We start from the raw sequence: 108,197 nt of genomic DNA, 5'->3' as shown, positions 1-108,197 counted from the left end.
AGAAGGATCTGTACTTGCGGCTTTCTAAACCACAGCATCACATTCAGCCCCTTTGACATCTTAGTAGGAAAATACTATTAGAGGGGTTTGGGGTTTTTTTCCAGTTTACCTGCACATTTATGGTCTTACAGGACTATAGATTAATGATGGTCTGTTGTTGGATGATGGAAGTTTATTTTTGGCTTCTTTTATGTGCTAAAAATATAATCCATTACTGACAGCAGTGTTGAGTTTGTGGTTTGGTCATGAAGTACAAGCTTGAGTGCTTGTGTGAAATCCTTTTGAGGCTGTTGGGACCAATATAAAATTGTAAGAATTAAAACAGGGAAAATTGTCAGCAGTTAGACTTTGCATAACTTCCTTATCAGATGCTGCAACAACACAGTATTCCAGTTATAAAAGTTTGTATTACTGGCTAATTAATCCTGAACACACAGATTAAATATAATAGTTTTAATTCAAATACAAATTCTGATTTTGAATTTGTAAATTTTGCCATTCAAAACTAGCAAAGCCAAACACTGCTAAAATTTTTAAGAAATTTCATTCTCTAGGGAAATAGGAGAAAATGGCCTACAATCCAGTGATCACATTAATCAATAGTGAGAAAGATCAGGGAGAATCTCCCTCACTCAGGAGAGAAAAGCTGCTGAGTACATGCTTTGAACAGGTTTTAACTCAAATTCTTGATCCCTGTTAGGTATTCCAAAGTTCATAGACTCATAGAATATCCTGACTTGGAAGGGACCCACAAGGACCGTCAAGTCCAGCTCCTGGACTTGGAAGGGACCTACAAGGACCGTCAAGTCCAGCTATGCACAGTGATTCAAAGGCACCTACTCCACAGCAGGTACTGTAAAGCACAGCACAGTTTTATTGGAGCCAAGAGATCATGCAGGGGTTAGCACTCCATGTGCACGTCTGACTGGGGTTCATTTTGCACATGCTTTTATACTTCACAGTTCTGGCATCCGCCCTTGTTTGTTTTCTTATCTAAAAGCTGCAGCTTTAAGGGTTGGGGTCTTACATAATGTGTGGTTTCTTTATCCTAGGGCTACAAACACAGTGCATAGCTCCTATCTAACACATTCATCACATTCACCTAACTGCTGTTATGCTTTTCTATAACTGTGCTTTATTGATTACATTCTTCTATCTATGAAAACAAACCCTATGACTTTGCATTTTTCTGACTTTTTGTGACAGCCAACATGCCTCTCCTTTCTTACCACTTTAGCCTGCTAGGGCTAGACCTCTGCTTGCAAAAGTGGTTACAGTCAGATGCAGCAGTTACACTTAAATATTTTGCTAATTCCTACCTATGCTGAAGTGCTTATGTCACTTATGTCAGTTGAGGCCTGTGTTTCAACAGGACCACCCCAAGAGTCACACCATGTGCCTGAGCACACTGTCCAAATGCTCTGTGACCATTCCCTTGGGAGCCTGTTCCAGTGCCCAGCCCTGCCCTCTGGGTGAGGAACCTTTTTCTAATGTCCAGCCTGAACCTCCCCTGACACAGCTTCAGGCCATTCCCTCAGGTCCTGTCACTGGGCATGAAAGTGAAGAGATCAGTGCTTGCCCCTCCTTTTCCCCTCACAAGTGTGATAGATGAGTAATGATTAACTCTCAATTAATGGACAAATATAATGTGTATAGGTTATAAAAAGTTTTATAGATTTTTAGTCATGTTTTACTCCCTCATGTGGTTATCAAGGGACAGCTGGAGTTGGGACATCTGGGAGGGCCAGCTTGTCACTATGGTGACTTCTGACCTCCAATCAGGATTTGAGGACAAGATCTCCACCTCTGGACAGCGAAGAAGGGGTTGATGGACAGAACTCTGGGAGGGGTTACAGGGTTAAAAAGGGAAAACCTCCATTGTGAGGGGGCTGAGCACATGGCGAGGGAAATCTTTTGCTCACGTGACCTTTTTTCTCTATTCAGTCTTCTGTTGTATTTTTGATAAGGTTTAATAAACTTTCCTAAACTATGAAAAGTAAGTAGCTATTTCTCATACAAGGAAGCTGCAGACTGCAATGGGGTCTCCCCTCAGTCTCCTCCTCTCCTGGCTGAACAGACCAAGTGACCTCAGCTGCTCCTCATAAGGCTTCCCCTCAAGGCTCTTCACCATCCCTGTGGCCCTCCTTGGATGCTCTCTAATAGTTTATTGTCTTTCCTGTATGGTGGCACCCAGAACTGCACGTGGGACTCAAGGTGAGGTCACACCATCTCAAAACAGAGCAGCACAGTCCCCCTGCCCTCAGCCAGAGAACACTGTGAGAGATAGTTTTGAAAGCTTTACTGAAATCCAGAAAAATTACATCAGCTGGCTTGCCTTGATCAACTAGGTGGGTTACCTTGTCATAAAAAGAAAATAAGTTTGCCAAGCAGGACTTTCTCCTCATGAACCCCAGCTGGCTGTGATTGATGACTGCCTTGTCCCATTTTGTGGGGGTGGGGGTGGGTGTGTATGTGAGCAGAGAGTACTTTTAGGCCAAAACCACTACTAATGCAAAAACAACCAACAAAAAACAAGAACCACAATATTTAGGTATATATTGACCTCATGTGCCCTTTGATCTGTTATCTACTTGACCTAAATGTACCTACTACCATTATCTAAAACCATTATAGAGTTGCCAGTTCCATCAGGTGTATAATGTATACAGACATGGGTAAAATTGCATCTCATAGTGTTGATTTTCCAGGTTTTACTAAAAAACCCAAATTCAAATGGATTATGATGGTCTGTCTCCTTGACTAACTACTTATTTTTTAACTAATAATTTATGTTATTCCACAGTAGCCATCTGATTTCCTTTTTCCTGCGCTGCAAAAGAAATGCATACATTGAAAATCAAATAGGCCAGAGAGTAAGAAAATAAACGTATTCCTTAAATGTAGTGTAGGAGACATGCTTGCAGTCTCAGCCTAAAATTATCTCAGGGTAATGTGTTTGGTTGGAGTTTTTTTTATCTGAAACCTTATCCTAATCATCTCCTCTCAACTTGGTCCTTGATAAATTAATCAAACCATAATCTTATATCAGATTGTCAAGTGCTGATGTCAGTGCCATTTAAACATTTCCTCTGCATTGTCACTGTCTCTTGATTTATTCTTTCTCTGCACTAAAGTAGAATTTTTCTGCAGGGTTGGTGCAAAGGTTTTATTGACCTTTTAAAGGATTTGGCACAATTTGACCAATAATTTTAGAGCCAGAATGACCTACTGGGTAATTAAGTTATTTGGGTTTAGTCTAAAGAAAATTTTCTAATAAATGTTTCCCCATTTGTACATACACAGGGCAGAAAAATGTGAATTAGGAAATGAACACAAGTACTTCAACTAGCATCTGCTTTCCCTTTTTTCCTTTTTTTTCAGTCCTTAGTGTAGGTTTCTTTATAGAAGGATAGAAGCTTAATCAGAATTTGCAGTCTATGTGGAGCTCTCATTAAGATAGAGAAAAGGCATTTTTGTTCCAAAGGGCCTCTCCAAGAGAGAGGGAAGTTTAACATCAGATGTTTTTGCAAGGCACAAGAATTGCGTTCCTCCCACAATACCTTTGAACAAGAAGTTTCTGATTTCTTCTGCCTCCTCCTGCAAGTGCAGGATGAATTTAGAGGGTCCAAGTATTCTAGAGTGTCAGCTCTGTCCAGTTATCTCACAAATAAAATTACTTGGCCTTAGGTCAGTGTGGAAAATTTGCATCATCAAGTAGCCTTTCAGAAATATAAATAGAGTAAAAGTCTTTCCCAGTGATACTGATACAAACCCTCTGGATGAGATATGGACATGGTGCACTGGGGTCCAAACATTCCTTGGTTAAACAATTTATGACTTGACTGTTTTATTTTACAAGTATGTATTCCCTTTACACTAGTTACTGTAGCATTAGCAGGGTGTCTGCATTAGCTTGGCTTGGAGCAGTAATGCAGTTTTCAGCCAAACCAAGAGCTGCCTAAGGTTGATTAAGTTCTCAGGGTAGTTTTGAAGCATACTCTCTGAATGCCTTTCAGAGAAAATTAAACTGTGCCCTGTGCTTCAAATAAGCTTAATGGGGGCATTGTTTTTGGCTTTGTTCTGTCTGAACCCACCCAGTCATGAGACCAGCTAGCTTGCACTTAAGACTTATTTACCACTGCTGGGCTCTGAAACCCTAGAAAGCCCCATGACATGCTGAGGAGCTCATATGCTATATAAAGAGGTCAGTGCTCTGTGCAGTGTGCTCATTTACACAGTGTTTATCATTCTTTTAAAATCAGCTTTTAAAATAACCTTACACTCATAAGAGTCCAGGAAAACAAATAGACATTGATGATATATTTTAATCACTTAAGCCAAATACTGACATTTTGTTGTCATAATTCCACTCCTGTTTAAATGAAACTTTCCCAGTCTCCCATATCTTAGCATAGTTTGTCACAAATGACATGCAGCCGATTTCACTCAAGTCTTTTTACAGATGATTTAGATTGACACTGCTGAGAAGAGCAGCACTCCTACTTCCATCTCTCCCCTGCCTCAGCCTCACTTCCACAGCCAGAAGTGAATTCTATCAGAAAACAGATCTGGATTAATACTGTCCTCTTGGGTCTGGGGGTTTTGTTGTAGTTGAGGCATGTGTTGTGTGTTTTCTGTATTGGGTTTAGTCTGGATCAGTTTTCCAAAGTTTTGTTTTAGATGTTGTGCTGTGGGGTTTTTGTTTTGGGGTTTGGGTTTTTTCAATATTTTCAGATTATAAATCAGTTAGTGGAAACATGAAATGCAATTTACATTCTTGAAAAAGAGTTATTTTATAATGGTTCTGTGTGAAAGGAGAACTGAAGGCGAGGTTATGGCAGTCCAATTTAAGGTAATTCCACATTACTAACAGCATGTATTAGCAGCAAGAGATTAAGAAAAGAGTTTGCACTTAGTTCAAGCCATGATTTTACTGAAAATGTAGGTCATGCTAATTTTCCACATAATTAAACAAAATTAATAAAACTGATTAAGATATGTTCCAAGTAGCTTTGAATAGCATGCTGATAAAATGGGATTTGTTTTGGAACTCCCTGGAATTGCAAGAATATGAGAGACTACTAGACTACTTAGGTGGATATTGGGAAACAAAGTTTTCTCAGACAAAAAAAAAATCTTTTTTCTTTTAACAGAACAGCAATGGCAATCTTTGCAAATTGTGTGATCTTTATTAAACTAAAATTCTTGCCTATTCAGGAGAAGAGGAAGTTGAAAGCATCCATAAAGGAAAATGGTAGAGTAGTTAATTTTGTGCTGAATAACAAAGTAAGTGCCATACTTATTTCTGAGATTTCAGAAGGAAAATACCAAGTGGTGCAAGTGTTGTAGAGTTTTGCCTTCACGCAGAGAAACAAGAACTGTAGAGATTGTATCTTGATTCAATATTTAAATTAAAATATTCCATTTACATTTTTAATGCATGTGATGCTGTAGTAGTGAAATGTTATATAAAGAAATGAAGAGCAATATTCTTTCTCCACAAAAGAACCAGGGAAGGTTTTTTTCCCCCTGGCTAAAATTGCCATGCTGTTGTGCTTCTCTCATTGTTGGAGAGGGGAAACTCTGAATAAAAAACACATTACTGAATTGGGTTTTAGTTATGTTATTGTTAATGTAAGAATTTGGAGTCTGCAGACTGTTATGTCCATCTATCGGGTAATTCTATGAAAGGCCTGGATAATTTAGTTATTGAATCAGTAAACAACATAAGCCTAAATGATGTTAGTTAATTCTTGTTACTCTGTGAGGGTCAATATGTAAAGACTGTAAGAAGTAATTTTTTCCCAGCAAACAAGTATCTTGTGTTTCAGACTGGGATTGGTAACTACACTTTTGATACTTCTGTACTTCAGCAAATCCATGGATTCATAGGATTGTTTAGGATTGAATACTGTGTGATTTTTTTAACTGAGATTTTTTTTCCTTCAATTTAAATGCTATTTCTCTCATAAATTAATCATAAGTGGGAAGAGTTAGTGAAAGCTGTTTTATTGTATTCTTACAGATAGATGCATTGAGATTCAGAATCTTAACTCTGCCAAGTCTACTGCTAAACCATATCCCTAAGTGTCACATCTGCACATCTTCTAAATACTTGCAGGGATGGTGACTCAAGCACTTCCCATGCAGTCTGCTCCAATCCTTGTTTCAGAGACTTTTATCTCAAATTTTGCTTTAGAGTCAGAACACTAAAACCATGCAGTACTTCCCTAGGGCAGATGATTTTTCTATTTTATAGCAATTTACACAATTCTTAGGATCCCTTTCATGAGATAAATCAAGTAAGAAGATCATGTAAGAAGATAGTCACAGAAGGCAGAGCATGCAGCAGGTTTCAACCATCCTTCAGTCAGCCATTCTCTTGTAATGGAAAAATAGTTGTAATTATAGTCCTTGTTGCATTATCAGGTGACATGTAATTAATGCACAGCTACTGCTGAAGGCCTTTGGATATTACAGCTGTTATTAAGAGTAACTGCCTATCCACCCTTTTGTTAAGCCTATGGCTCATTTAATCTCCCTTTCCCACATACCTCAATTCTTTTACTTTGCTGTCTAAATGTTGAAGAGGATAATCTTCATTCATGTAATTTGAGTTCCAATGACCTAACAAACAACTATGGCTTCAGAACAAAAAGAAAATCACTGTTTAAGGCAAGAATTTTGTTAAAACTGAAGGCAAAATTATGTTAAATTTGAAGAGCTTTGCCAGTAGAATGTTTCCCAATTCTGGAATTACTTTGCTTAAACTTACTCCATGAAACTCACTTTTGATGCTCTTCCTCAATTTCTATATGGCAGAAGAGTACTCCTTTCACTTTTAGATGCAGAAATAATGCATATCTATCTGGGTTCTGGTGAGTATGGAGTACATTAGCAATATTGTATAAATGTTCTAAGAAACCATAATGACTACATTGCATAAATCAGCAAAGGCATGAGGAAATGCTGTTTGTGGTAAATGCTTTTTACGACATGCAATTGTTTTGATATTAAGATTCCCAACATATTTCAGGTAGGTGAAATTTGATAAGTATCTGGTAAATAATGTTCAATCATTGATAGCTTTTACAAGAACTGAACCACAGAGACATAAAAGATTCTGGATCTCAATGCATCTATCTGTAAGAATACAACAAAACAGTTTTCACTAACTCTTCCCACTTTGATTAATTTATGAGAGAAATAGCATTTAAATTGAAGGAAAAAAAATCTCAGTTAAAAAATCACCTAATAATCAAGAAGTGGGATGTTGATCAGTTAGATTAACCTTTCATTTTGTCCCAAAGGCATTTGAGAGACAGAGACTAGTTCTTGGATCAATATTGAACTGCAGTAAGACATTGCTATGCAGCCTCTTATGTCAGCATTTTACTAGCAGTTGCCTGTAGTTCATGTAAATTAAAGAGCATTTTGCCTTTTTCCTCTTGCCTTGAGAGGACAAAATAATAGAACATTCATTACTATCATTTCATCTGTAGGTTTCACTTTATAAATAAGACTTCTACTGTATGTTTTAGGATCATGTGGTGCACTGAAACATTTAATAAGAAATTTATTATCTTCTTTATGTTATTTCATCAATGCATTAAAGCTGGCCATGTGAATCAACACAATGTTGTTCTCTTTCAATCTGATTTATATTCCATTTTATTTTAGGGAGGTTATTTTACTGTCTCTTAACTCTGCTTGAGGTACTTTGCAAGTAGCCCAGGATGAGGGCAGAATAATATCCAACTGTTAAATACTGTTTTCCTATTCTAGCTGCAATAATATATTCCATGGATATTGCACTAACAAAGGTTAAAGTTTTATTTCAGTGTGGAATTAAATGATCCATTTTCAGTATTTGTTGCTTTATGCTCTTTCTGCAATTTTGCAATAGCTTTCAGTTTAAAGGTGAGCAAAGCAGAAAGTATTTTACTCCAAGTTAAAAATGCACCTGGATGAGGGACATGGTGATGAGGCACTATAAAAATGGTGATGGAGTTCTATCAAGTTAGATGTCACCAAACTGAAATAGAGTACATAGTTTCCAAAAAGTTGTTATCTAGAAAAGAGGACCTGTGGTGGATAACTTTTCTATATTGCTTGTGAACCCTGTGCTACACACCAGTTCTGAACATACTTACTAGATAAATTGACAGGATACTCTGCATAACTGGCAAATTCACAGGCTGTAAGTTTAAAACAAATTATTTATTGGAATCTTATTATTTGAGTAACACTTGTGGGGGGAATTTGGTTCTTCCATCAGGAAGACCAGTTGCTCTCTAAATGGTGATGCTGTAATCATTGTGAGGGCATCTTCAGCTGGATCAAAGGAGAATCAGGGAACTGTTATAATCATCCTCCAGCTGACCCTAACAAATACTCCACCATATATGTAATAAATTTCTCTTTATTAATCTTCACCCATATGCAAAAATATATCTGAGCTGTTGTAACTACATGCATAGACTGTTCTGTGTACCCTTTTCTTTCCTGCATATGCTAGAACAGTTTCCAGAGATTATTTAAAATTACCAATCCATGTACAGCTTGGTCTCCTCCTTTGCCTACAGCATAAACTGCTCAGGGGAGTTCCTTGGGCTGCCTGGATTGACAGAGCAAGAAGTCAGCCAGCATATCTAGACAGGTAACACCTGGCTGAAGCACAGCTGGTCTGCCTAGGGCAGTCTCCAAGGAACTCCCCCTAAGCTCCTGTGTCAGTTCCTTAATTTTTAAGCTGGGTAGGAGTTCAGTCAGTCAGAAGTTACTGAGCAGTTACTGTGCTGCAAGTCAGTCCATTGCCTCATCTTTTTAGAAACTAGTGAGGAAGTGCTCAGCCTGCTGGGGAGGCCTGGCAGCTGCTCTGGGCAGGCAGGACCCAGACAGGAAGGTCAGAGCAGGTGGCTGTCACTGCTGGTGAGAGCAGCCACCGTCAGTCTCTTTGGCCTCCTCGTGGTGGCTCGTCTGCAGGTCCAGATCAAACCAGGAACCTGAGTCCATGAGGATGTGGGACAGAACCAGGGAGGTGCAAGGCTGGATGCACACATATTGGCAACATGGTTCAGCTGAGAGACCGTGGGTAAGTGCCCAGGCTCAAAGGCACGTGAGCAAAGGAGAAATAGGAATTTTCAGTCTTCTCACAGCTGTGCTGACAAGGCTGGCACTCAGCCCAAGCCATCAGGCCCTCTGGAGAGGTCACAGTCAGAACTCTAACAGCTACATCATTCTTGTAAGTACAGAGCAAACAGAAATTTCCCTCTTTTAATGCAATTACAATATAAACTCCATAGATCCTGCCAGAGGATTTATTTTTGGCAAAGGATATCTGGAAGTCTTGCCTTGCTGACAATCAAATAAAACCATTCCAGCCTACAATTGGAATGGAAGTGGTACAAGAGAGCAATGACACAGAGTCATTGTCATTTTACATTTACAATGTCATTTACAGTATGCAAGTAAGAATTTATTTTTCTGTTTGTATATTGACTTGCCCCTTGAGTTTCATAAATGCTTATCAGAACTCTTTTTTGAGTACTTGTTTGAAGCTAACATAATAAAAAGTAATTTGTCATTTGTTTGCGGATGTTACCAAATTAGTGGTTACCATGTGACATCTGTGTAGCATCTGATAACAGATTTCCTACAGGCATAATTACCAACAGCAGTTGCAATCCTGCCACAGTATGTTTCAAGAGAAGCAAAGGAAGTACTTGTACATAAATCATCAAATGGTCTTTAAATAATTCAAATATGAGATTCTAAAGAAAGACCTTGTAAAGCTTAGAGAGCTATTCTGAACTCATGATCCCACAGATAGCCTACAGCTCAGCAGTGCACAACACAGAAATGAAGTGTTATCTTTGTGTTCTGAACCTCACAAATAAATGTGGGCTATTGATATAGGGTTCGTTTCAATCATTCTTCCCAAGTGTACATTTCAAAAAATAGCTTTTTAATCTTTCATAACTTTTTATTTAGCCTACCCATTACCAAATGCAAATCTTTCAAATCCTGTAAAAACTGGTCTTCAGGACAGACTGGGAAATGCATTCCCTCTGGAAAGTGGGAAATGTTTATTTTATGGCAAGGATAATAGGCTTTGTAGCCCAGGTAGAGTATGCTATTTATTGTCCTTTTCCACAACTCAGCCCTGAAAAAATAATCTATTTGTTAAGCTATTTTTTAGTAAAAATGCTATTTAGTATTCAGTTAAATAAAAATTTTTTTAAAAGGGGGATGTAAAATACAAAGCTGTGTTTCGTGTCAGGTACAAACAGGTGATGTGTGTATTTATGAATGCGAAATGTGTGGACCCCGACAATGGGAGAGTTGTGAATTCTAATAATAACAGATGAAAATAAAGCATGGAAAAAGGCCTTTGACCCTATCTTTTTTTGCAATTAACCCTGGTTGATTTAGGAGCATTGGAATTAAGGTGTTAAGGATATTGCTTTTTGCTTGCATTTAATCCATAAAGAGCTTTGCAATAATAACCTTTTGAAGTATAATTTTAGAATATTACTTGTATCCTTGAAACTATAGCTTTAGAATATATATATACTAATATACTATATATATATATATATATATATATATATATATATATATAACTATAGCTTTAGAATATATATATAGGAAATATGCTTATCTCATGCCTTATGGAAGCAGAGAAAAACAGTTTGAGAAAGGAAGATGACCATCACCTCAAGGATTTATGGTTTTGACCAAGGGAAGCTGGACATCACTGTTGTTGGATTTATAGTCTCTGCAATTAAAAGGTGGACCCACATCTGGGGAGCTGGACTCCACCAGATGGGATTCGTCTTTCTTCTTTCGGAAACTGGACCATCACCATCTGGGATCCTCCTTTTAGATACATCCTGCAAAACTAAGATCACAATAATGTATAGAATTGTGATGTAATAATTTGGAATAAAAATTGCTGATGAGTAAAAAAATTAGAAATAGAAACTGCTGAAAAAAGCTGATGAGTACCCCTATAAATACCTGTAACCCTCAATTATAGGTGTGCAGATGGAGGGAAAACTTCCCCCACTGTACGCAGCGCTGTATTGCTCATACTTTACCATATTAAATAATAAATTGATTGCTGCTTGAATATTGGCCTAGTCAAGCTTCTTATTCATAACAGGGATGCAATTCAATCTCTAAATGAAGACAAGTTCTGAAACTGAGAAGAAATAGTTTTTATTCTTAGAGATGTATAGTCAAAAAAATATATAAAATTCTTTGGTCAGTGAAAGGCTTGGCTCTATTTTTAAGTCTGTCTTCTGCCTGTGTGTAATCAAGTGACTGTTGTCAAGAAGCTTTCTGCAGTAGCATACACACATTCTGTCCTCTTTAAAAGACCTCCTTGGCTGAACTGTAAACCATGAGGAATACCTAGGATGATAAAAGGTTTCTGGAAATGTATTTGTGGTTTGGTTTTGGCTTTGGTTAGACAACCTAAGTTAGCTGTTAAAGTAAAATATCAATCACCCCAGAATAAGTTGCTATTCTAACCTGAAAATAGGCTAATAAAAGTTAGCCAAGCAGGCTAACTTGGTTTTTAGTACATATTCCCTAAGAACACGTTCTGTCAAATCACAAATCTTTTCCAATCCTGCAACATCATTCCACAATCTCCTCCCCTTTCAACTACATCCTACCCCAAGCAGTCTCATCATGCTGGAGCTGTGGCTTCACCAAATCTGTCACATGTGTCTCTGCACAAGGATCTCTGTTCAGGGGGTTTCAGTGGCAAAGCAGCCTCATAAAAGTACATAATGATTTTTGTACCATTAGAGACATACTGCAGTAGTGACTTCTTTTATGGGCAATAGCTTGACAGCTTGAGCTCTGCCAGTGTATCAAATGACCTTTAGAAGGCCATGTTTTCCTCTTCTTCTGGAAAAGATTTGATTAATGATTTAGAGATTAAAATTCTACAGCTCCTTATATATTTCTGGAGATGTCTATTTTACAAGCACTGATGAATATTTTACCTTCACTTCTAAAGTAGAAATAGAAGTTCTAATTGTGGCATGCTGATTGATATTTGGTAGTGAAAAGCAGCATCACACTGAAAGTGTTCATGTTTTAATCACAACTTAAATATTGCACAAAACATACTAATTTCAGGTAGTGATGTTACAGCCTTACACCAATTAAAACTGTAAATCTATTGAAGCTAAATATATCTCTCCTTTGGAGGATAAAGCTGCTGTTTATGGATTTGACACTTTTATCAATGGAAAACTCATCACTGGAAAGATAAAGTATTATTGTTCTTTGCCTTTGATGTAGTTCCTTCAATCTCAAGATCTGAAACCACTTAATTAGTAATGAAGATGTACAATGCTAATCTTAGTTTCTCTCATGTCTTTTGTTGTTGCCACTTAGCAGAATTTCAATGTAGTCATGTCATTTAAGAGAATATTGGCTAAGCTTTCTGTCTATAGAGATTAAATTATTTATTTTGGAAAAATCTTTCATAGGTTAAAGAAAAGAGTGGTGAATCAAAAGAAGAGGTAATATCAAAAAGCTATTAGTCAGGGTGATGGAGCTTAGCAAATGGACCAAGATTCACCAGTATGTTCAATATCATGGCTTAGTGCCTACCAGAAAATTTACAATTGTCCAGTTACAGATTCCTTGCTGAGTCATATCTTTATTGGGAAGAGGACTTATTTAGACCACACATTTGATACCATTCATCGGGTTTTGCCAGAAATGAAGGAATTATGAAAAGTTTGATATTTCATATTATTATTATCAATTCATTATCAATTCAATGCTTCATCAAGACAAATAGTAGTTTCTGGTTTAGCTTTTAGTTTCAATGCCTCTAAACACTAATTAGATTATTGTTTTGGAAAACATGGACTTTAATGAGATCATTAAATCTTGTTTCTGGCTTTTGTTTTGGGGTTTTCTTAGGATATTTTTGTAATAAGTGTTGGAAGTTAATCTTCATGTTCTGCAGTTGTGATCTAATCACCTATGTCACTGCACTGAGTTTTCAGAATGGCTGTAGCTCCTTTCATGTGCCAGCTTCTGTATCACTATGGCAACGGGACAAAGCATTGAATGAACACGCAGGTTTGTTAAAACACAGTCTTAAAATAACCTCTTGTTAAGAAGCAAAAGTTCCATGCCTGGAGGAATGTAGTTACACAAGAGGCTTAAATAAGCTTATGATTGTTTTGCTTTCAATTTCTCCTCTTTTGTCTGAGGATAATTGTTTGTAATCATTCTTGTCATAAAGCAACTTAACCATGAACTTAGGCTTGCTGTGATTGGTAGAAGGCCTTGTAATTATCTCCAAGGATGCATTAGCTCCTGTAGGACTTGGAAAGTTCATTTGTGTTGGCACAATTCTTTTGAGTTATCTGCTGTGTCTGTGCTGCTGTTTCTCCTTTGGCCTGCACCTCTGTCTGCAAAATGGGAGGCGATTCTAACACATCATGTGGTATCTTAGGTCTTTTTGTATCTTGAGTGTATTATTTAACCTAGCAAATTTCTTTCTGTAATGCTATTGCGAAAGTAAAATTAAGAAGCAAGATCTGCAAATTAAAGCTAAAAAAAAAAAAAAGAAAAAAAGACATGCAGTTTTACCAGTGATGTTTGGAACAGTTAGCCAGGGAAAATTATGAACTCGCCTTCTTTGAAATCCAGTCCGGCTGGCTGTTATAAAGCTTTGCTTTAGAAAATAAATGTAATGTGTTAAAGAGGAGATCATGCCAAATCACCTCTTGAAATTTTCTAACCTTTTAAGCTATGAATATCCATAATGAATCAATGTGGTTATTCTTTGGGTAGCCTAGGAACAAAAATTTGTCTTAACAAGTTTGGTATTCCCCACTTTTGTTTAAGGAGTTTAAAAGGACAGAAAACATAGCTCCTTCTCATGGATATGTCATGGCATGCAGATTAAACATCAACTCTCCTGGAGTGGGTCTTTTTCTTTCCTCTTTATTTAGTGGATTTTCCATACCCATGGATATGGGTATTGACATACCATTCAATATTAAAAACATACATAGCTGTACAGATAAAGGTAAAATAATTTCACTTAGTAGCCATGCTTCTGCTTTGGAAGTTCTGTTGTGTATTTTAAATGGAAGTTTTATCCTAGAAAACACTTCTGTCTCATCTCTTTGGCTTTACCATTCATTTGCAAGCAGCTTGGTTCTCTGTTCTTAGCTGAAAATTTCTGTTGTGCTTGGAGCCTTTCTGGTTTATCTTTTTATCTAAAAACTCATTGGGGAGAGTGAGTGATATTTTAAAGAACATAAAATGTAAATGGAAACTGCACCTTGTAGACTTTCTATAACCTCTTTGGGAACAGGCCTTAGGAACTACCTCTGTTAAATCTACTGTTGTCATTCTCTTGTCATTACAAAACAAGTAATATTCACTATCTTGTTATTAAATAAATATTTAAGTGCTTTTTTTCCTCTTCCAGAAGACAAACTGCCAGGCTGTAATTAAATTAGTTAATGAGGCTTTGTTCTAAATATCTAGATTTCTCAGTTGTACCTGCCTCAAAAGTGGGTAGAGAAGCATCCCAACAAAATGAGAGATATAATGCATAACCTGTACCATTCATAATGTAATAATGAATATGCTAAAACATAGTTTTGTTCAATCTCTAAATGAAGACATTGTTTAGAACAGCTTAGTTTTGATGAGGATTTCACACCATGGAAGGGAATGCATTTTGATTAATTTTCCTAAGCTGAGCATTCTCCAGAAATTCATTTTCTTTTGAGTCGCACAGTATCTTTTGGAGTGTTTTTATCTTTTGCCTCATACAAGTAAAAAATTTCGACACAGTGTCCAATCATTTCTGTTAAATCACAGTTTCTTCCCAACTGTTGTGCTGCTGTTTGTATTTCCTAGAAATGTGACTACAGTGTTTGATACAGATGTTGCATTTGGAGCAGTGGAAGTGAACAAACAAGTCACAGCTGAGGCTGGAACTAAGTGGCATCTATGAGTCATGTAATTGCTATACTAATTAAATATAAACAAATTATTAAACCATTACATTTTTAGGACTGTATTTACAATTTATGCATAAATATTTATAGAATCTGTCAGTATTTTATTCTAAGGCATTTGGCCTTCCTAGATTTTGCATTCTGCTGTAGTTGCTGCTGCTGCAGTGATTTTTCTCAAAGGTATTTGAATCTTTTTCACTAAAATGTGAAAAGGCCATAGGTGGCACTTCTAGCACTCTGAATCACCCACAAACAGAATCCAGGTATGGCTGTGCTACAGAAAAGCTCATTTTCACCACTGGAAAACATTAATAAAAGGTTAGGTAGGAAAGGAGAGATCAATTCAACCTCTCTTACTTTCTCTCACAGAAACTCCTTGCCTGAGAAATACCCCTAAAACTCAAGAGAGTATCTTAAAATATGTGATTCCAGGTTATTATTGTCCCACACGTTTATGAAGTCCCTGACACTTTTAGTTCTTTTCAGCTCCTTTTTTATATATATTTTTTCCTTACATAAGATAAAATGCTGCAGAGGTAAAAGGCAAAGTCTTCACATGACTAATCTGTCCATCTGCTGTTGAAATTGATTAAAATAAGTAGGATGACAGATAATATTTTCTTTCCAACCATGATGTCTTTTCCTTTTCTTCCTTTTCATCAGTGTTGCTTAGTTCAAATGTATTAGTTTGGGGATTTCTTTCTGCAATAATACAGCAACTCCCTCAAGGAAAGGAGAAAGATAATGATTCCTATTTATGCAAACCTTTCCTTCCCTAGTGGAAATACTTTCATTCTTCAGGCATTTCATTGTTCCATTCTTGAAAACCTTTGTTTTTTATATCATCTCTGTTCTTAGCAAGGACAGTATGCACTTCTGATTTACATATTCTTTTTAATTCTAGTACTTCTCAAAAACTGATGGTGGCAGTGATGACTAAAAGATTATATCTGTGATTTTTTTAAGATTTAGAATCAGTGCTGTTTGCAGAAGAGTAAATTGGATAAGAACGTAAAACCACGAAATTCCTTTTTCAGTTTTTCATGTGATACCTGGGATATAGGTAAAGGACAGGTAATTTTCACTTTTCAGGCATTAAAAGTAAATTACACATATATTTGTTAAAACTCTAAAATATAGATGTATTCTGCTCTTATTCCAAGATAAGAATAATGAAAATGTTTGGGTATACTTGTAATGAAATAATATTTGTCCACTGCCCTGATGATTTTGCTTCTCCTCCTGTAAGCTTGCATGCTTCTGTTTCAACCAGAGTTTGAAACAGCATTTGAAAAGCAGCTGTCCAATGAAATTATTATTTTAATATATTGCTCAAATTCTATGGCAGGTTCAGCTCTACACCAAGCAAGCCAATTGCCTTACATGTTTTGGAATTTATTTTTTTTTCAGAGAAAGAATGAATACAGTCAAAATTGGCTTGAAATAGAAGTTCTTCTTGAAATACAGTTCCTCTATTTACTTTTTACCGAAGAGCCAGCTATTACTTTCTTGTCATGGCCTAATTTTATGCATATTATTATTATCAAACCAGCAAAACACACTGAACCACAACCAGGAATGTGTAGCAGTTTGTAATACTTCTATTCTGATATTCCAGTCATAAATCTTAAGCTTGTGTTTCCATATCATTGCTCCATGCTTAATATTTTAATGGTCTTAAAATCAGTCTTTACTCACATATTTCACAGAATTTTCTTCATTTTGAATGAACATCATACATGATTTGGCATTACTGAAGGGTTTTACTTCAGTAAGTAAATCACTTTGGTTATATTCTAAAGAATGCTTTGTATGGAATGCTTATCATTGCAAGACTCTAACATGCAACTTTTTTTTTCTTTAGGCCTCCTTTTAATATATAGTCTAATAAAATTAGACTGTTAATTTAATTTAGTCTATTTGAAGTAAATTTGTCCTAATAACAAGCACAGTCACATCTGAATATAATTTCCCCCTAAATATATATTTTGGAGTCTTATACCTCTCATTGCTTGCTCATAGCAGAAATTACTTGTTTTTTTCTGAAATCTGTAATTTGTAACTGAAGGCTGCACTTAGACCAAAGAACATTTGGTGAAAAGGAAAATGCTTTTGCTACCAAAATGCTTTTGCAACAAAAATGTTGTTTTTACCAACAAAGAATCGGATGTAGACTACTTAGGGCAGGAGGAGGTTTTGGTTAGTGCTATGTTTCATCTGCGCCAGAAGTAGATGAGAACCTAAGCAAACACAAACTGCAAAATTCCCAACAGCCCATTACCAAGGTTAGTGTGAAACCCAGGAGCATGTTTGACAAACCACTAATGTGAATTCTCTCCCTAGCAGTGGTTGCATGGTGAAACAATTAACTGGCATTAGGCAAATGCTGGCTTAAAGGCCTTTGCAGAAAGTACCTTTATTGTGGTCAAGAAATCATTTAAACAGTAACGTTGCTTCCCTTTTCTTCTTCCATGGTTCCAAATGGAAAAGAAAAGCTACTGCCATTGATTGCTACTGTTCTTGTGCTAGAGTTCACAAGATGCACAAAGGAATTGAAAGGGATAGTTTTCAAAACACTAATGAAATTGGAAGATTCATCTAATTGAAGGTGTGCATTTTAAAAATATCTTATCTACAAATCCTCCCAACAGACAAAAACTAGTATCATCATGAAGATTCAATGGCTATATTAAAGAATATTATAACCAAGATATAATAGATTCCTTGTGCTAAAAGAGGAAAATGTATACACTTCATACTTTACTGGGCATGCAGGAAAAGGATACAGAAACAGTCAGGAGAGCCCTGGAGATCTTCCTTCCTCTTTTGATGAATTATATTACTCATTCTGCATCAGATGATATTTTATACATGCTGGATCAGCATACTATAGAAAATTTTGTCTTTAAAATAATTATCATTAGAAGAAATTATTTTTTCCTGCTCCTTTGTTGGACTTATAGGATTTTATTATAATGATACTTCATTTCTACTCACAGTGGTGTTCATTGGGCTTTTGAGCTGATGAAGAAAGCAATACAGTTGGTAAGAAGGCAATTTCCATCTATTTGCTATCAAGCTGAACTTGGGAAAGACTGGGATTCAAGGAGATAATAGATATCAACTTTATCTAACATGAATTATCCTTCTGCATAAAATATTTAATGCCATCATTCTTTAAGATAATAACAGAGTTAGCTTCTAAATATTAACTTTCAAAGTCACACACTTTAAGGTATGGAAACAAATGGTCTTACAGTTATTAAGTGTTGTTTTTACATATATGTAATATTTTATTTACCTGTAACTGTTTAAAATACCTTAATATTTATTTTTTCATGCTAATTTCTGGTTTGTTGCACATTGTAAAGTACTTTTATAATATCTTTGTTTTGATTTCTTCTAAAATCTCATGTACTTAGATGGCACAGTAAAGAAAGCATAATGTAGCAATTCAGTGAAGTGTGGCAGATGTTTTGGCAGATACTAGAGTGTGATTAACAAGGAACTAATACATATCTTTATAACATATCAGTGTTCTTAATTGGGTGGTTTTGTAATTCCTACAGTGTGCCTCGAAATGCAAACAGCAGGATAGATATTTTTCTACTGCACTGCTTTTCTTACTGATCATAGATTTATTTGTGAATACATAAGTCAGTTTTGTTAGGAGGAAAGAGTTCTCTCTTTCCTTCCTGTTGTTACTCTGTATTCTGATTTTATGCTGATTAATTTATTTTATTTTATACCAGACCAAACACTGACTAACATTTATTTTAATTTAATGGGCTTTTCATAGGTGTTTAATGAATACACTACATATTCTAAATTAAGGAGCTGCACAGAAGAACAACACTTTGGTACCTTGTGATCTGATGAAATGTAGTTGGAGACAGTGACTACAGTGACACAATGACTTGCACTGAGGGATCAAGTGGGTATGGGGCATACTCCACACTTGTTTGTCAATCCTTTGAAAATATTCAGAAGCAGGGGATTCAACAGTACCATAGTAATGTCTGATACTGCCCTTGCAAATGAAGAATGCTGCCCAGCAGTTACACAGAACTAAGAGGTTACTAAGGAAAACTGCAGAACCTTTTCCATAGAGGTTTTCCTGAGAATTTAAACAAACAGGCTAAGGGTGGAGTAGATACACTTGACCTTGTAGAGGACCTTGCCAGGAGGGATATCCCAATGTCCTTCTGTTTCTAAGGTGCTCTGAATCCTTCTTCTCAAGATGGAAGACGCTGGCTCTTTTTAATAAAAATACAAAGGAAATATTTGTACTACACTATGAGAAGAGCCAGGGTATGGCTATCTTAAAAACTAGAGAGATTCCTTAATAGAGACCATGATAAACTAGCTTCCAAATCTGCTGTTCAGTCTTTGCATGGTCAATTGCTCCATTACTAGAATTTCCTTAGAAAGAAAGTGCTGGCAAAAATAGGAAGAATGTTTTTTTCTTCAGTACATCTGTCACTCTTGCAGCAATACATCCCACATGGGTGTGTGTGTTTGGAAGATACATATTCACACTAAAAGCCAAGTTTTGGGTCAGTGATGTATGTTCCCTAAGGATCTGTTTCTGAGATCCAATTCTGTCACAGACACATTTTACGAAAAATCCTTTCCTTAGGATTTTTTCTCCTGAGAAGCTGAGAGGCCTCAGGAACAAAATGTAAACAATGGTTATCTGCTGCCGTGGAATGCAACAGGTACATCTGTGATTGGTCTCATGCCGTTGTTTCTAATTAATGGCCAATCACAGTCAGCTGGCTTGGACTCTCTGTCCGAGTCACAAGCTTTTGTTAGGATTCATTCCTTTTTCTATTCTTAGCTAGCCTTCTAATGAAATCCTTTCTTCTATTCTTTTAGTATAGTTTTAGTATAATATATATCATAAAATAAGAAATCAAGCCTTCTGAAACATGGAGTCAACATTCTCGTCTCTTCCCTTATCCTAACACCCCTGCAAACACTGTCACAGCAATACACTGACACTCTGGCTCTAGCAAAAGGCAGTGGAATAAGCAAATAGGGCGTGATTTATTTGCTTTTTCTTACAAGACTTCTATTTCCTTCCTCCTACATGTTACATAAAAAAGCTACACTTGCCAAGTACTTTAACATGTAAAATACTATGAAATTAAAAGCAGTTATTTTCCTTAGTAAGAAACCCTATCAATGCCACAGCAGGACCTTGTCCTGAGATGTCCATGTACATCTTTCTTGTGCATTTCTCCAAAACCTCATCCAGCTGAGGGCAAAGAATACCTTAAATCCAACAAGTCGAAGTGGAAGATGCTGCATTTGAATTGGGGCGATCCCAAGCACGGGAGAAGAACTCACTGAGAGCAGCCCTGCTGAGAAGGACTTGGGGGTGCTGGAGGATGAGAGGCTGGCCATGAGCTGTCAGTGTGCTCCCACAGCCCAGAGAGCCAAACGTGTCCTGGGCTGCATCCAATGGTGGGCAGCAGGGCCAGGGAGGGGATTCTGCCCCTCTGCTCTGCTCAGAGCCCACCTGCAGGGCTGCACCAGCACGGGGAGGACAGGGACCTGCTGGAGTGAGTGCAGAGGAGGGGCACTGGGATGATGAGAGGGATGGAGGAAGACAGGCTGAGGGCCTTGGGATTGTTCAGCCTGGAGAAGGCCCCAGAGAGAGCTCGTAGCACCTTCCCGTACCTAAAGGGGGATTACAAAAACGAGGAAGAGTGACGGGCAAATAGCGATAGGGCAAGGGGGGGGGGGGGATGCTTTTAAACCACAGAGAAGAGATTTAGATTAGATGTTAGCAAGGAATTCTTCCCTGTGAGGGCGGTGAGGCACTGGAACAGGCTGCCCAGAGAAGCTGTGGATGCCCCACGACTGGAAGTGCCCAAGGCCACAGAGAAGCCGCGGCTGTCCCATGCCCGGAGGTGCCCGCGGCCAGGTCGGACGTGGCTGGGAGCCCGCCGTTCCCATCCCATGGGAGCTGTCCCGGTCTCTATCCCTGGGCGGAGCCGTCGCCAGCCACGGCCGAGACTGCACCGGGACGCTCCCTCAGGCCCCTCCCAAACCCCGCCCAGCGACGGCCGCGCGAAGGGCACGCGGCCCTGTGCGTCACAGGCTGCGCGCGCGGCCATTGGCTGTGGCGGCCGCTGCCCCGCCCCCCGCGCCCGGCCGCGGATGTCGCAGCCGCTTTGCGCCCTTGTCGTTCGAAACTCGGCCCAAGATGGCGGCGGCGGCGGCGGCGGCGGCGGCCGGGAGCGGGGCCGAGGCGGCGGCGGCGGCGGCGGCGGCGGCCAGGCTGGAGGGGGCGGAGGGAGAGGAGGAGACGGCGGCGGCCGCGGCGGCCGAGGATGGGGAGGGCGGGGAGGAAGACGGCGACAGGGCGGGCAAAGCGGGCAAAGCGACGGGCTCTGCGGCAGCAGGCGGCGGGGAGGCTGGCGGCGGCGAGAGCGAGGAGGACGAGGAGGAGGACGGGGAGGACGTGTTCGAGGTGGAGAAGATCCTGGACGTGAAGAACGAGGGGGTGAGTGCGCGGCTCGCTGTCACCGGGCCGCGAGGGGCACGTGAAAAGGGTAATCCCGCTGGGGGTGCAGTGTGAACCGCCCTGTGCACGGCTCTGCAAGCAGGCTTTCTGTGCCTTGCTCCGGATTCTGTGCCCTCAGCCAGAGATAGGTCTTTACTAAGTTGTTGGGTTTTGTCTGCATTATTAAACTGCTCTTGGCTCTTGACGCTGAACTGCGGTACTGTTGTGGTGTGAAATGTTTTAGCGCAGAGATGGGCAGGGTTGGATAGAACTGTGAGCATAGAGGTGTTTTCAAGGTATGTTGCCAGGGACCACGGTGAAAGACAAAACGGGGAAAGACCTCCTGAAATAAGAGAGTCTTCTCCCAATTGAAATAATAAGCTGTAGTCATCTTGCATTGTTTAAAATGAAATACCAGGCCTTGGTTTGTTTCTTTGAAAGCAACCTACACTGGTTGAAGTTCTTTAAAAATTTTCCTAAATCTCAAATAGAAAAAATAATTAACACAGGGGTTTTCTTAAATTATTTTGTGCCTGGAAGATTTTTATTTTAACTAACTGATGCTTTTTAATTTTAGGCTTCAGTCTATGACATTATAAAAATCTGTCAATTTCATGTAAAAGATCAGAGTCTTGAAACCCTTAGTCTGGAGAGCCTTCAGATCAGCATTTTCATCGATATTTGTGATGTTATTAAATTGTACCTTAGCTGAAGTATGTTGATGTCTTAAGATTATGTTGTGCTTTCATAGTAATACAGTATTTATAGAAGTGAATTGTTGGTCAACATAAGTTAGGCTTGAAAACAAGAGGATTCCCTTTTTTTTTCTTTTTTTTTTTAATTCTTTTCTTTCCACCCACCTCCAAGTGATGGAACCTGAAGTCTCTAGGTGGTTGTGGTGGTGAGACATTAAAGAGTACTGGGATGCATCAAGTACCATCTCTTAAAAATGTCATTGGCACGTGGTGGTAACAGGGTGTCTCTTTTCCCTCCCCTCCAAGCAGCCCATTCTGCAGCACATCCTGAGCTCTGTGTGCCTGAGTTTTCCAGGCTGGGTCAGCTCCAGCGTGTGGGTGTAGCCAGCACGTGGTGATTGTGGCTTTGTGGCCCAAGCTCCAAGCTCATCAGGTGCCCTTTCAGTTGCTCTGCTGCAGGGGCTGTGCTCCTGGGCTCCACAAGTGTAGGGCAAGGCAGGAGCTCATACTCAGGTGTAACTTCCAGAAGGGCTGGGAAGAGCCAAGTGTCACCACAGAGGGAGCCAGCCACTGGGGAGCGTGGCATGGGGTGCTGTGTGTCACGGAACAGAAGTGTCACAGCTGGAGAGCCCTGCATGGAGGTGCTCTTCCCACACACAGGACTGGTGTTGTTGGGCCTGGCATCCCATCATCCCTGGTGATGGGATGAGGGGCAGCACTCCTGGGTTGGGATTGGGCTGGGGAGTTATACCTGTGCATAAATAAAACATTAACATGACCTACTTAAGAGAGCAAGCAGTGGAAGTTTGGAAATGTAGTCTCTCAGTGTATCTGTAAAGCTTTTCGTTCTGCACCTCAGTCATACTCCAACAACAGGCTCTGGTGCAAATTGTGATGTTCCCCAGTGGAAGCGGGAAATTGTAACTGTGCTGTTTAATGACATGGTGGTATCCTTTTCCATACAACTTGGTTCTAGCTCATCACTAGTTCTTACAGAAGCTAGAGCAGTGTAAAAATGCTTGGAAGCATTCAGTTTTTTCTAAGTGATAACAGAAGGGAAAAAAAAAACTAATAGTGAGAGAGTGTTGATAGGTGAGTGTAAGACTGTGCCTCTTAAGTGGGAGAATGACTCTTCTGCCTTCACTTAAGCTGAATTTTGTAAAACTATCCTAAGCTGCATTTTTCTGTCACTTTCCATGTACAGGATATAGTCATTCAGCAGCCAAATGGTTTGCATTTGCATTAGACTTCATGTAACTTTCTCAATTAATGAAAAAATGACTTGTAGCTTATTTAGTACCTGAGTTACAAGGATGTTCCTAACTGCAGCTAGCAGAGGTCCTGCATCTGAAAGGGAATAACCCTGTGCCAGCAGAGAGGTGAGAGTCCAGCTGGCTACGACACAGATTTGCAGGAAAGGAGCTGAGAGTCCCCACAGGCAAGTAAGGTGAACATGAGTCAGCAGTTCTTGCAGCAAAGGAGGCCAGCAGCATCCAGGAGTGTAGCCAGAAGATCAAGAGATGCTTCATTCTCTCTTCTCAGACTGCTGAGAAGCATCCTGAGTAGCATGTGAAGTTCTGAGCTCCCCAGGATAGAAAGACATGTACATACCAGAGAGGACGGTAATGAAAACAGGAAGCTGAGAGCTGGATTTGCTTTGCCATAAGAAGAAAAGAATCAGGGGAGATCAGAGTAATATCTGTATCTGACAGGAGGATGTGGAGAGGACAGAATCAGATCTTTCCTGGGGGTGCACAGGGAAAGGATGTGACAGACAGAGGACACAAGCTGGAAGACAGGGACACCTGCATAGATACACTGACTGGGCAGATACCTGAGCAGCCTGATGGAGGCAGTCCTGCTTTGAGAGGGCATTTTACTTGTTAGTTCTGGAAATCCTTTATAACCTAACACACTCTGTGACTGTAATGAGGAAGTTACTGGTTGCTTATTTTGTAAGTAACCCCAATAGAAGAAAGAGGAGAGGGGAATATGATTTTGGAAATTTAACTCCTAAATCAAGAGAGACGGGTTAAGCTAAATTCTAAGAGAAATGTTAAAACTAAGGTGTTTGAATACAGGCTATTTATTTATTTAGATGTCTGTGAAGCAAAATACAGAAGATTATAAATAGAGTTGGTCAGTTGGTTGCTGAAGTTTAGTGGCATGTTTATACACTCGGTCAAAGGTTAATTATGCTCAGGCAAAAATTTATGCATAGACATTTAACAGTAAGTGCCAATTGGCAATTCTTCCTGAAGCTTTTTTTCTCCAGGCTTGGTTAGTGCTGTAAGGTCTTTCAGAGCATTATCAGTCCATATTTGAAAGTGAGAGGTACTATTTTGCCTCTCCAAAGGTGCTTTCCTAAGTACATTTACTAAAAAAATATTTTTTTTAATGGTAAAGAACTTCATAATTTAGTAGAAAAAACTAGACAGAGACTGCAAGGTGCAATTTTATCCCTCAGTGAATTTCAATAATGTTGAAACAATTGGTCTTAGATTTTTGTATGTAATCTACCAAATTCTTTGTAACTAACTCCACTGAGATGCACACACTCAGATTTTTGTCTAGGTTTAACTTGATTTCATTGCTGGGTTTTTTTTTCCTTATTGTTGGTATTTCAGTTTATCAGAAATAGAATTGATTACAAATATAGCATAAATTATAAATTTCGATATGGAACTTGATGAGTGGTGGTAATTCATTAGAAGTGTTAAGGATTTATTTCAAGTTATTCAGCAAAGAGAAAACCGTCAATCTTGAAATTTTTATGGAAGAAATATTAAAACTTGAAAAAAAATCGTTTCATAAGTGTCAGAAAACCCATTTTGATAAGCTGACTGGGAATTTATGATATGTACATTGTAGCTGTGGTTCTGAACAAATGTTAGATACTGGAAGTATTTTGGATAAAACTGTTCCAACTACAGAAATACTGATTTGTGTATACACAAAATTCTGTATCCACTGACATCCTCAGGAACTGACTAGCTGATGCAATACTATGCTATATTGTATTAATGCTGTGGGTTTTTCTTACAGGGTAAAACTCTCTATAAAGTCCGGTGGAAAGGATACACCTCTGATGATGATACCTGGGAACCAGAGGCTCACTTGGAAGACTGCAAAGAAGTGCTTCTTGAATTCAGAAAAAAGATTGTGGATAATAAGCCTAAATCTGTCAAAAAAGAAATACAGGTGTGTTTCAACTTCAGTATCTTACCCTGGAGACATAATCCTTATCTAGACTCTACTAATGAGAGGAGGGGAGAAGGGAAGGCATTTGAAACGTGGAATTAAAAAAATCTCATCCATAACTTCTTTGTTTCTTGTGAAATTTAATATTGTTGCTCTTCTCTGACAATTGTCTTGTCACTGAGGCGGGGCACAGTGTTCCAATCATCCTCCTGCTTTCTGTAGGAGATCAGTGAACATGGAATCATTTGGTAAGATATCAGTTTGGTAGGAGAGGAATACAGAAAGATTAGATTCCAGAGGGCAGAATATAGCTTTTTCTTTTCTTCTTTTTAACAGCTCAGTTAGCCTGAAAAAGCAGTATAAGGATCCTTTTTGAAAACTGGTACCCTGCTTCTGGTAAACCTGTAGGTAAATCCTACAAAATCAAATCAATTGTTTTTGATGTAAAATAGCTCAGATTTGTTCTGTTCTAGAATATGGTTGTTGGATGTGTAATTGGTTTACTTGAATTGTTTGTGTATTGATTCTCATCCAAGCAGTTAGTAGTGTAATTTAGGTAAGTAAGCTAGAATTGTATTATCACATTTTGCAGTTTGGCAATGAGGAATGATCTTGGCAGGGATCAAAAGATAAAAGTGCTTAAAGATTTATTTTTCCCAAGCACGACCATTACCATTTTTATATACTTTGTACCAAAGTGATAGTTTATTGGGGAAGGAAAAACTTTTAATTTTTTTTCTTTACCTTTTAGAAACCACCTCTAAATGATGATATATTTGAAGCAGAGTCTGACAGCGACTGGCAAAGTGAAACAAAAGATGATGTTTCACCAAAGAAGAAAAAGAAGAAGTCAAAAGAGGGAGAGGATAGAGGTTCAGATGACCCGAAGAAGAAAAAATCTAAGTCTCCAAAAGTCAAGGAAAAACCCAGAACAGAATGTGAAAATTCCTCAGATATTTTGGTTTTAGATTCAAAGTCAAAAAAAAGGACTTTAGAAACTAAGGAGGATTCAAAGGAACCAAAGAAGCAAAGGAAAGAAGATACTAAAGAAATCAAGAAAAAGAAGGGAGAAGATTTAAAAATAAAATCTAAAGAAGATTCTAAAGAAAATAAAAAATCGCAGAAGGAGAAGCAAGGAGATGTTCAGTTGGACTCAGAATCAAGTCCTGTGGATGATTCAGTTTCTCAAGGAACTTATAATGAAAATTTAAACATAAATTCTGAAAATAAAGACGAGAAACAAAAGGTAATAAGTGGAGAAGAGAGATTGGAACAAGAAATTGATGAAAAAGATGGCATTCCTGATAAATATCTTGATGGATCAGCAAGTAATGAAGATGATGGTAGTGATACTAGGGCTAAAAGAAAGAAGAAGAAAGTTCAGAAAGCAGAAGACTGTAGAGAAGAGGATGGAAAAGTAGAAATTCAGGATAGTCATTTAGAGAAGAAGAGCATGCACAAAAAGCAAACAGGTCAAGAAAAAGTACCAGGAGAGTTGGAGAAAGTGTCACCTGCTCCTTCACCAGTGCAGAAGGGTGTGAAATTGAGCACCGATGAAAGGGTGTGCAGGCCCATGGATTCCCCTGGGGAGGTAAGCACGGTTAGCGTGGGGGCTGGGGGTAAAATCAGTCATCTTCAAGGTACACATACCTCAAACCATGACTGTTCATGATGGCAAAGAGAAAAGTACAAATTGGAAAGGTACTGAGCTGCATGAGCTTAAAGAAACACCCACTGCACAATATATAACAGAGACTGGGAAATTCCTGGATTCTGAACACTCTAAGGGGGGGGGGGGGGGAATGCTTTAGTAAAGGAGAGCACAAATGTGAAAGGATAAATGTCTCCCGTTTACTGTGTCTTCTTAGAATGAAATTTCCTGTTCTTGCAAGGCATGCTGTTATTTTTAGCTTTGTTTGTGCCCACCTTCAAGAGTTTCCCCATCTGACTTTTTTCTACTTGTGTAGTAAGGCAGAACAGTGTTGAGCAACACTTGCTCTCTCTCAGACACTGGCCATTCCATCAGGAATTACCTGTGGTGGCACCTGCCTGAGAGCTGGAATGCTGAAATCACTTCTAAAGCCCAGGTCTGTCAGATCGGCGGAAGAAATGCGGCACTCAATATGAGTGATCAGCAAGTCTCCAAGTTTATTGATAGTTCACACATATTTATATTGGTGTTAATGAAGCTTATACATACTGCAAAGCTGAGCTCATTATTGGTTAATTACTCATTGGGCAACCACGCCTACTTCTATATTCTTATAGTTATTTTGTTAATACTTCTACATTCTTGTGGTTATTCTACTGAAACTATCTCCATATTTCTGGCAAAAGATCCTCTCCCCCATCCTGATGTTGCAGCAAGGTCACATCAGTGATTGGACACTGACTGCTGACTCCTAGACTTGCCTCCTTCTATCTTAATCAGCGGTATCATGTCTACGTGACCTTTCTCAGCTAGCCAACTGTCCACAAAGCTCTCCACACAGGTCTCCCAAATAATTGTGTAACAAGCTTGTCTTGTTAGAATTCCTGGAGTGCTTACAGGAAATGTTTCGTTTCATATTAAATTTCGTTTCATATTAAATAGAAATAGAAATGCTGTACCTATTGTAAGAAATAAGCTAAGCAAATACCAGGATATTTATTGTTCCTTGTTCAATACAGTAGTGCTTTAAGAAAAGCAGTATTGTAAAGGCAAAAGAAGAAAATTATGACCAAAATAAGTATTTTTTGTAATGTTTCTGGGAGTATAATTTCTTTCATCGGCTTCAGCCTGTTCTGATACAGTTTGCAGTTCATAAAACATTGTCTGCTCAGAGCAGCCATGTTCTGATTTAACAGGATTGCAGTCAAAACACATTGATACTTACTGGACTATATGCCACTTCTGAGACCATAATTCCATGGTAGAAAGTTACTTCTGCAGGTTCAGCAGTGGTCCTCTGCTTGTGATTGTTCTGTGTATGGAGTAGGTCACCTTAAATAAGTTATTCTGGGGATAGAGAATTATGTGTCATAATCTCAAAGTAGAGCTACACGGAAAAGCGTGTTTGCAGGATCTTAGTGTTGAAAGTTCTGGAAAACAAGGAATTACTGTGAGGCATAGGCCAGTTTCAGAAGGCTATTTAATTAGTTGAAGTGATATGGTTCTTTATTACCCAAATGGTTTACTTACAGTTCAAGGCTATAGTGTTTGTGAGAGAGAGATAAGAATAGAAAAAATCTTTGGAATTCTGTTCTATTTACCAGTAGTGTAAAAATCCTGTCACCTTGACTATGAATAAATAAATAGCAGAGGACAGTGGGTTTGCCTGTGGCTCTTCAGTCAGCATTCTCAGTGAGTTATCTCTGGCTTTTCTCGTGGTCTTGCTCCAAGGAAGGTCATGCTCTGAGGTACCAGCAAAGTAGGGAAGGTGTTCTGCTCTTTGCTTCTGAGTGTAGAAGGCTTAAACAGTGTTTCCTGTAATTGGTTAGTTATTATCTGGAGCAGCTGTGGACTTGCATGGGTAGGTTTGGTGGAGAGTTCTGCAGGGTATTTTTTGTTCACTAAATTGTTGGCCCAGACAAGATGATAACTTTCAAAGAAAGTCATCACATATATTTCCTGTCTTTCCTTATGTAAGTTAAGTCTGCTTATGGAGCACCGTGATGTCAATTTATAACACAGTATTTTCTGTTTGGGGTCAGTCTGCATGCTGACCCATTCCTTCCATTTCATTTGCCTCCAAAAAAAAGGGGTATGTTCTGCATCTGATCAGCATTAGAAATCTGGAATAGAATACTGATTTTAACTGGAATAGAATACTGATTTTAAAAGCCCCACTGTAGCACATATCTGGTAGTCCCTTTAGTAAGTTATGGATTTCCTCTTAAAGACTGAGCATCTGGCAGGACGAACAGCTGCCTGTGTTTGCATTAATCACGTCAGTGATTAAAAGCCAAAGTTTGTGGAGGGAAGGGGAGTGGTGAGGAAAGCAATTAAATGTCTCAGCTCTGCTAATACATAATGATACACCAAATTAATCTGGTTTAATTAAGGTTTTTGCTCTGCCATGTGGTAGCATATATGTAAATTTTTGTGAGGACTTCTTTTGGGGCAGTTTTTCAGAAAGACAGTGCTACTCTCTTTGCCAGTAAGTGTCAGAGACTGATACAAAGCCATGCTAAGGAGCCTTGTCCAACCTACTCTGCAGTGAATTTGGTGAGTGGAGAGAGAGAGGAGAAAGGCGAACTTTGGTAGAGAAAGCTGGGTTCCATTTTGGCAAATTTGATCATATATCTACATCTACAGTAAGTTTCTTCTGTGATATTAGATACTGCTAAGCTCAGACTTCTGCAGGGATATAATGACTTTGGGTGGATTTTACTGAGTGTCTGTTTTCACAAATAACTGTTGCCATAACATTCTGTCTGTGTAAATTGCAAAGCTTGGAACCTTTTCTGTCCAACTGTCAAGTTTTCTCAGTTGAGGTTCAACTCAATGATATCATAATGCTTCAAATATGGTGCTACCAAATTGTTAAATGCTCTGAAATAATTACATTCTATTCAGGTTTACTATTTGGAATGAACAAAAAGTTTCTAATTTTGAATTTCCTTAAAAATGCTGATTTTGTCATATTTGCAGCTCTTCCATAAGGCAACTTGAATGGCTGGGATGCAGTAAAATTATGAATTGAAGTTGCTATGTTCAGGAAATAATACCTCCACTGTTAGGGAAGAAGCCTTCACAGACTTAACTCCTGACTCACCTGTTTAATTCTTAGGAATGTCTACAAGTCTGTTGCATATAGGTTTCAGTAGTATTAATTGTAAATATACTTTATTGTTGGAGTGGTGAAAGGAGTTAATTTTCCATTTTTTTTTCTGCACCACTAAAATTTGGTCTTTGCTTTCAATTTTAGGAAAAAGAAGTAAAGAAAACTGAAATTAAAGAAAAATCTCAAAAAAAGGAGTCTGAAAAAGAAGAAAAAACCAGAAAAGAACAGAAGGTCCTAAAAAGTAAGTGCTAACTTCTTGAAACAGAGAAGGGAATGACCATTCAGGGCATGCTCTTCTTATTTCTATAAGGCAGATATTGTGTAATTTTGCAACACACACACACAGACACACACACACCAGAAATAAGGAATTCTGTGTTTATTTTAGGAAGCAAAAGTCTTGTGGTCTATGGCTTTGCTAATACGTGCTTCACGAGAATGTTAATATATGTTTCATATATGAAGCACAGAAGTATATAGAAGTCTCTGACATTTTTGTAGACAAGTTAATTTTGCCCTTTTTAATTTAAGATTGACAACTGTGCTTCTCTGGCATGTAATAGTAGCTTTTTTTAGAGGAATTCATCCAACCATTGGCTATTTTCAGAAGTGTTCTGACAATATTATGAGTATATCCTTTTTATACTTAAGAAAATTAGTAGGGGCTCCCATCAGACAAACATCTTGCCTCTTTCTTCAGCCACAGAGACAAGTTATGTTATACAACCCTGGATGATTAGATACACAACAAAGAATGTCTAGGTTCTGTTTCTGTTCCTAATAGTATAATGGATTATTAGTATTACTGCTCTTCATCTCAGAACAGCTCTGGATTACTTTTTTCAGGATAAATTCCTTCACTAGAGAAGCACCTTTTTCTGAAAGTGGCATAGATGCTTACAGTGCTTAGGAAAAGTAGTAAGAAGCAGAATGAGTAATGATTTTTTTCTGTGCAGCACTTGTCCTTCGTGTGGTAATCACAGATACTGAACCATACTTCAGAAATAGTATTTATGCACAATTCTAAGCAGCATTTATTAAAAGGAAGGTGGTACCATGTGTAAAGCAGCCAGAAATCAGACTTGCCAGGATAGGTGGAGGTGGACTAGCTCTCCCTGACTTCTGTCTTATGCTAAGCTTGCTACTGTGCTCCAATACCTTACAGAAAGAGAACAGGTCTTTTCTAAATTGATGCTGGTCATTTACTTAAATTTTGTTATGTGTGGTCCTTAGTGGCTCAAGTAGTCACTCTTGGTAACTGAATATTCTAGGCTTTAAGGTGATCAAAAGTGCATTTGAGTTGTTAATGTAGCTTCAGAAGAAAAAAAATTAATATTATGAGAAGAACTGCAAAAGAAAGGAATCTTTGCTAGAATGGCAATCCATAAAAGAATTAAAAGAGCAAGGTGTATAAGGAAAAGAGAAATATAAGGGATGAAGCAAAGAGATGGACTTGCATTGCTGCAGAAGGTGATTGAGAAGTAGTTGATGGGGGTCAAATGGAGAACACTGGTAGCTAAGATTTTCTCCATTCCTGCTTGCATCCTAAGTGCTCCAGTTCTTGTCTCTGCAGGGGGCTGAAATGAAGCTTTCTTTTGAAACTCACTGGTACCTTTTCAGTGTGTTTCCAGTGCTTCTGCTACTACAGTGATGGAGTGTTCACCTTCCCATAATCACTGCAGCCTTATTTATTACCACAAATTGGCAGTTTCTTTCAAGTAAAAGCTTTTTGTTTGTTTGTAATGTAGCCTTTGCTGCTGAGAACCATTCCATGCTGACTGCCAGGGTTTATTTGAATGAAAAGTAGCAGTAGCTGTTTGTTAAGCTGCTGATCATTGAAGCAAGAGCAAGCATTCATTAGCTTGAAAATTTACAATTTATTGCTTATTTTACTTTTTTTTTAATTCCACAAAATTAAATACATGATAGATGGCAAGCAGCAAGTCCTGAGTTTGGGTATGGACATGCAGTTAGAATGGCTGACACTAGAAGAATTCCAGAAGCATCTTGATGGAAAAGATGAGAATCATGTATCAACAGAACCAATATCAAGTGGTGAGTATTTTCTGGCAAGAAGGGGTATTTCTTAGCTGACATTTCAAAGGGAAATATCCTGTAACAACACTGAATTTATTTTCTAGCTCTCCTCAGAGATGCTGTTAAAAGTGGAGACTACATGACGGTGAAAATGGCGCTTTCTTCAAATGAGGAATATAATTTGGATCAAGAGGTAATTTTTGTGCAGTAGAAGTATTGGAAGACAGTAGGAGGGAAGAATACAAATTTTGATTTATTTGAAAAGCTTTCCCCTCTTATGTTGTAGCAGATTTCCATCTCACCTAAGTAAAAAAAGCACAGGGGGTTAAAAAGGAGCACAGACTTGGAAGTTTCAGTATTTGTTATCCATTTCTTCTAAGAAAAAATGAAGTTTGATAGAACCATCCCAGTAGCTTTCCAGCTAACTTGCCCAGTGTACTTAACTGACTAAATGTGGAACTTTGCATGCTATTAGGAACAATAACCATCAGTACAAGTGGCTGAACTGTGTAAAACATTGTTCATGGGATACAAAACTCTGAAAAGCCCCAAAACCTGCAAGGTGTTTGACATACTGGCACCACTTCATAATTAGTTTTCTGCCAGTTTGTTATCAGCTATGTTCTTACTTGGTTTACTTTCAAGGATCTATTTTCCTGTTGAATAGGACTGTAGTTCCATTTTTGAGTTTTAAAATCTCCAATATTGGTATTTTCACTGGTGATCTTGTGTAGTTGTGTTATGCAGCATTTTGAGAACTCAGCATTATGCTGAGTCTTCTGGGGTGTCGTAGGGAAGATGGGAAATAAACTACTGAGGCCAGCATGTGTTCTGTGAGTTGTAAGGTCTGGTGGAAAATGCAGGAAGGAGTGAGGAGACTGGCTGGTTAGAGTGTCTTTGTACTTACACTCTGATAAAATCAAAAGGCAGTGTTGTGAGAGCAGCTGACTTGAGCCATAGTGGTTTTTCTCCATGGGTGCTGACAGTCTTGCTGCCTTCCCCACCCTCAAAATACCTTACAGCCTTTCTTCCTGGTTCATTTTGGTTTTTCTGCTTCTTGTTCTGATCCTCAGAATGTTATGGATTTTGCAGATTATAGAGCTGAGAGTGTGAGACCTGCAGACCAGAGAAGTGGGAGGTGATAGTTTGCTGATATCTGGCAGCCATGTATGTGTGAATTCTTCTGCCAGGGAGGGAAATCTTTGTGAAACATGTTGATGCACTTGAAATTTTTGTCTTGCAGCTTTGTTTCTGTAATGGAAATGATTTTTTTTTCCAGGACCCAAGTGGAATGACCCTGGTAATGCTTGCTGCTGCTGGAGGGCACGACGACCTTCTGCGGGTGCTGATCAGGAAAGGAGCTAAAGTTAATGGTAGACAGAAAAATGGAACAACTGCATTGATACATGCAGCTGAAAAGGTTGGCTTGGTTATTGTTCTGTTTGTGGTTGTGAGCTATTTTACTTATGATTAAAGGCAGTACACAGTTTTTTACCTTTGAATGATGCCTAAAAAGTAGTTAGCAAGATACAGCAGGGTGACTAATAATAATTTCAGCAGCTGTGGTTATTGTAGTATAAATAAGTTCTGATCACAAACCCTGCCCTGAGCAGAGAATATCATAGGAGGAAAAGTGGAGCTGAAGTTCTTGTGGTAGAATTGCCTGTTATGATATCTGGCTACACAGGATCCAAACTGGAGACACTTAGAAAGAAAATCTCTGATTAAACAGGATTTGGTCTTTTAAAGCAGTTGGGCAATGAACATGGTGGCAAGCTCTTCCCAAACTAAGACAGCTCAAGCAGTAAGTTAGAGCAAGCCAGGGTTTCAAGGGTGCACTCCTCTATTCAGGTGGGTCCCATGAACAGTAGATAGAAAGGCAGCGGGGAGCCTCATTCCCATTTGGTGGCAGATGCAAATACACTGCTTCCTTTCTGTGATGTTTATTATTGCAGGATTTAGGAAAAAAATGTAAGAACTATAAATAATTAGGACTATCCACTTGCCTAAGTCTGAAATGCTCTTTTTTAGCCATGGGAGAGAACAGTGTTAATTGTGCCATGACTCATGTTTTGAGTTCTATGGATGAATTTTAAGTAAATGTCATTTTGTATTCTGAAACAAAATCAGAATATTTTTTACTTACCTGTGTTGTGGGTTTGGTTTCGTTTTTTTCCCCAGAATTTTCTAACAACAGTAGCTATTCTTCTGGAAGCTGGAGCATATGTGAACATGCAGCAGAGCAGTGGTGAGACTGCCTTAATGAAGGTAAATCCTATGTTTGTCCTTATGTGGTTTATTAGGAATACTTTTGTCAAACTAGTAAAACATAAAAACCTATTTATAGAATTCATTTCAGGAACACATTCCATATTTGAAATAAAAATATCCTTCATAGTTACTCTAAGCAGAGTTCTAATCCATTTCTTTAATGTACTGTAATATCTAAACAAGAAACACAGATGCCTTCAGCATGCAGTGCTAAATGTGGCTCATCATCCTCTTCTGCAGATGTGGCTCAAAGAAATGCAGATGTGGTCTTCCTCTGAGATAATCAAATTGTCAGCAGGAAGAGAAAAATTCCAGAAAGGATAATCTTTCACTTGGGTGCTTCTGTGATTGGCACTTGCTGTTTTATTGCAGGCCAGAAATAAAATAGCCAATTTACAGTCTGATTCCCAGTGCCTGTTCTGCACCATTATTCCCCCAGTCACAAAGGAAATCTTGATTTTTAAAAAAAATTTTTGTAATGAGAAAATTCTAACACTCATAAAACAGTCTGTGCTTTTCATATTTTTTTCTTTATGTGGATGAATTTCACCAAAGTTCCCCTTTGGATGAAGTTGCTCTATTTATGTGTAGGCTGTTTGTGTGGTTTGTTTGCCAAAGAGGTTACAGAAGCTTTCCTGCCCAGACAATGTGATATTGTTTCTGTTCTGCACTCTGTGAGGCTTAACAAGTGGGGATTTCACATTTTCTCTGAAGACAACAACTCACTTGTGGTTTCCTCAGCCACTTCAATCCAAAAATCTCTTTATAATTTGGCTACTTCCATGAACCTCAGTCTTGACCTTCTTTAAAGTTTTTATTAGTCTTTGATGCACAGCTGTACAAACCAATTAGCAGCCTACAGTGATTTATTCCAGGTGTTTGTTTTACAATGCAGATACAAAGAATAGGATCTTCATTTCCAGTAACTTACTGGGACAAAGCTAGTCCTCTGTGGATAACCTATCAATGTGTTTATCAAGTCATTCTTATTTAACCTTAGGAGTTTGATCATACTTTTTCTAAAAGGAGAGAAAAAAGATCTTAGCACTCAATTCCTTTCTGTCAGGTGGTGTGAGATTTTTCTTGGTTTTTTGGTTTGAGGAAGGCAGGTGGGTTGTACTGTTTATGGAAGATGATGGATTGAAGGCACAGATCCAAGTTCAGAGCAGAGAGAAGTTTCAGAAGCTGTCTTCTGAAAGGTCTTACAGTGATAAAAATGTTTTATCTCTTGTGCCTTTTCCTAATTTATCTGAGTGAAGTGTTTGAAAACAAGTGATCAAGAGCATGTGTTTGCTTTCTTCAAAGTAAAACTTTTTTTAGATTTTCCTGTGCTTTTGCTAAGTTTATGGTTGATGTGCCCTGAAATTCTTGCTGTAAGTAACAGTGCATAGCCTTGAACATTTATGCAGAGGATAACAGTGGCTTTCTCACATAGCTACGTACCAGTCTGAGACAAATTCTGTAAATTAATTGCATACCCGAAGTACCATTTTAAACTGAGATGCATAGAAAAACAGGCACTTGAAATGTTACCTCAGTAATTTCTGAATAGTTCTAGAGAAACATATTTACTGAGGTAAACAATTCCAAGAAAATTTACACACTGAACTCCAGCAGATCAGTTGTTTTCGCAGAACTTCTGGGATTTGCTTTCTTTATTTTTTTTTCTAATTATGTCTGCTTGGTAATCCTGACTGTTGCTGCTTCTGCCTGGATAAAGATAAAATATTTATGGAGTGTGTTCCTGAGTTTCAAGCTGTGTTACCATTCACAGAGCAAATAATTAAAGTTCTAAATTGTAACTAATTTTGGATTTTAATTCAATTCTGCAGTTCTGCTTGCTGTCTGTCATATATACTCTGTTCTGAGGGGTTGTCGTTGTTTTCTGTCCTTCCATCTTCTCCCTTCCCACCCAGGCTTGTAAAAGAGGGAATTCTGATATAGTGCGGCTCATGATTGAAAGCGGAGCTGACTGCAACATTTTGTCCAAGCACCAGAACAGTGCCATGCATTTTGCTAAACAGTGCAATAACATACTGGTGTATGAGCAGCTCAGGAGCCACTTGGAAACGTGAGTAAAATGTACTTGGAAGTTTGTTCTGCTGAAGTTTGCCATGCTAGGCATGTCATCATTCTGGTTTAAGTCAAGGAAAATGTCAGGAAAGAAAACAGATCTGATTTGGGCAGCATGCTTAACTAATAAGTCATGTGAAAGCAAAATTATGTGAGCTAGCAGAATGGGCATACACATGCTCAAACACTGAGTAAAAGTATGGAGAGGAGGAAAAAGTAATTCCTAGAAGAGAAAGATTACTTAAGATATAGCAACCATGAAAACTTAGAAGTGTATAAGCACTGGACCATTGAATGTAAGCTCTTAGTAGGGCGTGCCAAATAAAATACCTTGCTAGAAAGCATAGGGGAAAATCAAACAAAAGAACACCAAGCTGAAACATCATGAAAAGTCTGTGCAGGCGTTGTGTTGCTGTGGTGTTGTTTGGACCTTTAAACATCAGCTATGAGCTGAAAGTGCCAGGGATAAAGCTTTCATGCCAATAGATGATGGAAATCATCATCATTATCATGCAGCAGAATGACTGAAGAGCAGTGCGGTGTATGTGACATGTAAAGTGTTGGTGTCATATGGTCATGACAAAATATACTGAGCTACACTGAGACAAACATACAGAGAAGGAGCAAGCTCTCCAAATACCCATTTGGAGGAATACTGTAGTTAATGTATATGGGCAGAAAATTAAAACCAGCCATCTCTAAATTTGGGGAAGACTTAAGGAGGGTCTCGTGGCTTCTGCAGCAGGTGAGATTTTGCCATGAATGCATAGTTAGTGCTGGAAGAACACTGTCTCAGTGCAAGATTTTTTTCTTGTTTCATGATGATGTAGTCCTTGTGATTCATCTATGTAATCTAAGGCAATCTATCAAGTAGTTTGTAATCCAAACTTACTCTCTTCCAGTGTATAGAAAGCCCTGGCTGTTTTTTGCTTCATATCTCTTGTGTTTCCCATCAGCTGACTTCTCAAGTCTGTCTTTACAGAAACTGCCTTGTAATGGTCAGTGTGTGCCAATCAAAAAACACCTGAAATGACAGGGTTAAGGGAATGGAGTCAGGTTGTTTTTAGTGGTTCCCGGTGACTGGACAATGGGCAATGGACACAAACTGGAACACAGGAGGCTACCACTAAGCATCAGGAAATTTTTCCTTTTGAGGGTGATGCAGCATTGGCACAGGCTGCTCAGAGAGATGTCAGGTCATTGGAAACTTTCTAAAGATATCTGAACATTGTGAGGTTTCTGTCAGCCCACTTCTCAAGCCTGTCAAGGTCTCTTGTGGATATCAGAGGCTGTCAGCCACTCCTCCCAGTTTTGTCTCATCTGCCAAAGTGCTGAGGGTTTGCTGCACCATCCACCAGGTCATTAATTAAGCTGTTGAACAGGACCAGACCCACTATTGATCTCAGAGTGCACCAGCAGTGATTGGTTTCCAGCTAGATTTTGTGCTACTGATTTTTGCTGAAGTAACATGTTTGGATCCAGTTCCATACCAGGAGGAAAGTATTGTGATGCCACTGTTTTTAGTGCCCTGGAAAGCTTGTCTGAGATACTGTAGATCACCAAAGCAAACTTCTGTCGTGAGCAGAGGAACACTATAAGGAATGTTTTTCTCTTGAAGAATGCTAAAAGAAAAATTGCTAAAAGCATAAAAGGTAATAATTATTTTTCAGAAATTAGAAACCTCTTAAAGTGAGCAGGGGCAGCTAATGTGGGTGAATGGAGTGTGCTGCTTCAGGCCTAGGGAAGCAAATAATGACTTGTTGTTAGTTAAGGTTTTGAAGGCAACAGCAAGCATGCAGGATAAATAAGTGACCTGGTATCTGCTGTTCAGTGTAATGAGACTTTGTCACTCATTCGCTATTTGATACCTTTCCAGTTTGTTTCCTATTTGACATCTGCCACCTTCAGTTTTGGCTAATCTAAATAATGAGTTTTTGAAGATCTTGACCATGTAATTTTGCCAGTCAACAGTTGAAATTAAATATTGATGATTGCAAAGTCATGTCTGGGGGCATTACTGTGCTGATGTGAACTGTACAGGGAGTAACACAGCTCTTGCTAATTTGGGAAGCTTTTAGACTCACTGAAAATACCAGTTCAGTGCTTTTTGTCAGTCAGAGGAGAACATTATAGTAGTAGTAAAGCTGAAAATAAAATTATTAAATGGTCAAAATGTGAAATCAGGAAACAACAACAAAAAATAACCCAAAGCCATGAGACAGGTTCTGCAGGCCATCCTAATAAATGATCTAGTGATAGGTTTGAAGTGGAAGAATATTTTTGCACAGCAAAACTGAATCACGGATCTCATTGTTGCAGAATGCTGTGGTCACAAATACATGGGATTTTAGAAGGGATTAAGCAGATCTAAGGAGATGGGATTTGGCTGCAGTTTCTAGTTTTGGATGGCTCTTAATCAGATTGCTAGAAAATAGGACAGTGTACCAAAAAAACCTACTGTTAAATTTCTGATATTTAATATGGCTTTGTCAAGCATCTGGGAAACAGGCTACATAGGCTTTGGGGCTTGCTTAGGCATGGCAGTTCTTGTGGTTTCCTTCCAGTGAAACATTGACGTTTTAGTTTCTGCAGATGATAGTCCCAGTTAGCAGGGTGGGGAAGTGTGTTCTGAATAATAACTGGAAAAGCCAGAGGCAGGACCTCTGCTGTGCTAAAGCATGTAAAACCCAATTCTGACCAAACAGCTTTCTGAAGAGGATTACTGAGTGGTCTGCCTGCAAAGGTGCTGGACACCACTAGTAATGTGGTCTCTCTTTGAAAGCTGGGCTGCCACTCCACCTGGTTCCCTAACTCCCCAAAAAAACAAACAAAACCCCCACTTTGCCTCCCTTTTAGTGGTAGAATGGCTACCTTTGCACTGTTTTATTCACAGAGTTTAACTAGGAACTGCATTTTTCTAGTAGTATTGCCAGTAAAATTATACAGGGATGTGCTTCTTTATTTTTACTTGCAGGCAGATTGATAATTCAATCCAGCTGGGAAAGTGGGGATGTCCATTTAGCCACCAAGTATATATTGATGTTTCTGGGATATCTTTCTGTATATAAAGCCTTCAAAATATGTGGCTAGTAAAATCCTTTTTTTTTAATCTACTGCAGTGCATTTGTATTAACATTTTATTTTTTTGGACCCGGTAGTTGAATTTCACAAACAGATTGCTGATAAAATATTTTATTAACAGTACTGGGACCTGTGGTTCATCTCTGTATAAATGCTAGTGAGGAAGGCATTCACTCCTGAAAATCAGGAATCTAAAAAGGTGATCTGGAATGCTTTTTTTTGCATATGTGGGTGTCAGCTCTCACCAAGCCTATATCTGGTAAAATAATTCATTGTGTGAAGCACAGGCCTCACTTGTTTGGTCTTTCAGGCTCTCAAAAGTAGCAGAAGATACCATCAGGAATTATTTTGAAAATTGCCTTGCTTTGCTGGAGCCAGTGTTCCCAATTGCGTGTCATCGTCTCTGCGAAGGGCCAGACTTTTCTTTGGATTTTAACTATAAACCTCCACAGAACGTGCCAGAAGGTAGGGAGGGGTTTGTTGCTGTGGCGGGGGTTTTGTTTGTTTAAAAAAGGTAGAACAATATGTTTGAAGCATGTCTTAAATTATCTCCTATGCAAAATTATTTTGTATGATTTTGCAGTACATCACATTAAGAGCACTCTGATTATGGAACATAGGGAGAGCAATTATATTTTGATGTATTATGGGTAGGGTTTGTCTGTATTTTTTTTAAGGCTTTTTAATTGCCTCATACAGAGTGTCAACTTCTTCCTGTTCATGGGTTACATTAGCTCAGTGACAGGCATTATAGGAAAGGAGTGGTTTACCTTTACCTTAGAATTAATGATTCAGGAAAATCTAGGCTTACTAGATTATCTAGAGAAGGTCTTGTAGTGGATGCTTGTGTTTCATGTACAGTAGGTCATGTGCTGAAGGCTTGGAATGTAGTCCCAGCAGTGCCCTGAGACAAATGCAGTCTAGAAATACTAGGAAAAGGAAGCAGCGGCAGTCAACTTTGTTTTGCCCACAAACCTTTTGAAAAAGACAGGAATCAAATTCCCAATGTATTTGGGAATATTTCGTTATTTTTCCAGGAATTCAGATGCTATTTTCTGCTGCTTGGCTTATCTAAGTCATTTTTGATGAGTATATCAGGGAAATATCTACTGATACTGATTTTTCTTAAAGTGATAAATCAGTGTGACTATTAGAATCCACTTAAACTGAGATTGAAAGTAGGTATGTCTGCTCAGTTTTCTGGTTGTTCAGAGTTGTTGGATAAGTCTTCCAGTTCTTATTATAGATATCCTGTATTTTAGAATTAAGAAACTTAATGTAAGTTTGTTTATTAAAATGAAATATTTGTGGGTAGCTTAAGTTGCTGCTTATTGAATTCCAGTGCAGTTCATAAAGATCTGTAATGTCTGGGCTCAGTTGTCTGTTCTCTTGACTAGACCCAAACCACACTAAATTCCATAACTCTCTTTGAGTAAACCTGAAACCACAGAAGTGAACTGTGTTGAGGATTGCTGTTTCCATTTTGCATTCCTTTCTAATAGCCACATAAAATTATTTCTGTTGTGAAAAGTCCTTAACTTGGTGACCAAGCCAATTGTTTTCTGGATTCACTGGTTTGGGAAATGGGAGTTTTGCATGTTGGTTTGTTAGTATATATATACACCATATGATGGTTTTTACTTATATGTATTTGCACCTGTCTTCAAAGGTCTAGTGTACACAGTTCTAGATAATGGATCTGATTTTAAATTCATGTAACTGAATTGTCTTCCCTTTAGGATCTGGAATTCTTCTCTTTATTTTCCATGCAAATTTCTTCGGTAAAGACATTGTTGCTCGGCTCTGTGGACCATGCAGTGTACAAGCTGTGGTTTTAAACGACAAATTCCAGCTCCCTTTATTCTTGGTAAATCTTTTCATATAGCTGATTGACTGTAAAACTACTTCATAAAGTCTTTATAGAGCAGCCTGGGAAATCTCAGTGCCGTAATTTGAATTTACAGTATTGTAATGAAGCATACTTTTTATCATTCTGTTTTTCTAAAATGAAAATTAATTTTCTTTGTATATGGAGAGAACTATAATGTTTGCTTGTACTAGGTTCCATAAAAATGTATGACTTAAAAGTTAGGGACATAGTGCTGGATAAACGATTCTAGGTGGCCCTGCTTGAGCAGGGGGTTGGATTAGATGCCCTGGAGAGATCTTCTCCAGCCTTCTGTGATTCTGGGACTGAGGCTTCTTCTCTAATTGACCAAGCCTCTCATATTTTTGACCCAAGTAAGTTCTTAAATATTTTTTAACAACCTACCTCAAAGTTCTAATAATTATTTTCTAATTTGGTTTTTTTTAATCTATTAAATGGATCACATTGCACAATTTTGAAGTCTTGTTTTCTCAGTCGTTGCATCAAAGGTTCATGTACAATGTTCTTTCCAAAAAAGCATAGTGAAAATGTTGAATTGTTAGTCCTCTTACACAGCTCTTTCAGCCATAACCTACCATTAACTTTGTCCATTTTCTTTTTCCTTGTAGGATAGTCACTTTATTTATTCCTTCAGCCCTACTGCAGGCCTTAACAAGCTTTTCATACGGTTGGCAGAAGCTCCTACTGCCAAGGTACAAAATGTTCTCAAAATTAAATGTGTATGCTCATTTGTTGTACTCTTCCATTGTCTGAATGCTTCTACCTGTATATTGCAAATGTAAAACTCAAAGATTTTCCTCTGTCTCGTGATCCCAGTTTCCATCAGTTACAGTTACATCCTGTGACATAGCCAGAACTTGGGAACATTTCCACGTGTTAGTTCTGTTATAATTAAACATTTTTATGTTGTGGTGAGAATAATTCATACACTAGGATAAACTGGTGTTCCAGCTAAACATCTTCTCCATCTATATTTTGAATTTGATGACTGAAAGATACATGGAGTGGCCACCTTTTTTTTTTTGCATACAGATGTTTTTGCTTGTGTGTTGGAAATACTTACTGGGGTATGCACTCTGCTTTTAAATAGTCTGTTGCATTTTACAGGTGGTTTGGGCAATATTCCCCACTACATGTTGCAAGATGAATTCTGTTCTGGTAGCATTTATTTTATCCTAGAAAGATGTAGCAGTATATTTTCCAGATCCTGTTGAAGGATTGGATAGTTGAGGGATAGTTGAAGTTATAGTCTTAAATGTTTTATTGTACTTTCTTTTCTTCTTTTTTTTTTTTTTTTTTTTTTTTGTGGAAAAAGGTGTATGCAGATGGAAGTATATGTTTGTCTGGTTCAGACTTGGGGCTAACTTGTTCAAACAAAACCACAGCAGTATTCTACTGGCGTCCTCTAACAAACCATCCATATCTAAGTAGGGCTACTATAAACTGATTTTATTAAGGACTTCATAATTCCTCTTTTTTCCTTTCTTAGTCAGTAGCAATTGTGTGCCTTTCCTTGTGCCACATAGGAGCGTTTAACAGAGTAATCACCTGTCGCCAGCATTGATATGGAAACCTTTGTTTTCTTTTACAGGTGAAGCTGCTCATAGGAGCTTACAGAGTGCAGCTGCAGTGACCTCTGAGCATGCCATGAGTGGACTGACACTTTTTTGGATATACTTCTGATTCCTCTGTTCAGAGACTGACAAAGCAGTTTGGAACTTTTTGGCACCACACTCTGAAGACTCAGTTCCCAGCTTGCCGCTCGTTGGCAGTCGCAGGAAGTGTGTGTTGGAGAGCAGTTGAATACGCTGCACTGGTGGGACAGGGTTGTCAGCTTTTTTTACTTTGTACAGATGTAGATGTAAGTATTTGTGCCAATACATATAACTTTGTTTTTCTTTAACTTGTGGAGTCCAGACTGCATATTTCAGCTTTTCCACAATGTGGAACGGTGCATATAAGAACTATTTAAGGTAATTACATGAAATGTCTTTTTTAAAGATCTTCATTTGTAAACTAAAGTTTTCTACTTACTCTAACATTTCTATGTGAAATGCAGAACTGTCATATTATTGGAGCCATGGGAAGAAATTACACTTTAAAATGACTGCATTAGGTTTAACGTTTAAGTTGCTGAGGACTGTGTTCTGTTTTAAAACTGCTCCTGTTCCTGTCTCTCAATGAAACATCTGTTATGCTTAGAGTGATTCCCTTTGAACTAACAGAGTTCAGTCTGCAGGCATGAACAAAAACATCTGAACAGGCTCCATTCGCAGAAGGGTCTCAGTCAGGTTCCCAGTTAAATCTCTGCTTTAACCTGCCTTTGCTATTAGAGAAGCATCTGGTAGTTTTACAGATATCTTAACTTTTGAGGTCTTAGGTGACATCTAAAAACAAATACAAGCTGAAAAGAGCAAACCAGAAAACTTGTAGCTACCTTCAGTGTCCAGGCAGTGCTTTTTGTAGACGAGAAGATACATAGAGAATTTCAGATGTTCGCAGCCTGACAGATGACAGAACATGTGTTGTCCTTTACTTCAGAAATTCAGTTCCTCAGTGCAAAAAGCTGCTATCTTTTTATCTTATTATTATTATATTATTATTTTATTTAAATGACCCGTTTTATCAGATGACAGCAGTTTTGTAATGGTCCTGTGCTGTAAAATATAAATGTAATACTTCTGCATGGAGTATAGAATATCTTTCTCTGTAAATTAACCAACATCTTGAAAGGTAGGAAAAAGCAGACCAGATCGTGCCTTTGCTGTTCTAGTTGTCATGTGTAGTTTACATGCCACTATGTGCCTATATTATTAGCAAAACTTCTGCATAAATTCTTGATTATTTTGACTGCTCACCATCAAAATGGTGCAGCTGTATGAAGTATCCTTTTAAGAACTGTGATTTTTTTAATATAAATTTCAGTTAACCGGTTTTTAATTTTTGGTTCTTAAAATTTTAAATCTTTCATATTTAAGAGATGCCAAATGAGTAACAAAGGACACAATTTTTGTGTAATGTCATATTAAGCTATATAAAACTAGAACAGCAGCATGACATAGAAATACTCGTTTCTGTTTTGATTTAGAATAGTTGCTTATGTTTTTGCACAGTATTGATGAAATCTTAACAAATTTGGGTTTTGAACAGACTTTATACCTCCACCTCTCTGAAATATGTTAGATACCTCACTTTTCTAAGTGTGAACACCTGAGATGCATGAAAAGCACTGGCTGAGAATCAGGTATGTCACTGCCAACACTTGGGACTTTGTGTAGCTGAAATTTTAGTCCCTGTGCATAAGCCTGGATGATGCATAAGGAAAGAGGACACTTGTGTTTCCTTATGCTGGAGTGCCAGGTTTCATCTGCATGGCTGCCTCTTGCAGTCACTCCTGCAGGACGTGTGGCAGCACAGTGTGTGTGGCACAAGCTCTGTACAGTACCTGCCAGTGGGAAATGCTGGAGCTGCTCCAGGCGGGGATAAAAGGTGTTCTGAACAAATGTCCAAATGATAGAGATGCTATTTAGAAACTGTTGTACAGTCTAACTTAAAAATGTCTAGTAATGCTCCAAGAGTTGATACAGCAAGTAGTTTGTCAGAGGCTGTTGATTTGGGGAGTTGTTTTGTTTTTTATCTTGAGGCACTTGGGAGAGAGGGAGGAGTTCTACAGAACATGGGAATGAAATCTGGGTTTCATGATGCTTTTATTAGGGATGAATATTTTGCAGCCATCTTTCTCTTTTAGTTGGCAGTATAAATTCAGAATCCCTATTGAAGATGCATAAGAAGTGTATGAAAAGCTGTTTGAAGCTGGGTTTTGTCGGTTTTTATTGTATGGGTTTTGTCTGATTGCTGAAAAAGGTTTTGGTGGACAAAGGATGAAGAGAAAGTAGCTACAATAAAAAACAATTACTTAGGCACTGTGGAGAAATACCTGTGAAGTACTTGCTCAGTTTCTTCTTGCTGCCACCAGCAAGGGCTGCAGCTGCAGTTCCCATGAACTGCAGTGGTAGCAGATGGTTCTGAAGGCTCAGGGTTTTTACCACTGTACCAGCACCAGTACTGCTGTTCTGGCTTCTTTCACCGGTGCTGAAGGTTGGTGGGTGGTGCAGTTGACCATGTCACAGGCCTTCTGTGCTTTCTGCACCCATTTGCAAAAACAAAATGGGTTTTGATCAGTGTGAATTTAAGATGTGTACTTTTCACCTTCTCAACATGGCTAAAATGTTTGAGTGAGGGACAAAGACAAGTTTGGAAAAAAACACCCGAAAAAGACACCACACACTAGAAATTTGAGCAGAACTGAGGCAGCAGGAAAAATTAAGCTTTAAAAAGGGTTTCTCAAAGCTCAGATACCTCAAGTATAGCAGTCAGCAGGAAGGAACCAGGCAGAAGATGGTTCTTTCTGACTTCAGGTCTCCTGTTTTTCCACAGCAAACCAGTCATGCGTGGTAACTACAAATTAATCCTTTTCCAGAATGTCTGTAATACTTCCTGCATGATCTGAAGTGTAAGGAACTCCTCTGAAGAGTTACTGGTCGCACTGGTGCAGTTACAGTAGAGGGGTCAGACCTTCCCATTGTCTCCTTCTGCTGCTGTGCCTCTTGCTCTTAAGGGAAGGCACAGCTCTGCTGCTGAGAAACCCAAACCATGCGTATGGGAACTGAAGACATTGTCACACAGCCAGGGAGATGAGGACCTGTTCCAAAACTGGAGTCACTGCAACTGTGTGGGCATGGGCCACCAGAGCTTGTGGGGACAGGGTTACCCATGTGGTGACATCTCAATCTGTAGCGCAGACTCCCACTTCTGATGAGAAGTCTTGCACCCTGTAACTGTTACTTGTATGAACTTTCCCTAGCCAAGAACAGTTTGATGAATTTGGGAAGAAAGCCCTGTTTGGCGTCTTAGAGCAGCTGCATGTCCTACACTGAATACAGCCCTCCAGTGGGGAAGAGGGGAAGGTGCTGGTCCCAGCCCCTCCCACCTGTAAAGGTTGTGCTGGCAGTTTTTCTCAAAAAGGCTTTACAAGGTTGCACGGGACAACCTGTATGCTTGCACAGGAGATATAAAAGCTTTGGGTGTTCCCTCACCTTTATAGAACTGTCAGCTCTGCTGTGTCAATATCAGAGTAGTTCTTTCAGTGAATAGCAGGGTTAAGATCCCTAAAACCACAAGAGAACCTCCAGACCAAGTCCCCTGCATCCACCCTTCCTGAAACCAAATGATTACCAGGAAGCCCCCAATGGTTCCACAGTGCAGGGACTCCAGGTAAGTACAGCCACACAGTACTACCTTGTACTGTTTTTATTAGTGGTATGGTGTGCCACTTCCATGCACTGAAACAATGGAACAAAACTGCCACCATACTGTGTACCACTGCCATGAGCTTGGCTCCATCTTCTCTACGCACTTCTCTTACACAGCCAAGTTAACAGGATCTCTTAACCACCCCTACCTCCTGTTCTCCAGCTGGAAGAACCCCTGCTGCCTGGCCCTGTGGCTCCTGTGCTCCACAGCCTTCTGATTGCCCAATGGCTTCCATGGGGTTTGTTACTACATCTTCTTGTCTTCAAGAGCCCAGAACTGGGCACAGTGTTTCAGCTGCAGTCTCAGAAGTGCTGAACTGAGAGATTGCTCTTCTGGCCCCTGCTCAGCCATGATCTTCTAATGGAGCCCAGCATGGGAGTGGACACCTTCATCTTCACTTGTCCCTCAGGACCCCGTATCAGCCTCTGCAAAGCTGCTTCACCATCAGCTTAGTTCAGTTCCCACTGCAGGATTTAACTGTGTGAGGTTCCAGTCAAGTCTTCAATTCATGTCCACTGCATTGCTGATTTCAGGAAATAAAAAATAAACATCCTGTTACTCATTTAATTTTAAACAGTTTTACAATAGCTATAGAAATTTGAAAAAACCCTTCCTGGTATGTTACAGGCCAGTGTTCAAATCACATGACGTAAAATTAATTTTTCATTCTTCATGTTTTTTCATCTTTTTATTCAGCTACATTAAGACAGCTGGCATTTGCAGCATAACTCCTTACTCAACAGCACAGACAACTTACTGCAGCTGTAATCTCCCCTATGATTAGCATTTCCTTCCAGTTCTTTTCAGCTGTCACTGCCTCATACCATTTTTCTCCAGATAATTAATACTTTCATATTCTTCTAAACTACTGCAACATAAACACAATCCACATTACTGCTTTTTCTTTAAACCCTACCACTTTCCTATTTTTTGATATGTATTGTAGGGCTCAAAAATATTTTCTTACATTTTAAAAGGCTTTTTTAAAGGCCAACAGCAATCAGTTAAACCAAGGAGCAGTCATTTAATATATCATTTACTCTTATTATTCTTGTAGAACATAGAAACTTTAATCCTTTTAGTTACACCCATTTCCCTTAACACTGCTGTTTCTAAAAAGAAAATCTGCCTGGAGTGCAGTCTAGATGAAAAGGGCATCAGTACCTCAGTTACACATCAAAGCAGGCCAACATCAGCTCTGCTATGAAATGCTGGACTGGCACCACCTTCTGTGCCAGAGGCTGAAGACAGTAACATCACAAAAGCTGTAACTTGTCTCCTCATGTAGGAAGAGGACTTGGAGCTCACGAGCAGATGTATTCACATTCTTCTCATGTCTTTTCCAAGCTGAGGTATTGGTGGGGGACACCACCTCCAGGCTGTTTGTGTTCTTTTTTGTCATTTCAAACAGCCCTTTTCCTTCAGGTCTCATAGGTCTGGCCCTTCTGCAAGCAGAGAGAAAACGGCTTAACTGAGTATGATCAGTTTGTCCTTCTCCTACCTTCAGCCAGGTGTGACAGATTTAGTTACTATTTTATTAGATAACAGCATTATTTGTTTGCCCAAGAGCACTGAGAGATACAAGAAAAAAAAAAACATTCATACATTAAGCACATAAATAGTACTAACAAACTAAAAACTGAGTACAAAGTGTACCATTATAGGAGTTTTAACAAGTGACAACACGATTATAATCTTACCCTGATGGTCCTTGTAACTCCAAGGTGCAGAGCAGCATTTTGCACATCATCACAATGTAACAGCCTCAGTTCTGGGGGTGGGCAGCCACCAGCAGCTTCCATTGAAACCTAATGCATTCAATGGAGATGAACATTTCCAGGAAGTAAGTACGATTCAGGCTGAGGAGTTACAAGAGACACTTCAGTGATAACTTCCTTGACAGTGTGCTTTTGTCATCAAAGTAGAGCACTTAAGACTCAAATGGCAAATAACAGAGCAACACATCAGCAAATGTTGTCATCTTATTACAGGGGTTCCATACTATTGTCTCCTTATCACAAAAATTTCATACCTCCTTGGTGTTTCTCATGGGCAGCTCCTCAGAGCACTGACACTTTCTTCTTCACAAAGAAGCCAACTGACTCCAGTTCCCTTCTCAACCAGCCACCCCATTCTTTTATAGCATCTTCTCATTGGTTACAGCTGTGGCCTGTTAAAGTCAGGCCTGTTCCTAATCTTTGCTAATTGGCCCAGCTGCAACTCCTTAGGGGTAAGATTACTTTCTACACTATCTTTATTTTCTTATATTCTGTCCCCCTACAGCAAATACAGCTGGATAAAGAGCTGAGCAATGCCAGCAATTTTTCAGACAGCCCTGCCCCCGTGAAGGCAGCTGCAGCTCCCTCTGTTCAGGAAGCCCAGGAGCAGGCAGCCTGGCACAATACTTAGCACAAATTCATTGGGCCATTATACTTGGTCAGCCAGGTTCACACTGCAATCTGAAGCCACCATACATGTGAGGAATGGGGGAAGAGGAAGAAAGGTTCTTATCACTTCATTGAGACAAGGAGTTGTTATTTAGCCAGTAAAAGGAACACTTGTATCTCCAAGGAACCTTGACCATCCTTTTTTTCCTTCACAGGAAGGAAACTGTAAGCTGACAGAAAAATTCTGAGATGCCTGGGAAACCTGCCAAACACTGAGGTTCCCAAATGGCTCTTGTGCACAGCAGCACTCTCATATGTAATGACAAACAAGACTGAATTCCAATGGCTACATGGTCAAGACAAAATGTCCTCTGGATTAAAAAAAACCCAAAAACATTTGAATCAACTGAAAAAATTAGGCAGCCTTTTTCTGTTTTACTTTACTTTTCTGACAAAGAGCTTTAGCTGCTTGTCTTTTTTAGATTTTGTGAGTAAATGCTTGTAGGTTGCTTATTTCAGTAGTCTGGTTTATATTGCCAATTGTTGTGTGATAATTCTTATACTGTGAACTAGAAAATAACAGGACTCCTTAGTAAAGGGCAAAAGCAGAACCACAAAAAGGTGTGCAACAACTTTCCCACCTCATCAGTGCCCTTCCCAGAACCAAGAACATCACAGGGTCCAGTTTAGAGAACACAAACTGGACAAGTCACACATGCTGAGCTTGCTAGGATGCTCCCATGAGTGCTGAAGGAGCTGGCTGCTGGCCTTGCAAGGCCACCCTGCATTGCTGACAGAGTGTGGCAACTGGGAGAGGTGTGCAAGCACATCAGGGGAAAGCAAAAGTCACTCCAGTCTTCAAGAATGGCAGGAAAGAGAACCCAGGGAACTACAGGCCCTCGGAAGGTGATGGAACAACTACTCCAAAAAAACGTTTCCAGACCAAGAAGGTAAGTGGCAGCAGTCAGCATGGATTTACAACAAGGTCATTTGCAAATTCTTAAGGATCCCAACTGGAGAGCCTCTCTGGTGACGTGACCAGTTCAGTGGACATGGGGAGAGCAGTGGATATTATCTGCCTCGGCTTAGGAAATCTTTTGACACTGCCATAGTATCTCCAATTATCATTTTGATCCTGTCATGATACTGACAGACTACTGATAGGCTCAGTGGACCATGAGGTGGACTAAAAACTGGCTGAAGAGATGGGCTTAGAAGGCTGTTGGTGACATGAAGTCCTCTTGGACATGAGTGAATAGCAGAGTATCCCTGCACTGAGGCCAGTCCTTTTCAGGATGTTCATTTCTGCCCTGGTTGATGGGACAACATGTCCTCAGAAGTCTGCAGGTGACACAAAGCTGAGAGGAGCGGCTGCTAAGGCCATAGAGTCATGCCACCATCCAGTGATCCCTCGAGAGGCTGGAGAAATGGGCTTACAGGATCTCATGAAATTCAACAGAAGGAAATGCCAAATCCTGCTTCTGGGGAGAAATAATCCCAGACACCAGGACAGGCTAGAGGCCAGCTGGCTAGAGTGCCCCTTGGCAGGTAAGGACATGGTGGCCCTGGTGAACACCAGGTCCAAAAACTACCCTGAGCAAAGAGTGCAACCTGGCCACAAAGGCATCCAAATGGCATCCTGCTTTACAAAGAAAGTTGCCAGCACATGGAGAGAGATGATCAGCTGGTCTGAACCCCTCCCATGGACAAGGACACCTATTACATGTGATTATAAAACAGATAAATTGTTCTGGTCCTTTATATTCCCAGTTCTCTTATTTACTGTTAACACAACTACAGAGACAGCTCTGAGTCCTTTTGCCAAGCCAAACAAACACAGAAGAATTAACACAAGTTTCTCTTGCTTTACCACTAGAACTTGCAGAATTTTTGTCAAATCCCACTAGTGTTTAAATTTACTTTTGCTTTATAAAAATAACTGGTATTTTGGAGTTACCAGAACTATTGAACTTAGCTGCATACAACTCCCTTTAAAACCTTGCTATCTGTCAGCACCATTGAAATGCTGTCCACAGTCAGGGCAGGTGGCACAACACACCTGTGTGCACACAAATCAAACTATGCCCCAGGCTTCCCAGAGTGCATGGACACCACCTTCCAGACCAGAGCCCTCTGATTAATGCCAAAGACTGTTCAGAATCAGTAACTACTGTGTTGGTTGTACAAACAATCAGGAGTCTGAGTGCAATGTATCAGTAACATCCAGCAGCTCAGACATGGCATTATATTAATGTGGCATTGTGGGGTTTGGATGGCTGTCCAGAGCTTGAGCTGACTGCTAGAGGCTGTGTGCATATGCTTGAAGTCCTTTAAAAACATAACACATGGCAGGAATTAGGCCAGGAATTACATTATCTGAAATCAAGTATTACTTGAAGTGTAGAAGAACAACTACATCAAATCACAAATCTGAACAAAAAGTGGGGGACTTCAGTAACTGCTGGATAAAGCCATATACCTTAATACGTACCTTGTACTAAAACCTGGTTTAGGATTCTCTTTTGTCTGCATAAGATACCAGAAGGATTCTGCACAAGCCAGTCTTCATCTGCATTTTTAAGATTTTAATAGTAACCTAAAAAAAATAGAGAGACAGTAAATAACTGACATTTCAAGCAAAAGGGAAAATGCAGTAGCTTCTCTTTTCAGAAACCCATAATATATGGAGTAATAAACCATAATAAAACTTCCCATTACCAGAAAAAAATCAATTTATTCTCTACCCATTCTTACCACTTAGTTGTTTCTCCACAGATTTTATTTAAATTTTTACTACCTCAGCAGTTAAACAACAGCTGTTCCAAGAACATTAACAAGTTCCTAGATTTTTATATTTCTGCTTGGAGTAGATTAACTGCAGTTCTTATCCAAAGAGCCCCAAGTCATTTCCCTTTGGAGGTTTTCTAAAACATATGTATTTCATGTGACACTAGACATTCTAGAGATTCTAGGCCTGCCAAGGCACATGGCGAAAGTGGCATTTCATCCTTCTAATATTAGTGCCACTAAAATGATCAGGATGCACACAACACTGAGTCATTAGTGACACTTGAGAACTAACAGCTCTCACTGCAGTCTCCTCCTCTTTCTGCAGCGTGTTGTTGTACAGACATTATTAACTGGGGGCAAAGTTATCTATCAAAATAATATACCTGAACTGAGCTGGAGTAAAAAAACATCTCACAACAGAACTGCATACAAGTATCATTCTTAAAATACAGTTTAATACTGCAAACATTAGAAATTGATGCAAAAGTTTAGGACTTCCGTAATTTTACAACTTCTGCAACCGATTGGCTTGTATTTGCAGTAAGTGGTATCCACCTTGCACAGTGTCTTCTCAGAGTACACATGCAAATCAACTATCCAAAATGTTTAAAATTCAACAGCTCCATGCCCCAGCCATTCAGGCTTCGAAACAGCTCTCACCTGTAGACACATTTCGTCCTCCCAGAATTAAAATCACCTCTTCTCCATAAGTGTCTCAGACTTAAAGTAAGATGTGAGCAGTGCAATGTTTGACAGGCTTATCATAATCCCTTACTCAGGCACAGAAACGTGTTTGCAGAGCCTGAGAGCCCTACGGAAATGTCTACAGAGAAGACTGCCTGGAAAGGTCCTCATCACAGCAGTACAAAGGGGTGAAGAACTCCCCATACTCTCAAGTAAAGACTTGTTAAAATGATTTTCCAACATCTTGAGGTCCTGTTTTGAGGACCATAAAACTTAGCACACCCTGCAAAGCATTTATTACAGAAAGAATTCCTTTGGAAAGCCACACATAGGTTACACCTATCAGGCTAGCTTCACTTTAGGAGCAGTCCCAAAAAGTAATTCAAGAAGTGACATATGTGCAAATTACAACACACAACCACAAACATTTACAATAAAGTTAACATGTACCTTATCAGACACAGCTGAAAACAGGCTGAGATGTGCAGCTCAGAATAAATACCATTTTAAAGTTGGCATGATTAATGTCTGAGCCCTATTAAATCAATTCTCCCATTTGGTTCCTTTTTATCTCCCTTCCCACACCATGGTGAAACTTGCTATCTATCAGATTTACAAAGTTCAGTTATCTATTCTGCACCAGACATTCAGCAAGATAGATACTTTCTTCCTAAAGCACAAATGAAAGAGCACAGCCCACTAACCCTTTCTAACTGTGTTGATTCTACAATCATTTAGCAAGTCAAATGCAGTAATAGCTGTAGTGATGAACTGCCAGTCATAGGGAGTTGGCTGAAACTGTCATCTGGAGAAGTGTTAGTGTCCTGAGACATCACCTCAACATGGTGCAATTAATGTAGCTATTGATAGGTATGTACCCATCTAACAGGAAGGCTAAAATTACAAACTGCATAGTTTTCAGTCTGTATTTTATTATTAAAAAAACCCAATAATTACTTTCTCCTTCACCTCCCCAATCAAGAAAGCTAAAGCATCAAGGCCTAACACAGTCTCTCCAGTTTCTGTAACTGACAGTAAATATTACTTTCTCTTTCTTGGCCACCCAGATTTACTGAAGAGAAAGCAGTGTGCCATATTCTTGGCAACCAGTAGATATTAGTGACAAAGCTGTAGCCAAATTATTATCGTCCATTTTTGATTACAGGCTCTAAAACCACCCAGTAAGACTGCTGGGAGTGTTAAAATGCCTATAGTTTCTACTAGGAATGTGCCTCTCCACAATTTATTCACAATTCTCCCTCTTCTAAGATCATTCCAACCTCTCTACCCTATATAAACTCTACTGTTTATGATTAGTAGTATTTACTTTGCTAGAGCTGAATGCATCCAAACAGCCAGTGATGAAAAAATGTGATTTCTAAGAGTGAGCTGGAACACAAGCAAAAGTTGTTTTCAAAGAGACTGAATTTTCATCCATATGATAAAGTTCTTCTTTAAATTAAAGCTCAAAGTGGGTATGGTGGGTATGGTAAGCAAAATGAATCTGACCTAGTCTAAAAGGCTTACAGCATGATAAACATGCCTGTTCTCGAGAGGAGAGAGGCATCGCACACAAATAGAATGATATTGTGCATATATTGTGCTGTTACAAAGGAAAATTGAAAACCAACTCCTAAGTGTGGCTATCTCAAGTAATGCATGCTCAGCTTAGCGGGATATCCGCAGCACAGACCGGCTGTGTGGGACAAGCTCCAGGCTGCTGGTGCCAATTCGGAGGAGGAATAGCTGTGACACTCCAACACCGAAGGACACTGCACATGTACCTTGCACACGGATGCATGGCAGCTTCACTGGATTGACTGACAGAACAGGTTTTGTGGTTTAGTTCAGGTTTTTTTTTGTTTTAATTTTTTTAATTAATGGGCTTTTTGGTGGCTATTGTAAGTAAGAGTAATAAAACCCCACTAAGTTTCCCCTTTATTTTAGGTCTACTTTAAAAATTACCTAGCAACACACAACAGCAGCACAGGTAAATTTTGAGTTCCACTGAAGTGACCATATGGCATTTTGCACCAGCAGGCACAGGTATGATTTTGAGAGTAGCAGAACCACTATCCAGCACACAGAAAGAAGAACTCCAATGCCGAGGTGTTCTCAGGAAAACACACAATCCCTTGTGGCCACTTATTTGGGGTTTCCAAAGGGAACCCGAGATGATCCGCAGAGCTGTGTTCATGTTTGCATTTGTTCAGGCTTACCTATCAAAAGGTAACAGATAACAATGTTGGCTGCTGACATACTAACAGAAGATACAGTGCTAGACATTCTTAAATGGTAAGGCAATCTTATCCTCCCCATTCTTCTCTTAGTTTTAATTTTAGTCTGGCCAAACCTGCTCATCTTAATTATGAGTAGTCCCTACTGAGGATAATAAAACCATTAGAGACTAAAAGAAATTGTTACCTGGCATCACTGCATAGCTGCCAGGGATTATAGGAGACAAACTGCAACACATTTTTTCCAAATCTTGTGTTTGTCAAATTCTCTTAATAAGTGCATATTAAGTACTTGCAGAGAAGAAGAAGCAAGCAAGTATTTAAGGAAAAAAAATACCAAATTAGAGCTCAAAGGAAGAATTAAGTTCCTAGAAACAAAAGGGAAAGTACTACTTGAGCTAAGCCAACAAGGCGTTCAATTTCCTTTGCAAGATCGTTAAAAATATTTTACATCCATTTCACAGCTTAAAGTTACAAGGAGTAGGGTACCTGAAGTTAGCATCTTACACAGAATGAGGAATGTGAATGCAGTAATATTCCTCTTCTGGGATCAGATTTCAAAAAAGAACAAATGGTGGCAGTTACTAGTCGCCAGGCAATGAACACATGCCAGTGACAATCTGTGATCAAGGGACATTAGTTTCTGTTTTGCTTGGATTGCAGATCTTCAGCATATAGAAATTAGATGATTTCTTCAGTATTTAGGGAATGGTGAGCATGTCTGAAAGCATTTAAACAGAAGACACAAAAGTTTTCATCTGTACAGCTTCAGCAAGGTCAGAATTCAAAGATACTAAAATTTGTAAGCACTTCATAAAAACAATAAAATTGCTCATTTGCAAGTCATTATATTCCTAGATGCAAGACACAATAGCATCCAGTGGGTTTTATATATATATATATATATATACACACATTTTATTTTTTGCAAAATTTTACACATTGCAAGACAGTAGTCCAAGTCATTAAGACAATCCTGTGTGAAACAGCAACAAAATCCTGTATTTTTTAATACAGCCCCCTCCCCTCTATGACACTCCCACTTCAAGTTGAGGAACCTGCACCACCAGAATAGCTGGCTCATCACTGATTTTCATAATTACCCATTTTACAAATGTTGTCATTGAAGCAGCAAAAATATCTTTCAATGTTTAGATTTTTACATTCAATGACTGTGTTCATGCTGAGCATCTTGGAAAAATGTCCAAATAATGGTGTTATTTTCTCCATTCAGAACTCATATGACAGGTTACACAGATGTGAAGTTCTGAGCATTTTGTGATACTTTATCATGAACAGCTAAAAAGTACAAAACTGTTGAAGGAACAAGAGAATAACCTTTAACCCTCATCATCTCTTTCCCCTAGAAATAATGATGTATAGATGTGACTTCACAAAGAAAACTTAAGAAACGTGACAGATGAAAAGCATCTGATAATGCTGCACTTGGCACTGGAAGCTAGAGTTAAAATTTCACAAGATAGTTCTGCCAACTTCTGGAAACTCTGAAGTCAGCTATCACAGACATAGATTTAGAAAAGTCTGCTGTAAACAAGACATCATTAAACCAGCACAGCTAGCACAGAGTTAAGTAGGATCTCAGTACAGGTCTACTACTTTAACAGAAGTCAGGATAGAATTGTGCTACACACAATGCAAACAAATATAAACTTATGCAAGGAGTTAAGAGAACCACTAAGATTTTAGGGATGTTTAAATAGGCATACTTCTATTAAGACTAATTTTTTATTTCAAAAATATTTAAAATTGTTTTAAAGTAGCAGAAATGTGCATATGCAAAGCCTAAGAGACAATTTTCTTATATCTTAGTTTTAAGACTACAGAAAATCAGCATAAGCTTTGTATTATAGAATAATTCTTATATATAGTAGTGATGACCTCACTAGTTGGAGGATGTTTTCTACCTTCCAAAACCTAAGAGGGAATCTAGTTTCACACAAAACTTCCTATACTGTGCATAGTCCAATTTTCTCTAATTAAAAAAAAAAACCACAACAGTATTCCTAAGGAATTGTGAAACTCACTAATACATAGCTTCTGAAGTGTTTGTAATTCTGCTTTACAGAACTTCACACAATGCTCCCCATTCCCTCCTGTAAGGTTCCTTACCTGTCATTTTTGCAGCAGGTGCCAAGTTAGGCCAGTGTCCTAACCTCCTCTTCCAAAATAATGACAGCAGAACTGATTATCTTTGTGGGGCTAAAATCTCTGAAGCTGTAAGACTGTGCTGGGGGAAGGGCACGGCAAGATGTGGTCACACAGTCTTTATTAACATCAACTCATTCACTCCAAGAGCTTTCATCTTTGACATGCTTCATTTGAAAATGTAAAATTTAACAATACTACCCAATACATACAACTACATTGAAATGAAACCTAGTAAGGAAGAATTCAAATACCCAAGCATGTAATAGGGTTTAACTGTTAATCCATTCACATAAAGTTTAATGAATTCCAAGTTTTGCTTAGATGACAGAATCGTGGACTTGTTAATGTCAGAAGGGATCTCTAGAGATCATCTGGTCCAACTCCTCGGCTCAGGCAGGGCCACCTAGAGCCAGTGCCCAGGACCACATCCAGATGGCTTGTGGCATCTCCAAGAATGGAGACTCCACAACCTCTCTGGGCAGGCTGTGCCAGTGCTTGCTCACCCCTCACAGTAAAAAAGTTTCCTGATGCTCAGAAGTAATCCCCTGTGTTTCTGTGTGTACCCATTGCTTCTGGTCCCATCAAAAGATCTGTGATTCTTTGTGCAGTTAAGTAATTTCCCTCCTGTACTAACTCTACTGGGTGACAACTTCCATCACAGATTACTCTGTAAGAAATGCAGAATTATCAACTTCTGGCTTCCACCATAATAAAATCATAATTGGTAGAAAACAGAAAATCTTACATTAGATTTGAAATACAGGAAATGGAATCTGTATTTCAAGACTAAGACAACAAACAGCATTAATAAACTGCAGGGTATCCTATCTACCCCATACTGGTATACTGACATAGACTTACCTGTTCCTGAAAAAACTCACAAAGCAATGTTGAATAAAGAAGCCATTTCTCTATTTGCTACTCTCTGCCTGGCAAGCTGGGACTCAAACTTGGCTCTTTGTCCTTTCTTTGCACAACTGGACATATTCCTGATGATGCACTATCAGGATTTATTTCAGCTTTATAGTACCATAGAATGCTGTAAATTCTATGTACAGCATTCCTTATTTTAGTAGACATCACTACTGCCTGCAAGATAAAAGCTATTCTTCCTACCCAAAGTGAAATAGCTTTCTAAGTTAATAGCAAACATTTTTTAAAAGCTTTAAGCTCAGCTGTCATACATAGAGCAAACCAAACACCTACTAACTTGTGGCAGAGGACTGAAAAGCACTATATTAGAAATAATTTCAAGTCTGAATAACAGATGAGGCATCTTAGTGAGTGTTAGGAATACTATTAACTGTTCCACCATATACCCTCCATAAAGTCGCTCCAGTTGGCTACCATTTTCTCCAACTGAGAGCAAAGTAAAGGCCTCAGTGATGACACTCCTTTGCACAGGACTAGGCCAAGACCACAGTCTGAGAAGTGAGGAACTCCCTTTTGATATCATCTTATATACAAAGGCAGTAACTTGGCATCATATTCAAAACTAAATATTTTTAATCAAAGAGACTGATTGCTGGTACTGTTTTTCATCATAGCTCATTCAGATTTCAAGATGCAAGCTTGCACTATAATTCTCACATTAAAAATACTAATTTACAAACAAGCTATCAAAATTATCTTGGGTGCCAAGTTTGTAAGTATCAACACATTAATGAGAAAATGGTTACACACACAGACAAAAACATAAAAGCTGTTACCTGTTTGTGACTTCTGATGTACACGAGTAAAAAACATCCATTCTAATACACTACAAACATTACTTGTAACATCTTGAAAAAGAAACTCCGCTTAAGCAAGCAGCAGCTTCTCCAAAAAAGTCTGCATTTCATACTGAAGTTCTGCATCCTGATGCATCCATTTCTTTGAAAGATTAACAGAACATGTACTTGTTATCAGATTATTTTGCACTATGCTTTACAGACCACCTTCAAAGCAGTTTGCTCTCCTATTCTGCTCCATCTTGTACTGGTCTTCTCATAACTTACTTTCATCTTACTTAACAACTTTTACACTTACTTTCATTCTGGACTCTACAAAATCTTGCATCTGATCAGCACCTGACTGATGAGTATGCCCTGACAGGGTATATTTATGCATAAAGTTTGAAGGACTCTAGTTTACATCAAGCTGTGAAAGCTAAAATGAATGCAGATGTCCAAACAGTTTAAAGATGAGCCTCAGAAAACGGAGGTAGAACAAAATCCAAGTACCTTTATTACAAACTTAGGGAATTAGAACCATCCAAGAGATTAATTTTCCGTAACACACCTGGAATTATTAAAGGAATTTGTCTCATTGACAGTACAAGTGTAACTAGTTTGTATTTTCTCTATTTTCTTAAGCCTCTACTCAAACTTGCCCAGATCAATATCTCATTGAGAACACAACTTCCATTAATGAAAAGTAGTATTTGGAAGTGCACTGTAATGACTGAACAGGTATAAACTAAGCTGACTGCAGCTGATAGGAGCACATGCTGATTTAAGCACCCCATGACGGCATCACTCTCAATCCACAACTGCAGTGGCTGTCACTACCTGAGAGAATTTGCTAAGCAGAAAAGATGACTTTGAAAAGCATCTGAGCAGCCATATATAAACTTCATTAACTGAGGCACATGAAGCAACTGCTGAAACAACCAAAAGCACTACCATATTCCAAGACCTGGGAAGGCTGTGACAATCATGCAGCTGTACATATACCAACTCAGCAGACAAACTTACCTAAGATGCTGACCCTTCAGCTACTCAAATTTATCACTGTGGCAAGATAACTAGGTTCTTCATAAACTTAAATCCTGATAATCCTATTCTTGGTTTGCCACAATCAAGGCAAAGATGACATTTTCCTGCCATAAGAGCAGGCTAGATTTGGCAGCACCTGTTTCTAAGCAGAAGCTTTCTGAACTTATGACAGAAGTCCAGTACTGGTACTTAAGTTACACATATTTGAACTTTAGTCCTTTTCCAGGAAATTATGTCCTGTATATTTAGCCTTTTCCTGCATGTCATTAATTTCACTTTTATTCCTTTAAGGTTATGTAGTCAAAAATAAAGATATGAGAAAATACACCTAACTCCCCAATAACATTACTCTTCTTACCTTAATAAAACACAGGCTTTCAGAATTACTTTTTCCATTAAAGCACGTATTTTATTTGAATGTTTACACTGAATTAGTTTTTGTTTATAGCAGAACTCTGAAACAACACTTAAGAATTTTAGATGAAGTTTATAAGAGTCATACTTGGGGTCTTTAATTCTATGGTAGTTCCTAAATTATTAAAAGCTGCAAAGTGAAAGATGAGATAAAGCCACGTTTTCCTGCTCTTCCACAATAGTATCTCCCCCATCTGTAAATCCATGAAGAGCACTTATCTAATTAAACTTTTCTGTATTAGTATTTGCACACATCTTTGAGTTCAGAAAGAGTAACTATCTATTAAGTTCTCATGTACTCTTTGTCACTTCATTATTGTGTAATTACATGAAAGAGAAACAATGAAATGAAATTAATCCAGAACAAAATTTTTTGCCCTCCGTAGAAAGAGACATAAATCCTTTTTAAAGGCACAATAGGTTAAGAAAACATACATGATATATACTAACAAAACACATATGAAGAGGTGTGTAACAACTTGTCAAATCATAGACAGAACTGGGTTTTACTGTGCATCTGACATCTTTCCCTTGCTTTAAACCATTTCCATCAAGTTTACTGTTAGAACCCCCAAATAAACGTTTCATACAGCTCATATCTTCCACATTATCAGGAAAACATAAAGCATTTTAAACAAAAGAAAACCTAGAGTACAGAAAAGGAAACAAAATCCTGAAAGGAATGGATTAGGATAACCAGAGCAGGCTGGTGACAAGCATCAAATATCAATAATTTGGCCCAATTCTACAGTCAGTATGTCACCTTACATCCTCACATCACTTCTAAAGCTTGGCAGAAGCTTGCACAAGTTTTCAATATAATTGTAGTGTAAGGTTAGAGTTAAGACACCATGTCCTCAGTGTCAAACCAGTAAATGATTTAGAGCTCAAGAAAGACCTCTAGCCAAATTGCCTTCCTACATTCTTTAAAGATACATCATTTGGCTTCCTTCACACTGGACAGTTTTAAATATACAAGACAGTTCAAAAAAACCAGTAGGTTTTTAAGCAATCATATAGAAAAGATTCTACAATACCAGTTTTCCCACACAAGACCTCAAAACCAAGCAACATAGAATAATAATCCTTTACTCTCCTCCATATATCTAGATGTAAACTTTCAAACCTGTGAGTATTTTGTTATTATCACAGAAATAAAGAAGAAATGCAAATTCAGCATCAAGATTCTGGGCACTGAGTTTTAAGACATTGTTATGCTCAATATATATCAGCTTTTATCCAACCGGGCTTAAAGGCACAACAACATATCACCAGTAACTATCAACACTTGAATTACCCTATTTCTGATATTTATACTACATGCCATAATCTCCAGTAAAGTAAATGAGCCTAAACTAACCAACTCTGATTTTTACAATGTAGCAATGAATTTATAACTGGATGAAATATGATGAATTATATTTCTTTTTAAATCTTTGTAACAAATGGGCTCAATGTAAAGAGCAAAAAAATGCATGCCCAGGAACACAGCGCAACTGAAAACAAGAGTATGATTTCTCCACAAATCTGTGCTTCCTCCACCCCCACTGCACCCCCAGGGGACTGGCTAATTCAGTATTTTAAAATTATGAAACTCAAATTATTTTTCCTTATGTTTAATACAATTTCGGGAGTTAAGAGTACTTTTCAGAGCAAACATTGAGACATTTGTGTTTAATTTACTGTCTTGTAAACACAGTTAGGACTAAAACCAGACAGAAATTAAAAATTTTGTTTGCAATCTTGAAAAATGATCCTTAACTGTGGTGTAAGCAGGGAAAAGTCTAAAATAGTCATGCAGAAAGTATACCAAGTGATTTTATTCTCCTGAGTCAGCTGTCATTTTAGAAACAGTAAGAAGCATCCAGAACTTCCATTTACTTTCCTAATAACCACTCTTTCATTACTTGTTGCTTTTTCCCCACATAAAGTAGAAAAAGTGTATTTTGCTCAGAACATCCAGAGTAAACACAAGACAGAAAACACGCTTATCAATGAAAAACACTCCTAAACAAGTTACATAATACTAAACAAATGCTCTGGTACCCCCCACCTACAGACAGTTGTATTAATCAGTGTGAATAATATATGAAACTATGCAAGTGTGATGCAAGAAAAATGTCAAACATGCATTAAGTGGTATTATAAAAACTACACAATGTATAACATGACAATAATAAACTGACACATAGCCTAAAATAATGTTAGAAGTAAAGCCATCCCAGCTGTCAAGTTGACAATTTTCACCTTTAAACCAGCAATTCAATAGATGACAATTCTTCCATGCATTTTCTTTCAAAACTCTTGAACATTCAGTTTTTGAACTGCAGTAATTGCACTGTTCACACACTAAGGCAAAAACTTTATTTGTATGATTTGGCACAGCTCTGGTTCCAAAAATGTCAGATGTGGAACTGGAACTGGTAAAATGCTAAGTTCTAGAAACACAATATTCCACACTGAAACAAAACTGAAGATTAACTACTGTTTCATTATTACAGGTGTGTCTTGTGGGAAAAGCTTTTTATTTGAAGTTAATTAAAACTGCAGCTGTGGCTTACCTTGCACATGCTCTTTCCCTTAAAAGCAGAACATAATATATGGAACAACACAAGGCTATCATGTCAAAGAATGAAGAATGTTAGCATTTTAAAAGACTGTTTTTCCCATCTTTGTAATGGCAGTTTTTTATATTTTCTTCCAAGAAAAATACATGTGAATAGTCTTGCTTCTTTTTAAAGCAACTGTGTATATCATCTCTCCTGGAGAAATCACGAAGAACACTATTTTCCATTTTTTACTGGCTTGCAAGTAACCTTCTTGGTAACTGCAGAAAGTGAACAGACAGATCAAGCTCACATAAACTTTGGCTCAACATTTTAGTAGAATTTTTTTTTTCACTGCTTGAAATACTTGCCCTCTTGCTCAACTATCACTAAGAATGTAAACCATAACCAGGTTAGTCAGACATCTAAAGTCCTCTACACACTTCTTATCCATTTGTTCTAGGCTATGTATTTCTTCCAAACACACTTAATGAGAACATTTATTGAACTATGTTCTCTGTCTGCAGCATAAAATATCCTATGTATGCACAGGTAAGAAGAGTCTTGCTCTACTGCCCCTTCTTGCTCTTCTTTCCTTCCACACTGAAATAATTAGAATCAATAATTCTCACAGTCTCCCTTACCTGCCTTTACCTGTGTCTCCTGCCTGGGGACACAGAGGGAGCAGGACCAAGCAGCAAGGAGGGCAAAAGGCTATTCATATCTGCAGCAAGGCATGTACTGGATTATTTTTAATATGCACACAAACATTTCAAATTTCCATTAGCATACAAATATTTAAAACATTTGTAAGCAGCCTGGAAGACCAATTCAGCTAGCAGTTCAAAGACTGCATTCTACAGTACTGCAATAGCTGGTTTATGCAGTGTTTTTTCATGCAATTTTACACTATATAAAAATATTGAAAACTTAGTAACAATAAATAAATTTAGTAGAATAAATCCTTTTATAATAAATAATGAACAGTAATGGAATTAATTTTTTTTAAAAAAAGTAACACTTTAAAATGAACATCAAGAGCTAACAGATGCAAAAAGAATTACAGTAAACCCTTTTGTTTTTTACATATTTTTAGATTTATTTTCTCTTCTACCTTGCTTAAGTATACATATTTATTTAAAGTGGGAAAACACATTTTGCTTGGGATTGGGTTGTACACTGAGGATTTTAGGGTTTGGGGATTCTTTGGGAGAGATATTTTGTTGGGGATTTTTTTCTTTCTTTCCTTCTTTAACTGATAATAAAAATAGTTTCCCTGTCACACACAAAAAAATTGATTACAGTGAATTAAGGCAAAAAATTAATGAAAATACCTTAATCTCATCCCATTACTACTAATAGATATGTACTATTTCATTTTCCTTTACCATGGTCTTCTGTTTGGTGCTTCTCTGTCTATGATGCACTCAGGTTTAAGACTGGATTCTCACTAGTTTGATGAGAGGCTAATAACCTTAAAATCAGCTGTTACATACTTACATGGCGTATGTACGCTGTATACGGTTGCTGTATTCAGCCACAAAATGAAGTCCTACACATCAACTTCATAAAAGCAACACAAAGAGATATAACCAACTGCAGTGATCCCACCATACAACCCAAGAATTTCAAAATATTTTTAAAACATTAATTCGTTTCAGTTTTTCTTTGGCCATCTGCATAAAACTAAATTCAGTTCCAAAAACCCAAGACATGAATGTAACTGGTATTTCCACCTCTTCTATTAAAAATCAGTTGCATTGTGGTTTTCATGTAGAACAAGACTTAAAGTTATTTCTGTGAATCTGCTGTAGATATAAAATTAAACCACACTCTTCTCACTTTTATTATGTTACTTTATTCCCTCTCTCCCATTTTTTTTGTTCAATTTACATACAGGACCCTCCACACTTATTCCTGTTCAAGCATCTACGCAGTTTTTACTTAAAGTCAAGAACAGCATCTTTATTCTCACTGCAATTCTTTCAAGTCAAGCACTTAACGTCCCACATACAGTCAGCATGTAAATTCAATCAAATTATACAGCTATGCTTTACTCTACAGGAATTGAGACATAAAAGCACACTAGTAAATCTAGGAACAATGGAAGCTCTAGACAAATCACTTATGCAAACAAATGGAAAAACCTTATCCACATGTGTATGTAGTAACACACTCCAGTTCCTTTTGAATCTCATACCTCTTATTATGAGCATTTTATTCTCCACCCAAGGGACCACATACAAATCACTTGAGTTTTTACCCACATTTACAAAGTTGCTTTTTTTCTTTCAATGTGATCTGTGCGTACAATAATCTTTACATTAGAGCAGAGGGTTTTTTTAATAGTTTTACCTGTAAGTATGTTGTGTTTATCTCTGAATGGTTTACTGAATAGCTCCTTCAATTAGGAAAAAAGGGCTGCTGTTCCAAACAGAAGAAACTTCTCACACTGCTTTTAAGAGTCAGGCTGAGGTCATTAATAAGGATGCCTTCCAAATTTCAATTATATTAACTTTCAGAGTATCTTAAGGAAGTTCAAGATGGAAAAGACCTATTAAAATCTATCCCACTGAAAATTAACACAATGAGGGTTTGCTTCCATGCATTTAAAATCATAAAAAACAGTTTTCATTAAAATTTCATGTTCAGTTTATTTATTCTACAAGTAATATTTTAGACAATTTTATAACTAGCTTCAGTATTTCATGGATTACCGTGAAAACACACCTGAAATGCCTACAGCTACGATTTTTAAAATACTTTATGGGAAAGCACATGAAACCATCAACAAAACGCACTAAACTGGTGAGATGGCTAAAACTACTTTACAGTATATCTGGAAAGGTAACAAAAGGTAACATAAAAACAATCTAATGGGAAAAATTTTATCTGACATTCGGTGTTCAAAGTTTTTAGTCAATCCTCTTATTGTTACTAAGTTCTTACATTTCAGTAAGTGAATTTTTAAGAAAGCAAATGCCTTCACGTTACTACAGTTCAACATTTGCCACCAAACTAGCACTGAATATCCAATAATCTAAAGTATTGGATTTGCATTTCTCATAGGTCACACTCACTCCCTCCTTACCACTGATGAGTCAGAAAAGTTTGGTCCAATATTCCCTCATGCTAGGAGTGAGCTAACAGCCCATGGAAAGCACCAAACTCCAAGATGAGCATCTTAATAACAGCACAGTGTCCATATTAATAATTTGAGGGCTCCTGAGAAGACAATTAGATTGCATTGGAAGTATGTGCTCTCTGGAGTCCCCCACTCCTGCCCACAAGCACAAGCTAAGAAAAGATGCTGCATGCAGACTCTAAAATGACCCATGGATATGCAACACTTCAAGTCTCAGGAATGGGATTTAGAACCCCATTCACATCTGTGGTCCAACATTAACTGACTCTAGTTGCTACCCGGCATTCTGTGCTAATTTAGTGGTTCAATTATACTGTAGTTTGACTTTGGAAGGGAAAAATCATGATCCAACTTCTTGTAAAAAATACATAAATCAGGAAGTACCAAAAAATTTGTTTCTGCAACATACTAAAGTAAAATGAACTTCATGCCACCTGAGCACACCGGATAACTGCTGAACATCTCACCTCCAATAATATTTTCTCCCTTCAAAAAGGCCTACGGGGTTTTGGTTTTCATTTGAGAATCTGCCTTTAGATTGTTTATTTCAGCATTTTTGAGCCAAGTTATCTCAAGGGAGATTGAAACTGTTTAGCAAGACATAGTTCATAAATGTCACTGTGTTTGTAGTACCTTTCAAAGTATTTGTAATGACAAATTATTCTATATCTGAAATCAAGAGGTGAAAAGAGGGAAATTAATTTGGTGAATATGGTGACATACTTTATATCAGAATGCTCCTCAAAAATGCATACTATAAAATCCTATTGGCTTATGTTTAAAATTTAATTATTTAGTTCATACTGTCTTCTTGCCATCTATTTTAAATTTCATTCTAGTAAGAATCTCCAGCTTATTATATCTTTATGTACAACTGCATAAAAAAACCATGGACAACAAATAAAAGAACTGCATGTCAGGAATTTTCTTTCCAGGTAATCCACAGTAGTTTGTGATTTTCTTAGGAAATTAATACAGTAAAGTGTATTAGCATCACCAGAAAGTTTCCCAAGATATCAACGTGCTTTATCTAAAGAGCACATTGGTCAGAACAATGTGTAACTTAAATGGAATAGTAAAGCTTTGTTATCTTTAAGTACCAAAATTGTATCTCACTGGAAAATTTGGTAGTTTAGGAATATGAAACTTCAGGAATAATGGAAAACCTCAGTAAGTACATTATAAAAGTAATATATAATGTATATATATTGTATATATAATGTATATATATACACTGTAGTTGGCAGATTCACATATATTCCAAGCCTACTTGTTTTAGCATACCACATAGCAGAGTGTCAGGACTTCACTATACGCTCCAGTCAAACAATGCAAATGTAGTTAAAAACTTGAGTACCTGTGTACACAGAAAAAATGATAAACTGCTCCACCAGACGAGGATCAAGAAAAATTAATCACTTTAGGAGAAGGGCAGAACCTTCACACAAAAATACATCTACACATTTTAAAGAAACAATTTGTGACCATTAATTTTTCAATAAAATTATGTGTTTATTTTATAGCTAGGATCAGTTTCTACCACATTTGGCAAAATGAGAAGCACTGCCTGTAGAGTTAAGCCAAGCAGCCCAAAGAAGACTTTTAAGAGCTTAACACAGCAGCATGTCATCAGCTACAAAAGGCATTCTTAAGGAGTTAACTCCTTAAAATCTGCCCAAAAATATATTTCAGTATTGATTGTTAGGACTTGGTTCACAGACATTTAAAAATAGATTAAATTATTTTCTGCAGTAAGGACAGCTGACAAATCCACTGCTACCATGCAGCAGAGCCATCCAAGTCAGAGGTTTACAGGAGGGGCAGGTCACAACTGTGGAATGGCAATCACTAATGTTAAATAAAATCTAAAATAATTTTCAAATACATGCATATCTCTACTTGCTACCAAAACCACAGTGCAACAAACATGCACTTAAAATTGCATGAAGCTGGCACAGAAAGTATTAACAACTTCTGAGGATTCAGTGTACTTAATGTTCTTCTCAAACATACTCAGATATTATAAGGAGGAGGGTTTACATAGCTTATCAAATATACAGGAGCTAGCTAAAAGCCTGACTAACACAGCCTTTTCCTTTGAAGAAGATGAACCAACCTTTTGAATGAAGTTTAATTTGTACTTAAAACATATTCCCTGTACAGCTTTACAGTTGAGAACTACCAATTCACCAATACTTCCTTAATCCCCTAAAAAAGGTCACGTACAAGGGCAGGAAATATTAGAAAAAAGTCATCTTATATTTAGACACCTTACTAGATACTGCATTTTCAACTGCATAAAGGACACTAGAGCAGAGAGCTTAACCAGTTGCCATATGCAAGCATTAGTTTATAGCAGTGAAAAAACAGTAATTTTCCCAAATCTTGATGTTTAGGACCTTTTAGTGTGTAAAGGAAAACCATTTGCAGTTTGGTTGAGGTTTACTTTAAGAATGAGTGCTATAATGTGATACATATACCAAGGAGAAAGAGTATTCCAGACTAAAGGTAACTCAGTATTGCATTACAAAGTGCGGCACGTGTTAAGTCAAGCAAAAAATGGCAACATTAAAGACAATATAAAGGAAAATGCTTTGCAGGTACAGATGTCATAAGTGAGGACCTACATACTTAGTTACACTAAGGTAACTCCTGAATTGTATGAAAACAGTATCTTAAGCCATATACACGGGCAATTTAAGTAACAGTGTATTTCCAAAATGCCCGCAATATTGCAATTTTCTTTGCTCAAAATTCAATCCACCAAGCCAATCTCACATTAACAAGTAACACACAAGCCCTCTCTGCTGCCTGCAACCCTTACTGAGGTATGTATATACCATCTGGATGCTATTAGGGCACCAGGTTATTTCAAATCAGTTTTTAACCAATATAGCACCATAATTCACGCAGATAAAATTTAGTTATGTATAACTCTGAAAATGTACGTGAACTGATAAAAAAGATCACTACTATTTTACAACTATTTTGCCCAGAAAAAAGAGTAATAGTAACCAACCAATATCCCTACTTATTTGCCATTACAGGAATAGAACCAATAGGTCTTTTCCATCATCTTCCAAGACTGACAAAACAAAATCATAATAAGCTTCCTAATAGCTTTACTACCAGTTTTATCTTAATCAGCAAACCTACCCCGAGTTATGCTGTAAATGGGATTTTCCAAATTCCTTGTTCTGTAAAACCTTTCTGAAGAATACTCATGTGCAATCCTTCCAAATGCGTATTACTCAACTATAAGTGAACACTTATTTTCACTGGAAAACATGTATTTGCTTCCTAATTAAACAGTTACTCACTGATAACAGACATGTTTTTATTCAAACCAACCACTAGGGAAAATGTATACTTATTAATAATGATGTGCAAACACAGAGGAAAGCTTTTGACCACCGTGCAGAAATGTCTCCTTCCTTGCAATGGGAGATACTTTAACCATCAGCAGAACACACAGATGTCACAACCAATTTTCTCCTCTATAAATATGGTTTAGGTAAATTCACTCACACTGTTATGAATAAAGCATATATAGAGATTCCTTTCCAAAGTTGTTTTTTTCCCTCCCCAAGTTAAATTTTCTAATAATTTTTCTGACAGATGACCTCTGTTGATAAGCCTACTGTGACTAAGTTTGCAATGATGGATTGAGATGCAAGGACACACCATCTTTGAGAACACTTTGTATAAAATTTTATGCTCTTTGAAAGTCAAAACAAAAGCAGGTGTGTTTTAAGTTTCCCAGGATGTACTGCACCATGCAGTTCACCTAAACACTATTAAGAATGGAACTTTCTTGACACATAGTAGAAACTACATAAAAATGAATATGATGCCACTTATAATAAAGCATAAAATGGTTCTTACTCAGTATTAGTAATAACATTCCCAAAATCCTTTCCAGTGATTTTTGTTTTATTGTAATCAGATAACCGCACGTTTTACAGCATAGTCACACATTGCATTTTGCTAGAGTCACAAACACATTGCCTTACATAATGATCCGCATCATTTCTGCTCTATACTACAAAGCCTATGACTGAATACAAAAAAAGTTTTACAAAAGAAACTGTTTTAAAGACTACAATAACAATAGAACCGTTTCCAGATAACAGCTAAAATTATAAAGGCATATCACTGTATAATTTTACTGGAATTTCTAAAACAGTAGGGAATGAATTAAGGTTTAGTATCTGCGACGCTTGTTAGGTCCTTCAAAGTTGCCCCCTGGGTTTCCTCTACCAAAGCCACCAGGTCCACCACTCACGGCACCTACACCACTCATTGGCGGCTGAGGAGTTTCAGAGCCCGTTCTACTAACCAGAGGTGAACCCATCTGGGATGGGCCTCCTTGAGGGAATCTCTCATTATGCTAGCACAAGTCCATTTGGAACATGTCAAATGTGAGTTACAACAAAAATCACAAGTGATGTTGTCATGGAGTTCAGCAGATAGTCCAGCAGAATCAGGATCACACATAGAAGGAAGAAAGGAGCAATTCAATTAGTTATTATGGAAAAAGAGCTGGAAATTAAAGAGTGCTAATGTTATGCTCCAACTTTGTAAAGTAAATTTAAAATTAAAAAACAATATTTAAGACCGACTCTGGTGCTGAATGTAACTTCATCCTTACAGGCACATCTGAAGCAATACATATTCTCTATGTAACAGAGGAGACAGAGGAGACAGGAAACCGTTTTATATCTAAGCCCCACTGTGCCTTATACCAACTACAAAGCTTCTCCCTTAAATAAATTAGACAGAGAAACATTGTCAAACTAGGAGGGGAGGAAATCAGCTTTTGTATTTCTAGACACTGCATTTATTCTTTTAATAGCCTTAAGACCTCTATACCCACATACATATGGGTATTTCAAGTCCATGCTACCTGGAGTTAGCCTTTTGTATGGCACTTAAGAGATCTTTAGTTAAGGCTTTTAAAATTCTGAAATTCTGTCCAAACAAAACTACATTAGTGACAAAATGCATAATTTTTGACTATTCCTAGTTTATAAAAACCCTCTTATTTAACTAAGGTTCATTCTGAAATATCAGTGTGAGATAAAAATCCAACTAATATTCCATATTTACTTTCCTTGGCTCTATGATTAATATTATTAAGGGTATATATCCTTACACAGATTTATTTGCTTAATTTCCAAGTAAAAAAAAAATCCATCTGAACAATTACAGTTCAGTATATAAGTGTTTAAAAATAGAACCCCACATGGAGAAATTTAAACTCAACATAAACCATTAAAAGCATAGATACATGGTACAATCAGATGTGGAAATAACTCATCATTTACCAGTTAAGGACAGTTATGCTTTCAGAATAAATTCCTTCTGTACAGAGATTACATCAACTCCCCAGGTGTTCAGAGTTCAATGAGGACATTAAAACCAGCACTTTACTTATATGCCTGAATCAGAAAAGAATTCCTCTGAAAGCCTAACACCAGTGACAGTAGTAGAGCTCAGCAGCTCTGGAGTCTGCTAATTTATACATATATATGCATACATAACTAAAACCCCAGCATTTTATCTATATAGATAAAAGTACATGCAACCCCAATCACGGTTGTATATATGTGCATTATTTCAAGTGTAACATTGTGTATGAGAATGATTACTTCAAAGAGCTGCATCAAGACCTACTACTGAGCTAAAGCGCCTTTAAATCTGTAGCACTGGGTAAAAACTGTTTTAAAATTATCCTAATGCATGCCAGCTTGTTAGCAATAGATATGAAATTCAACAAGTAAGTTATTACCCCTGATCCCTTTTACCATTTGACTTTTGGACAAAAAGTCAAGTCCTCTTTCCAATAAGGACCCCTCTTCCCAGCCAACAAGAAAGCTGCTGTAATTAACTACCTACATTAGTAAGTGAGGGAAGCTACTTTTAAAATGTTATGTTCCAAGACAATCCAGGTTTCAAAAGACTGCAGTGAAACAAATGGAAGAATGCTACAACTTTCCCTTCAAGGCTTCACAAAAATATCCAATCAAAAACATTAAATCTGTAATTTATAAAGCATATTATTTGTTTCCCTCGGTGGCAAATAATTGTTACAGTGTTTTAGTAGATAGCTCTAAAAAGGTCTTTCTAACAACAGCAATAATACAATAAGGCTATGCCTTTCTGTAGGGGTCCAACCTCCCAAGTTAAAAACTTTCAAAGACCAAAATGAAGAAAACACTAAAATCTAATTTATCCTTCAGAAGCATGCATAAGAAAATGAAAGGAAAAAGAATTTTTTTTAAACATGCATTTTGAAGTGTCAGTTTATTTCCTACATTTCCATACCTGGAATGACTTTTTGTAGAAAAACAACAGTTTAAGTTAGATACTGTGATTATAATACCACGTTCTTTTCCATACACCTCTTTTTCAGTGTCTATATAATCACAAGAGACGGTTCTCAAGGTGACCAGTAACACAGCGGTCTCCAGCAAATGCATTTCCAAATTCAGTATTTTGTGAATTGCATGCTCTTCATTTTGTGAGTAATGGCACAACTGATAAAATGAGCTGGCTCATATGATGTGAAATAAGACCCTCTCCTTTTTATCTGATAAAGACCAGAGCCACAATGTATTTTGTATATCCAAATCCAAATCTCATTTTCTTCTATGGAACAATGGATTTTGTTCTAACTTCCTTATACAGATTGCTCAATCACAGATAGATACTATTGAGAAGGTATATCTAAAAAAACACAGCTACAAAATGCTTCTGTGTTCCAACAAAATTATAACAGACTAACTGTTAATACTATGTATTCCATTATATCACACCACCACCAATCTAGTATCAGAACAGTACTGAAAAATATGTAAAAGTCAAATTTCAAATTATATAGTTGTTTCTCTACATAAGACATTACAGCTAGGAAAAGTGACTGGCTATGAGAATAAAGCAAGAATGGCTAGTGCTTTAACTGCATCCAATGGCCTATCTGCTCTCGATAATAAATCCCAGACATATAAAAGACATTCCCTATTACCAGACGCAATTGGGCAATATTATTTTTCCTGTATTGATGTAAGAGTTACCAACAGCTGTTGGGTACCGATTTTCTAAGTGGCACAATTACTGTCAATCTCATGCATTTAACAGTGTTAGAAAAGAAATACAAAGAACACTAAAGTCTCTTTAAAAAATTAAATAGTTTACACAAAGATATCTTCACACTTTGCACCTTCCAACGTTTAACTGTTCATCAAAAACCCCAACAGGCTAATTTACAGAATTTAGTTTTACTAAAGAAAAGAACAGCAAAACTCTAAACTTAGAGATTTTTGTTCCCTAAGGGAATTAGGATTTTCACAGTAATATCAAAAAAAAAAAATTTCTCTTTCTGGTTGTAAATTATTTGCATGAATAGCTTTTATCAATTACTTTTAACAGATCCAAAACGTGTAACAAATTCTTACTCAGCGTGAAAATACCTTTGGTAAGAAAAATGGGCCATGAGACATGACAGCTATTCAAAGGAATTAAATTTGTGATACATTACCACTGTTCCATTATCTGGCATCATTGGTGTTCCCATATTTGCAGCTCCTTCTGGTCCCATGGAAGGACCAGGACCCATTGCAGGGCCAGGTAAAGTTCCTCTGTTGTTCATATTCATACCCATCATTGGAGGAGGGCCTTGGTTACCAGCAGGTGCTGGGCTAAACGCATCTATGCAAAACAATCTATACTTAGAGCTGTCCTATCTTAATTTTACAAAAACAAACAAACAATTTACAATATTTAAAAAGCCAAATGTACAAGACTTCAAATACTTGGAAAAAAATACATTCTTTGAGACTGTACATTTATCTCAATCATCTGCTTTTAAACAGATTTTAAATAATCTCTATTATTCTGCATTACGTAATTTGCCTCATGTATTTGAAAATCCCAACCTTTACAGCTAAATATAGCTGTACAGTTTCTGTGCAGGAATCAAAATGTTCATATTGCATCTACATGGAATATGCACACCACAAATTTGCAAAAATCTCAAGTGATTTTACAGATATTGGCAGCTATAAGGCAACTCGGCTCTTTAGGGATCTTAACAGATGAAATGTACATTTGCAAGAAGTCTTCCACCAGTAGTATGTTAATTGATATAGTGTACAGTAGATTAGACTAAAGGTCTAACAGCAATAACAGAGATGGCACTCAACTTCACAATAAATTTGCAATATAGAATAAATAACATCTTGCATTTAGTTGTAATTTCTTATGGTATAAGTACCAGAAAACTAAGTAGCTTTGTTAGAACTTGAAAAGACAGAACAATCTCCTCCCAAAGTCTGAATCAAAGAGGTAGAAGGAAATCTTGAAAACATATTCTGAGGAGATCATTTAGCTGTAATATTTCACTAAGAAGTATCACTCTGCCAGTACTCACTAACCTACTGTATGCCTTCATTGTATTTTCATGTGTCGCTATAAGAAAATACTCTACCTACCTCACACTTTACTATTATGAAATATCAACTTCAAGGCTGGTGTTGATGCATTCCTCCCATTCCCCACAAAAATCCATCCTCTTCAGCCCAAAGTATGCGTCCAAAATTTGGTAATGGAAGAAAGCATACCTTCGGCATTTAGTGCACACTTTAAGTATACGTTTTCATAATATAAAGAAATCTGACATGTTGCTAGACTAATAAGCCTGTTGTTTATATCTTAAAAATAAACCCCCTCACTTCTCACCACAGCTGCACTTTTTTAATAATGCATCTATAAATACCCATCATTCAAAGGAGGCCACTTCACACAGATACAGTACTGTGACTATCTGCAGGCATGCACAATTACATCTCAATTATTTGCCTTGAGAACATCATGTCACAGCAGCCAGTGAAACCATGGCATTCAAGATATTGCTGCTAAAATTGAAGACCTGGGTTTGATCATATATACGTTAGGCCAATCACAAACTCTTTAGCAAAAACAATGCATGCTACACAGCAGCACATGAGAAGTGCTAAACAAGTTTACTACAAGTGAGAGAAATCCCGTAATTTTGAAAAGCAGAAGTCTTTGAGCTTAGTAATGAAATAACTCGTAGACTCCTCCCTGTAACATTGAGTCAAAGCAAAGGTACACTCATGTTGGATGCTTCTTACCTATCCATACACATGGTCAGTTCATGTAGCAGGCAGAACACTGGGCTACAATTCAAGAAAATTACAGGAGCATATGCTCCAAAATGGATTTTTACTGTCACCCATTGAGTTAGATACAGAAGGAAAAGAAATCTAGACTGCCAATATAAGGAGAAACCTTTATTCTCAGAAGCACTCTGCGGGACTATCATGATGGCAGCAGCACTCAGTGCATGCAGTAGTGCCATTAACTAAATTCTTAAATACTTGCTATTGGTTTGCTTATCAGCCTAATTAAACTGAGCCAGGTGACAACTCACAGATACTGTCACTTATCTGTCAACTGCCACAAAGTTCTCATGCTCCATGTCATACAAACGTACCCAGGGTGGCAGATAGCAACTCATACTATCAAACCTCTAGAATTCTGATCCTGTTTCAGGCAGAGTCAGATCTGAAAGGAGCAAAACTACAGAGTATAATGCAAGGAGAGACTGGGGGCCTGCATACTTTCAGCAAGAGGCCACCACAATAGATTAGCTGTAACTCAAAGGTTATCCAAAATCCTCCTATCTCCAAAGCAGACCCTAAGAGCTAACCACATAATTGTCCTTTCTTTTTGGTGGGACACTGATGTGAGGAATTCATTTACAGGACCGTGCTCAGCAACAGATGGAAAGCAGTTATTAGCATTCATGCCACAATGCAGACACTAAAAAAAAGTCCTTTTCTGCAAACTGAAGGGCTGAAAAAGTCCACTCTAAATATCTGAAATGCACCCAACAACAAAGTCCATCAATGCAGAGATGGTTCCCCAAAAAAGTCCCTTTTTTACATATTTAAGTTTATAATCTGCACTTAGCACTACAGATCCAATTAAATGCTTTGATGAGGTATACATATTCTCTCAGAAACTGTCACAGAAAGTTGTAAAAATGAGCAGTTCTGCACAAATCAGCACTTATTAAATCTGTCATAGAGGTACTCTGCTTTCTTAGAAAATTATCATTCAGGTATTTCAGTTATTAGAGATATTCCAGCTCACTCCGCCCCACATTATAAAAATGTCGCAAATGGCACAGGTAAAGGTAAGTTAAAAATAAAATTACAATTCCAATAGAAATATTAAGAAAGGATGCTACTGTCAACAACTGAAGTTCTACTATTTAAAGGTCTACTGTAAGGTTTTGTGGTCAATTATTTTAGTTGTACTAATGGAGTTAATTGCTGGGAAAAAACCAAAATCTCTATGATGAGTGAACTTAAAATCCAGCCTCTGCAGAAATAAATGCTACACTTATTTGCTGTGGATATTTTAAAGTAGCAGTTTGGTGTTACTCTAACTTTTTTTAGGATTATACAATTTATTTCTAAAAGTATTAAGTTTAAAATCAAGTTGTAACACAAAACTTAGAAAGCAAGACCAATAATCACAGTTAAGAACTGCAGTAAATACACACTTTAAATCTGCACATGGAAAGCGTATTTTGTGAATCTGGACAACTGACATAGTATCAACATTTTAAAAGTCTTCTAATTGAAGAAAATGAAATTTTCAAGTATGATGCAATCATATGCATAAGTACAACTATAAAAAAAGAAATTAAGTCTCAATTTATGCTTCAGTTTAATATTTGTAGATAACTTCACTATGTCCTTCTTCAGAATTATTTGTAAATAATTTTCATCATCCCTGAAAGCACAAGCCTCTCTATTTTTCAGCTATAAATGTGTCTCAATAAATGCAAGGAAATCATGAATAATGTGTTTCAAAATTTGAAGCAGATTTCTTACTCTAAAAATTCACATTACTCAAAATGTCAACTGAAATTATTGAGTTTTGTATGCACTTTCAATTTTAAAATATATGGGATTAGTAAAATATAGTTTTATTACTTTTCTTTTAATTACCACCTTAATTTATTTTAAACTACCATTAGGACACTTCCAATAGATTAACAGTTCACACAGTTTAGTTAGATTTGGTGGTTTTGAAGAAATATTTTAAAAGTTTCAGTCTTGTTTAAAAGCAGATATTCTGGGTAAGTAAGATTCCAAACTGTTTCAGTCTGCATACATGGAGCAAGCACTAATTATTATACTTTTCTATTACACAATACTAGCTTTTAGTAGTATATTACACAGTAATAGATTTTAGCAGTGACAGTATTTTAAGCTGCAAGAGCTAACAGAGAATATTTACAAATAACAGACTCGGAGGAAATTGGTAGAACACCAAGCACATTATTCATTTACCACACCAAGTACATCAAGAGGAACTTGCAAATTTTAACCTCTACATCATTTCACTACATGCAATTACAGTCATAATTTCTTTGGATAGTCCCTCCAAAATAATGCCAAATATTTTTTTAACATAAGATTCCTTTTTTGTATCAGATAACTCCCAGAGCATCACTTGTGCCCGATTTTTGTTTCTCTTAACTCACACATCATTTTTTTGCCATGTATAGTCAAAGCAGTAAAAGAAAGATACACCAGGGGTGGGGGGGGAAAGCTGCTTGAAAGCAATATATATGTTGGGGTTTTTTTTATTTCCTGATATTGCTTACTCCTTTTTTACCAGTTGTCAATAATTAATAGTGCTTGAGTAATATGTACAGTCCCAAAGAAAAAAAATTACATTACAGAAGCCTTTTTCCTTCAGATCCCTACCTCCCATGTTTATTGCTCCACGAGGACCCATATCACCCATTCTCATTTCCTGTTCTCTCTGAAAGTAAACATAGTTTTCATGGTCAACCTATCATTCTTAGAACTTAAAACATTCCCATTTACTCCATGAAAATAAAAATGTTAAAGTTTAAAAGTTTCCATTGATCAAAAACAGTGCAAGGAAAGACAATAATTACAAAAACCATTACAATAATGGTTTTTATAACACCAAAGGGATAAATAAGTTCAAGGTAACAATGCTGTACATTTTTGCATAATAAAGATTAAACATCCCAAGTTTCATTTATCAAAGGCAGCAGTCTAAAGCTCCCAAATAGTTATGTGATCAACCACAATGAATCCATCTTTACGGAGTGTTTTTAATTAATAAATATTTCTGTTTTACCTGTAAACAAACAGGTCTTATTACAATACTCGCCTAAAGGTTCAATAATACTCAAACTAATTTAATGACTCAAAAATACTTGTGTTGATTGAAAACCAAGTTCTGATGTATTATATTATGGTATATAAATTCAACCTACCAATTCATCATTGTTGAAATAGTTTTGACTTAACTTGCTGGTGGTGTATTTTTTTAATGAATTATACTTTGCTATTGATGTTAGTTCAGATACTGACCATCCTTTTAAAACCAGCATAAAACTGTAGTGTCACCAGAAACTGTAACATGCATTTACACTAAAGAGACAAATAACACATCAAATTGATCAAGATTCAATTGATGGTCAGTCACCCAACAGCAAAAGTTTTCTGACATTACTAAACATGAACCCCAGCCTGCTGTGAAACAATACTCAAAGGATAGTACCCAGAGTGGCAAAAAAATCATCACCTATGGGAAAACAAAATACTCTAGCAGAGACAATCCAAGGGATTTTAGAATTACTGTTTACATCAAAAAGAACAAATTCACAGTTCAAAACAAAACCAAATGAAATTTATAAAAAAAAATTCTCCTCAATTTTCTACAGGAATATTAACAAGTATTCTTCTCTTGAGTAAACAAACACACACATGCTGAGAATAAGAAAATTCAAAAAAATTTACCTCATTCTGAAAAACCATTCCACTTATGATGTAAGAGCCTAAGATCAGATACACTTTGAAAGGAAATCTGAATACTAGGCAACTAAATCTGTCTATAAGTGACTTTTACATGGAAATACTAATAAATCAAAATACATTCATTGTATTTGTACAGGTTCACAAAGTCTGGTTTGGTCAATCATATTTGGGATGCCAAACGTGAGTCTTCTATCTTCAGCCACTTGAAGCAGCAGACACCACTATTTGACAGAACAGAACCAACAGTTTTATAAAAATATCCTGCTATAGGAAAATGCCATGAGATATATGATGAAGAGCTCTCAAGTCAACAACTTTGTTTGTAGTAACTCATTTTAACCTAGAAAAAGTACTTAACATAATAAGAGTATACAGTCTTTTCAAAAGAATATGGCTTAATGTGGAGTGGAAAAATATGGTCTGGTAACTAAAAGACACAGGCAGGTTTTAAAGTCCAGCTAAAAAAGGCCATTGATGGAACACTGAGGAGGATCTCTTCTTCTGACCCTAGAACCCACGTTAAAAATTTATCAAAGAACATGCAGCTAACTCTGACAGACCTTTGACAGTAACATCAATTGACATTTTAAGTAAAATCAGCAGCCCCATCGGGATAAGTATATCCATAAACTGACATGAGTTAGTTACAAATCAGCATACAACCACGTCGATTATTAGTCTGCTTGTCCACCTCAGTCTTGACATCATGAAGCAGAAGGGAAAGTGGTGTATGATCCCTGGCCCAAAAGGATAGGGAAACACCATGGCTATCAGTTACACTAGTCAGACTGTGTGCACACGTGTATGCCTATATGCTTGTGTGAAAAGCTGACACACCATGAACAATTGTGACAAACTTTCACTGCAAAGCAAAGCACCAGACTTTACAGTAGGCACAAGCCTTCCTTAATTCATCTAAGGTTAAACTGCAAGTTGGTTGGTATTTGTTTTTTTTAATGTGACAAGTGCCATAATGCAAGGCTAAGTACAATACTGGCTAGATAAGGATGTTAAGTATAGATATGTAAAGCTGCACTTTACAAGTTACTAGAACTTGTTTTCTTTGTAAAGGACAGAAGCATGTACAAGCTCTGATGTACACTTTCTTTAAAAAATATACTAGTCTTCCTCCTAGGAATCCACCATTTTTTCCCTGTCTTGAAATGCTACCAGTCTTTGGTTAACTGAAGTACAGCAAAGATGGGTAGAACCTACTTTTGTTTAGTCTAGTTTAACATTTGTAAGAAAAACCATGAAGTAATTATTTGCCATTTTTCAAGCTTTAACTTCAGTGTTGAACTATTACAGTATAAACAACATTGCAGGTATAGAATCAAGACCCTGATAATAAATAAATGTGCCTTAAGGTCTCTGCTGCCTATTACTTTATCAACACGTCTTCAAGATTAAGATGCTGCTGCTGCTTATAATTATTCCTACTGTTGCACGTACAAAACATATCATGTTCCCTTGACTTTTCAGCATGGGAAAAATTCTTCCATACTTGTAACACAGAATTAGCAACTTTACACTTCCTGTCAGAGAAAAGACTCAATTTCAAACGTTAGCAAGCAGTATATATCATTCATGCCATGAGATGCTTGATGTATTTAAAAATTCTATCTGGAGGAGTCCTGGATGGTAACAAAAATTCAGTCCTGTCACACACAAATCAGGTCCTAGACAGCTCTTTACAATGTGAGCATAAACATGTTACTACAGGTAGGTTAAGTCAACTAGTCCATGGGTTTTGCCCAAAATATAACAGAAAGGAAGGAGTTTGACACAAGAGCAGAACCACTGCTGGTTGGTAATTCGAGCCCATCTGAGAGGTTCATTTTCAGATACTGAAGCCTTTTGAAGAGCTTAACAATGATAGTGTTACATTCTCAAAGCTTCTTTTCCTCACTAAATGATTTCCCATTCTTCTGCTCAGTAGCAGCCTGCTTCAGACCCTTCCCCAAAGCCACCGACAACAGGGAGTTAAAACTGAGCAGCACGAGAACAGGGCTAAACCCTTAAAAGAGAAATATGTGGGGTGATTAAGAACCTCTGAAGTCACCCATACCTGGGAAATCGATCTTAACAGGAAGAGAATAAAAAAATGGATGACATGCTGTTACAGGGAGAAAGAAAGCCATAAGACAAAGAATGTGCAGGAAAGCAAAAGTTAAACTTTGTGAAAATCAGAAAAAGCCATTATCAAAAAGACTAAGTCAGCAAACAAAAAATGTCCTATTGTGGAGCACTGTTTACACAACCCAAACTTTTCCAAATTATTTGTTGCCAGGATATTTTTAAAATACTTCAGAACTCACTAATGCAGACAACCCTCAAAAAGGTCCAATTCATCTGATTAATCTTTTAGAAAAATTGCTATGATGGCAACTATAGGATTATACTTACTAATTACTTTAGACAGAAGCATTAAAAATTGTATTTCTCACAATGCCAACTAATGTTAACATCAAATGTAAAAAGTAGATCTACACCAAAATATTGAATACACTCAAGTTTTCAAAATATGTATTTAACATTTAACATAGTATGGATTCTCCCCTTTTTACCAAATACTTGAAACCAGTTTTCCAAAGTATTTGAGGTGTATCATGTGCTATGTTCTTACACCTCTTACCACACTGATAACAGCAGTCTAAATATATAAAGAACAGCCAAGATGATTCTTCTGACTTTGTTAAATATATTACACTATTTTTAAATGCTCTACAAAACCATGAAACTAAATCTTTTGAAAAACACCTAAGAATTGATACAGGTCACACTGCAAGTAAAAATACAAACAGTCATAAACCTGACTTTTTTAACTGACAAACCAGTGCTACTTTTTTTCCTTAAAAATAGGCCTTGCAATTGCAGCAACCCAGCAAAAATTAATCTTGTCTCCAAGTGATGCAATATTCATGGTAACAAAACTGTCAAAAATTATGGTAGGAACAAAATATGGCATGGAAAATTTTAGAACAGCAAAAAAGCATGACATCTCAGAAATGTTATGATGGCAGACCATACAGTTTTCAATGGTTTGTGACCAGAAGAACGTGCAACTATTTACTTACCTTTCATAGTACAGTAACCACAATAATGCTAAGACATGGCATCCATAAAATGCTTTAGTAAGAAAAGAACACTTTTCCCATAAACTTGAAAATTAATAGTTTAATTAGCACTTTATCTAGGCTGTGCATGTAGAGCAAAATGTAATTAACAGTGCTGCTGATTCTCACTTTTTTCATTAACATGAAAACTGAATTTTATTCTCCAGCAGACTATATATTTGTCAAAACAGGTAAGACATTTCTGTGCCTCTTACTAGAATCCATTACTCCCTTCTAGTCTGGTTTATTTCATTAAGTTCATTCTGGAAAAGAAAAATTATTTTCAAAGACCTCTTAATGAGGCATAAACCTTACTTAAATTGTAACTTACTGAAAGACACCTATATTTTAATGGCATAAATCATACAAGTTATTAAAGCTGCTAGTTAGCAATTAAAACTAGAATCTGGGGTATACTTTTGATTTTGCATTATTTGTCTTTTCCTCAGAATAGTCCACTATTTCACTCCAATGACAAGTGAACTGAAGTTAAGTGGCAGTAGGAAGTTAAAGTAACAAAAAGTTTCTCTTCCATCTTCTTGTCATCCTTCCCTCTTCAGTTTCCCTCAATTAAGATCTCTATGTAAGATCCAAAAGTTACAATATCCCCACAGAGTTCATATACAATATCAGTAAGTAATTTTACATGACAAATATTGATCTTTCGAAATCCAAGATTTGTATGTGTTCTTGAGCACTGAAATCTAAATTTAGACCTGATCCCTACTCTGAGCTGGGCATCATACCAGATGATTCCAAAAGTGCCTTCCAGCCTAAACTACTCCAACCTCTAGGAATTGAGTGATAGTGCTCACCCAACAGTCTAAAAAAATATAAACTCTCTTACTTCACACAAATCTACACAAATACATCAAACAAGATAACAACTATAGTAAATGTAGCTATAAAACATATAGCATGCAGTGAACTATGGAGTCCTGTTTTTAAATAGGAATCCTAATGAAAAGAATTTTCATTAGGTTTAATACCTGTCACCAAGACTCAATCTTTGAAAAAACATACTAAGAAGGCTAGAGGAGATAAAGGCAATTTACTGCTTTCTGACTCGAGTCATGAATAAAGTTGATGGAGATGACTCATTAAATTCCAACACTAAAAACCCTCAACATTAAAGAAGTATCACACAGGTAAAATCAGGAATACACATTGCATGAAATACAATCACACAGACATATTCCAGTAAATGCTACAAATTGGAAAAACACTCCTAATGGTATTAAATCTACAATTACAAAAGAAATTATTACTAGTTTAGCATATTTCTTAAGTATTCCTGTCCTTTCAGTAAGATTGGAAAGGAATTATCAATTTTATTTGAAGACGGGAATTTCTTTCAAAACTAACAGCAAAAGTATAGGGATGTATTTGTGAAAAACCTCTATGCACTACATCTTTGTTCTCTTCTTTTAGTTCTGAGAACAAAAAGTCTTCAACTCCTAAGGGATCTCATCTTCCTTCTGCATCAGCTGCTAAGGATAGTCCTCGACAGCTAAAGCCCACAGAGAAAAAACACCCAATTAAACAAATGCAATTAAAACTCCTCAAAAGTATTTAGCATTGTAAATTAAAGTTATTATTTAAAAATACTTTTACTGTAAACTGTTAAACAGTTGTGAACTTCCCAGAATGTTTTGATTTTGTCCTTCTCTTACAGCTGGATGCAAAATCCAATCTGAACTACAGTTAGCTTCCTTTCAATTCTCACACGATGTTTAAGTCAGGTCTAAACTGACAGTATTGGAAAAGAAAGCAGTTTAATTACACTAACATGACTCTCAATACAAAGACCTTTAGGGGATACATCACTAACCAGCAACGTTTAATAGTCCTAAAGATTAAAGGTTAATTCTTAGTCCTAAAGAAAAGGTTAATTCTAAAGGTTAAAGACAATACTGTTTAATGCACAGCAAAGTAACAGCTTTGTTTAACACAAGAATTCATACTTTCAGAATGTATTATAGCTCAAAATTCAAATTACAATCTAACTTGTTAACAAGAAAGAAAATAGTCTAAAAGAAGCCAAGATATACCATGGAACCTATTCTGTTGATTATAGAACTTGGTTCCATATTGCAATTTATATCTTTTCTGCTTCATTATTTTGTCTTGTAGTTACTTGCTCCTTTACTGAATTTTAATATTGCATTTAAGCCACTGCTTTAATATAATTTGTGAGCTTTTCTCCCACCTCTCTTATTTCCATTTGTTAAAATACAGCACAACATTGTATATACAAGATCTACAAAACTGACAAAAAACTTACTTCATTTTCTCATAACTTGAGATAAAAGTTATTCATCATCTAAAAAAAAAAAAGTACACAGAGGGCAAAATCAGGCCCTAAACAAACTGTATATATATACAGTAGCTAGGACCAAAATCAAAGTATCTTAATTCCATGCCTCAAATCATTATTACATCATCTGTTCAGGTAAAGAAAAATCCTACCTTATCCCTTCACTGTATATGAAGCACTCTCTGAGGACGTAAGTGCAAAGAAGGATACTTTTTCCAAATGCCTTTGCTGTTGATGATTTGAGAGAAAACAAGCACAGAGGTATTCTGGCAAATTTTCCCCTTGATTTAACAACTAAGACTCACAAGAGTGGTAAAAATCTGCTTCTCAAATATTTTAAGCTAAACTTCAGAAATCATTTTCACAAGACAAAGGTGCTTAGAGAAGGTAACCACCTTTAACAGATTTGGAAATCCTTTCAAAAATGAGATCACATTTTATCAATTCCCTTAATAGCAACTTTTTCAATTCTACCACTTAATCTGGTTCTGCTGAAGTTTGGAGCCACCTTAGATTCATGGAACCAAAATATTAAAAAATTTCTCCCATTTCTGTTAGCTTCTTTTTTTCAGTAACAGTAGAAAAATTCAAAATATAATTTAAATACATATCAACAGCTGAACATAATACAAATATTTTTCCAAGGCACTTTACTGTTTACTTACCCACAAAAGTACGTTCTAGAAGAAATATACAGCATATCACCAAGTTCATGACTGAGACATGTAACGATTACACTATATTCACAATATATTCACATCCTCAGAGGCATATTAGACAATTTAATCTTAGAATTATTCTGGTTTTATATGAGCTGAAGAAATGTCAAAAGAGTGGATAAGTATCAAAACAGACAACCTGGCAGGCTGCAAATGATTTAAGATACATGCCACTATTTACCATGGTAGGGGTGGACTTGAAGGACTGCTTAACTGGTAACAAAGACTGGGCTAACTCTACCCTCATGCAGAAATGCACTAAAATACTAAACTGAAAATCAGGTGTTAAAGAACAATGCTGCATTATAGATTTCCCAAATTGTTACGTTTTCTTTGCACAAATCCCAAATCTATACAAATATTTTAAAGAGTGAACACTGGATGGAGTCAAGAAAAGAGTTTTCCCCAAATGCAAGATTCAATGGTAAGTAGTAGAATGTAGTGGAAGTCATCAATGTTTACTTACAAGAGAAATTAATCAGTCAAGAATACCCTTTATCATGGAATGTTTATGTGAAAATCTGCTTCTTAGTTGAAGTGCCAACTATAAGACTGCAAAATCAACTTAAGAGCACCACTAGTTATAGCCACAGTGCACTAAATATAGCTCTTTGCCAGACTTCTCTAACATCAATTTTTCCTCACCAAGTAGATATGATATATGCGAAATAAATTATAACATAAAAGCCAGTCCAATTGTAGTTGTTAACTCATAATTAATTTGAGTTACCAAGTAAATAGAATATGCAAGCATTTGTTAAAAGGAAGCTGAAAGCCAAAGTCTTTCAATCCTACAAAGAGGTCCTGTAGGAGAAACTTTTAGCACCCATAGTGTCTTTTATAGATGCTATGCATGTTGCTTACAATCAAAATAGTTCAACGTTTAAGATTTCTCCAATTAACTTATGGCCTGTCCACACATACAGCACACTAAAACATAAGAAAATAAAAACAGAGAAGCATCAGTGAAACTTTCTGCAGAAAGCCAACTCCACATTTATTTTACACAACTTGTTGGCCATTTCCTGTAAAATTGGTGCAACATGAGGCAGACTTGAATAAGGAAGATGCTTGTCATTTGCACAAAGTTCTGTCTGATGAAAATAATACATTATACCAGGCAATTCTAGTATTTCCATCAAAAGTGTAAAACGCTGGTCATCTGAATAAAACCAAACAGATTGAGAAACATTGCTTTCTAGCTAAGTACCCTAACCCAAGCTCACACACTCTTAAGCTACACTGTCTGGTTTCATCAAAAATATCCAGCAAAAACTACTATTTTATTTACATACAATAGACCCAAAGGTCAGAATTATGATAGGGACTCAATGGGGACCACCCAATCAACAGGGACAAACATGAATAGCTGGTTCCTACCTAAACTCAGAAGTTCCCCTATAGTTAAAACAAATGTTTAATGATTCAGAAATGGTGGGGAAAACAAACAGGAAGACTCCATAAGTAAATAATGTTTTAAAAGTATTATAAAACCCAGAAGCATGGAGGAAGCTAAACAAAGCCTAATTTCAACATTATATTGTCTTATTCTTAAAACAGACAGCTACTAGCTATCCTGTCATAAGCAGATAACCCAAACTGCATTTGAGACCTGCAGTAAGGGCTTCATGTCATGTACAGAACAAAACTAATGGAAGCACTCTTTCATCCTACACAACTCTAGGCCTAAACTAATGAGCCATTAGCCACTGTAGGAAATCGTAACGGTGACAAATGTAGGGCCTGTTGTGACAGGACATGGGGTGATACCCTTAAACTAAGAGTGGGTATTCCAACTAGGTGAAAGGAACTTAATTTTTTTTTTTTTTTTTACAATGAGAGCCAACAAATACTGGAACAAGTTGCCCAGACAGGTGGTGGACGCCCCATCCATGGAAACATTAAGTACTGCATGGGGCTCTGAGCAACCTAAAGCAGCTTAAGATGCCCCTGCTTATTGCAGAAGGAAATGAACTAGGGGCCTTTAATGGCCCCTTCCAAATAAAAACATGCTGTGATTTTAAGATTATGTTCAGGCAGAAACATCTTTGAATAGCAAATCTCAAATATACTTAATGGACTCTTTAGGCTTCAGTTTCTACTGAACTCCCCATCTGAACAGTTACAAAATAGCTCTACTGAAACTCATCTTCTTACCAAAACCCACTATTTATTAAAAGTGCTAATTAATTGGAAAGTAATACCCAATCTTTGCACAATTAAAGTGTACTTGATGGAAGTCAGAAGTATCAGATTTAAACTCCATTTTCCTCATGGATGATTTAATAACCCAAAACAAGCACTACCTCCAGTAATAAGAAAAAATAATTTGACAAGGAGGCTTGTGAAATACTCATGATAAAAATAATAACTATTTTAATTTTAAAAACAACATCCTGGTTTCAATAGACAGGTAACAGCACTAAGTAAATTTATATTTATTTCTATCAGTTTACTGCATTACCACTATTAATATTTTCTGCTCTGTGAGAGCTACTGAAGTAAAATGCTAGAGGCTAATCAGGAGGTCACATTTAAGAAAAAAAACTATGTAGAAGGCATTGGCTTGAGAGACAGAAACCAGGTCACTAAACAGGCTTCCTCCACACTATGCAACAGACCCATTAACAGGTTTCCTTGCACGCAAAAATAGTATTTCTACAGAAATCTCACTTATTGCTTCTTGGGCATTTTATTCTTTCTTTAAACCCAGATCCCTTGAGCAAAGACAAACTGTTCTAAGCAGAGGAACATATTCTGATTGCAAGTCTCAGCGCCACCAAGCAAGATCTCAAGATTTAGAGAGGTGGACGAGTCCGAAATAGGTACCAAGCAGACAACTGAAACTGAAAGTTAGTTTCTTCTTAGTCTGGGTAAATACGTGTACAAACTCCAAGTCAAACTTAACTCCAGTAGCTGAGGAAGAAAAAATGAAAATTATTAAGGCAAACATTAATTTCAGCTTCTTCAAATATATATGGCATTTATCAAACACATCAGTAATTTTTTTAAGTTATATGTTTTCAAAGTACTCTTGCTTGGCCTAATATGAAAAACTGAAGATCTCTAACTTGAATAAGATGATTTCATTTATCATTTATTTCAAATTGTGAGCAGCAATAATTTTCAGAAATAATAGTAAAATATAGAATATAGGCATATAAAATCTGCTCTTGATTAGATTTTTTCATTTTTATCCATCAAACAAAAAAGTTAAGTACGCAAATGGAGTATTCTATAAACAAGTACAGATGCATTTGAGGTCTTTCCATCAATAATTGAATAAAAATGGCATCTGCTACAGCTGAGGCCTCATGAAACACCGAGACTGATGACTAATGTCATTTTGCCATTACATAAGCAGCATCTGGACAGTGTTATTTTAGCATCCCAATCATCAATCTTACTAAGAGAAACTAAGGTTATAAACAAAACTAGATAATCTAAAGAATATGGACAGAAAATTCTCTATCAATTACTGTAGAAAAGAACAAATTTGGAAAAGCTTAAAAGCAGTAGCACAACACCTAAATTCATATTGGAGATTACCGCACATTTGACAGCAGAATAAACTATAAAAATTACTTGTGAACAGTCACTTGTTCTGTGAGTTCATATAAAGTACATATTGGTATTTTCCAATTTAGAAGATGACTGCAACAGAGCAAAAGATTAGTCTCCTAAATATAATACAAAAATATCACACTGCCTAAAAACTGTTACTGAAAAATTACTTTAAGTAGCATCCTTGACATACATAAAAACATGACCTAGAAAATCAATTATGAACCATCCTAAAATGGTCATGAAACACTTACAACCAAAAGAACTTATTCCACAAACACCTTCATTTAATACATATAAGTACATAATACATTACAAAAAGATACCTGAAGATCTGCATTGATTTCCATGCAATGTCTTTTCATACTAAAAGCAGATATGATAGCTAAAGTTTTATTTACCTGACAATGCAATTAAAGGCTCAAAATAATTAATTTAGTTGCTGAAAATAATACAATTGAATATTTTACGGCTTGTTAAGGAAGTATTATTCTTGCCCAAAGCAACTAATTTAGTATCTGAAACATCAAAGAACAGAAGAAATGCATGATTTAAGAATCTGTCTAGTGATGTACATCACTCATGAAAAAATAAATATAATTTAGTGCTACTGCCAAAACTAGGACTGCCCACAAAACCACAAACTATCTATTTATAGAATGCCTGCTTAAAGGCCTATCCTGTGTTGATTTATGCATAGGAAGAAACTTGATCACTGAAATAAAACCACTGCCAAGAAAAGCAGTATTTTGTCAGGTTGGTGTGTTTTAGTTCTGCATTTAATGATTTGTCTTTTTCCAAGCTAGTTTTACCTTAAAAAGCCTTTAAGGTGTCACACATGAACTATGCATGCTGGACTGCAGTAAGGATGCAATTCATCTCACCCAATCCCGCTCTACAGAAGAGCTTTTATAAAGTAGCAAGAAACTGAGATTTTATTCATATGAACTCACACAACTTCACCACCATTAGCTTCATTCAGTATACGAGGCTGTCAGGATAAAATAACCAACATTAATTGTTAGAAAACTTATCAAATTTGAAAAGATTCTTAGAAAGGTTTCATTATTTTATTATTGGGCATCTGCCTTAGCTTAGTTTTGAGTTAGGTAAGAAACAATTCACCATTCAGTGAAAATTCTAACTGCTTACATTACTGGAGCTTTTGAGCACAATGCTATGAGAAGATAGGATCAAAATACAGTTCTATGCTCCTAAACAGGCAAGAAGTGCAAAAATCTAGTCCTGAATTACAGAAGTTCAAGGAAATCTGACAGTCTTGTTTAAAACATGCCTAATGCTTAACTCACAAGTGAACCTAGAAGTGAGGGATAAGACATGCCTCCATAGGGCTTCAAACAGTAAGAAATGGAAAACTGTATTTATAAACTGCTCCAAAGGACCAAACTCTTAGAAGAAAAACTATGTTGCGATAGCATTCCTGAAGCTATAAACATCATTGTTGTTTTGCAATGTGCCTTTTTACTTTCTTGCTCTCATCTGTCTTACAGTTTTTGATCCAAGTCCACTACAATCCCTGCTGTTGAAGCATCTCCACTGCTTTAGCAGCTGACACTTTATGCTGATAATTACTCACCAAACTTGAGAGCAATGCTTCTGCAAGAAAAACTAAAGGAAAGCAAAACAACATCTAGTAATAATTCCTGAAAAGACTATGAGTTTCAAAAGAAAACTATTTAATATACGAAGTCTTACATGAAAAAACCAGCAAGCATTCAGAAATTGAAACTGAAGAAATCTCAGGAAACAGTCCCTTACACATTCAAAAAGGGGTTTTCCTTGGAGGACATCCTTTCCTTGGCAAGGATGTCCAAAAATCTCAATTCCCTCTTTAAACTACCAGCAAGAAGAGAGGTAAGTTTAAGGCTGGTATTACAGCTATTGCTTCACAAAGTACAATACCCACCCAACACTATTTCACAGTGTTACTACAGAAGTAAATCTATCCACATAAAACCAGGACTACAACTCCTACATACTTTTGGTCTCTGTTTTAGACACATAGAGACTATTTTAATACACTAAATCCAAAACACTAAGTTGGTGACACAAATAAAAGCAGGTCTTGGAACAGGAATTATTTTGTAGAACGCCTCTGATTGAGATTCAACAACATAAATCAAAGCAAGCCATCCATAACTGGATAATAACGATTGCATATTTGAGTAATTAATGTATTACTGGCACTCAGAAGTATTTTCTATTTAAAAAATATTTGTGCTGTTGCAAAATAAATCACCATCATCAAGTTCCTCTTTCAGCCAGAAGAATGTATGCAAAATAAAAATTAGTAAAATACTACTGGAAAATTAGTTTCCCAATTAAGCTACTGTGAAATCAGAATGCATATAAATTGTTGAGCTTTATAACAGCACATTTCAACTAACTGACTTGTAGAAAGGAAGGGAAAAAACCTTACCAATATGAAAGTATTTATTCATAATTTATCTAGTAGAGATCACACAAATAGATTAATAAATTGTTTAGGCATCACCAAGCTGCCCATTATATTAACAATCAATGCAATCAAATTTCTAATGTTCATCATCACCACCAACAAGAATGCTTCAGGAAAATAAATCCTCTCACAGATAATATTTTTATCATCTGTAATAAAATCAAATAACTTCTAGCTGCATTAAACTTGATTAAACAAGATGTTTCTCAAAAGTAGTTATAATTTTTAATAATCCAAGTTGAATGAGTTAGGGAAAAGACACAGATAGAAACTTTCAACAGGAAAGCCTAATACTGCAGCCTTACATGAGAGGGTCCAATTCTGGTTGCCATTGCACTTACCATTTATCTTCCTGTTTTAGACTGACCAGTAAAAAGGGATAGGATGTAAGTGAAGGAAGCTTACTTTTCAAAGCTTTTAAGAAACAAAAACAATGATTAGAAACAATTATTATTGTCCTGCTAAATACATTGTTGGCAGAAGACTTTAATATGTTGTAAGTGTAATGCCAGAAGAGTTTATCAAGACTTGATATGGTAAAAAACTATCCAACAGTACCAAAAAATGCAATTCTCACCAACAGTCAACTTTTAATCTCTGAAAATAGAGAATAACTTTCTCAGTACATGTACAGTAGTAATCTGAGAGTAGAAGTAAGTGCAAGATGGAATCTGTTCACAGTAAACGAGTATTAGTAAGAACAAATAAAAACTAATTAGTTGTATAAGACATTTTAAGTTGAAATCAGATTTCATGTGTCATTTTGCAATCTCCAGAAAAGGCTTACAGTTTTTCTCTGCTGCAAAATGCAAAGGCTTTTTCAATTCCCATTCACACTATATAACTAGTTATCTAAGTACATCTTAAAACAAGCGTCTAAAAAATGCTTAGTCACACTGCTGCCCTGATTAGAAACTGTTGCTAAAGAAAGTAAACACATCACTCACTATTTTGTTTCACTTTTTCATGTTTAAAGAGCATTAGAAGTAAAACCTAGACATAACCAGAACACTAAATACTAATCTTAAAAATACATTTTTTCATGTATCATTGTATATGCCACTTCAATTTCATATGATGATTAAAAAACAACACGTGTACTCTATAGTCCTTTATATCTAACTTAAAAAGCTTTTGGTAGGGCTGTTACTGCAAAACTACATGTATATATTCTTGCAGTGTATTAATTAGGTCCACATGAACACACCATTTCAGTAATGCATGAGAGTGGGAAAGCTACACTCTTCCAAAGCACTCTTCTACCTTTCACCTCAAAAAAAATTTGACATATAAAGCCATATAAATTATGCATAGTAACTGAAGCGATTTCCATTTGAACCACTCTTCTTCCCTTTTTATCCTACATTTTTGCCAAGTCCAGCACAACAACTTTAACAGTTTCTATTCATGTAGGGTTTGGAATTTAAAAATTTAGATAAGCAACAAGGATGGACAAACTGTGGTAAGCAATTTAAGCACAGAGACTAAATACTCCTATCTCAAGACAGATGTAAGAATAAACCAGTAAAGGCTGTGGTGGCCAACATTATCTAGCTTTCCCTGCTCCAAGCTGCAGAACACAGGCCACAGCTTCCTAACAGCAATGGAATCTGAGGGAGCTACTGCCATCCCAGGGCAGTGGGTTGGCTCTCCAGCTTGCTATTACTCCAGCTCTCTGCAGCAAGAATCACAGGTCTCACAGAGGAGCCAGGAGGTTTTGACAAGTAGCTTACAGGGTCAGAAAGTCAGGCAACCCCAAAAGATGCTACATTAGGATATTAGAGTGATGTGAAATTTCACATTTGGCACTACAGAAGCCATCAGTAAGTGCTATTTCTAAATTACACGAGACAACTGTAACATGCTATTTCCCCAATTATGTTTGATAATATTTGGAAAACACTAAAGGACAGTATGAGTTCTGAATCCTTGGTCTTCATTTCCTTGAAGAAAAGATGTGCTGAAAGCAGTTTTCTTTTACAGTGAGAACATATGTAAATAAATTACCATCTACTTTGGATGTGAGTCCCTCAAAACACAGTGAGCAAAAACAAATCACACCTGTTAATAAAATCAAAGGAACTATTTTGCTTCCTCCCCATCTTTACTAAAAAACTAAGGGACAGACAAGGGGAAAAATGTCCTGCTGAAAAGAGGAAATAATTTATTTTCTAACATCTCTCAGGATGTCTCAGATCATACATAACAAATTCTTCACAACCCTACAGAAAATTTCATGGTATAGAATGTAAACCAGGCTTTTCTTTCACAGGAAGCAGCTGAGAAACCAGCTCATTTCTCATTGATGTATGAAGTTGCACCTGTGAAGGGGAGCAAAATCCCCTCCTGCAAATTACAGTTGTTTTAATAATGTAAAAGAGCATTGTGTGAATTGCTTATTCATTTATTTCCTCACTAGGAATAGCTGTTATAGTAAAAGGCATCTTACTCAAGAGAAATTAAAGCATTTGCAACACAGTTTGCATTCACTGAACTAATGTGGCTGGTAGAAAAAAAGTCATACCCTTTAAACAAAAAAATTTAGAATCTGACTCCTCTGATAGCACTATTTTGTTAGTCCTGCAAGATGAGTCTTCAGAGGCAGAGCATACCTAAATTACAAATATAAATAACGTACAGATTATAGCGAGGACAAATTTTCCCTCACCATTATAATCTTTCAGTCTCCTTTAGTAATGATTTGGATGTTCTCCTCATCTAGTTTTACACAGCGTCAAAAGGGAGAATGATTTTAGGCTCCATATGAAATTAATATTGCCCTTTTTGTTTCTGAAAACTTTCTTAGTAAGTTAAGCATAAACCAAAACCAGTAATTCAAACAAGCTTAGCAGCATAAACTGGTTTAAAATTTAAACCTTCAGGCAGAGTAGGGCACATCAGGATGGGTGATTCCTATCACCTCCCACTTAGAAAAACTATTTTACTGAAGCATTTCAATTCCCAAGTAAAAAAATTAGTATCTGAGCACCTTCACTTGATGGAAGTGTTACACCACTAGCTTGTTGGAAAAATAAGAGTGATGTCATCATACAAAAGAGTAATTACACAACTGAATATGTAGCAATTTGCTCAGGGGAACAGTGAAATACTGAATTGAAAACAGCCAACAAGAAGATGGCAGTTCAATAACTAGTATAAAAATAATGTAATGAAAAAATCCTTTTGCAATTTGGACTTTCACCATAGAACTGTACTTACATTGTCCATGAAATTTGGCTTAAATCCTCCCTCCTGCTGTCGTCGTAATTCCTCCTGTTCCCTCTGGCGTAGCATCTCCTCTTCCCGACGTCTGTGCTCTTCTTCATGTCTAGGGTATTTTTCAAAATTAAGGCAGCTTAGTCTCTTGACCTGTTTAGGTTTGCACTCAGCCTCAGAGGTAAGATCAAGCATATCAACAAAACTGGCCATTATTTTTTTTTTTTTTTGCACAGTGCAAGGCACTAATCTACTCAACTTGATGAGTTTGAGTACTTTTGAAGTTTTGGTTTGGTTTGGTTTTTTTTTTTTTTTTACTGGAATACAAATAATTTCAACACCAATACATTCTATACCTACTCTTCCAGCTATGTATCAGTAAACATGTTAAAATATTCCAGTTTTAAAGAAGCTGCTATGGATTAAAACATTTCAACAGGGCCAAAAGACACAATTTTTAATTCTGAGATGTGTTTGCGCTGTTCTTTTTATCTTATTGACATTTATTGTGATATTTAACAAAAAGTACAAATCAATATGAAGAGACTATGTCTATTTTCTTAAACTTTAGAAGAGGCATTAAAACAATTATTTGCATGAGTCAAATCCTAAAAGAAAAATTGTTTTCAACATACTAGAATATCAAGTGAAAAAACTTGCAAAATCCCATATCAGACTATAAGATTGCAATGCTGTGATTCTACATGCAGATCAGCTGCCCATAAAATTTAGAAGTGTGTTCCTATCTATCACAGCAATGCTTTGGTCATGTTAAAATAAATATGAAACCAAAAAATAGGCTGATATTTCTATGCCATTTAGACATCTCAGAAATTTACAACAAAATTAGCAGAGCTGAAATAAGTGAAAAGAATCAAACAACACTCGAAAACAATCTTTTATATTGCATTACATTATCAGAAACATCACATATAATGCTTTTGGGAAGCCAGTTTAGCTAACATATCTAAATTCACGCAGGTCTACAGTGGCTGCATGCCACACTTGTGCACAGTAGAAGACAAAATACCTCAGCTGTATCTGCTTGCGTTTTTGAAGTTCTTGGTTTCGAAGCTCTTCCAAGCGCCTCAATTCTTCCTGACGACGCATGAGATCTAACAGGATTAAAAGTGTATTTAATATAAAAGCTGTCAATCAATCATGTGGCAACACAAAATTTATTAATGTCAGATTACAGTTCTAACATTCATGGTTTTAAACCAAATTTTCAATGCATTTAACTCATCTCTTTCCATAATGCTAAGTCTAGTACTTGAAAAAAACACTGGATCTGTGGCTTACAAACATAGAAAAGTACAAAATGGGCAAAGCCCCCAGAGCAGGTTACAGAAACAAAAGTTTTAAGTTTGCAAAGAAAAGCAAAAAAACCTCTCTTAATCCCTTAAATCACATCCTGGTTTTACATCTAGGACAGGGCGTCAATTTTCTCACAACGTTTTATACTGCTAAAGTCACCCTACCAAGAAAACCACTACAATATTTATGGACTTTTATGCTCTCCACTACCTACTGCAGACCCCTGCATGGCACACATCAGAGCAAGAGAAGTCATATGAATTTCAGGTGCATGAGGGAAGTCTGAACCTCCATGAAGCTCCATCATGGCTCTGCTTACTGCAACTTAAAAATGACTAGTAGTTTAACCCCACAAAAAAGGCACAGCCATAGCCTCCTATGAAGCACTTAAAATGTCCTTAAAAAGCAGGGCATAACTCACAGTAATTACTTTTCCTGACCAGTCACATTATTGCTTTCTACCTGGAAAGCTATGCTTTCTTCAATGAATAATAATTTTACCATTTGTTAGAACGCAGTTCTTTTTTTTATTTTTTGACTACATAGGATATTGGCCACATGATACTATTTATAGAAACCACAAGTAACATTTTCCTGTACTGTCCATTACATGGCTTTCATGCTTTGGTTCGACTGGTCTGCACTCTTTCTCTATGCATTTCTTCACTATACTAATTAAAATATCCTCTTAGTTATGCAAATCAGTTTCCTCAAACTTGTACACAACACTGTCAACTATGGGAAAATATGCTTCCTTTTTAGTTCTTTGTTCTTCCAAATTTACACAGCATTCCCTATTTCTTGTGCACACAGGACCAAGACTTCCTACTTTCTCTCTACCACTATCATTTACTGTCCTTTGTTCTTAAGGTGCAGCATTCTACTTTTCTCATTGTTCTCCTAATTTTTCTCCACAGCATAGTTTATTGCCTTTAATGAAATTGTTAGTATGTTAAAAGTTCAACACAGCAATTTAAGATTCAGTATCATGTGACAACTGCCGAATCTTAGCAGAAAGCCTTACTAAGCCAGATGAAAACACAGATATAGAGGTTCCAATTCTGCATAAGAGCCATTCATATTAAAGGACCTGTAATGATGGTAATTCTTGATTGACAGGCCCTTTCTCTGAGCAGAAAAAAATCTGCACTAAAGCAGCTGTGGGAAAAAAAGAAAACAAACAGAGAGCATTATTATTAGCCTCTGCATTTTCTTGTGCTTATAAAAGGACAAGGGCTTCGTTTTACCTTCAAGTTTCTAACATAGCAGACAGCAGAAGGTGAAGGTGTTCCCTCACCTCAGAAGTTAATCCTACAAGCTAGAATATCAACTCCACAAAGACTTTTAGCAATTTTAACTGCTGATTTTTCTAAAGATGGAAAATAAATGCCAAGCTTCCATATAATTGATACAAAAATTAAGCTTCTGGTTAAATTCCGTCATGTTTTCCAGTATTTTCATAATCTATTTAATCACCATTACTAGAGAATATTTACAAATATTTGATGCATACCACCAGTACATAGATCAGAAATACTGTGCAATTTACTTACACATGGAAACACGTATTCTGCTTTACTAATTACTTCTGACTCAATCTGTCAAAATATGACACTACAAAGTGAAAAATTACACGTATCAGAAGAATTAAATCTACCTTCAGAATGAATACCACACCGCAAAAACCTGAGTACTCAAACCAACACGTTCTAGAGCTCCAGTCCTACTAGCTCTCGTGGAGCACTTTGAACACAACCTCCACCTGCTAGAGTATATGGACCAGTAAGCTCATCCTTCCTGTCTTCTTTTTAACTCCTACACAACTAAAACATGACATTTTCTATTTTATTTCATATTTCATATTGACTTCAATACATCTTTAAATTTGACTTCATGCACCAGGGATACAAAATTATTAATTCTATAAGGTTCTGGTGCCTTAAAAACTTCATTGCATCTTTCTACACAATCCTGTGATGTGTGGATGCCATGGGACAGAGAGAGAGAAACGGCAAACGTTTCTCACAGCAGCTTGTGAGAACTTTCAGGGAGTTGTAAGGATGTGATCACTTGTTAAGTATAAACAATCTGCAGGTGGTGTTTTTCTGCTTCATCTTTCTGTTCTTCTCAAGGACGGAGTATGAGAAAGGTGTTACTGTTAACTAGTCAACCAAACAATGTATCATATCACTCTATAAAAACCACACGGTTCTCTTGAATAAAGCTTTCTTTTGCTCTTTCCACAATACTCCCACCTGGTCCTGTGTCATTCTCGGTGCAAGAGTGACAGTGATGCAATCACAGGATTGCAATCCTGTCATGCAATTAATATAAGCAATATTCTTGGCATGGCATGAACCTAGACCCACTGTTCAGAGCAACAAGAGGAAGTTATCTCTGAAAATAAATACAAGTGAAAAAAACCACCTTATTTTCATGTATACTGAAGCTGAAGAATTCAGAAGATTAAAACAGAGGGAATTCTTACTGATCTCTAGAGCTCTGAAAATTAAGTGTTGGCAGATAACCAAGAAGAAACCCAACTATCTAACAAAATTCTGAGTTATGTGGTACCAAAGAGGTGCTCTGCTAACCAAACTGTGAGGGGGAAAAGCCCTCCTCCTACACTAAAAGAAACATATTTTCTCACTGGAATAGTAGCACCATATGCTTTCATGCTTTAGTGGCTCTCCAATGGAAGGAATAATTCTCTCTTTTTTATATAAAACTGGCATTTCACAAATTCAAAAAGCAGAATACCTTTTCCTTCATGTTGTCCTTAAAAGAAACCCTAATATCCAAAAACATAAAGATGTTTTCCCATGTTTTACCATTTCTTCTATCTTAATGAACAGGCCACTGTAATCTTGTCTCAGCTTACACATAATTAAGACATGAATTTAAGACAAAGTAATCTCTAATCTTGCCCTCAAATCCAAGCACCAGGTGAATAAATTCAAAGGAAATTAAAGAGCATGAGTTCTGGAACTGGACTATTAGCATTGTTAAATATTAACAATTAGATAAGTCAACAGTAGATTTATCCAACCTGTAATTTAAGCACTGAACCATCTTTAAAAATGTCAGTCACGCATACACACAAAATTACAATGTGTGTCCAGCTGCCCAGGAGGACTGCACTGTGTATTGTCGGCAGCAATCTTGGATCATATTAACATGCACATTCCTCACCTCTAATACATACACCTGTGCTTACAAGGAAATGCAATGCTTTAACAGTTTTTCTTGGAAAATGAACCAAGAAACAGTTGCCATTTCAGGTGCTGCAGCAACTATCTGGCATTTCAAAACAGTTTTCCATGTTATTACACTCTGTATAAGACCTTATGCTTTTCATGTTATTATATAGGTAAGCTTTTATGTTATTATCTTCTGCATAAGACCTTCTGCTCTGTACAAGACCTTATAAAAACAGCATGGCTCCACACTGGGAGCACATGTGCCCGTTCAGGAAAAACAGGCTAAGTAAACTTTTTACTAAAGATAAATTTAGGAAGCGGGGAAAAGAGACAATCACCTCTTTATAAGATTCTTAATTAATTTCTGCAAATCATCAAGGAATATGTGCACAGAGAATTATTCCTTCCTTTTTCTCAGTTAAATGCATTTAATTAAATGGTGACCAGCAAAAGGTCTAAGTATACAGCTCAATATGCTACACAAAAAAACCATCTGTGACAAAACAAATTCAATACTGGTAGATGATCTGGTTTTACCTTGCCTCATCAGCATTAGCTGATGCTCATGTCTAGCTGCTTCCATTTCTGCCTCAAGTTTCTCTTTGGCTTCTCTAATGTTCCTGTCAACCTGTTCCCGCTGCTGCTTTTCCATCTCATCAAGAGCCTTCCACCGCGAAGCATACTCAAACTCAAATGTTCCAGGCTGAGCAAAGCGTGGAGGCTGTTCTCTTTCCCTAATAAAAATTTTGCAGTAAAAATGTACAGAAGGACACATTTAGATCAACAGCTGTAACAGCCACAGAATGTATACACAACCACTTCAAGTGTAGATCTCACTTTTTATCAACCTGTCAGACGACTACATTCTAAACCAGACAAAGCTTAAATCAGACATTAAGATAAGTAAAAAGACACTTTTCCAAAAATTGCCCAAATAAAGATTCAATTTATTTAAGATAAAAATTTGTATTGCTATCAATACAAAATACTAAGCTGCAACACTAGATTAACAGTGCTCAGCCTTCTAAATCAAGCAGTCAATCCACTAAACCAGTTATTTAGATAAATATCAATGCTTACTAGACAGCCCAGAATATTAGCTGGAATCTGCAGCCTTTAAAATGAGCCCACATTTCCCATTCTAACACTAATATTGTACCTAACAGTGACAAATTTTTAAGAAGTGGTATTCTACAGTCTCAAAATCAACATTTTAGATTCAAGCAACATGAATGGCAAATTACAATATTAAAAATTAGTATTTTCAGATTAGGGGACTTTTATCTCATGATTGAGATTCACTTTCTCATGTCATGCTCCAAGTTTTACCTCAACTGTGGAGGCTGCAAAGATTTACATGCCAGGGAAGCTGCAAACAGTTCAGGGGCTATTCAGAGAACATAAAGATCTGTGGGTATCCAAAATCTCCGTAGGATTAGACCACACCTCTAGTCCATAAAAGACTATAGTTTGCTGGCAACAAGCTCCTACTGACTGCAGTGTAGGCCAAGAATCTCTCTACTACATTAAATGCACAGCATGTTAAACTAACAAGTCAAGTCTGAATTTTACCATGATTAGGAAATTTGGGAAGGTCCTGTTTAATCCTTTGACCCAAAACAGCACAACATACAAAAGCACTACTTCCTGCTACACAAACTCAAAAGTAAAAATCAGTGTATATTTACAAAGGTAACTAAGTATATAAATAATGTTTTATAAAAAAAGGCTAACCACAACTTACTTGTGGTACTGTTGTGTTTTTTGCATTAGCTTCTCAGGGAGTCCATCCTCATCATCAAATTGCTCCATCGGTTCTACAACAACAGGTCGAGGTGTTCTGGAAAACATTTTCAATTTATTAACTGAATCATTAAAGAAGCAGTTATAAGTTATTTCAGCATTTTGAAGAAACACTCCAGAAAGCTAACATGTAATTCTTGTGTCTTGTCTTAAATCTCAGAATTCCAATGAATCCTAATCTTAACAATTACCTTCAGAAAAGAATTGTTTTTATGCCCAAATCCAGCTATTCTGCCTAGAAACCACAACTTACTTGACACAGTCTTGTTTGCTTTTTTAAAATACCAAAACCATCTATCAATAATTACAAAATATTTAGGAAGGAACTACCTTTCTGTTTTTATCAGTGAGGCACCACAGAGGCCATGATTGTACTAGGAAAGCAACAAACCCAAAACAGAACAGCACAACCTATTCATATTTCTACTGACTTCTACAACAACTGTTCTTCAAGTTACGCTAGAACTGAAAACAGCTTGATAATTTAGTATTAATATTACAACGATAATTAGAAAAACATTTCCACTTAAGTTATTTAAATTCCATTCTTTGAACAACCACACACTCACAAATTAGAATCCTGACTGAAAAGCAGAAAACAGCTTCCTTGATATTTTGGCAAGCATGAGCCAAAGACAGCAGTGTAAAAACTCTTAATTGTGTAAAAAGCTCTTTGCATCAGTCTTGGGAGCAGAGCTTACAAATCACAGAGCACTAGAGACATGGTTTTCAAAACATCAGCACTCGTTTATTGTGTTCCATGTCTTTATTTCACTTTGCAGATCTTCCCCTACTGCCCCAGCCCCTAACCAGGAAAAAAACCAAAAAAAACCACCAACAAACAAAACCAATGACTCCCAATATATTTAACACTGTGCATCAAGTTCACATTAAAAAGATGAAGCCCAGAATCAAAGACCACAACTGATGCCATCTGCATGGCAATTGCTGGCAGCTCTGCTATTTAAATGCAACTGAACTGCGGTGCTAACATGTTATGATGTAAAACAATAATGTTAAAACACTAATGTTTTGAATGTCTCGTTTTGATACATTTAAACAGGAACTGAAACATGTTCTGATTAGGTTTTAAGTTTAAAAAGGCAAACTTTAGACTCTGAAGCAAAACATCAAAGTACATTAGCAGCATTTTAGATTCATGCTAATTATCTTTGCAACTGTGCATTAGGGAACACGTCAACTAAGCAAGAAAATGATCAAGTGCTTTTTATTCACTCAGGACACGGTTAGATGGTCATTTCAATCCAACTGATCTATCCAGCTGGCAAAACAAGAATACCCTCCCCTCATATCCCAGCTTCTTTTTCCCTGCCACATCTCTCACGCCAAGAATAGCACTAATGTAACACTGAACTACATTACTTCCCTTGTTTAGCTCACCACACTTCCACTCAGTTACTACTGCCAAGAAGACCCAGGGAACAAGCACAAATTGCTGGCTCCTCTCAGTAACAGTAAAGATGTATTCAGATTAAATTTACTATGTAACCATCAAGTCAGTTCAGTAGCACACAAGATTTGGGAGTCCCAGACCCCTTATTCACCTGCCAACTCCTCCTGGCAACATTTTCTCCTGCCTAATTCTCTGCTGGACCTGACATCAGCAAGCACCTTCCTGTGCTTGAGCAGACTGCAACGGACCCCCATACAAATGAATGCTTTTCTGTTGTTTTAGCAAGCACAAGTGGCTTATGGAAGTGTCACAAAGTTCAAGAATAGCACAGCCAGGGCAGGAAAAGAACTCCAAACCCAATTAACGGCAGCAAGTTTTCATGCTGTGAAACCACAGCCTTATTTTCCCAATGAGAATCACAGAAATAAAAAGAAATCATAAATATGTATAATTTCACACCGTTTTTAAGAAAGCATTTGAAAATGTCACTTGTGACTGTGTAAAGTGCAGCAATTAACAACTCTCTTTGGCAAGTACAGAAATAGGAGATGCAGGAGAAGTGCTGCTATTTGCAAGCTTGCTTGTCCTTGAAATAGATTGTTTTCCAAGTATCACTAGTACATATATCAACCTCTTCAGAATCTCAGTCTTCATTTTAAAACAGCGAGAAAATCCTGGCCTTACAAGCCACAGATAATTTTCGGGGTATAAACACTTTCTTTAGTCTACAGAAATATCAGCCATGTCGTGCACTGATTTGTTAAGAAACAAAGGAATATTATTTTGTCACTGTTACTGGGATCAGGAAGACTGCAACCAATGAGAAGAAAGTCTCAACAGAAAATGCCTTATTATATAGAGAAGGAAAAGTAATATTACATATGAGCAAGAAAAAACCGAGAATTTTGCTCTCAGACTCTAATATGGTAACAAGAAATCTTATAAACAGTAAGCAGAGAAAGATGGTTTTCTTTAAAAAAAAACAAGAGTATTTGTGGTGTTCATGCAAAAGACTTTTCTAACCTCATGGCTTTGAGAGAATTTGAAAACAAAGTAAGAATGCAATTTTTGCTCACATCGGGAAGATATACTCACAACTCCAAACAAAAACCTGTGAACTTACGTTGTAAGCAAGAATGCCCCATCACTGCATCTTTCTAGAGCTTTCCGTGCCGGAGGTTTTGCTGCAAACTCTACAAAACCTTTCCCTGTAGCTCTGCCGCGATCATCTACTACAACAACCGCTCTTTCCACTGGCCCGAATTGCGAGAATGCTTGCTCCAGCAGCTCATTGGAAACCACAGGCGACAGATTCTTCACAGTTAAGGCAGCTCCATGGGTAGCAAATCGAATTCGAAGTGGTCTGCTCTTCAAAATAGTACCATCAAGTTCTGCCTTTGCTATTTCAGCCAAGGTTCTAGATTCCTTTATAGAGATAGAAAATATTTTACATCTTTTCTTTTCAAAGACAGCAAGTATCACTTTTGTGTGCCCCCCCCCCGAAAAGTGATGTTTTCCTTCACTTGAGCATATTGGCAACAGGACCATTCAACTTGTTTCCTCCAATCAAAACATCAAGCCAACAACAAAAAACCCAACAAACAAATCAACAAAGTCTCTGTCCTCTGACTGAAAAAAATGCATTCATTACCCCTTATTTATTTTTAGATATAAAATAGATATAAATATAATATTTATTTATATTATTATTTAGAATAAACCCCTGGTTTATTCTAAAAACAACACAGACGCAAATTTTTTCTTGCCTATTAGAGGATTTAATAGATTCTCATTATGATGCTACTATTCTATAAAGGTTTTGAGTAGAGTTGGAAAGTTGGTACTTCTCACGTTTTCCTACTCAAATGTTTATATTCTGCATCTCTGGCTCCCCACAGCAGGAAACGGTATTCAAACATTACAGGATCTAAGGTATTTTGGGTTGGGTTTTTGTTTTGTTTTTAAATAAGTGAAAATATCGCACTTGCCCTCAATGGATGTCCAATTCAAATTTCATCAACAAATGGTGAAATTACCTTCTTTGCTCTTCTATTCATTCGTCTCACATTAATGGGCTTTCTGCACCCACATCCGTGAGACTGTGTAAATCAACTACCTTTTTCTCACTTCAAAAATCTTCACCAGGTTGGATAACTGCAATCCCTGACATTTATAAATTCTTTATATATTTCTTCACAGTTCAACAGGCTAGGCACGTTTTAAAATATATATATATTCCCTAAACGTAATGGAAAATGGAAGTTCACATAAAAACTCTATCTAATTTGTATTACGCACAAAAATGAGTAACGAGATGTAAGTATATCCCACTTCCTCCATAAAATTGCTATTTCAGGCCGGGGAATTCTCAGGGTAAAAGATGCATGGCAGAATGCCACAAGTATTTTAAGATGACAACCAAAAAGTAAAAAAACTCTAACCAGTAAAATATATGGAAAAATCATGACTAGACACCTAAAGCACTCTAAAGCTATTCCCAGAATGATACCAATCTGTGCATTTCAAACAGAGCAATCGTGAAAACTAATCTCTCATACTAAATTACCATTTAAATACAATATCATAAACTTTTCGAATGATTCGGTTTTTTGCATGCTTAACTCGAGCATGTTTAATCAAATACTGTATTACCCCGAGAAATCTTGTCTTATCCGGGCACAAGTAATTCAAACAACCCGCGGTCCGCAACCTTTTCAATTCCGTGATTTTATGTTCCGTGCTCACGATGTGCGAGCACGGATGTTGTGTATTTCCAAACAATCCTGTCCATTCTTTAAGATTAACTGTAGTAAGTGCCATGGGGTGAGGCGGGGACCGAAACGCCAGGGGCTGGGAAGACTCCTCTGAATGCAAGGGTCTGGCTTGGATGTGTAGAGGCGAATGGGGAGGGGAAAGAAGGAAGAAGAGGCGGGGGGACCTGCGCTAGCAGTGAGGAGGAAGAGAGGCAGATGCTGCCTTTTTTTACACCCGCCGAAATGGAGGGGAAGGGGGCGGGAGGCAAGGGACCGAAGCCTCTCGCTTTCGGAGACAGCCCCAGGGGCCCGCTCGGATCCTCACCAGGCGGATGAAGCCGAAGCCACGGTCCCGATTGATGAAGACCTCGCTGGGCTCCCCGTAGCGCTCGAAAAGGCGCTTGAAATCCTCCTCGGTGATATCAGTAGGCAGATTCCCCACGAACAGCCGGCAACGCTGCGTGTAGCTCTTCTCGCCAGGTTTGAGAAAGCTCTTGATATCGATGGTGAACCCAACCTCCTGCTCCTCATCTCCGCCGCCTTCTTTGCTCGGCACCAGAGCCATGGCCGCCGCCGCCTCACTCTCCGCTTCTAGGCCGCGCAATCCTTTCAGGTTGCCGCCGCCGCCGCCCCCCACCATGCCCAGCGGCACCGCCGGGGAGCTGTTTTCGATCCGCACTTGCTTCAAGTTCCTATTCGCGGCCATATCCGCTCCTTCCTCGCGGGTTCTCCCTCGGGGGACGCGGAACCCTGCTCGGCAGCCGCCGCCTCCGACCCTCAGCCAATTCAAAATGGCGCCGCCGCCAGCCCCGGCGAGTTGTGCCGTCCCCGCGGGAAGCCCCGCCCCGGCCCCGCTCCCCCTCACGGCCGCGCCGCCGCCGCCGCTCCCCCTCCGCTCCGCGCACGGCCGAACCTGCCCCGGGCCCGCGGAGAGCCGTCTGTCCCCCTCTAGAGACAGATGTGATTCCGCGGCTGCGCTGCCGTGTTGTGTTAGAGCAGCGGTCTCCTCAGCCAGTCCCCAGGCAGAGGAGCCCCTCGCTGGGGTCTCTCCCGAGGGAAAGGCAGCCGGGCGTGATGCCCTGGGGTGTTTGGTCCCTGCGGGAGAGGGAGGCAGGCGTGACACAAGAGACGCTGAGGCGGCGGCGGCGGCGGGAACAGCTGAGGGAATCACAAAAACCACAGAATCAATCAGGTTGGAAAACACCTCTTGAGGTCATCGAATCTAACCTGCGGCTGAATGTGGCCATGTCAACAAGATCACGCCACTGAGTGCCGCGTCCAGTCTTTCCTTAAACACCTCCAGGGAAAGTAATTCCACCGCCACGCTGGGCAGCCCATTCCAATGTCTAATCACCCTTTCTGTGAAGAGATGATGTCCAACCTAAACCTGCCTTGAGGCAGCTCGAGGCTATGTCCTCCTGTCCTATGACCTGTTGCCCGGGAGAAGAGGCCAACCCCAACCTGGCTATACCCTCCTGTCAGGCAGTTGCAGAGAGTGATGAGGTCTCCCACGAGATTCCTTTTCTCCAGGTTAAACACCCCCAGCTCCCTCAGCCACACCTCACAGGACTTGTTCTGCAAACCTTTCTCCAGCTCCATTGCCCTTCTCTGGACTAGTTCCAGCTTCTCAGTGTCATTCCTGAATTAAGAGGCCCAAAACTTGACACAGCCCTTGAGGTGCGGCCTCAGCAGTGCTGGGTACAGGGGGACGGTCACTGCCCTGCTCCTGCCGGCCACACCCTGGCTGACCCAGGCCGGGAAGGGCTGTCCGGGCACTGCTGTGCCGCATGGGAGGACCTGCAGACTGACAGGGCAAAAAAAGCATTCACAGAAGCAGATGTGTGACACAAATCTGAGAGTGAAGAAAGGCCTTGTCACACTCCTTCCAGGACAACTTCTTACAGAGCAACAGCTTTCATTATAAAGGGGGCAACTTTCTTCTGAGAATGTGAAGTCAAACGTTTCCTCTCTCGGGCATGCCTTGTTCTAGCAAAGACTGTGGATGTCCCCCATCTGCAGCACCAGACTGTGGTTTGCTCTCCTGCCAGATTTGTAGCTGCTTGGCTTGGTTCATGTGTTTCAACCAGTAGTACAACTAGTGCATGGTTTCTCAGAATTGTTTCACTAATAGAACTCTAGCACTGAAAAAGTCCAGACCATTTTATGAGGTCAGTAGTTACTTCAGCTACTGTGTGGCATACACTGTTGTTTGGAACAAGCAATATCAAGCATGATATTCAAGAACAAATTAACTCTACAACAGGCATGAATGTGTTGCTTGGGGGTTACTTTGTCTATTGTGGAATATTTGAAGTTCCTCTGTCTTGTTGTATCATTTGAGGTACAACAAAGATCTGTCCCTTTCTTCCTATCTCTCTGTAGGGCATCAAGCTAAATGCAGATTTTAACCTCTGAAATTCAGAAAATACATGATAGGAGAAGGATATCTACTCATAGAAAAGGCAGGAAGTCAGGCAGTGTAGGAACATGATGGAGGCATTAGAGTAGCAGTATGGGAGCCTTAAAGCCTAATCATCTTGACTGTCCAAAGAACAATGCTTTGAAGTATATTTAGGATTCAATAACAAGTGTTAAGACACAAGTGTTTAAAAAAGGAACCAACTTACACCAAACCAATAACATTGTAAATAAAGCATGAAAAGGGGTAAAATACAAGTTAGAAATTATGTTGCTATACACTGTAGGTGGAAAAAAGGAGATGCCAGGTAGTCTGGCTGTTTTTACCAATGTGGTATAATAAAACTGTCATGGTTTTCAAACAGAGATTTCCAAATCAGGTTAGTAGTAAAAGCTGCAACCATTTAAATTGCAACCACGATTTCCTGTGTACTATAAAAATGTCAATAGGAAGAGAAAGGAGTGTTTACAAATTCCATACTATTCTTACTTTCCCTTAACTATAGCAATGCCTCAATAAAAAAAAAATTATAGTTCAGTAAAATAGAGCAATAAAATTCCACCTTCCAGAAACAAGGAAATATATCTGAAAAAATATATACTTAATGTGCTCATGGATCCATACACTATCTTAATTAGTCAGATTCACAGTATAACCATAATGCTTGCACTTGTTTTAGCTTTTTTGAGAAGGAGCTATTTGCACATGCCCTATGGTCAAGCATTTAAAGTTAACACACAGAAAGAATCTTATATCTGCTGTGTTCAGTCACTTCCTCACCATCATTAACACATAATTTCACAACAATTTACTCATTCATCAGAAGAGCCCGAGACAGCTAATCTCCCCAAGTGCCCAGAGTCTTGGTGGCTTGGTGACATGTACACCTTGGCACTGACACCAGTTAACCAAAAATTATTTTCAAAGGAGAAAAAAGGGTCCCTTAAAGTTCTTGTCCCAATGTTTTCCTTTAGCTATAAACATCCACTGAAATCTT

The 108,197-nt window shown here is 37.5% G+C and overlaps 2 protein-coding genes across 11 annotated transcripts; one reads left to right on the top strand and one right to left on the bottom strand.

Moving 5' to 3' along the window:
* The first annotated feature begins 21,216 nt into the window (after positions 1-21,216).
* Positions 21,217-47,430, top strand: MPHOSPH8 (M-phase phosphoprotein 8). 5 transcript variants are annotated; one of them, XR_011680248.1, is made up of 15 exons: positions 21,217-21,531; positions 25,272-25,427; positions 26,179-27,018; positions 30,338-30,434; positions 32,123-32,248; positions 32,335-32,423; positions 33,510-33,650; positions 34,412-34,498; positions 36,418-36,572; positions 39,966-40,120; positions 41,395-41,522; positions 42,152-42,235; positions 43,135-43,404; positions 45,981-46,817; positions 47,019-47,430. XR_011680248.1 is itself a non-coding variant. In XM_071434121.1 (13 exons), exons 1-13 carry the CDS (start codon positions 21,232-21,234, stop codon positions 43,174-43,176), a joined length of 2,400 nt encoding a protein of 799 aa, XP_071290222.1. In that variant the 5' UTR covers positions 21,217-21,231; the 3' UTR covers positions 43,177-45,479. The 5 variants fall into 5 exon arrangements, 1 of the variants encoding a protein (XP_071290222.1); XR_011680245.1 differs by having other exon boundaries at positions 46,973-47,430; XR_011680247.1 differs by lacking the exon at positions 45,981-46,817.
* PSPC1 (paraspeckle component 1) lies at positions 46,839-105,616 on the bottom strand. Of its 6 annotated transcripts, XR_011680250.1 has the most exons (14): positions 105,107-105,603; positions 103,152-103,453; positions 100,556-100,651; positions 99,349-99,545; positions 95,325-95,409; positions 94,298-94,406; positions 77,795-77,852; positions 73,525-73,694; positions 55,462-70,374; positions 54,683-54,936; positions 51,735-51,839; positions 48,557-48,715; positions 48,021-48,301; positions 46,839-47,379 (listed from the first exon to the last, which is right to left on the bottom strand). XR_011680250.1 is itself a non-coding variant. In XM_071434122.1 (9 exons), the coding sequence occupies exons 1-9, from the start codon at positions 105,485-105,487 to the stop codon at positions 70,189-70,191; spliced, it is 1,584 nt and encodes a 527-aa protein (XP_071290223.1). In that variant the 5' UTR covers positions 105,488-105,603; the 3' UTR covers positions 54,599-70,188. The 6 variants fall into 6 exon arrangements, 1 of the variants encoding a protein (XP_071290223.1); XR_011680249.1 differs by having other exon boundaries at positions 54,683-70,374; XR_011680251.1 differs by having other exon boundaries at positions 48,557-48,664; positions 54,683-70,374.
* Between the last annotated feature and the right edge of the window lie 2,581 nt (positions 105,617-108,197).

This window comes from Agelaius tricolor, unplaced genomic scaffold, assembly GCF_023055355.1.
Source record: "Agelaius tricolor isolate 1412-34295 unplaced genomic scaffold, bAgeTri1.0.p SCAF_9, whole genome shotgun sequence".
Classification (NCBI taxonomy): Eukaryota; Metazoa; Chordata; class Aves; order Passeriformes; family Icteridae; genus Agelaius; species Agelaius tricolor.
This window is presented reverse-complemented; position numbering and strand designations above follow the sequence as displayed.

Coding starts and splice junctions, on each gene's coding strand:
- MPHOSPH8 (XM_071434121.1), top strand. CDS start 21,232: ATGGCGGCGGCGGCGGCGGCGGCGGCGGCCGGGAGCGGGGCCGAGGCG. Junction 27,019..30,337: donor CCATGGATTCCCCTGGGGAG/GTAAGCACGGTT, acceptor TTTCAATTTTAG/GAAAAAGAAGTAAAGAAAAC. Junction 33,651..34,411: donor TGATACATGCAGCTGAAAAG/GTTGGCTTGGTT, acceptor TTTTTTCCCCAG/AATTTTCTAACAACAGTAGC.
- PSPC1 (XM_071434122.1), bottom strand. CDS start 105,487: ATGGCCGCGAATAGGAACTTGAAGCAAGTGCGGATCGAAAACAGCTCC. Junction 95,410..99,348: donor GCTAATGCTGATGAGGCAAG/GTAAAACCAGAT, acceptor TAATCCTGTTAG/ATCTCATGCGTCGTCAGGAA. Junction 70,375..73,524: donor TGCCAGATAATGGAACAGTG/GTAATGTATCAC, acceptor GACTTGTGCTAG/CATAATGAGAGATTCCCTCA.